The sequence below is a fragment of the Spermophilus citellus genome (assembly GCF_964194105.1).
Source record: "Spermophilus citellus genome assembly, chromosome: 10".
Classification (NCBI taxonomy): Eukaryota; Metazoa; Chordata; class Mammalia; order Rodentia; family Sciuridae; genus Spermophilus; species Spermophilus citellus.
This window is the reverse complement of record NC_138197.1, coordinates 87,379,891-87,500,111: the sequence shown is the minus strand read 5'-3', so window position 1 is coordinate 87,500,111 and position 120,221 is coordinate 87,379,891. Positions and strand designations below refer to the sequence as shown.

General features: G+C 39.2%; 1 long non-coding RNA gene and 1 pseudogene across 2 annotated transcripts; one reads left to right on the top strand and one right to left on the bottom strand.

Annotated features, from left to right (window-relative positions):
• The first annotated feature begins 5,396 nt into the window (after positions 1–5,396).
• Positions 5,397–6,245, top strand: LOC308658284 (adenosine kinase-like; annotated as a pseudogene). The gene has a single exon. The product of its transcript is annotated as an adenosine kinase-like (transcript).
• Positions 6,246–29,921: 23,676 nt separating this feature from the next.
• LOC308657529 lies at positions 29,922–79,842 on the bottom strand. Its single transcript, XR_014023956.1, has 3 exons — positions 79,207–79,842; positions 52,032–52,147; positions 29,922–30,732 (listed from the first exon to the last, which is right to left on the bottom strand). It is a non-coding gene; the product is annotated as an uncharacterized lncRNA (long non-coding RNA).
• Between the last annotated feature and the right edge of the window lie 40,379 nt (positions 79,843–120,221).

Sequence of the window (120,221 nt, the reverse complement as noted above, 5' to 3'; positions counted from 1 at the left end):
CTCTAATTTTATTTTGGAATTTCTGCGAGTATGAAAACAATTCTGGATGGCTCTGTTTTCTTCCCCCGGAGCTTGCTTTTTGGAACAGGACACACTTTGGCCTCTTTGGTCTCACTAACCTCATTTATTCTTCAAACACAATTGCCAAGTAAAGAACCTCTACCAAATGTGCTTGCCATCAATCATATTTGGATATCTACTCTGTACAAAAGACACTGAGCAAGGTGCAGGCCATTACAACATGACTGAGCCATGCTTCCCTGCTCTTAATGAGTTTCATTCAATAGCCACACACAAGACAAAATGAGACAGAGCTAAATAGAGGCAAAGTAAGTAAACGTTTGGGTGCTTTTGGCATCAAGCACCCTGCATGTATGGGCGCTTTGCATACCTTCTCTGTCAATACTATGTGAGTAGATTTTTGTCTGGGGAAGGTGCGCTTCACACTATTCTTCCTGGTCTTTCCACTCGGTTCCTTCAGTAATTTAATCTTTCTTGGGCTCTCTCTACAGCCACTTTCTTTCTCCCTTTCCAAATAAATCCCTTCTCAAACACCCACTGAAATTACTGAAGCTTCTTCTCAGAACCACCTTCAAATCAAGCTACTAACAACATGTTCTTGCCAACTATTACTCTTAGGGCCATCTGTCTTCTTGTCTGCTCAGAAGAGTCCAAAAGTATTTCTAGATCTTTAACAGTCTTTCTGCCACATGGGAAAAATGCATTTAAACTCATTAATAAGACCACAGACTAAGGGCAAAGCACTACGATCGACTTTTATGTACCCAATTACCACTTTAGATGTCAACTGTTCACCAGGGGGTTCTTAATGAGTTATGTAAGAGTGTCTTTGGTGTGGCTTTTTCTCTCCTTTATAGCCTAGTGTCTCTCCTGCTCTGATAGAATTGGAAACTATGAAATGCAGAAGAGAATAGCAGCAATAAGGAAGAAGCTTTTAATCGTGGGGACTTGTCGATGTTGTTCACACTCCAGTGAACTACCTAACAAAGGTGGTTCTAAATAAAACAGAACAAGGAGAGAGACATGGACACAGACACACAGACACCAAGAGACTGAACTAGACATTGGACATCCTGTAATAGGTGATCCCTGAGATACCTTCTCACTGAGATTTTATGGCCGAGTAAGAATAAAGAGAACTTAAATTTGAAAATTTGCATTAAACTCATCCAGTTATACATTGTTTCCAGAGCCATCCTCTCTGTATATACAAATTGCTAAATAGTGTTAAGGCCAATACTAAGATCAAGTAAGGGAGAGTAGAATCAATGCAATAGAAAGAATTTCAAAAGGCCATTTATTTTATCCCCAGTTGGCAACTAAATCATTCCATAAAAGGATGGAGGGTGATATAATGGAAAGACCATAGTCTTTGGAGTCAAACAGAGCTGGGTTTGAATTCCCATTTTGTCCCTCAATAACTGTATGACCTTGGACAATTTAGCTTCTTTAAGTCTTTGTTTCCTGTTTTCAAACATATGAAACCATAATAAAGTTTTTGTGTTCTTCATAGACTGCCACACAGAAGGACCTCGGAAAAATGTCAGTTCTGTTTATCCTCAGAAAGCTGTGTGGATACAATTAAATATTTTTAAAAGATCTGGCTTACTTTCCTTTAGATATCAACACATTTCAAATTCTTAGACTTATAAGTTTACAGATTTCATAACGCTGCTGAAATGAAACATCTTTTACTTTTTTTTCTAATGTTTTACTTACTATTGATTGGAATATCAGTTGAATAACTTCACTACTGCTAAATACCCCTTTGTTCAATAGTCTTTCATAAATGTCAAGATCTCTATCACATCCTGGTGTGCCTATTAGAAAACCCAGCCCTCACTTGGCCTGTTTGTCAGAGGTTTTATAATGAAAAGAGTTCCTTTGAATTCTTAGTGTATAACTAGTTCTTCACCTGCTTGAACACATGGCCTGTTTTCCTTCTGGCAAAATGAAACCTAAAACATTAATAGGAATTCTAAATATGGAAGATATATATCAAAGCTAGAGGAAAACAGAGCGTATATTATCTCCTTCTACTAAATGAAGGTTAAATTCTTTCCAAAGACTTTTAAGTTTAAATAGTTGCTATGTAGCCAATTGACTTGCAAGGTAACTATGGACAGAGAAATCTTTGCCCCTAATGGGAAGTGTCTCAAAACAAAGGCTTCTAAGGATAAACTCCTCCGGGCCAGGAACTGAGTTTTAATCCGTGATCCTCAGGGGCCAAGATTGGGTCTGGCAACCAAGACTAGCCAGAAATCTCTGTCAAGCAGAGTTGAAATAACAATTGTCCATAAAAACGATAAGATTCTCCAGGACTACTTTTAAATAAAAAAGCAGATAATAAAAAATTTAAATCTAATAATATAAACATTATAATTACTATTTTGAAAGTGGTGCTACTATTTCTTTAAGAAGAATCTTGTCCTTTTAAAGCAAAAAGTCTCATCTTTTTAAAGCAATTGAAAAATTATTTTAAGGGTCATTATTTCTGGGTCAGAAACTACTGTTTGTTTCCTGGCTCTGATAAAAAACAAAACAAAACAGAACAAAACAACAACAACAACAACAACAACAAAAAACCCTCAATGGGAATATTTACTTTTAAAAGTTTTTTTATTTATGTATGTGGAATACACTCATTCCCATGTGCTTCCCCCTTCAATAGTGAGGGACAATCTACGACAGTGACTGCACTCTTGTCATTTTCTTTGATGGCTGACATTTATTTATATGTACAAGGTAGCAAGGCATGGAATTTGCAAGTATATGAAGGAAGCCTAAAGCATAAAATAATCCAAATGTTTCAAAATCCTTTGCATTGCAACTTGGTATAAATGATACACTCCTTGTGGAATTGTGCTGTAGCGTGAGCTAATGAATATAAGTCACTCAGTGTACACCTGGCATATAGAAAACAGTAGCTACCATATTAATGTTATGAGGGTTTATAAGAGCAATATTAGTTAAGAAACACTGCTCAGCAATCAGGCACCTTTGGGTTCAAATCCCAACTGAGTCACTTTACAGCTATGTAACTCGGGACAATTTTTTATTTTATTTTTTATTATGCTGGGGACTGAGCCCAGGCCTCATGTATGCTAAACATTCTGTCATTGAGCTACACCTCTGCCTAGACAAGTTTTTAAATCTATGTCTAAGATTCTCCATTTGTATAATCTGGACACTTCAGCATCTACCTCAACCTTTTTGGAGAGGATTAAATGAGACTATCCATGCAGTGAATTTAGTGCAATATATGTTGTTTGGCATATGTCTGTTATCATCATTAGTTATTAATTATATACTCATCAGTTATTATCAGTAAATGCCTATTATCATCATCATCATTAATAACAACTATTAATTAATTTTGTTGGTAATTTTCTCTAGAGGAAAATGCCAAACAACTTAGATATCAAAAAAAAAGTACTCAATAAAACACTACTTAACTTTCTGCCTCTGAATACTTTGGCTATCTCATTCTTATTCCTTAACAATGTATTTATTAATTCAATGTGAGATTCAAATGAACCTCAACTTTTGAACTGGGAGAAATTATTGATTTAGGATAGTATTTAAAATTATAATAGAGGTAGAAATGTGAATATTGGAGGTTATTGGGGGCTTTCTCAAAATATAAATCTTTCTTTTCCCTACAAATTTGATGGATCCTACGGAAGTTTGAAGGAGCAAGAATAAGAATTTGAAAAATATCTACTTTTTTTATTATGATATGCTCTTTCTTCCATTTTGAGAATCATTTATTTATATTATGATAATTAAAATGTGGAGGATTCTTAGCAAAGTCTGAAAGGTTTTAAAATTGTTTATAAAGTTAAACAAAAACAAAAAATAGAGAGTTTCAAAGGACATTTATTTCCCTTTTGTTTTGAAGATGAAGATATTACCCAGCAATTGCCTGTGGGTAGGTGGGGGCTGGGCTAGGATTCATTCTTTCTCTACTATACCACTCTGTTACAACTCTACAAGAAATAAAATCATGGGATATCCTAACCAAGCCTGAGTCGATATCAGCTACAGAAATTGGAATATTTTGCTGTAATTCACTAGTGTATCTTTCAGTCCATGAAAACTCCATTATGTTCTACTTGAATGAGGTTTATCTTTGGAATACAACATCAATAACCATTTATGGATTTGGTTAAACAAAAGTGTTAAAATTAGCTTAATTAATTATATAATTAATAGTGTATCCCTTAGCCCCATGAAAACTTCGATCCCTGAGACTATAATTCATGTATGGGACCAGTGATGGAACTTGGCTCCACAGCCCTTGAATTCTCTTGAGTTTTCCCATCATGTATTTCATCCTTGGAGCTTCAGACATTCTATAAAATAAATTGCATCCATCTTCTCAGATTGAGAACTGATTATTATGGGACATAAATGATATTTTTAGGGTTCCAGATTCCACTTTCTCCTAGAGTTGTGAAAAGCTACTTTTTAACTCAGTTGTTCCATTTGCAGAAAGGTGTCCCCTGAGAAAAAGATGCCTGCAACAGCCTCAGAATGGGCATCCCCTCATGTTTAGATATAACCCCCTAAACGTACCAATCTCTTCTAGAAGTTATGGGAATAGTTCATGGAATCTTTGGAGAGTGTGAGGCTCTGTGTGGCCAAGCATGAAGCAGACAACATCCTCAGCCAGGGCTACACTAGGATCACAGATGTGAAAGTGGCAGGTGATGGACCTCCATTTAACAATTGGAAGTGAATGCAGTTTGATTAGCCAAAAACAGACAAATGTCTACTACTCCAGGGAAGGTCAATGAGCCAAGGGATGACAGAATAAAAAAACCAAGAGACCCTTTAGTTAGGAAAGATGGAGGCTGAGAAACTACCCAAGGAAATCTTTAAAATTGTAAACATTTTATATAAGTGAACATCAAATCCTCAATCTGTGAGAATACCACTACCAAAACTTTGAAAGCTATTTTAGTAATGATAATTGCTACTTCTCACAAAAGGCAGTATCTTTGTATGATTCTCTACCACCAAAAGAATGTATTTCTAAAAATTATACTTAATTCTAAAGATTTGAGGGAGGAGCTGACACCCAAAACTTGAAGGTAGAGGCACCTTAAGAACTAAATCAAAGTATTCTCTTTTGATCATTTGACATCTCTGCTAAAGACTTTATTTTGTTTTTTATATTTTTATTTTTATTTATTTATTTTTATATGGTTCTAAGGATTGAACCTAGGACCTCATGCATAAGAGGAAAGCACTCTACCACTGAGCTACAATCCCAGCCCTAAAGATTTTCTTGATAGGTAGTTTCTGAAACCAAAGGACCAAATACTGGCTGAAGGCAGCACAAGAAAGTGTTTGATTAACATATTAAAAAATTCAAAGCTGAATATCATGACAGTGGCTCTATCTAAAATTCAACTAAAGTGGCTCAGTGGGTGATTGAGCAGCCACGCACAGTAGCAATGGTTTTTGGATGCATTGGGATAGATATATCTGGGGAATCCTGAAGAGAAAAGCTGCTGGAGCCCATTTGGATACTCATTGCCATGAGCAGAATGAGAAGCCTAAAGGAAGTTGTGCTGCATGCATCACTGAAGGCAAGAGGTCCTGTACAGTTAATCATCTTGCTGCCATTTGTTATTAAAAGGAAAAACATCCAGATCTGGAAAATAACTGGATGTTGATAGAACAAACCAAGAGGTGTTTTTTTTTTTTTTTCATTCAATATGAAAACTGACCAAGCTTCTGAAAACAGCAGGATTTTCACTTTGAATCCATCTGCATCCTTTATTAGCCAGTTCTATGAGGAATCATTGATGAAAATCATGCTTTATGGTGACATACTGTTTGGAAATGAAACACAAGGTGCTACTTTGGCTAGAGGACAAGGCTTTGGGACCAAAGACATTAACGAGAGCTGGAAAGATATAAACCCTGTGAAATATGACCTCAGAGAGACAGTGAATCGTGATCTTTATCCAAGGGAGAGATGATAGTATTGTTAATGGCAACAGAAAGTGAAGTTGCTGCATTTGCTATCTTGAATCAAGACTGGAAAGAAATTATTGACACCAGTAGAGCTGGAGATGCATCTACTGGAAGTTTTGTCTTTGCGGGTCTCTGACAAACCTCTGACTGAATGCATCTATAAAGGCCACTAAGCAGCAAGCATTGTAACTAGGTGGCCAGGTAGCACCTTTCCTAAGAAGCCAGATTTCCACTGAGGGTAAAGCAGCAAACACAAGCTCAGGAGCACAGATACTGCCTTGATTGCTTTCTGAAAACTCTTCTTATGAAGAAGAAAATTATCTGCCATCTTTTTCTATTATAATACTGTTTGTTCTTAATTTAAATGGTACAGGAATGCTTGATGACTCTTTAGCTTCTCCACAACTTAAAATATGATGCTTATTTCCATAGTTTTTTTAGTGCTTCTTGAATGTCAATGAAACAGCAATATAACATTCCCATTAAATTTTTTATTTATTTCGTTTTCAATTACTTTGTAAATTCATGTGTGTTTAGTAATTCATGTGTGTTTCTACATTTCTCCTTTGAATGTAGATGCATCTTAATAAAAAAGATTTTTGTAGAAGAAATTAATCCTAACACATGTATCTTTTTGTAGAGAAATATTTAATTTAGGGGTGTGTGTGTGTTCATCTACACATGCATAAATGTACCACCTACATACATAATAAGTGGTCAGATTAGTCCAGAAATATTTATCTTGCCAAGTTACTCCAATCATCCCTTCAATGTACCTTCAGACATAGAACAAACTTATAATGAAATAATTTTCCAAATTTAAATTTATATTAAATCATAGCCTTCTTCTTACTTGTGGCACTCTATAATGTGACACAGATTAAAACTCTAGAGAAAAAAAATGGTTTGGGGAAAAAGCACTAAAGAGATGAGACAAAACACCAAAATGTGTGTTTGACTCCATAAATCTAGCTCCACCCAACAAGCATGATGGAGATGTTCTACATGCAGTTTTAAATCCATTTAAGAGTTTATCAATTAAGCAGAGCAGAAACATGCAACCAGACTGTGTAGGAAAAACAGTGTTTCCTGTAACCGCCGGAGTAAATCAAAGAGTGGGAAAATCAGTTTTTAAAATTCAAAGTTTGCTTGAGATTAAAAAACAAACCAAATAAATGTGTATCAGAGCTAAATATTTGTGTTTTTATTAGATTTTAAAATTTATAATGAATATTAATAATATAAGTTATTAAATTATATCACAATATATAATATAGAAAACAAATATTATCTATCAATACTGTGTACAACATGACTATTGATAATTGATTACTTGATAGGAGGGGCACTTTTACTTTTTTTCCACCTTGCTTTCCTGAAACAAAGTTTCTGATTCATTCACTGTGGCTTGTTTCATCCAAAAAAAAAAAAAAAAAAAAAAAAAGGTAGAAATCCTTAAGGGTGTAAATGTGTCCTTTGAGCGGACTTCCATTCCATTTTCTTTTTTTTCCTGGGGTATTATTTTGCTTTCCTGGTAATTGAGCCACTAAGGAATAATGAAAAGAATGATCTATTTCAACATTTTGTGGCTCTTTGTGGGCATGGAGGGACAAAGTTGAAACAAAAGGTCACAGTGAGATTTGATTCTTCTGTAACAGACAGGAATAGAAGCACACCTTAGGGAAGAAAACTTTTCTTTGTAAGTTACTCATAAGAACAGAACTTTTCTTTGTAAGTTATGCATAAAGCAGAGATAATGTGAATTTATGGCAAATAAATGCTTTCAGAGGTATCAAGCATAATTCTAAACTATGCCAATGTATGTTCATTTCTAGAAGTTTGGGATCTCTGAAACCATTTTTGAAAAATGGAGTTGGGGTCAGAATGGGGGTACCTGCTTAATTTATATCTTACCTATTTCCATTGATGTAACATGAGTAAATCCACTGACACATTTGCTCATTCATTGAACAGCTATTTATTGTGTTCATTCGGTGTGTCAGAAATACAATGCTGGACAGAGAAAATCTTTGCCCAATGGGAAATCTAGTAGGAAATTAGAAATTAAATTAAAATATTAGATTATCAATGTAATAAGTAACAAAAGATAAGCAAGGTTGTGACTGGAGTGTCCAGCTGGAATACCAAGCTATTCTAGGGTAAGAGGAGTGGCTCTGGGAGGCATCTTGAAGGAAGGGTTAAATGGATCAGTGGAGGTGTGAGGGGACAGGATTCCTAGCAAGAAGGGAAAGGATAATATTTTGAGCAGAGGGCATTCCATCTCTGAAGGTTCTAGGAGGAAGGGGTGAGGATTGGGATGGGACAGAGAAGCAGAGACAGAGTCTTGGAGTCTTGAAGGCAAAAGGAGTTGAAGCTTTATAAACCAGGAATGACATACATTCATGGGAGAGTTTTTGAAAAGCATATGCTCTGTGTGTGTGTGTTTGTGTGTGTGTGTGTGTGTGTGTTTGTGTGTGTTTGTGTATGTGTGCATGTGTGCACACGCGTGCCTTTTCCACAGTTTGAGGAATCAACTGGAAGCGTATTAATATAGAAGCAGAAGGGCTCTTTGGGTGTTTACTGCTGCAGTCTAGAAAGCAGGTAGGGGTGACTGCTCATCGGTAGTGACAAAGTTGATAGAAGAATATGAAAGATTTGGGGGGGCATAATCAAGAATACAATGGATAATTATCAAGAATACAAGCAATAATAAATGTTGGTGAGAATGTGGGGGGAAAGGTACACTCATACATTGCTGGTGGCACTTCAAATTGGTGCAACCACTAAGGAAAGCAGTATGGAGATTCCTCAGAAAACTTGGAATGGAACCACCATTTGATCCAGCTATCCCACTCCTTCCTAGGTTTATACCCAAAGGACTTAAAATCAGCATACTACAGTGACACAGCCACATCAATGTTTATAGCAGCTCAATTCACAATAGCTAAACTATGGAACCAACTTAGGTGCCCTTCAACAGATGAACAGTTAAAAAAATGTGGTACATAGATACAATGGAATATTACAGCTTTAAAGAATGAAATTATGGAATTTGACGGTAAATAGATTGAGGTGTAGAATATTATGGTAAGCAAAATAAGCCAATCCCAAAGAACCAAAAGCCAAATGTTTTATCTGATATGTGGATGCTAGTTCATAATAAGAGGGAGGGAGGCTAGGGAAGAATAGAGGTACTTTGAATCAGACAAAGGGTAGTGAAGGGAGGGGAGAGGTCATGGAGATGGAAGGATAATAGAATGAATTGGACATTATGACCCTATGTGCACATATGATTGATTATATGACTGGTATAATTCTACATAATGTATAACCAGAAGCATGAGAAGTTATACTCCATTTATGTCTGATGTGTCAAAATGTATTCTACTGTCACGGATAACTATTCAGAACAAAATTTTTTAAAAGAATACAATCGCTAACTAATCCAGCCAAGGTGAAGGGAGTACAGCACGACTTCAGCGCGAGCAGTAAGGCTGCAGCCCGAGCCGCCCGGCTCCATCAGCCCCTTCTCCTTCTCCCTCCCCTTCTCCTCTCCGCCTTTCCACCTTGCTTCTTTCTCCCCAGCCGTCTCTCCTCCCAAGCTCAGTCTCTAAATTTAGATCTCAACTTCTTTCCCCCACCCCGCCCGCTCTCCTGCGTGTCCGGTACCTGGACCGCGCGGCCCTGAGGCGCCGCCTCCCCTCCCCCAACCCGCACCCCCTCCCCGGGGGTCCCGAAGGCCGCCGCCACTGCCGCCGCTGCTGCCGCCGCCTCCCACAGAGCACCATAGAGCAGACTCTTCACCGCGCGAATGAACTGCCGAAGTATATGAAACAGCTGATAAGATGAGCGACAATTTAAAATCCAAGTGATCCGAGAACACGCACTGAGCTCTGGCCCGCTGAATTCAAACTCCCGGTCACCTGCTTCCCGCAGACAAACAGCTATGACTCGGCATTAATTCATCCCGCTGAAACAACTGGTCAGCCCTTCTCATCCTACGAAGGTAAATGCCTACCGAGCCTTCATAAGTAGTGGCCACAGGTTTGAAACGGGGCTTGGGAGAGAAGGACCCACCCTTAGAATTAGTCTCCCGGCAAAGGGAAACCGTGTCATCAGACTGCTGCGGAGATAACTTTGTTGAAACAGGTGTGTGATCCCATAGCCTTGCCTCTCCACACATCGGGAAAACTCTAAGAGCCCCTCCCAGCTCTCCCGTAAGGGCACCTCCCAGCTCTCTTGTGAGTGCTTCAGCCAGCCCGAGGGAATCAGAGGTGGTGCAGGTCTCGCAAGCGGAAATACCGCTCCCACCAGGGCTGACTGCTGAGGCCTCTTGCACCACCTACGGGAAGTGGATACCAGAGGGCAAGTAAAAGCCGCTGAGGATTCTCAGCCCCAAACTCTACAAGCTTAGGGTCTGAGGGAATGGCAAACTGGAAGAGTGTGCCCAGTCGTTCATGAAAACAGGGCTCCCAGGAGCAGCAGACTTGGCGTGTAGCCAGTATTGTGGTGAGAGGGGCCTGGCTAGAGAAAAAGTGGGAAGTGACTAGACACAAGAGGAGGCCCTAGACACTCAGGATTGGAGACTCGCCCAGTCTGGGAGGAGCTGCTGCACAGTGATTGGTTCCCGCGTATTGACAGGAGAAACTTGACCTGGTGGGCACAGCGCCATCTACTGGAAGAGAAGTTAATCAAACTCTAAGACTGCATTTATTAGGTTTTTTTTTTCTTTTTCTTTTCTCCTTTTTTTTTTTTTTTTGATTTAGGTTTTTCTTTCATTTTCATTTTTTTCTTTCTTGTTGTTTTATTATTTTTTTTACAAAATATTTTTTTAAATTTTTTTTTCTACTAATTTTAACTTAAATTTTTTTAATTATTATTATTTTTTTTTAATCTTTTTCTTTTTTAGTTCCTATTCTTTTTCTTCTTTAGTCTTCTCATTTTTCTTATCCCCCCTTTTTTCTTGAATTCTACCTGCCTACTCTCATTCTCTTTAGAGACTTCTTCCCTTCCCTTCAAATACCTTTCCTCCCAAGCATCAAACTAATTTATAGGAGTAAACAGTAACTCAGCAGTCAAACAGAACAAGAAACAACATGAGCAGCTTCAAAAAACAAGGAAGAAAAGGAGTACAAACAACGCAGGACAGCCTAAATATTCAGGAGGACCTAGAGTCATCAGAAAAATGGTCATATAAAGAACTCAAGGAACACCTAAGACAGATGGAATGGAACCTTAAAGAGGATACAAGACAGCAAATTCAAGCAGCGAAAGAAAACATTGAGAATGCATTTCACAAACAGATAAAAGAAGAAGTTAAGCATCTTTATCAGGAGATAGAGACTATAAAAAATAATCAAACAATAATTCTAGAAATGAAGGAAACGATAAACCAAATTAAAAACTCAATTGAGAGTATCACTAACAGAGTGGAGCAAGTAGAAACCAGAACATCAGATAATGAAGACAAAATACACCATCTTGAAAAGAGTCTAGCCAACTCAGAAAGGCTGATAAAAAATCACGAGAAAAACATCCAAGAATTATGGGATAACATTAAGAAACCGAACTTACGAGTCATCGGGATAGAAGAAGGTACAGAGATTCAAACCAAGGGAATGAGAAACTTGCTGAAGGAAATAATTACAGAAAACTTTCCAGAAATAAAAAAGGAAACAGATATACAAATTGAAGATGCATACAGGACACCGAGCACACAAAATCACAGTAGACCAACGCCAAGACACATTGTTATGAAGATATCCAATATACAGAACAAAGAGAAAATATTAAAAGCTACAAGAGAAAGGAGACAGATTACATTTAGGGGTAAACCAATACGGTTAACCACGGATTTTTCATCACAGACACTGAAAGCAAGAAGGTCATGGAACAATGTATTTCAAACACTGAAAGACAATGGATGCCAACCAAGAATTCTGTATCCAGCAAAATTAAGCTTCAGGTATGACAACGAAATAAAAATCTTTCATGATAAACAAAAGTTAAAAGAATTTGCAGCCAGAAAACCAGCATTGCAAAGCATTTTGAGCAAAACACTACACGTGGAAGAAATGAAAAACAATAACCAAAACCATCAGTGGGAAGTGCCGCAGTAAAGACAGAGGGCAAGGGGAAAGACAATCATGGAGAGACAAACTAAATTTTTTTTTTTTAAAAAAAGGATAAACAATCAAACATGGATGGAAGTTCAAACCACATATCAATAGTAACTCTGAATGTTAATGGCTTAAACTCTCCAATAAAGCGACATAGGCTGGTATCATGGATTAAAAAAACAAATCCAACAATATGCTGCCTCCAGGAGACACATCTGATGGGAAAAGACATACACAGGCTGAAGGTGAAAGGATGGGAAAAAATATACCACGCACATGGTCCTCGTAAGCAAGCAGGGGTGGCCATCCTCATATCGAATAAAATCGACTTCAAGACTAAGTTAATCAAAAGGGATAAAGAAGGTCATTATATACTGTTAAAAGGAACCATTCACCAACAAGACATAACAATTATCAATATTTACGCACCAAACAATGGTGCTGCGACATTCACAAAACAAATTCTCCTCAAATTCAAGAATCAAATAGACCACAACACAATAATTATGGGAGACTTCAACACACCTCTCTCACCATTGGACAGATCCTCCAAACAAAAGTTAAATAAAGAAACTATAGAACTCAATACCACAATCAATAACCTAGACTTAACTGACTTATATAGAATATATCAACCATCATCAAATGGATATACTTTCTTCTCAGCAGCACATGGATCCTTCTCAAAAATAGACCATATATTATGCCATAGGGCAAACCTCAGTAAATATAAAGGGGTGGGGATAATACCATGCATTTTATCTGATCATAATGGAATGAAACTGGAAATCAATGATAAAAGAAGGAAGGAAAAATCCTACATCACATGGAAAATGAACAATATGTTACTGAATGATCAATGGGTTACAGAAGACATAAAGGAGGAAATCAAAAAATTCTTAGAGATAAACGAAAATACAGACACAACATATCGGAATCTATGGGACACAATGAAAGCAGTTTTAAGAGGAAAATTCATCGCCTGGTGGTCATTCCTCAAAAAAAGAAGAAACCAACAAATAAATGAGCTCACACTCCAACTCAAAGCCCTAGAAAAGGAAGAGCAAAACAACAGCAAATGTAGCAGAAGGCAAGAAATAATTAAAATCAGAGCGGAAATTAATGAAATTGAAACAAAAGAAACTATTGAAAAAATTAACAAAACTAAAAGTTGGTTCTTCGAAAAAATAAATAAGATCGACAGACCTTTAGCCATGCTAACGAAGAGAAGAAGAGAGAGAACTCAAATTACTAACATACGGGATGAAAAAGGCAATATCACAACAGATGCTACAGAAATACAGAAGACAATTAGAAATTATTTTGAAAATCTATATTCCAATAAAATAGAAGATAGTGAAGACATCGATAAATTTCTTAAGTCATATGATTTGCCCAGACTGAGTCAGGAGGATATAGACAATCTGAACAGACCAATATCAATAGATGAAATTGAAGAAGCCATCAAAAGACTACCAACCAAGAAAAGCCCAGGACCGGATGGGTATACAGCGGAGTTTTACAAAACCTTTAAAGAAGAATTAATACCAATACTTTTCAAGTTATTTCAGGAAATAGAAAAAGAGGGAGCTCTTCCAAATTCATTCTATGAGGCCAACATCACCCTGATCCCGAAACCAGACAAAGACACCTCAAAGAAAGAAAACTACAGACCAATATCTCTAATGAACCTAGATGCAAAAATCCTCAATAAAATTCTGGCGAATCGAATACAAAAACACATCAAAAAAATAGTGCACCATGATCAAGTAGGATTCATCCCTGGGATGCAAGGATGGTTCAACATACGGAAATCAATAAATGTTATTCACCACATCAATAGACTTAAAGATAAGAACCATATGATCATCTCGATAGATGCAGAGAAAGCATTCGACAAAGTACAGCATGCCTTTATGTTCAAAACATTAGAAAAACTAGGGATAACAGGAACTTACCTTGACATTGTAAAAGCTATCTATGCTAAGCCTCAGGCTAGCATCATTCTGAATGGACAAAAGTTGAAGGCATTCCCTCTAAAATCCGGAACAAGACAGGGATGCCCTCTATCTCCACTTCTATTCAATATATTTCTCGAAACACTGGCCAGAGCAATTAGACAGACGAAAGAAATTAAAGGCATAAAAATTGGAAAAGAAGAACTTAAATTATCACTATTTGCAGATGACATGATTCTATACCTAGAAGACCCAAAAGGGTCTACAAAGAAACTACTAGAACTAATAAATGAATTCAGCAAAGTGGCAGGATATAAAATCAACACGCATAAATCAAAGGCATTTCTGTATATCAGCAACAAAACTTCTGAAATGGAAATGAGGAAAAACACTCCATTCACAATATCCTCAAAAAAAATAAGATACTTGGGAATCAACCTAACAAAAGAGGTGAAAGATTTATACAATGAAAACTACAGAACCCTAAAGAGAGAAGTAGAAGAAGATCTTAGAAGATGGAAAAATATACCCTGTTCATGGATAGGCAGAACTAACATCATCAAAATGGCGATATTACCAAAAGTTCTTTATAGATTTAATGCAATGCCAATCAAAATCCCAACGGCATTTCTTGTAGAAATAGATAAAGCAATCATGAAATTCATATGGAAAAATAAAAGACCCAGAATAGCAAAAGCAATTCTAAGCAGAAAGAGTGAATCAGGCGGTATAGCGATACCAGATTTCAAACTATATTACAGAGCAATAGTGACAAAAACAGCATGGTACTGGTACCAAAACAGGCGGGTGGACCAATGGTATAAAATAGAGGACACAGAGACTAACCCACAAAGTTACAACTATCTTATATTTGATAAAGGGGCTATAAACATGCAATGGAGGAAGGATAGCATCTTCAACAAATGGTGTTGGGAAAACTGGAAATCCATATGCAACAAAATGAAACTGAATCCCTTTCTCTCGCCATGCACAAAAGTTAACTCAAAATGGATCAAGGAGCTTGATATCAAATCAGAAACTCTGCGTCTGATAGAAGATAAAGTTGGCTCCGATCTACAGATTGTGGGGTCGGGCTCCAAATTCCTTAATAGGACACCCATAGCACAAGAGTTAACAACTAGAATCAACAAATGGGACTTAATTAAACTTAAAAGTTTTTTTTCAGCAAAAGAAACAATAAGAGAGGTAAATAGGGAGCCTACATCCTGGGAACTAATTTTTACGCCTCACACTTCAGATAGAGCCCTAATATCCAGAGTATACAAAGAACTCAAAAAACTAGACAATAAGATAACAAATAACCCAATCAACAAATGGGCCAAGGACCTGAACAGACACTTCTCAGAGGAGGATATACAATCAATCAACAAGTACATGAAAAAATGCTCTCCATCTCTAGCAGTCAGAGAAATGCAAATCAAAACCACCCTAAGATACCATCTCACTCCAGTAAGATTGGCAGCCACTATGAATTCAAACAACAACAAGTGCTGGCGAGGATGTGGAGAAAAGGGTACACTTGTACATTGCTGGTGGGACTGCAAATTGGTGCGGCCAATTTGGAAAGCAGTTTGGAGATTCCTGGGAAAGCTGGGAATGGAACCACCATTTGACCCTGCTATTGCCCTTCTCGGACTATTCCCTGAAGACCTTAAAAGAGCATGCTACAGGGACACTGCCACATCGATGTTCATAGCAGCACAAATCACAATAGCTAGACTGTGGAACCAACCCAGATGCCCTTCAATAGACGAATGGATAAAAAAAATGTGGCATCTATACACAATGGAGTACTATGCAGCAATAAAAAATGACAAAATCATAGAATTTTCAGGGAAATGGATGGCATTAGAGCAGATTATGCTTAGTGAAGCTAGCCAAACCCTAAAAAACAGATACCAAATGTCTTCTTTGATATAATGAGAGCAAGTATGAACAGAGCAGGGAGGAAGAGTAGGAAGAAAAGATTAACATTAAACAGAGACTTGAGATGGGAGGGAAAGGGAGAGAAAAGGGAAATTGCATGGAAATGAAGGGAGACACTCATTGCTAAACAAAATTACATATAAGAGGTTGTGAGGGGAATGGGAAAATAAACAAAGAGAGAAATGAATTACAGTAGATGGGGTAGAGAGAGAAGATGGGAGGGGAGGGGAGGGGGGATAGTAGGGGATAGGAAAGGTAGCAGAATACAACAGTCACTAATATGGCATTATGTAAAATTGTGGATGTGTAACTGACGTGATTCTGCAATCTGCATTTGGGGTAAAATTGGGAGTTCATAACCCATGTCAATCTAATGTATGAAATATAATATGTCAAGAGCTTTGTAATGTTGTGAACAACCAATAAAAAAAATGTAAAAAAAAAAAAAAAAAAAGAATACAATCGCTAAAGTGAGTAAGATACAGTGAGGTGAAAAATGTTCCTGTGTTCCTAGACTGAGTCGGGGAAGAGGGATTCCTGAGATGAGAAACACTGAAAGCAAAGAATGTTTCAGGTGAAAGACTGAATTTAGTTCTGGAAAGGTTTGTGTTATATGCAAGTGGAGATAAGGAGTGGACAGTTACTTGGTTCTGGAATCCAGAGGAAAATCTAAACTAGATACATTTGCAAGTTTATCAATAAACACTTTTACTAAGCGATCATCTAAGCTTTTTGTAAATACTGAATTATTTAATATTCCTAACTATCCTGTGAGGCAAGTACAATGTTGAATTTATTTAACCCATAAGAAAACTGAAGCCCAGAGTTAGTCAAATCTCCCAATAAGGATTCAAGCCCAGGCAGTCTGACACTGGACACTACACTGCTAACCACTAGCTGTTGGACTGTATGCTGAAACTGAATGGATGTGGATGGGTTTGCCCAAGGAGAGATGGTAGAACAACAGGAGAGAATGGACCCCTTTTTAAAGGTCAGTAGAACTTAGTGAACTGGAGGTGGGGAATATCTCATTCATAAATCCATAAGACCCACTTGCCCCAACCTGTTTTTCCAGCAAGATCTCACACTTTTAAGTCAGCAGAGCCCAAGGAGGAGTCAGATGATCACTCATCTCCATTAGTGGACACCTCCAGTCCCCAATATGGCCTCAGAGATTTATCCTGTTTGAAAAAAACCAGGACAGATCTACCATACCACTTTCCAGACTCTGAATAATTGGTGCTCTTCCAAGGCTAACTCTTTTGCCAATAACTTGACTCGTATTATTTTTAGCGAAATATCGTGTAACAAGCTGTTCCTAAAATATTTCCAACCTGGAGTACTGGCAAGAAAAAGATCAAAAAAAAAAAAAGCTGGAGGTGGAGAGTGACAGTGGAAAAAGAAAGGGATTAATGGAAGAGGGAAGAAAAAAATCAAAAGCAAAAATTGTTGAGGAAAGAAGCTGATCTTCTAGGTAAGAAGGCCGAAAGACATCGACATTTCACGGTCAATCTTAAGGAACTTCTGCCCACTCATGCCCACATCTTTATTAAATAAGCAATTACCCAGTTCATTTTCAGTGATGTTCTTTGGTTTCCATGAAATATTGTGGTTTACATATGAGATGTCCCCCAAAAGCGCATGTGTGAAATAAGGCAAGAATTGTTCAGAGGTGGAATGGTTACATTGTGAGGGTTATAACCTAATCAATAGATTAATCCATTAATATGGATTCATTGGGTGGTGCTGTAGTCAGGTGGTTGGTGCTATAGTCAGGGTGGTTGGAAGAGGTGGGTCACTGAGGGTGTGCCTTTGGGATTTATATTTTGTCCCTGGGGAACAGAGCTCTCTCTCTCTTTGCTTTCTTGTTGCCATGTTCTGAACTGCTTTCCTTTGCCATACTCTCTGCCATGATGTTCTGCCTCACCTTGGGCCCACAGCAATGGACTCAGCCATTTATGTATCGAGATCTCTGAAACCATGGGTGAAAATAAACGTTTCCTGTTGAGAGCCACGGCCCAGTCAGAATTATGCCTGGCATTTGCCAGAGGGAATGGTTGTAAGGTGATGCCAGTGAACCATTGAGATGATGATTTGAGTTAAGCTATATATAACTGCTGTGATGCTGGATTGATTGTATTGTATATTTGACCTTTACTGTTGGGCTATAGGGAGGCTCTTGCTGCCTCGGTGCCCACTACTTTGGAGTTCCCGTGAGTTCTTGCAGGGCTTCCGGGAGATGGGATGGAGCCCAGTGGAGGGAGTGTGGTCCCGTGTGGTGTGTGCAGTGCCGGTAAGAGTTGGGGAATAAAGAGTTGCTGTTTGAATCTACAAGGCTTTGTGGCGGCTCGATTATTTGTGCTCAGGCAGACTGCGGCAGTTTCCTTCTCCACTTTGTTCTTGTCAGGTCTTTCCATCACAGTGACACAAAACTAAGACACATGCATCATGGAATTTCACCCCTGACCTCAGAAATCAGTATGGGATGGTGGTTAGGAGCACAGGCTCTTGAGCCAGCATCACATGGGTGAGTCTAGATTCTGTCATTTGCTAATTGTGTGATTTCAGGAAGTAATTTACCTGGTGCCTCAGATTCTTCCTCTGTAAAATAGGGATGATGGAAAAGTCTACTTTGTATGGTTCTTATGAAATATTTGAAATAGCATCTGACACAACATAGTAAATGCTCAAGAACCTTTTGTTAATCTTCTTATTGTTATTATTTCTAAAAGTGTCAGCAACATCCATGGTACTTTCAAAAGCACTAAGGCATCGTATTAATATTCACTTATGCTCTCAAGTCGTTAAAGGAAGGTTTTTAAATCATAATTTGAGCAATTTGAATAATTTGAATTACTCTCAAGTATTGTTTGGATTAGTGTTCCGTCAGGAAAGCAGAATGCTATGCAAGTACCATATGTGTATGCATGTGTCTGTGTATGTATGTGTGCTCCTGTATGCATGTACTCATATGAATGCATGTGTATATGTGAACATGTGTGAATATTGTGTATATGTATGTGTGGGTGTTGAAAGAGAGAACATCTGTCGTAAGGGTTTGTCTTGATGTGATGGTGAGTTATGCTCCAACTGTCTCCATACGTCTATTGTCTCTCTCTCTGATGCTAGAGCTTGATGCCTCAAAGCAGGCTGGCAGGAAGGGAAGATAGATGTAAAGAGGGGAGAGCGAGAGCGAGGACAGCTTGGAACCACCAATAGAAACTGAAGCCCACAGAGACAGATGCCCACAAGGTCATTTCTCGATACCTTTGACCTTGATGACATGGCAGTCTTGCACAGTGAGTGCCCTGGGTCATAGAACAAAGCATGTATGTGGTCCAGGACTCAGACAAGCTAAAAGGCAGGGGGACCCTCTGTTGTTTTAGGCTAATGAAAAATAGACTGCAATGTAAGTAAACTTAAAAAAAATCTTACTAAAATCTCTTTTGGGTCCTGCTTCAACTGGAAGAGCACAGGAAAGGGAACTCTGGGAAATGTATTTCAGCCTAGGTGAGTGTTGACACATTACAAAGCCCCCAGCTGTTATCACCATAGTCATTTACTAAACTGGTGTTACATGCTCATACTCTGCCAACTGCTTCACATTCCTTATTTCATTTGCTTTAACAACAGCCCTGTAAATCTATTATCAGTCACAGGTGAGGAAACTGACAAAGAGAATTCTTGAGCCCTCAAGAATTAGGTCAGATTTATGAGATTTAGAGGATGAACCCCCTTTTTGAACCAGCAGTGTTTGTATTCGCCAATTTTCTTTATCAATATAATTTCTCCCTAAAACAGCTTAGATAATAATTGCAACAGATAATCATCTTGCAGTTTTTATCCCTGCTTTTGTTAAAAATAACAGGGCAAGATGGGCCTAAGACACTGTCATACCTAATGATAATATTATACTCTTAGAAAAGATTTCAAAAAATCTTTTGTGATTTTTAAGTAAAAATCTCATAAAATTAAGTAGATAACACCAAATGGAATTATACTTTATGCTCAATTTGTTTCAAGAGCTATAAATTAATTTTAGTTACATTCTATATCAAACTCATAGTCCATATACCCTTATCTTATGTATGGTATATAATTTGCATAAATTTGCACCAGATTTAATAAGAATTTAAATGAAAATTTTGTCACTTAATTTAGAGTCATCAGTATCCATGAAACTGAGATTCCTGTGAGCAGTCAGGAATGCCACCCACACAGGCAAAATCCCAATCTACTAATTAAGAGCTGGTTATAAAGAAAATGTGGAATAGTTGTTGAGTAATCTATTGATCCTCCCACAGATGATAGGGGGACATAGCTGGGCATAATATGAAAGGCAGATAGCTAAAGTCACTAGAAAGTGAAGTGGTGCAAGCAGATTCTTTTCTTCTTTCCTATTCCAGGTATGGATTCCAAGGCCTCACTCATACTAGGTGAGTGTTCTACCACTGAGCCATTCCCCAAGTCCTTTTTCAATTTTATTCTGAGACAGGGTCTTGCTAGGTTGCCCTGGGTGGCCTTGAACTTGTGATCCTCCTGCCTCAGCCTTCTGAGTAGGTGGGTTTACAGGTGACTGCCTCCACACCTAGCTGATGTAAGTAAATTCTTAAGGTAGTTCATGCTCAGAGGAAAAGAGTTAATAGAGTGAGTGTTCATTAACTTGGGGCCAGGTAGAGTGACTGGTGGGGATTTCGGGACAGCGGGGGCACTAATGGGGGAAAAAAAGTACAATTTTTTGTCCTTAGGCATCCTGAAGACTGAATCTGAGGAACACAGTCATTAGATAGAGAGAGGGTGAACCTGTGAGGGAAAGAACCAGAGATAGGATCTCCAAATTCTATCTGCTTTCCTTCTCAGTAGCTCTCGAACCACACATGTGCGGAGAAGGCTCAAAAAAGCTCTCGTGAAGACAAATGATATGGACTGAATTTGAAGATGCTACATAAGAAATAGGGTTTTGGATTCTTGTACTGTGAAAGAAAAGGAAATTTTAATGAAAGCACCTCTGAAAGAGCCTCTCGAAATGGAGTTGGGAGGCCTGTATGGAAGCAGGACTTATGCACCATTCCAGCTGCTGCCTGCAATGGGAACTTTGATCCGTTGATCACAGGCATCTGAGACAACCTAAAGTCCTGACTGGACAATTACATTGTGCCCAGAGGTTTAAGATGCACATCAAGAGGCTATTGGACATTTCCATTCCACATGTATAGTTTTTCTTTGTCTTCCTTCAGTCATGTAGTTCTTGTTCCTTTATAAGACCTACACTCCACTTTTCTGCCTTTTTTTTAAACACTGCTTTGGAGGTATCTGCCAAATTGCTATTCTTGAAGACCCCAAATAAAGTCCTCTTTACTTTTATAATTTCTGAGTTTTAACAGTACAAACCAAGACAGTTGTTTGCTAAAACAAAATAACACTTACCAGAGAAAAGCATCCAAATCCAGGTTATAGAACTTAATGCTCATTGTACTCTTGAAATGTCAATATTACCAGACAAATGAGGAACCAGAAAAATGGAACATAATCTTAAGGGGAAAAATACCTAAACTAACTGTGAAATAATCCAGATATTAGATTCAATAGACAAAGATTTTAAAGCCACAATATGACTCTCTGGGATAAAGTGAAAAAATAATGTTCAGAATGAATGAGAAGATAGGATTTTCAACAGAGAAATTAAATTAACCAAAAAAAGAATCAAATATGAATTCTAAAAATGATAAGTATCTAAAATAAGAAAAAAATATTGGATGGACTTGAAAGTGTGGCAGAAAAAAATATATCAATCACCCATAGGTATTTTTTAGTTAGAGTCAATTAAGAAGAAACAAATGCAGGAGAATTCTTTGCCATCCCTATGTTTGGTTAATAGCAGGATGTTAGTTTACAAAGACAAGAGGTGCCCCAACTCCCCTTTCTACCAGGAAGAACAAAAATTAACGCCTGAAGACAACTTTAGACACAAAGGGGCCTGGAGACAGCATGACAGGAATCTCCATGACAAGCTTCAATAAATGTGCCATGTATTTGCCTTTCCATAATTTGCCCCTAGAGACACAAGGTTTATTTTGTTTTATATTGTCAGTTCTATAAAAAATTATTGTTCTTGAGGATGCTCTATAAGCTGGAATTCAGAGCCACATCTTTGAGAATGTACTCATTCTCAGGTATTTTCATGCATAGGTGAAATATACACGATAATAAACTTTCCTTTGATTTTCATTTATTGGTCTCTTCCAACTAGGAACTTATGAGAGTCAAGTAAACAAATACCTTTCCTCTCCTATAAGAGCTAAGAAGTAATGACAGAAAAGAACAAGTGATCCTGAAGGTAGATCAATAGAAATTGTTCAAAGTTACTCAGAGAGGAAAAGAGAATTAAAAATGAGCAGAACCACAACCTGGTATACTTAATCAAATATTCTAACTTGTGAAATTGGGATCCCACAAGGAGAGAGAGAAATGAATGAGAATAAAATTGAAAAAAAAAATTATGGGCAAATATTTCTGAATTTGATAAAGCATGTAATTTGCAAAGACTATATACTCAAGAAGCACTAAGCAGGACAAATGTAAGGAAGATTTTGCTGTGAAACATCATCAATTTTTGGAAGCTGAATATAAAGAACAAAAGAGGGGAATCAAGAAGAAAATGACAGGTTACATACAAGAGAACATCATTTAATGTTTCTCATCAGAAACTATGGAGATCAGAATAGTGTAACAACTTTAAAGTGTTGAGATGGGAAAAAAAGTGCCATCAACCTAAAATTTACATTCAGTGAAAAACTAAAAGAATATATCACTCATAGGTCTACACTTAAAAACAGAGGGAAAAAAAACAAAGAGGACAGGTGTGGTGGCTCACACCTGTTGATTTCAGCAACTTGGGAGGCTGAGGCAGGAAGTCACAAGGTCAAAGCCAACCTCATTAACTTAGCAAGACTATAAACAACTGAGTGAGACCCTGTCTCAGAATAAAGGGCTGAGGATGTGTCTCAGTGGTTAATCACCCCTGGGTTCAATCCCTGGTACCAAAAAAAAAAAAAAAAAAAAAAAAAAAAAAAAAAAAAAAAAGATAAAGGAAGTTATTCGTTTATTTGAAGGGGAATAATTACAAATGGAAATAAAAATTCTCCCAAAGAAAAGCGTATTGGAAATGAAAACCTCTGAGTCAAACCAAAGACTACATTTAAAATTTTTATCCTCTTGCTTTACAAATGATACGAATATTCGAGTGTTTAAAAGACAGCTCACAGGACCACACTCACTTCTGACACAAACTAGAAGTTCAAAGTCCCCAAGAACACCCTGTGATTTAACAAATAAGCAGAAGGACTCCCAGAACTCACTGAAAGTTGTATTCATGGTTAGGGTTTATTACAGGGAGAGGATACAGAGGAAAAATCAGCTAAAGAAAAAGACACATGGGGAGTAGAGTCCAAGAGAGTTCTGCTGGTGGAACTTCAGTTAGCCTTGCAGAGTGTCATCATGGAAACGATGTGTACAGGTGAGTATTGCCACTCAAAGAAGCTCACCTGAACTTCAATGTCCATGACCTTGTATGGCTCTCGTGTGCAGACATGGCAAGCTACCCACACAGCTGAACTTAGTTTCCAGCTCCTTCAGAGACTAAGCTGATACCAAATGATAGATACCACCATGAATCATATCATTATTCCCTGGAGTGGCTCAAAGTTCCCAGGTATAGAAGCATTTTATCAGGACATTCCAGGGGCTTAATGATTACTCTTGTTTATATCATCAATATTCATGATAATCCAACGTTGAAAACAATCCAAATTATTATCAAGTAATCAATAAGGAAACAAATTGTGGTATATAATTGAAATACTCAGTAGTGGTATTTGTGTGAAATACCACTTACCAGGTTGTTAAAAAAATTGAACTATGGTTATAGCTTCATGGTTATAGGTCTATGGTAGTGCATTTGCTTAGTTCCAGAAATGCTTAAAAGGAGGAGAGTAGGAAGAGGAGGAGGAAGGAGGGGGATAGGGTGAGGATAAGGAGAAATATTGCCCTGCAACAAAATGGGTGAATTTTAAGAGCCTATTCTATATGAAAATAGTCATATATAAAAGATGACATACTCCAAGCTTCCATTTATAGGAATTCTATAAAGGACAAAACTGCAGTGACAGAAAGCAGATAAGTGGTTATGTGGCCAGTGAGATTCAGGGAAGGAAATCAAGTACATAGAGGAATGTGAGTACTTTTGGAGTGATGGGATGTCTTGACTCTGAAGGTAGTCACAAACTATAAAATGATAAATTCATCAGATGATAAACTTTAAATGGGAAAATTTTATTAATAGTAAGTTATGCCTGTAAACCAAGTAAAGTACAAATAATACAAAAATAATAAAAATAGAAAAGAAGAATTATCTCTAGAACCTGCTCATAATATATGACTGCAAAGCCTGCGGGTGATGTTTGTGAGATAAGGTATGCTAAAGAAAACAGGACTTGATTCATCATTGGAACCAGTGCTTTGTTTGGGATTTGAATCTAATTTTGTCTCTAAATATTTCCTCAAACAAGAGGTGACCTCTATGGACCCCAGTTTCTTCATCAAGAAAATAAGAGACATCTTTATATGGTCTTTAATGTCCCTCACAGACAAATAAATAGTATACGTGCTTCTAATCTATTTCTTGATCATGTCAAATATCATTCATTGATCATTACCAAAAAAGCATTGGGGAGCCTAGAATCCCAGATCCCAGAATCCATGTTGACTTAGCACTCCAAGCAAGCACTACCAACTGCAGAAATGTAATATATGAGAAATTGTTTGCTATGACAGCTTAAGAAGGTAAGTGAAATCTCATAACTAGCCTAAGTAGGCGACTTAGTACCATACCTCAATGAATGCTTATTATAGGACTGCACGGCTCTATTGGCTAGCTACAATAGAGAAGGGCTAGCAACTTCTGTGTGATAAGCAGTGCAAGCCAAGTGCAAGGAAGATAAGAGAAACACAACATTTGCATGGAAACCAAGCTGTGGAAACATAGTTTAAATGTGGACTTACAAGTGAACCCTACCAGATCTCATAGATTCACTCACATCCACCTTCCTACATGGATGTGAGGATACATTGAAATACTCCTCAGTAGTGGTACCTTTTAGGATTACTGCAGAGTAATTTATTACTTCTGAAATCCTTGCTATTTCTGATCATTCATGCGGCATGACTCTGATACTGTCTTACAATAAAATTACTTTCATATAATTATCACCTCAAGCTATGTCTGGACTCTGCAGGAAATTGTACCATGATCAATTAGTGATGTCTGCCATGGGCAAGGAGACTATATCACAAACCACCACCCCATCCCCTATTTTCTGAGCACTGTTAAGTGTTTTACAAATATTATCTTGTTGAACTCTCACATCAACCTTCCAAAAAAGACATTATTTTCTCTATTTTTTTCAGATGAGGAAACCAAGTTTCTGAGAGTATGTGTTAAGTTTCTCAGAGTCCTGCTCTCTGTAATGATACAATTGGATTTCAAAGTCTGAACTTCTTCAACCACACCATGCTCTCTCAGTTTATCTTTAAAATGACATCTCAAACCTGCCCAGTTCCTGGGAAATGCCTGGCACAAAATAAGTTCTTAATAAACATTTTTGTAGGTTTAACAAAGATGAAACATGCCAAATTGGCACACAGCAGTCTAAAGTAAGGAGGTTCTTCTTTAGAAAGATGTCAGGCTCAGGGTGAGTCTGAATCACAATAACAGAAATTTTTTAATGGCATCCATGTTTGAAAATGAGCCAAGTATTTATATGGTACAGAGAGGATTATGGCCAGATGAAGTGTGCTCAATGATTAATTAATTTTTAGTACACACAAGATAATAATATTTTAAAAAGACATATATGATAATTAATCAATAATCTTTTTCCATGGTGGAAGTTGTCACCAAATAAAAAAATAAAAAAATCTCTTGCTTAAAGTACTTTATTGAGTTGTCATAGATATTGTTTTAGTCAGAGTTCTCCTGATAGAACCAGTGGGATAAATACAGAGATATATGAACAGAGATTTAAAAAGAGAATTGACTAATGTTTTCATGAAGTTCAAGAAGTACCCATGATAGGCCATCTGCAAGCTGGAGAACCTGGGAATCCAGTACCAATGCTGAATGCAAGTCTAGAGGTATAAAAAAAAAAAAAAAACAAAGAAACTAGGGCAATGTGTAACTCTCTTGTTGTCTGATATCAAAAGCTTGAGAGTCGATAGTGGGTATGCAAGTCCCAGAATCCAAAGACCTGACTACATGGAATTCTGATGTTCCAGAGCAGGAGAAAAATACCCCAGCCATGAAAGAGAGAGGGGCAGAATTTTCCCTTCCTTCACTTTTTCCTTCCATGTAGGACCCAGCTTATTGGATGGTGCCATCCCACAATGAAGGTGGGTCTTCCCTACTCTGTCCACCAAATCACATGCCAATCTCCTCTCAAAATGCCCTAACAAACACACCTGGGGCAGCCCAATCCAATCAAATGCCAAACCAGCTGGGTTTCCCTTTTAGCAGAAGAGGGATGGGCTCATAGATATCTATGGAAGCATTGAGAATAAATAATGCTGCCACCAGCAATCTGGGTGCTCCTTAATCCTGTCAGGTTGATACCCCAAATCAACCATCATATACACCAAAATCCACAGATGAGCCCTAAATATTCTTTATACTCTTATCAGTAAGTTCACTTTTAGCCTCATTCCTGCACTTACCCATCTGACCTGTGAAACCAAGTCCCTGAAAGCTTTTACATGTCTTGTAGTTTTCCATCTCTCTGTCTTCACGTGCACTATTCTTTATCCCCAAATGGCCTTTTCCCCTTGTCTTTTTAACACTAAATAAAGTCCCCCTTCTCACATCCCTTCCTCAACCCCCCAGAGCAAGTTAAGGATTCCCCATTACAGCACCCTCTTTATTTTAACAGTTGAGTGTGTTTTCACTCCCTTCTACCTAAACATAAGCTTTTATCAGGCCACAGATTACAATTTATTTAATATCACCCCAAATACTACCTGGCATATAGAGCTTAAAAGTGGCTTTCAAAATCAGTGAATATTATTTGTTCCTGGGTAGCACATGGATATAAAGGAGATCAGGAAAAGATGGCTATGTGCAGTTCGGGGGTGAGTATATGGGTGAGACCTATTTGTCTAAAAGAAGTAGTAGTTGCTCTCAGTTTCTCATAGAGACTGTAGTGTTTACCAAATGATATTTCCCAGTCTAACTTGTTTTTTTTTCTTTATTTCTTTGTTGTTGTTGTTGCTGTTGTTTGGTTACTTTATAAGTTATGATGAACAGAAAATTTGTAGAAAAGGTACAAGCCACTTTTCAGCATGGCCAAGAGAAATCTCCAATGTGTAATTATCATTGTCTTCCTTCTCTCTGCTCTTAATTGTTGCTAGAGTGATTTTGAAACCACTGTTTAAACAGAGTCACAGAGAAAAGTAGGCTGGGCCACTTGGAGGACAGCTACTACAGAGCTGCCCCATTAGAAACATCTATATTGGATAGTAAGCAGTTGCAAGTTGAGGATTATTTTTATAGGAAATTATGTCATTAATCATGACTAATAAAGTCAAATCAAAATTTTATTTGTGCTCATTGTTCTTAGCAAAATTTTATAAGCACCTGAAAACGAAGCTTTGTTTAAGCCCTTAAGGATTGACCACTTAATTAAGTAGCATTTATTAAATCTTATCACATGTTTACAAAAGAGGAACAGGAAGTGGCAAAGGAAGACATTTAAGAATGCAGCAGAGGCAAGCTCAGAGGTGACCCTGGAGATACTGTGTGTAGTACCTGAGTTGTGCCTATGGGGTGGTTGACACTCAGGGCCTGTGTATCTACAGGGTCAACGGAATAGCACTGGCCTGGCTTTTTCAGTGAGTAGCTAGGGAGAAAACAAACTTAAGATTGTAATTTAAATAAATCCTGAGGCTTTTGTAAATTTAAAAACCATAATAAAGCACACATGGCTGGGAGGGGAATTCTTGAAATACTGGGATGCCTCTTCTTCCCATCAATATGCCCCTTTCCAATTTTTTTGCAGGGTATTAAACGTAAATCTTCCGGAGAGTATGGTGCTTCTTCCACTAAAGTTATGCTCTGCTTCTTGTTAAAATAGCAGCTGCAGTGTAACTCTAAAGATACAGTTCCTGGTAAACAAGAAGACCAGTGAGTGAGTGCACTCGTATTAACAATATGAGCTAAGGACATTGCCTTCTGTATCATTAACCAATGGTACTGTAGAGGATATTTGATTCAACTCTATTTCACTTGGTGGATCTTAAAATAGAATGTGACAAAACAGGATAATGCAAAGCTGAATGGATATCATAGGGACTTGGGAATTATAGGTCTGATCAGGCTGGCATCCTTGGTACCAGTAGAGCTCCAAAAAGAGGCTAAACCAATTCTCATGAGTTCAGCACAAAGGCTAATGCAGAGTACATCTCTTAGGGTGAACTTCCCATTTTTTGTGATGCTTTCTCCTTGAGGAACAGCTCTATGGCAGCCATGAAAATGCACTACTCACATCTCTTAATGTGAGAGGTGTAGCTGATTGATGGCCCCAGCTGCTAAATTCTTGAGTTCAACACAGTATTCATTCCCACGGCCACCCTTTCCACACACTGCTCTTAGCCAATAACTGAGAATGGCAGAGACACACTAAGGTTGGTTCATCTTATATGGTTGCAAAAATTTTCTGATGGGTGACTGACTTTGGCTCCCCCTGACTTGGCCCAAACTTTGTTAGTAAAATTTTGTGATTCTCCAATTTCATCACTAGCTTCCCTTTTATATTTCTTTTTGTGCAGGCCAATCAGAGTTGATTCTGTTACTTAAACTAGAAAAACCTGAATTGCTATGGTAAGGCACAGCCCAGATTTTTATAAGTCTTTTATGGTGCAAACTTTATCCAGATCCTTTCCTAACACTTTTATGTATCAGGCCTCTGATGGTATTTCTAGGGTATTGAATTTTGCCCTCTGCACAAAGTAGGCTTTATTTTTAAATTATGGAATTTTTTGCAGGGTATTAAACGTAAATCTTAAGCTCCCAGAGTAAAGTTGAAAAGAAAACATGACTCACAGAAAGGACATTTTAATAGTTAGAAGTTATGGGAAGAGATCTATCCTGCATCATTTGCTAAATCTTACGCATAAAAAGTAGGCGCTCAGAAACCCTAAAAGGGTATTCTTATCCTACATTAGACACCTCATGAGGAAGGTCAGAGAGTAGAATGACTGAAAGCAATATATTAATTTCTATCCGGGTCTTAGAGGAGATTTTTACCATTAAATGTTGAATTGTTAAATAGAAAATACGTTAGATTTTGCAGGAAAAGATCCCAATACTACAATGAGACACAAATGAAGCAAAACAGAAAGCAATGACTTAAAAAGAAAACACTTTGCACATGTCCTCAGCTGTCTACCTATGTCAGTCTGTTTCTAATGCCCTCGAAGAATCCATGTCTGGGAGGACTGGACTCATCCAAGTGCAAAGGACAAAATGGTACTGAATCCTATCACCCATTCATTGTCAAGCTAGAAATCAGAATCAGAGCTGGAATTGAAATTCCAGAGTTTAAGAAATTGCTTGAGAGACCTTTGTGACAAAACATAGTGCCTCACCTCTGAGGTATAACTGCTACTATGTTGCCAATTCATGAGAAAAGTTTGCATTTCTTTGTTTTGTTTTTTTCCTGATGATTCAGAAACAGATGAGATAACTTGTAAGGATTGTTTTTAAATGCTCTAAAAGTTTTTGTCTTTTAAGTTGAATACCAGTACTTTGACAAAGTTTATTGGGGAAAAAGTAAAAAAAAAATGTTGAAAGCATAACATATATTTTGAGACATGGGAGCTTTGTCAAAGAATGTGGAGATTGAAAATCTATTCAGCCTTTAGAGTTCCCTTAAGGGTTCACAAACATGTTTTTGAACACTACTCCTGTGTCTGAGAAGCAAAATCCATATATATATATATATATATATATATAATTCCATGAATATGAAGCCCCAAAGCCCTCCTGGGTAATTTCAAAAGCTATTCATTTGGTTTGGAAATAGAGAGGAGGGCAGGTAATCAGTCATCATCTGCTTAATCTCCAATGACAGAATTAAAGAGCACCATTTTATTTCTGGCCCAACTTACTTCTGTCTTAATCTTTTTTGGAAGCAGAGGAAAGATGATAATCATGCTGTGGAACATTCCTTCCCGCAGACGCTCAGCAGAGACCAAAGCATACCTTTCCTTCAGAGATCCAGTGACATGTTTTCTTCCAAAGAGAATCTGGGGCAAGGTAAGGACTCCTCTGGTCTATGGATAGCCAGCCCTGACTCTCTAAAGTTACATGGCATTGACAGATAACATCTAAATTACAAAGGTCCTGTTCCCTACTTGCTTGATTATGAGAAGTCCTAACTAACTTCTACCCAATTTGATCCTTTTTTTTTTTCAGTGAATTCTGGTAATCTCTAGGGAATGCTTCTGTGTTCCATAACTCCAGCCAGGTTTATGTTTTCCATGTTACTCTGGACCATTGATTTCTTCTTTCCCTATGCGTGTCTTCAATAATTCATCTCTTCCTGCCTAGTGGGCTCCATAGTTTCTCCTTTGGATACTCTCTCAGCAATTGCCTGAATAAAAACATAAACAAAAAGTTCCCAAGGATAAGCAATAATAATCCATTTGAAAGGAAGCCTAAATCCAGATTGATATCGGGATATTTCTACAAGGATCTAATGTTCAGAATGTTTCTTATGAACCATGCCCTATGTGACTTAATTTATTTAGTCCTTACTACAACTCTATGAGTCACATTTTTTATTAACACACATTTACAGAGGAATGAATGAAGGCACAGGGAGGTGAAAGAAATTGTCAGAGTCACAACAGTTAGTAAGAGTTGGAGCTGGGACTGAGTCCAAATGATGTGGTTTAAAAGCTTGGCTTCTGTACCAGTATGCTATTATTTCCTTTCTAAGTCCTAATTAAATAAATATGATCTGCAAAGATGCACCTTTGTCTACCATTAAAGATAATATTCTGCATTATCTTTTTAAACCTTTTGGCTCCTTGGAACTCAAAGTTCTCTTCCAGAAAGGGCCATTGCTCTTTATTTGCATATCTCAAGGAAATCTACAGGGATGCTCTGCCCTGATGATAAGTCTCCAGTTCTTGTGAAATGTGAACTAGTCTGTTCAGAATTCTGAAACTGCAAGATTCTGTTTTGCTGCCTTGATTTTGCTTTTTTTTTTTTAATTTTGTTATTTTGATAGCTTCTACCCTCTCTTTTGGAAGGTGAGTGATTTTTCCCTTTAGAAAGAGCTCTGCTGTTCCATATGACTTCCTCACCCACATTCCAGAAAACTTGTTTTCAGGTTTGTTTGTTTTGTGGCCAGATCTCATTCTGTTGCCCAGGCTAGTCTCAAACTCCTGGGCTCAGGTGATCCTCCCACCTAAGCCTCCCAAGAACCTGGACTACAGGTGTGTACCACTGTGTCTGGCTTGGTTTTAGGATTTTAAATCCTTTCTTGACCATCCTTGGTGTTGATGGATAGTAAAGGTCAATTAGTACAGCCATTGATAATATGTCACTTTCTTTAAGTTAGATGGCTTCTCTCTTCTGATTCTCTCTCTACTTCTCTGGACTCTTTTTGATTTCTCTCTTCTGTTCCAGAGTTCCATTTTTGTGTGCTTCTCTTCCTGTTCTCACCCTGTCCATCCCTTAAATGAAACCCTACACAAATGTTTCCCAGTCATAGTTCTTGACTTTAAATGTCTTCCCTGAATTCCTCTCTTGGATACTAAACTGCCTTCAGAATATCTCTATTAGACACCCCAAAGTGACCCCAAATACAACTCAGCCATCTCAGAGCATCATATTAGTTCTTTCTTTGCCTGGAGTGATCTCTTACTAAACATCTTAGGGCTCTTTCCATTGAGCCTTCCTTGACCATCTTTGAAATAGTAGCATTCCATTCCCCATGTTCTATGCCTGTCTTCCTTTGCTGGGATGTGGAGGGAGTTCTATCAGAACACACTCTTTTTCCTGTTCAGTTCAGTATTATATCTTCAGCATCTCAGAACATGCTTAAGTAGGAACTTAATACTTGTTGGAAGGAAGGAAGGGAATCCTTTCCTCCCATCTCAGTCCCAACCAGCCCCAGTCACTCTGCTTCCAACACAACTACCAAAAGTGGGCCTTCAGTCATGTGGGTGATAATTTTAAACAAATCCTTCAAATCTCTCCTGTAACCATAAAGAATTGGCATGGATACTTGTTATACATTCTACCCTTCATCATCTTCACTGACCTCATTTCTGACCACTTTCCCATAAGCATCTTGTGCTCTACCCAGCATTTCCCAAGCCAATGTGCCACAAAAAAGAAAGAAAGAAAGAAAGAAAGAAAAATAGTTCTGCAGGCAAAGAAGACTGAAAAACTCATTATACACTATCTCCACTTTTTAAAAATTGTAATCACATTAGCGTTAAGAAAGTCATATAATTGAAAATTCAAAACAAGTACATTTTAAAGGAAAGCTGTTTAAGTTTGTTTGGAAGAGGTCTCACAAATTCTGTGTCCATGGGCCCCTTTTGCAAGGTCAACTCTGAAGAGGATCTCATAGCACATGGTTTATGAACTACTGCTCTCTGGGACTACTCACCACTCCCTGAACACCCCAGGTTCTCTCATTCTTCTAGAATTTTCCTTTTATAGTTTCTGTGTCTTGAAGGCCCAGCCCTCTCTTGATACCTAAAGAATTTCTATAATTCCTATAAGCTCATCTGATGAGGCTTAATCAAAGGCCACTTCCTCTCTGAAAACCTCCTTCAGAGAAAATTGATCCCTCTCGTCTCTGCTCCCTTTGCTTTTCATACACTCTTCTTTCACAGCGTTTCTCTTATTTATTATTCCTGTTTATTTTCTGAATCCCCCATTAAACTGTGGACAGCTTAAAATTAGGTTGTTTAACTCTATTCTCTCCATCATCTAGTAGAGTACAGAGACCACGTGTAAGTGCTCGGAAGTGTGTAGTGAAGGAATGGACGATTCAGGTACATAACATGGAAACTAATTTTCATGGTGTCAAAAGTGAAGGTGGGTAAAGATTACAAGTAATGTACAGAAGTATTTAGTCTGGTTCGATTACATAAAAACTGTTTTTCCTCCTTTTGTGGGAAGGTAAAAAGGAAATGAAAGACAGCATCCTAACAGAGGTGGTCTGGCCAGAGCTTATCCACCCTGATTAAAAAGCATCCAACAGTCTGTAAATGACTTAATGAGTAGTCAAGATTCCTAGAATCAGTAATTTCCACTTTTGCCACTGCCTGCCTCTAGAGAGGGGAAATAAACAGCCTATCTCGAGCCCACGTAAAACACAGATGTCTCCCAAAGCGCAAGTTTGCCTTGGAAACTTGTCACAGTTGTGCCAGCTGCCTGTGTTGTTACCCACAGACAGAGTGACATTATTGTTTCCAGAAAAAAAAAAAAAACACAGTCTAAGGAAGCCAGCAAAAAATAAATAAATAAACATATGATGTTTTCCAATTTAATAATGGAAAAGGTGAACATCTAAAAGTGTTTGTATAAAAAGGAAGGTCAAGGAGTCTACATCTGCATATCATCTAGCACCTAATGCACCCTCTAGCATCTTACATAGCATCTAGCATCTTCTGCAGTTGTTGTGGAACATAGCAAGTGCTTAAAAATGTGTGATGAATAAATTTCTAGAAAGTGTGTCATGTTAAAAGATTTCAGGAGATGTATGAATCAATGATATAAACCAGTTGCCTCGCAAGGTCGTCTAAAAATAAGATCAGTCTTGGCGTCTGGATAACAGAGGAAAGGCTGAGTAGGTCAGTGCATCTAAATTTGTTATTTTACTGTTGAATCAGAAGGGCCAAGTAAGGGGGAAAGGCCACAAAGGAGAGGATGGATGTTGCTTCACAGTGTGTCTTGACATTCAAGTGATTAACAAGTCACATACACTGCTATGACATGAAAATTTTCTCCTGCATTTTTTCATACACATTTATTATCCTTTCCTTTTCTTCTTTAAGCCATACCCCTTCCTTAGGCGTCTGCCTGAAGGAAACATAAGAAGTCCAGTCATTTGTAGGTATCTGCTATTATTTGAATAGGTGTGAATGTGTTTTCCCTCCAAAATCTAGTATTGAAACCTGATAGGCAATGTGATGGATTTGAAGAGGTGATCATGCCATAGTAAATAGGGTGGAGGTCCTTGTGACACTGGTTCCCTTGCCCCTTGCTTTCAGGAGGACACAGCAATAGGTACCATCTTGGAAGCAGGAAGCAGCACTTGCCAGAATAAATAAATAAATCTGCTGGTTTTCTTGATCTTGGACTTCCATAGCTCCACAACTGTGAGAAAATCAATGTCTGTTCTTCATAAATTACCCAATCTCGAGATATATTGGTATAGCAGCACAAATGAACTATGACAGTCCCCCAAAGCAACTCAGCAACTCTGTTGTCCAAACAACCAGGGGAGGGGTGGGAGACAGGGATCTCTCACTAAATTAGATTATTTAAAATGTTTTTAAGATTAATTCCAGGTGACTTAGACTAACTCTAATTTTATTTTACTATTATAGTCCAAGAAGCAACCGTATTCTATAATAGGACCCAAATCATGTTCTGTTCTTCTCTTCCCTGTTTAGGGAGTAGGGACTATCTCCCCCTGGGACATTATCACTTGGCTCCTTTGCCTTTTAGCTTCCATTTTTGTCTGATCAGCAAGAGGTACCAGCAGGAGATCAAGAAGTGGAAGAAGAAAGCAACCAGCGTGTTTCTTCCTGCCCTTCCTGCTGTATCAAGATTCTGGCAGTAGCTATGGACTGCTGTGACTGCAGCTTCTGTAGTTCAGCTCCCTTTCCTACCCTCTTCCGGCCTAGAGATGGAATGGAACCTTACCGTTGGTTGTCATGTTCTGTGCTACCTTTCCTTATTGATTCTCTTAAATCTTATCCCACCTAGGTAATACTTTTTTCAATAAATTATTTCCAAAGTTCAACCTTTCTGAGCGTGCCTTCTGGTTGATACATCATGTTAGAGTTTTATTTTTATCCCATGTAAATCAGGAAACCATTGAAATATTTTAAACTTGAGTTGCAAAATTATAATTCTAGCTATGGTTTGAGGAATGGATTGAAAAAAAGAACAGAGTAAAGATAGGTCTGTCAGGAAATTATTGCAGTGATCTCGAGGAGAAACCACGAGGCTTGTTGGTGGAGATGAAGACAGAGGATCCAAAAGATGTTTGAATGTAAAATCAACACAACCTGCTGAAGGATTCAGAACTAGGAGAAGGATGTAGGTGAGAAATGGAGGTGTCAAAAGTAACTCCTTGGTCATGTTCTATGATAAGAAATATAGCATTAGAAGCCTACTTTTCTAGGTGTAGATTTCATGATTTTAATTCAGAAAATGTTGATGTTGGGTTTTCTTTATGATACAGGCAAATACGTGTCTTTCAAATAGGCAAATACATACATAAGTCTAATAATTTAGAGGTCTAGACTGAAGATGTGAATTTGAGAGTTGTCTGTATGTAGGTGTTAATTAACCCTGTGAATTATGATCCCTGGGAATAAGAAGTACTTTCAGTGTCCCATATAGAAATCCTATGGAGACTCTTTAAAGATCCAAAAAATGAAGACAAATGAATAAATATGTGAAGTGAATCTGCCAGTTAGTTTTTTATTGCCCATATTAAATATCTTAATATGAACATTAAAAATGTAAAATAATAAAAAGGACTATCTTTTGTTAAGTATGTATTATATCATTTTTCATTAGCCAAGTCTATTGTAAAATGTTGTAATGCCTTCTGGAGGATACATGCTAAATGAACAAAATGATATACTTATATCCTGAAAAAAAAAACCAAACATTTGTTTCATCCTGAAGTGCAAAGATTTTATGCACACACCAAGTTAAGTGAAGTTGTCATGGTAACGAACTGCAGAAGATTGCTATCATTATTTGCGCTAGTCCATGTTCTAGCAGTATGGACTAGATTCCTATTAGCCTCACCCATATTGATTCCAAAAAAAAATAATAATAATCCTTCTTGAATCAGAGTTCTCTCTTGAGCAATTGCCTGGAAATACTTGCCTGGATTCTTATTCCTATATTCTTTGAGAATCTTAATGGATCTGACCATGCTATTGGATCTCATCTTTATTCATCCTACAATTAAAAAGGCTATATACAAACATGTACAGCAATAATATTCAATTTTATAAATGTAACCAAACTGGGCTAGCTTTTAGCAAAACAAACATCGTTTTAGCTATAAATGCAGGATATATTCATATATGTACAGACATGTACTGAAACATCTCTTAAAGCTTATTTTTGCCATTTGCTGTCTACTATGAATTTTTCTGTCATTCTCCTTAGTTTTTAAAATGCTGGTTTTGGCACACTAGCTTGATTTTTTAATTTTAAATTTATTTTTTAATTTTAATTTGTTATATATGACAATATATATGCATTACAATTTGTATTGCACATACACAACACAATTTTTCATATCTCTTGTTGTACACAAATTAGAGTCAAATCATTCGTGTCTTCATACACGTACTTAGGGTAATGATGTCCATCTCATTCCACTGTCTTTCCTATGCCCATGCCCCCTCCCTTTCCCTTCCTTCCCTTTGCCCTATCTAGAGTTCATTTAATCCTCCCATGTCCCCCCATCCCATTATGAAGCAACACTAGCTTGGTTTTATTATATACTCTTGGATAGTTCTCCATTTCACTGTCAATACATCCTTGGACTCTTATAATGACTTAGGTGTTTTCATTGACTTTTGCTAATTCTTTTGTTTTTGTAATACTGGGGATTTGTCCAGGATCTTTTTTATACTAGGTGGGCACTCCACCTCTGAGCTACACCCCCAGTGCTTATTTTATTTTATTTTGAGAGGGTCTCACTTAGTTGCCCAGGCTGACTTTGAACTATCTTCCTGCCTCAACCTCCCAAGTTGCTGGAATTATAGGCATGTGCCACTGCATCTGACAGCAGTTGCTAATTTTAAACCCACAGCCACTAGGTTAAAGGAATAAGGAGAATAGCTGGTGACAAAAGCAGACAGACAAGGATATGTGCAATGACTGTGAATTAACATATGTGTGTGTGTGTGTGTGTGTGTGTGTGTGTGTGTGTGACAGTCCCACACCAGTTAACACTGTGCCAAGGAGGTTAATGATTTTGTTTGTTTTATCACATGTGCATATTTAGGAGAAGTTATTGGTTGAGCTTAATTACAAGAGGAGTTGTACTTCTGCTGAGTAATTGCTATATTGTTAACTAAAGAACCTAGTGCACTATGAAGATGACCAGGGTTCCATATTTTTATTGGTTGCTGAAACTGTCAAGCTAAACATAAACCTTAATTCCCTTCCTTTCCAGATCCAAGTCCCACTCCTGTCCTTACTTTTTTTTTTTATTCTTGTCTATAAGCTACTTTATATTTTGCATATTTTTATAAATTGGCTTTTTTATTATAATTCTTTCTTTTCTGAAACATTATAGGATATAAATAAACAGGGAGTCTAGGTAAAAGTGGAAACATTGCAAAGAGGTGGAAAAGAGCATTAAGTCTGCAGTCAGAGTTCAATCCCTGACTCTTTCTCTCACTGGTGGGAACTGAAAGAGGACATTACTTCACCCTGTGAGTGTTGGCTTCTTCATTTGTTAAATAAAGGAAATAGGCGTTTCTTCATCAGAAGTTATTTTAAGAATTATCAGATAATTCATGAGAAGTATTATAGTTAGTCACATGCAGTAGGTGCTCAATTAGCTACTGTCAAAAAAAGATATTTGAGCTTGTATGTGTTTTTGTATACACACATATTCCAGTGGTATGTAGGCATGCAGCTTGAAGAAATAGTAAAGCTCTTAAAGCTTGTGGAATGTGTAAAGTAATGGTGTTTAATGACATCTTAGTGCCTTGGGAACCTTCATGCAAAATTTTTACTAAGTGCATAGTTGTATTAGTTTGCTTGGGCTGCCATAACAAAATGCCAGGGACTGAATGGTTTAAACCACAGAATTTTATATTTCAGAGTTCTGGAAGCTGAAAGTCCAAGATCAAGGTGCCAGCAGGGTTGGTGACTAGTATAGCCTCTCTTCCTGGCCTACAAGTGGCTGCCTTCTAACTACACCTCACTTGACCTCTTTTCTGTGTGTGAACAAGAGGGAGATATTTGGTGTCTTTTCTTCTTGTTATAAGGATACTAGGCCTATTGGATGGGGACCCCACACTCATTTCATTTTCTTCTTAGGGACCCATCTCCAAATCAGTCACATGGGGATGAGAGCTTCAACATATGAATGGGGGAGGGGTATTCTTCAGTCCCTAATTGTGGTCATTGGTAAAAAGGAATACAGGAAAAGACAAGGAGAGAGAAAAGAGCAACAACTAGAGAATGAGATTTTCCAGATCAGAAGAGGGAAGAAAAAGGAGAGGAAGTGGTCACCTAGAGGAGGCCATCATCTCCTAAAACCTCAGTTCAAAGGAAGGTAGGGCTGTTTATTCAGAAACCATGCTAAAAACACCCTGGCCCTCCCAGATTTGGGAATCACAGCCTCTGATAATGTGAACTCAGCCAGGACATTGCATGAGAAGAGGCATTTTCCCATGACTTATATAACTGTTTCTGTTCAGGCCAGAAATGCCATGGGAACTATTTCTTAATGGTTCTACTTGGCTTAGGCCCAGTAAAGTGTTTAGTATTGCTTTCAACAGCTCTACCTTGTCATTTTCTCTTGATCACTCATCATTAGCAAGGTCATTGTCTTTTCAGATTACATTTGTTCAAATCTCTAAGTAACACCCTTTATATGAAATCATATTAGAGACTGTGAGCTGTCAATCTCCCCAAGTGTTACAAAACTAGGGAAGTAGGTGTGTGTGTGTGTGTGTGTGTGTGTGTGTGTGTGTGTGTGTACATGTGTGCATGCATGTGAAAATGTGTTGAAAGTCAATCAAGTTTAAATTTTTTTATTTGTTGATAAACCTTTATTTTATTCATCTATTTATATATGGTGATGAGAATTGAACTCAGTGCCTCACACACATGAGGCAAATGCTCTACCACTGAGCCACAACCCCAGCCCAGTCATTCAAGTTTTATTATAAGAAAATCTTCTTACCTAAAGTGAGTCAATGAAAAAGCAATATGAGAGTCTGAATTCAAAATATCCTTATATTCAACCCTCCGTTGAAATCAAGATGAACTGGCACAAATGGCCAAATCTTTGTTTACCAAAATATCACACAATTTACTAATTGTTTCTGCTTTTATTAATAATTAAAAAGAGAAAATAAATAGAAAATGAAGAAGTAGAAGGCAGAAGAAATAATGAGAGAGAGAGAGAGAAGGAAGAAACAGAACTGGAAGATAAGGAGAATATGGCTAAGGATGGAGAGGTCTCCAAAAAGAAGTAAGAGGAGAAGGGTGACAGGGATTGGGTCAAGGAGCTGGAGGAAGGGTTTGGAGGGAGAGAATACAGAGGGGGGAAAGGAGAGAGGGAGCAGGGTGGGGTGAGGGTGGCAGAAAGAGCTGTGGGTAACAGTCAGGTGTGGTCTGAATTCTAGTTCCAATTATGGTTCTCAAACTTACGGTTTTTGAACTTGTTTGGTTTTTTCTAATACTTGGGCCTCAGTTTCTTCCTCTGTATACTTATCTGCTATTTCATATTGGTGGTTTTAAATGCTTTGTTGTAGATGGTGTTAATTTTTTTTCCAATGACTTTATTTATTTACTTATTTTGGAATCAAACAAAATGTTATAGATACCCAATAAGGAAGTCAGTTGAAAGCAGAAAGTTTCCCTGACTGAGGAAGGTGTTTGCTCCAAAGGACCCCAGAAAGTACAGGCAGAAATCTGAAAGCTAATGCCTAAGCACTCCCTGAATTGCTCCTTCCTCGGTTATTTTCTCTAAGCAATTCTATACCATGTTGTTGCACTCTGCGGCCTAATGCCAGAGTCTTTTCAATAATTCTGCTTTTCTGGTGACTGTGCTGCCTACATCAAGTTGTTCCACTGAAATCCCTTCAACTGTTATCAGCCCACTCTGCTGAATTTTACTCTCTAAGAAACAGCAAGATTACAATGCAATTTTAAATGTTTCCCAAAATGTTAACAAGTTAATATCTTCATCTTAAATTTGAAATGTCCTCAGCATGGCAGATCCTCTGTGTCATCAGACAAGGTGGCAAAACTCCAGTTCAGACTGCTCAACAGTGACTCTACCACAGCAGAGTCTGACTCACTACCATATAGAAGACCCATACTGAAATATCTGGCTTGAAATTTATTGCTGGCACAGAACTGGGAACCATTCCACCGGCAGCATCATGCATATGTACAGCCTCTATGATGCACAATCTGAATTCAAAATGTTGCAAGGAGGAGCCAGCCTTAAAATTTTGTAACCCAAACCTCCTTCCAGGAGCCAAACCATTTCACCTACTGGCAGCAAACTGTTCAGAAGATGAACTAAATTTAGAACATCCAAGTAAGCACTGAAGTTCTTTCCTTGGTGTTTGATTCCAAAGAGCTATTCTGGACACGATACCATTAAACAAAGCATTGTAACTGATAAGCAGCAATGACCAAAGTGAATTCAGTTTTGGAAATGAGCAAGGCTCTCAGCTTCTCCACAGATCAGCCTGCAGCTGCCACTCATTGGCAAGCGACAGAGCAGGTTGTATCCACCAACACACATTTTTGGATGACTTCAGACCTCCCCATGTTTGGCTACTCTTGCTCAGAGACTATTGGAAATGATACTTTGGCTACTTTTTTTTTTTAACAAAAGAGATTAAAAACTCGTTCTCCATCAATTTATTCCTAGCACAAGGTGTTTTTGAATAAAAAGCAATTATGTGAAATATACCATCAGGACACACACAAAAAAAACAGAGTAAATATTTGATATATTAAAACATCATTTCTCTTTTGAAGCAGAAAGCTACTCACTGGCTTCAAGTATCTTTTCCCTGGAGCCCTAACATGAAGCAATTGCAAAAGTGGTAAAACAGCATCTGTAAGCAGATTCCAGTGTTTCAGAAGATCTCACAGAAAGAATGTGGCTCCCTGAGATAAAGCTGAAGAGGCTATTTTACATAAAGGGTCTCTTTGCTTTAGGCTAGAATTATATCATCTTGATGTAGTAAACATTCTGTTTTATATCTCTTGCTGATCCAAAGTTTTGATTAGCAATTACCTAAGTTTTCAATATAAAAATGCTAAAATAAAAATTTTCTCCATCCAAAATGTGGTTTGGCAGAGGGTATTGTTCAAAACAGGAGACCCTAGAGGGAACAATAGTCAAAGGAATCCTTGAGGGTGAAAGTGTTGGAAACTGCTGAGAAATTATTCTAAGGAAGTAATTAAGGAAAATGTAGAAAAACTATACCAGCCCTTCTTCATATAAAGAAAAATTTAAAACAACATGAAAGGCCGGTAACAGGAGAATTATTAATAAATATTGGTACACCTATGTGTCACAAATATTAAGCAAAATCACTAAAAGATGCTGCAGATATGAATTTATTGAGATGGAAAAGAATGTTCATAATGAAAAATAACAGGTCACAAACAGTTTATTCCTAAAGAGAGTTTGTCTTTAAGTGGGAGGATTGTGCAAAACTTATGATTGTCATTTGAGTACCTATGATTTCTAACTTTTTGATATTCCTTTTGTAATGCAGAAAAAAATAAGAGAAGTGAAAAATGTTTTAAACATCAAGGTCAGTAGAGGAAGGAAAATCATGATGCTGAACAGTAGATTAAGAGTCAGGAAAAATGCAGTAAAATAAAGTGTTGTAGAAATATATAGTAAATTTAAGAAAATTCTAAATATTTAATCTGAGTACCCCCAAGTCTTTGCTCCTATGATCTAGACTTTCTCCCCCAACAGCCTGCTTCTATTTCCTTATGCCTGAATCTTTCTTCTTATGTAGCCCTGCTTTTGAAAATTCCTTTTGCCCTAATTTCCAGAATTACATTTCATCATACCTTATCAAAGCAACCACATTCCTTTTTTTTCAGTCTTTCTTTTTTTAGTTCTTTCCTCCCATCCCCGTTTACCCCCCAACCAGCTGGAAAATCCCTTATGCATAGGAAATATCTTTATAGGTTTGTGCCTTATCCCCCTTGGTTCTCACCAAAGTGTGGAGCATAACTAGCCCAGTTATACAGGAGGAATTCAGTCAACATCTGCATGAGTATCCATATGGCCTCTTTTTTTTTTCCCCTCTCTATAAATTCTTCCAAGATGTGTCATGTCCTGCTTATCTTAATACATCCTTTAGTACCTTATGATATCTTATGCATGCAATAAGAGCTAAATAATTTTTACTGAACAAAATGAGTGACCAAATTATGAGGCTTCACTCTGGCTGTTTCTGTGTGTACTGGATAATTCTAATCCATTTCTGTTCCCTTTCACTTGGTGATTCTTGATGGGGGAAGGGCAGTTTGCTCCTAAGGGCACAAGTAGCAATGTCTGGAGAATGTTTTGAATGCTGTGACAGAGGGGACGGGAGAGTGCTACTGGTGTCTAGTGGATAGAGACTGGTAATGACACCAGCCATGTTACAATGCAGAGTGCAGGCTCTCACAACAGCTGCATAGCCCTCATTGTCACTAGCGCCCAGCTGGGAAGCCCTGCTTTCATTGGAGGTGACCTCTCAAAGCCATCAGCACACCACATTCACTTTTCCCGGCACTTTCACTGCTCGGACACACAGATACATAACTCCTGGCCAAAGAAGCTCCAAGATTAAGATGATAAGCCTACAAGCTCATCTTGGCCTAGTTTTTTGTTAACTGTTTACTGATAGATAAAGACCTGCCCTACCTGACTTTTAGGGTTATTGTGAGGGTAAAATAAAAGAATAAATCTTCAACTGCTTTTAGAAACAGATGGAATCGATTACTGAACTCTGCCAAGAAATACGCAGAGGGGGAAATGAGATATTTAGTAGAACATGAATCTCACTCACTCCCCAATGAACGCATTTATTTTCTACACCAAGTCATCCAATCAGCATTTATTATGCACCATCCATTGAGAGTAAAAAACGCTACTGGGTTTTTGACAGAAAGAAATCATACAGCTTTACAACACGAGGGCAAAAATGAAATAATTTGTGAGCTCTACGAAACTAGAAATATTTTTATCAAGCTGAAAATGCTTTCATTATTTCTCTATACAGGGTTGAACCAGAGTTGCTAATGTGTGGCTAAGTTCAACCTGGACATCTTTACCCATGCTCACTTTAATCAGACAGTGATCATTTTTGTGCTGAAGTCTCATTTATATGACCTCTGCTTTCTGTGGTTCGTCTGCCAATATCTAAGGCTCTTGAATTCCTAACCCACACATCACATATGTTGAGAGCTCAAATCCAAGGAACTGCCCAAAGAAAACATGAGTCTTCTGATACAAGGGCTTCTCAAACTTTAAAATTTAGATCATAAGGAAGTTAAAAGTATAAGCAATGATTTTAAAACAAATCAGGTACATTTATTCTTTGGTCAGGCTCCAAAGTGTTGACTTGCTCTGTCAGGATGGTCTAAAATAGGCACGATTGTGTCACAAGACCCAAAACCCCAGTGATCCTATAACTATAGCACCAGGAATTTTATGTACATGCTTAAGAGATTTCACATTGTATTTTCCTGTTTTTTCCTTCAATTTATGGAAAATTTTATTTTTGCAAATTGGGTCACTGTGAGAATGGGAGCCCTTTAAAAGCTCTGGATGAAAAATACCTGTTTTTAAATGTCTTCGAGGATATAAAATACCAAACACACTTATGAAAATTTCAAGTCAAAAGGGTGGCTGTGTGAATTGGTAGCTGAATCAGGCTGCCTTTCAGACAGGACAAGGGCAAATTGTCATCTGCAGAAGAGTAATGTCTCATTTAAAACCTACACAGAAATTTTAGCTAAAGAACTAGTCGATAAAAAGGTCAAGATAATCTGTTTTTTATAAGTTTTCTGATTCTAAACCAGATATAAATATCTTATTTTTATAATAAGTGAAACATTAGTAGTTCATCCCCTTCTAAAGCTTAAATATACAAACTGTAATTTTTTTCTATGCAAGAAAGAAAATTCCCATTAAGTAATCACATGAGAGGCTGGCATGGTGGCCCACATTGTAATCCCTACTCAGGAGGCTTATGACAATTTTGAAGTCAGCAGTGGCAACTTGGTGAGACCCTCATTCAGGATAAAGTTTAAAAAGGGCTGGGAGTGTAGCTCAGTGGTAGAGTAACCCTGCGTTCAATTCCCAGTACTACAAAGAAAGGGGTAGGGAGAGAGAGAAAGAGAAGAAACCATATGAGGCTGAAATATTTTAGCTGGTTTCTTTCAAATTAGCCACACTCTGAACAGAAGACACTACCAAGGCTAAATCATCCCTGCAGTTTACCAAATCCCCTTCTGCTTTCCAGAGAAAAGACTACAGACACATTAATGTGCAATCCTTACACACAGTTTAGCTATTCTCCAGTGGAATGTCAAGCCCCTCCCTTTCTCTGGCATTTCTTTAATATGTCTGTCATTAAAAATCATTTCACAAAATACTACACCCAAGCCCAGAGGAAACACTGCTAAACTCCTTAATTTTGTTACCATGGGATATGAAGTGAAGTGCTAGAAATGAACCCCAGAGACAAAAGCAGCACCTATAGTTGGAGATGCCATTGTACAACATGTGCACAGTTACAGTAATTATGTTGCATTAATATACTGTTGGCTGTTGGGACAAAGAAAAAAAATCAGTGTCACTTGTAGCTTCTGACTTGCATGGTTGCAACATATTAAATGAATGCTATTCAGTGTATGGTTATTTTAATTACAACCAGAAACTACAAGCTTTATAACCACAGCTAGAATATAGACTATCACTAGGAAGACTGTCTTGCTACTCTACAAGCAACTTCTATGGAGTGCTAAAAAAAATTTCCTCTTCGGAGAATTTTAGGATACTAATTAGCAGTGGCCTCAGTAAAATGTCAATAAAAAGAGAGAAAACTGGGGCTGGGGATGTGGCTCAAGCGGTAGCACGCTTGCCTGGTATGCGTGCGGCCCGGGTTCGATCCTCAGCACCACATACAAAGATGTTGTGTACGCCGAGAACTAAAAAATAAATGTTAATAAATTCTCTCTCTCTCTCTCTCCCTCTCTCTCTCTCTCTCTCTCTTAAAAAAAAAAAGAGAGAAAACTCCAAAATTATTCTGCAATGAATCCTTGAATTTTCATGGCCTTCTGTGAAAATAAATTGTTTTTCTAAGATCAAAGAAATGACAATGAATTCTTAGTCAGCATCATAACAGGTAAAACTTCCGTTGAGAAATCCTAGAAGTCTGTTGGGATTCTTTATCACATCACCCTATGAAAAGCCCTTTTGCACAATAGAGGTTCCATAAGAATAAAAGTGGACCCAATGGATGGATTCCATTTCTCATTGTCCTGCTGGAGTGCTAACAAGACTACATCGGGAAAAGTAGAAGACAGCATATGCTAAAGTTCAGAGTTGGATTAGAGATGCATTCAAATTGGTTGTGTAAAATGGGACTATACAATTAGGAAAAAATTGCAGATTAGACATGCTATTTAATCCAAATTAAACAAAGTGAACCATAATTTTTCAGGCTGAGCTAATTGGCATTCTCTAGACAGAAAAGCTATGCACTTAATTTTTAAAAAATTTTAAAAATACATAAATCTCTAAATACATTTACTGTATTGTCCCTAGTGATATGATTTGGAAAGAGTCATTTATGCCTTTTCTCAATTCAAATATTATACTTGCTTCATTTATCTCCTGTCTAAAATCCTGTGAAAGCCCTTTCCTAAGTGATAGCACAGGGATCTATCACTGTGTCTCTGCAACAGCTGGATCATCCTAATAATCTACAAGAGACTCAAAAGTTAAATTTAATCAAATGCATCCTCATCTGGAAAAGTTTTGAGTTCTGCATTAGAGCATACCATAAATAATATTCTGTCATTCTCCCAAATAAGACTTGTATACTGTAATTTCCTTTTTTTTTATAGCCTCAAAGTAGTTTTCCAAACAGTGGGGTGACAATTTAGGTTTATGGCTGAAACTATCTAAGCTAATTATACAATTATTAGAGAAGTGTCATAATTTATCTTTATCAGAAAGAATAGATAGATGGATTGATGGGTAGGAGTAGAGGTAAATGAGAAATCCTATATGAAACAAGATGGTTGTGTGCTTATCAGCAAGTGAACACTCATAAACTTTTATTGTGCACTAATGAATACTTTGATGGATAATAATGTTTATTTAACAGCCTTCACTTTCTCTTAAGATGAAACTTAATCTCCACTTTAAACAAAAATTTTCTGAAACATACAATGGTTTAAATTTTCCAAAAATAATATACCCACAAGTCACATTAGATAATTATGTAGATGTATATATATAATCAAATGTAATATATATATATATATATATAATGTAATTTAATGTCCTTTCAGCAATGAAATAAAAACATTCCAATGCAGGCTATTAATAGTAAATGTGTCTCATACATGGAATCTATGAGCTGAAAATACTTTCAGAATAAGCCCCACCCAAAGCAGGAATTCCCAGTAAAACATCCTGGACAGATGGTTATCCTGTCTGTCTACACTTACTAGACATCAGGAAATGTCTTAGAGGGCAACTTATTCACTCTCACAGTCTCAATTTTTGCAAAACTCTTTGTGTGTGTGAGAGAGAAAGAGAGAGAGAAGAGAGAGAGAGAGAGAGAGAGAGAGAGAGAGAGAGAGAGAGAGAGAGAGAGACGTTCACTCCTGTAACATCTTGTTTACCTGCCAGACTACCTGATCAGTGAAATCATTTTTCAGAGACCCTGGTTCATTATCTAATGACTGTCACTTTCTCTTGAGTGTTCTTTACCTATTAGATATGAGGACAATAACAAGAAGGAAAAGTAAAAGAAGATTCTGGATATGAAAATTATGGTGCAAAAACATTTAAAGACTCATAAGGCATATTGTTTCCAACTCTGTGACATTTAGTAGGGATAAATGCAACACTCTAATAAGACAACTGAATAAACTAATTGCATAAGAAGTGATAGAGGAGACAACTTGGCAGAAACATGCAAAACAACAACAACAACAACGAAACTGCCTCTCTTTCCATGCAGACTTCAAGTACTGAGGCTGAACCTAATTAAAAATAATTAACGAGAAACTACATCCAAGTCAGTAGTATGAAATGACTAATAAGTCTGAACAATCTCAATATTAATAGCAATATACTTTTCTTGAGATGTCTTGAATCTTGTGATATTGTCAGTTTTGCTTTTTTAAATCATGGTTAAAACATATTCTTGAATTCTGCCTTAGAGGTCTTCAGATAGACAAATGTGTCCAGAAATGATAGAAAAGGACCTGGAAACCATATCACATGTGAAAAAGACATCATGGCTAAAGGGGACTAAAAGACTATGTTTTGAAAGAAGAGTTGGCCCCAGAAACAGAGAATCGAGGACACAGATCAAAACCACAGGGAGTCAGATATCAGCATGTGTGTGTGTGTGTGTGTGTGTGTGTGTGTGTGCGTGTGTGTGTGTATTGATCTCAGGACCTCACACATGCTAGACAAGTGCCTACCACTGAGCTACATTCCCCACCCAGGAAAGGACTTCCTAACACAGGGTTTAGAAGCTGCTCCATCAAGCAGATGGAGCCTCTAATAGTAGAGGTGCTCAAGTACTATCAGATATCCCTATGAGTTAAGGTGGCTGAAACAAAGTAAGCATGGAAGACAGCATCAAATGTGTATCGAATGCCTTCTACTCGTCCACCACGGGCTTCCAGCAGTCACTAAACAGAACAGACACAAAAGCTGTTCTCATAGGCTTACCATCTAATTGGAAGGGGGCTCATTAGCCCTGAGATTCTATGATTCTAATAGTCTGATATGTTCTATAATATTATACAGAATGGGGGAAATGTGAAAAAAAACATTGGGGGAGGAAAGCTTTTTATAACCCTTGATTCTTGTATCAACATTGACTGTGCATATTATATTCTGAGTACTCAGGTGCTCCTCAAGGAGGACAATCTGTCATTTTAACCGTCCTTTAAAGCCCTGTACTTGGGCCATTTTATCTACAACACCAATAAATAATATGCCCATATAAGTTATCTTTCACATCAGGACATTTTTCAAAGTGAAAATGGTGCTATTAATAATTGTACCAGGGCAACAGGTGTAAAAAGGGACTATCCAGACACATAAAGACATCTGGTCATCCTGTGAATAAGTCTCCAGAGCAGAAGGGAGCCCAGGCTTGCTGAGAATGATAAATCCTTTTGGAAGTGCAGTGTGTGAACTGGGCACCAGTTGCTTTGTGGGCCCAGCTTTTTTGACTCCATTCTTACAGGAAATATTTCTTCCCACTTTCTCCATTCCAAAAGGTGATTCTCAGTCACACTTCAGCCACAGGTAGGCATCAGACTCAATCAGTTTGCCCTCATGTATTTTAATTATACCATACAAATGTTGGGTGCTATTGTACAGGGTGTAGTCTATGTGGATGGAGTGAAAACACATAGAAAAAAAAGAGGGGAGGAGAAATTTATAAAGAGGATCCTTACAGTGCTCAGCTGGGCTCCCACGTAATTTCCCTGATGCTCAACGGCATGTCATTGTTTATGTGATTCAATTGTTCAACATTTTAATTGTGTGAGACATATTCATATCTTTTCAATATTTTCCCTTTTAACTATTTTGAGTTGATGTATGATAATTTTAATCCAGATTTCTCTGTCCTCACTTGTTCAATCTTGCCATCTATTGGAGTCTTCTCAGGTGAGGTGACAGCCATCGAACTCTAGCTGCTGGATCCAGAAGAAGTGGATATTGTGATTGTTGGCTTTACACCATTAAGTTTGGGATATTTTGTTACTCAGCAGTAGATAACCGAAACTTCTATTGTACTAACATTTAGTTATCTGGAATATTAAATTTTAGGATGTTTCTGTATATCTTCCATAGCTTATTCTCCATTATTCCCATGATTCTGTAAGTGTTGTCTTTGGGGAGAATACACTTTAGTGGTTTTTGCCTAGCACACAGAAGGGTTTTCAGTAAATGTTCTTGATAGGATTCCTGAGCCTGCTCTTCTGTAACTGTTCATCACTGTGTGTTAGCCACCCAATGGGACCTTCCTCCACTTTCTTTTATGTCTGATAGTTTATTTTTTTAAACTTTAATTGCTATTTCTAATAGTTGCCTCAGAATCACGTTTGCCTCTCAAAATAAATCCTTCATCAGCCACAGCACCAGAAATTTACTACCTCCCTTCCCTACTAAGTTTCAACCTAGCTCCTTCCTACTGAGTTCTATGAAACCAGAAAAGGCTTGCCTTGCATTCTAAGAAATGTTATGGATCCACTTCTGATAGCATATGGAGGAGAGAGCTTGATCTGAATACCCACTCCATGTCAGGGGATCTTCATGTGTTGTCTATCCTATCTTCTGGGCAGACATGGTCCCTGTAGAATAGTTATTACAATCTCCATTTTATCTGAGGGTCAGTGAAGTTCAGTAATGCACATAGGTCACTTATATGGTAATTGGTAAAATTAAGGATTAACCCAATCCTGCTTGCCCCAAAGCCAATATATTTCCTCCATGCCACACTTTTTGGGAGAGTCTCCCTGTCCAGAGATGTGCTAATCCAAGAAAGGGCTGCTGAAAGAAATTTCACAATTTTTACTTTAAGGACTTTTATTGCAAAAAGAATTAATCCTCTGATAAAATGAAAAAAAAATGCCTAAGCATCACACAACAAGTATAACCAATCAATAATATAATGTGCATGTTTATTCAAGGGAGGGTCTGTCTGAGGAGGGACCAGGGAAGTGAGAGAAAGGAAGAAGAGTGGCAGAAGGCCTGCAGGAGGGGAAGAAGCTGTCTCTTGGAGGTCAGGAGGAAATGGCAGACGGGAAGGCCTGGAATCTAAAACAAAGGGCCTTTCCCTGGAGGTATGGGTGGAGTTGTGTTCTGGGAAGATCAGTGGGTCTAAGACATCCTTTTGTATAACTCAGAGAGGAAGTCTAAAGTTCTTCTTTCACCTCTAAGCAGAGATTTAAAACTTTGTTAAACCAAACCTGTGTAGGAAAAAATATCCAGAAAATGCAACTTGGTTAGTAGGATTCTATTTTTCAATTTTCATTAATGTTAATTTTTTATCATTCTTTTTAATTACATGTAAATTGATTTTTTTTTTCATGGTTGTCAAAAGACTCATACACAGTAAAGTTGAATTCAGGATCAATTTCTATTTCATTCTCATTAGATCAATATACTTTAGTGAAGGACAATTGATCCATATTGTAGGCTGGAGAAAATCGATCTATAGCTAAGCCAAAGAATTACCAAAGCCAGTCTCTGTTTTTCTTATTGAGTAAGTCCTGGATCGTAGACCAAGCTGCCACGCTGATTCCATTGGAAAATCAAGTAAGGACATTTTTGTCAATTTACAGAGTGTCTAACATTCTCTACTTGCACCTTTGTTTTTAGACAGCCTATATGCATGTACACAAGGGATTAAGAAACAAGAGCACATATTTGAAATCTGATTTCCTAAGCAAGAAGTTCAGATTGTTCAATAAAACCTGTTTATACAAAATTTGTAGATTTTCCTCTAAGTGGAAACTCACTCATCTCTATATCCCTTTGAATTGGAGTCCTTATTTATCTGGGCTGATGCCTTTGTTGAGACTTGTTCTATCATTGAATGAAGACGTGTAATCATGTTAAGAAACACACATATTCAAATTACACTTAGATGATTTCTACAGATTCCTTTAAATGCTATATAAAATATGTCAGAAAATAAAGGCGGCAGTGCTAAGCCATCCAGGTGGAGTCATACCAGCTGCCAGGACTCAACCCTACTCTTTGCTGCATTCCACAGTCAAATAGCTACATGTATCCCTTGATGACTTGGAGAATTTCATCTCATCCACTTTGTTCTGCACGATTCTCTCACTCAACAATAATATATGAAACTTATTTTATATGACAAGGACTTTACCAATCCACAGAGATGGGAAAGTTACTAAAATAATTGGGTCCCCTGCTTTTATGGAACATACCTGATAGTGAAAGGGAAACAATATCAGAAACAAGTAAATGAGGTAACAATACAGTTACAGATTGTGATCAATGCCATGAAGAACACCAGCAGAGGAATGGGATAAAAATTAGGTGGGAAAAGGCAGGTGTCTATTTTATACAATGATCAGGGAAGGCAACAATTGAACTGACCCTGACAGAGAAGAAAAAATCACATGAACAGCCAGAAGTGGAGCATTCTGGTCTGGGACTAGAAAATTCAAAGGGCCTATGGTAGAATACACCATGACATGCTTCCGAGAGACACTGTTAGTAGAAATGAGATGAAATGAAGACATCAAAAACTGCAAAATCAGGGCTGGGGTTGTGGCTCATTGGTGGAGCCTAGCATGTGTGAGGCACTGGGATCAATTCTCAGCACCACATAAAAATAGATAAATAAAATAAAGGCATTGGGTTCTTCTACAACAACAACAAAAAGGTTTTTAAAAAATGCAGAATCAAAAAGATCAATAGAACTAACAGTAGAAGTAGACGAGTCCACAATTATTGTTGGATAATAATTGTGAGAAATTACCATAAAACCTACCAACTTAAAACAGCAAGTATGTATGATATCAGTTTCTGTAAGGCAGATATTTTGAAGCAGTTGGTTGAGTGACTCTAGTTCAGGGACTATCTTAGGTTGCCTCCTGCAGTCATCTGAAGGCTCGACTGGGAAAGGAGGATCCACTTACTCTCTCATGGTCTCAGTTTCTCACTGGTCATAAGCAGGAGGTACACACATGAAACTGTCTGTAAGGTTGTTCGAGTGTCTTTTGGACATGGTGGCAGGTCCCCCAGAATGAAGGATCTAAAAGGGAGAGGAAGTCACACATTATAACTTCCGGTATTCAATTCTTTAGAAGCAAGTCACTAAGTCCAGTTCACACTTAAAGGAAAGGCAGAAAAAAATGGAAAGATCTGTGGCTATTTTTAAATCTACTACATATATATTTTAATAAATGCCTGTGAGACATCCAAGTGGCAAAACCAAAAAAGCAATAGGAAACATTCCTCTGAAATTAGTGGAAGCCCTGGGTTGGAGATTTAGATATGAAAGCTAAATGGTGTTAGATGTTCAAGGACTGGTTGAAGTCATCCAGAGAGAATGTGCATTAAAAGAAGAGGGCTGAGCACTGAGCTCTGGGACCCCCTCTGGTTTCTAGGGGTCTGATAAAGGAGGAAAAACCAGCAAAGAGAGAAGAGTCACCACTGCAGTAGGAAGAAACCACAAACACGCAATATCATTGAAGCAGAAGAACAAGTACTTTGATGATGACAACAGTAATAATAATAATAAAATAGTAAGAGTAATGATGCAAAACATTTACTGAGCACTTTCTGTTGTCCCAGGCATTATTATAAATACTCCACACATATTAACATTTTGTCCTAATAAAAGAGGGTAGACACTTTGGGGTTTCCAATCTATAGTAAGAGAAAATTAGACAAAGAGATGTTAATTTTTCTAGCATCTTACAGATAATAAATGAAGATCTGGGGAAATGAATTAGTTGCTAATTTAATCCAGATTTCTTTCTGCTCACACAATCAGCCACAGATCTTATTTATCCTATTAGCAGTATTTAGTAGGGTTCATTCACATCTATTTGGTGTCAGGCTCTGTTCTAGGCCCTGACAATATTATAGTAAATGAAATAATACAAAAATTCCTGCCCCATGGAGTTTATATTTCAGTAAGGGAGGCAAATCATAAGATAAGTAAATAAAATAAACAATGTATAAAATGGTGGCATATAAATAAAAGATAAAGCTGAGCAAGGAGAAAGGAAGTGTGTGTACAGGGAGGCAGAGCACGATTTTAGAGAGGCTGCTCAGAGAAGACCTAAACAGAAAGGTGACATTTCAGTAAAACCCTTAAGTGAGAGATGAGCCATGCAGATATCCAGGGAAAAGCTTTCCAGACAGAGAGAAAAGTAATTGAAAAAATCCCACAGCAAGAATGTGCCTGGCATGTGAAAGAACAGTCAGGATGATGTAATGGTCAGAGTGCAGGAAGTAAGAAGAGAGGACAGAGGATGGAGAGAATGGGCAGAACAGGTAGGGTCTTGCAGGGGGAGGGTGAACTTTGACTTTTATACTGAGTGAGATAGAGCAATGGGAAGTTTTTGAGCAGCAGATTTACAGGTTGTGACTTAGATTTTAAGTGGCTCACTCGGGCTGCTATGTTAACTACAGACTATAGGGAGACAAGAACAAAAGGAGAGAGACCAGTGAGGAAGTCATTACAATCATCTAGGAAATAGCTGATGATGGCTTGGCCAGGATTGTAATAGTAAGTTGGTAAAAGTGGTTGGACTCTGAAAATTGAAGGCAGAGCCAAAATGATGTGCTGATGAACTGGATGGAGGGCAGAGAAGATGACAAGAAGTCAAGAATGACTGTGAGGGTTTTGGCCTTTGGAAGCAATCAGAGCAAATCATTTGGAATTTAAAACCAAAAGACAAAAAAAAAATATGGAAAGCTCTGTGGCCACTTTTAAACCTACTCCATATATATTTCAATAGATGCCTGTGAGGCATCCAAGTGTCAAAACCAAAAAAGCAATAGGAAACATTCCTCTAAAATTAGTGGAAGGCCTGGGTTGGAGTTACAGATGTGAAATGAGCCTACCAAGACCCAAGTGTAGAAAGACTGGGGTAAGTTTCATATGCAATTCTTAGGACCTCTCCAGGATCTAAAGTTGGGGGAATAAAAAGTCAGAAAAGGAGTTTCCTCCAGAGAGGAAGGTGGAAAACTGGCAAGTGTGAGGTCTTGGTTGCCAAGTGAAGCAAGTGTTTCAGGGAAATTAAATGTTCAAGTGATGTCAAGTAAGAGCATTGTTTGGATTTAACAACTCCAAAGCCATTCAATGACTTTGTGAAGGTCATTTTTCTTGGAGTGGCTGGGGCAATGCCTGACCTGGGTGAATTCAAGAGGGAATGCAAAGAACAAAATTTGAGACATCAAATATATCCTACTTTTTCAAAGAAATTTGGTACAGAAAGGAAAAGAGAAATGAATTGGTCACCAGAGGAAAAGTAAAGTCAAAACACTGATTTCTTTTTTCATTATTGCTATGTTACTGTTATTTTTGATAGAAGTGATCTGTATTTATAGAATGCTGGGAATAATCTAATACAGGGGAAAACTTGCTGATGAGAGAGAAGAGAGAAGAATTGCTGAGACAGTGCCAATGAGTAGGCAGCAGAAGATATGATCTAGGGCACAAATAAAGAGATTGACCTTAGCCAGAACATGGACACCTGGGTTAACAGAAGATTGGACACAGATTCAGGTAAGGAAACCATTCAGATGTGTGTACCTGTAGAGTCTCTTAACATGGTTTTATTTTCTGTAAGACTGAAAAGTAAAGAAGGAAGTGAAATAATCAGCTAGAGTAATAACAGGATGATGCTGATCCAAGGACAGATGAAAAGTATAAAGCACTCGGGAGACAGGGAGGGCAGATGAACAAGGGACATGCAGTATAACTCCTGGGAATTATTTAGAACCCATTCGTAGTTACTGATCACAAATTTAAAGTCAATTAGTATGTTTGTGTGTTTTTCTTTTTAATATAGGAGCAGAATAAGTCTAAGAGAAGCTTTCTATAAAGTAATAGAGACAGATGTTAAGTTTAAATGACTTGAAAAAGAACTGGTTCCAGAAATCTTACTGTAAAACAGAGCTCCCAACTGACTCAACATTTGAAGGGAAGCATGGGATTAGAGATGTAAGCTCCTCTCTTAAAGGTGAGAAACACGGATGGAGTGATCCATAAAAAGAAGTAACTTGGTGATGCAGAAGAGAGGGTCATGGAAAGTCTTGGAGCCCTGATAAGATGACAGAACATAGAACACAGAACAAGTGCAAAAATCAGTTAGCTTACTAGAGGCACAGGTTTGAGTAGATTTGTATGGAATATCAGCAGGAATATCTGTTTTCTGCTGTGAGCTTCTATCTTCTATTTTTTTAGATTGATGAATAAAAAAATTATATGTAATTATTGTGTACAAATGTTGTTTTGAATGTGCATACAGTGTGGAATGGTTAAATCAAACTATTTAACATATTCATTGTGTCAAATATCATTTTTCTCAGATAGTACTTAAAATCCACTTTCTTAGCAATTTTTAAAAATATAATGCATTGTTATTAACCATGTTCACCCTGATGCATAATAGATCTCTTCAATTTGTCCCTCCTAGCTGATTTTCTTGGTCCTTTGGCAAACATCTCCCCAAGCCCCCAATACCTACCTTTGTAAACACTATTCTGCTCTATTTTTATGAGTTCAACTTTTTTCACTCCACTTATGAGATCATGTGACAACTCTTTTGCCTGGCTTACTTCACTTAACATAATGTCTCCAGGTTCAACCAGTTGTCACAAAGGACAGGATTTCCTTATTTTTTTTTTTATGGCTGAATAGTGCTCCATTGTGTCTACATTCCACATTTTCTTTATCCATTTATCCAGTGATAGAAACTTAGATAGACTCCATATCTTGGCTGTTGTAAATAATGCTGTAATCAACATGGGAGCTCTTTGACATACTGATTTCATTCCCTTTGGATACATACCCAGTCCTGGGATAACTGGATCCTATTTTGTTAATGATAATAAGATGAGGTCAATAGTAGAAAAGAAGAGGGGAGGTGTAGGAAACTGGAGGAGAGAGGAGACAGTATGAAATAACTCTCTTCACAGGATAGGCAGTTGTACTTAACTCTGGTAGCACAGCATGATTCCTGGCCAGCATCATTAAATGCCCATTTGAGGTTTGTTATCCAGGATGTCAAGTTAAAACCACTGTTTTAAAATTAAAATAGTCAATCTGGTTCTGTGATTTTCTTCCGCAAGTGGCTACTGAAAAGCTGAAGAGGGGGATCCTAAGGGGGACCCACAAGTCTATTGGTCTCCAATTATGAGAATACCCTATCTCTAGATCCAAGGAAGGGTAGCAGAAATTAGAACCAGAGGGTGACCTTATGTGTTATTCTGACTGCTGATCGTTTTAAATGGGTTTCTATTTTAAGAGCCTGGATGTCAATAGAGCTTAATTTAATCAGTTTCTTACGGGTTAAAAAGGAAATTGAAAATCCAAGTGAGTACTGAGACATATTTTCATCAGAAGCTCAGACTAACAGCTAAGAGTATTAAAGGCAAAGTAGGAGGATGGCTTCTCGATTTATTCCAAGACAGCTGTGACCTTGCAGATTCTTTGACTGGAATCCTATCTATCTGGATCTTATCAGGATCTGCTGGTTACTTGTTGGGGAATCTCTACTTGCCCTGACCTATCACTTCTGGGAATGGTCACAGAATCATCAATCCTGACCTTAGTACAAGGAGATTCTAGGAGCTCTAACCCAGAGCTCAGTGGTTCCCAACCCCCTTACTCTGGCTAGGAAACTTTTTATAATGTCTCTTTCGCTATTCTCCCGGGTTCTTTTCTTACTGCTCCAGTTATATTACACTACTTATAGATTCTCCCACAACTCATACTTCCAAGAAATTTCCCTCTTCCATCTATAACACCCTTCACTGTCTTGACCACCTGAGGAATTGTTATTGGACTCCAAAATATCACCTCTTCATGTTTTCTTTGATTCCCTCCTTCCTTAATTTCTCCACCAGAACTTCGTATTGGGCTCTACAAGCTCTTGCCACGTTATTTTGTGATTTCTGTGTTTGTCTATCACAATATTCCTGAAGGATTGTGTCCAATTTATCCCTGGAGGCCTAGAACTTAACACAATGCCTTGCATTTGAAAAGCACTTATGTTTGATAAATAACAGCATCAGATCCAACTTATTGTAGGAAAAAACAACAGATCTAGAAAGACGCTTTTTACATTTTCCCTAAGATCAAACCCCAAACTATTTCAAGATCTATAGATCTATAGATTTTTAAGATTCTGAAAGCTAGTATATGAAGTAGTTAAGTTTGGGGGTCTTAGTTAGAGACCTGGAATTGAAACTCGGTGCCATCATTCATCAGTCAAGTGGCACCTCAGTTACCTCTTTTTCCCTGCATTACTGCATATGCTTAATGATAAATATAAGATAATTGACTTCATAAGATTACTGTATTTACTGTAAATATTGGATGAGACAGTGGATGCAATATATGCTTAAGTCAATGTTTTCAGTGCTTGGCACATAAAGGGTGACAAACATTAGTTAAGTTACCATGATCAGTCTTGTGAATCCTAATTATCTGCAAGTTAGATTCTTGCTGATGTGTCTGTGTCTGAACCCTTATCTTGAGATTATAAGCATTGTATTTGCTCAGAAAATGCATCTCTGCCTTGCCTTCTCTTCCCATCCATACTACCTATACTACCTCCCCAAGAGGTGTGCTCTTCCAAAGGTAGGAGACTGGCACTGGTTAGCAAATCTCACTCCTCTTCACCATCTGCCTGCATCTTTAAACACTACTGTGTGAAAGTTCCCAGTCACCATGCTCCACCTGCCTGCCTCTGTGGGCACTGCCATCTCTGGTGGGGTCTCCTCTTGACTCCAGCTTCTTTGCTGGCTTTCCTTCCCAGCTGTCTGTACCCAGACTCAGCCTTCCCTTCTCCTCAAATCTGTTTCCATGTTCAATATCTTCCCCATTCCCAGCTCCCTCTAGTCTGTCTTGAAGTGTCATGGTTTACCCTATTCCTCAACTCTGGCTATAACATGCATTTTTTTTTTTCTTTGTGGCGCTGGAAATAGAGCCCAGGGCCTTGTACTTGCTAGGCAGGTGCACCATGATGCAGGTCTTAAATCTGCTAGGACACTTGTGTTGAACAATAACAACCAGGTTATCACTGCACACAAGAGGGTGTGCTGACCCTGTTGGATTTCTCCAAGGATCCTCATATAATCACACATATTGCGTGATACTACAATTTGTTAGTTTTAACCAAAGCCATCTAAATAGTCCAATCATTTCCTTCTAGCTGGAGCACTCATGTAAAAGTGTTCCACCTGTAGTGGATGGTGCTTAAACACGTGATCCTTTTAGTTTTTATTCAAATGAATTTTCCAACCAAAGTTCCAAGCCCATTTGATATTTTGACTAGAATTCTTCACTCTGTTACCACTACCAAATAATCTGAGAAAATTAGGTGAATTTGCAGCAGATGGAAATATGAGGAAACAAGGAGAATCCATACCTAAATATTTATTTTACAAGTCTCAGAATTAGAAATGACCACAATCGATTCATTGAAACAAAACCCTCAGTCAACTGAATGGCAAATATAGGGAAAGAAGGAGGAAGAGGGAGAAGGGAAATGCAAACACACAGAAGTGGCTTCTGGATAAATAACATTTTTATGAACCCAGGGGTGCCTAACCACTGAGCCACATCCCCAACACTTTTTATTTTGAGACAGTTCTTGCTATGTTAATTAGGGCCTCACTAAATTGCTGAGGTTGGCTTTGAAATTGCCATTCTCCTGCCTCAGCCTCCTGAGCCACTGGAATTACAGGCATACACCACCATGCCTGGCTGAATAAGTAAATTTCTCTTAAAAAAAAAAGAGCTACCAGGAGTCCATTAAAGAGGCATTTCTTTCACATCATCAAGCGTGTTAACAATTTTATCGGTATGAGTATTTTCCCTTTTTACTTTCATAGAATTTGTATAAATTTGTATGAACAAAATCAATTCATACATGATTAGGTTCTGCTTGTATAATTGTATTTTATAGAGACCGATTTCTAGACTCGAGGACCTCCATAACCTGAAATAAAATCCTTCTAACACCAAGGGTACATTTCCTGCAAAACAAATGGAAATTTATTTATTTATTTATTTATTTATTTATTTATTTTAAATTTTCTAAGTAGAGAACTCATGTGTTAATAAAAGTATCCCATTCATCATATTAGTGGTTAGTTAATAAGACATGGGAAAGGAGGTGGGGACTGAATTCAGAGAGAAAGATCACTGTTTATGGCATTTTGAGTGACGATTCATTCAACAATTGCAGTTCCTTTCCTCCATATTAAAAAAAAAAAAAAAAAGAAAAAAGAAATCAAAGGGACTAAATTATCCTTCCTAGACTTGCAAAGAATGCCATCCAGACAATTTGGAGGAGGTGGGGAAGGGGAGCTCTGCTGTCCTAAGACTTTAGCTATAACCTTCCACAGGGATTGGAGTAGAGAGATTCACTACACATCTGCATTCCAGCAACCCACTCCCACGTGGAAGCTGCTATTCCCTAGTGCCTGTTACTAAATATAGCTCCTGCAATTCAGACTGACAGGAGAGCTCCTGCTGCTCTACCAGGAGCCAGCCTTCACTTCACACACTCCTAATATGGTCAGCCCTGCAGCCTGGCAGCCTGGGAGCCAGTGAGGGCTGCACACCCTTCCAAAGGTTAACCCTTTTGTGGTCGACAGAAGGGAAGCTACACTGACCACTGGTAGCTGCAGATTCTCTGATTACAAACTTAAAAAAAATTGACAAGACCTAGAAATGAGAATCCAGTCCACTTCCCAAATAAAAGTGTTTACAATGGGTAAGCATTAGATCAAGGAAACAGGGCAAGGTGATCTGCAAGATGAACAAGTCCACAGGGCATCCAAATGAAGCAGAAAAAGAGAAATAAAGGCAAGGAAGAAAACATACTCAGGAGCAGGAAAGGCATAGAAACAGGGACAGCAGGGGGACTGAGAAGGACGAGCCACTCCCTCCCTATGTTGTCTGCTCTCTGACAGCAGCTGCTGCCCAAGACAAAGAGGAAAACAGGTGTCCTTGCAGGTTTTTTACAACAGATTCAAGCAGAGAGCAGAGGATGGACCACTCCGTCTGCTTCAAACCCTATGGGGACACCACCATGCCAAAGCCTGGGACAGTCCTGCGTTTCCAAGGGTTTATCTAGGGCTGAAGGGCTATGATTTTTGAAGGAATAATAAGAAAAAGGCAGCCTCGTTCCCCCTAATAATTCAGTGTCATTGGGGTGAAATGTTAAAAATCTCTTCCTCCCCAGGATGAAGCCTCTCAGGACTGGCAAGTTTCTAACTGAGAGGGGTGATATATATGATAAATGGATGTACATCATGATGGCTCTTCTCAGTGCCCCATAGGCTCCCATCATTTCGGCAGTGTGTCTATAGGAAGATGGGAAGGGTAAGGACTCTTATAAAGTTCCCAAGTTTTTATTCCATCAAGGGTTCAAATGGGAGAACTCTTGAATATGGGCTGGCCCTGCTCCTCACTGCTGGCCAGCAAAACTGAGCTTGTCTGCTTTGAAGTCCTATACTATATAAACTGCTTTCCACATTCTTTGTCAAGGTCAGAGTCTCCAGAAAGCACATTGGAGGAGGCTTTAAATTTGAACTGAGACAGTGGTTGGGGTAATTTGTGACAACAACTAGCAAGGACCTAACGCTGCCAGCTACCATTTTCTCCCTAGTGAAATCGGGTTGTGTTTGTGGAGTGAATTTCCCTGCTCTCCACCCCCACCCAGCTCTGTGTCTGCTCCCTTTGCAGCCCAGTCTTCAGGCTGCATAGGAGTGTCCTTTGCTGAGGGCCAGGTGGAGACCCATAGGGAAAATCTCCCTCCTTCTATAGATGCTAGGAGCCACAAGCATATATACGATGTATGGCACCTTTGGTTGTAAAGTGACGCCAGCTAGCCACTGAGATGATTATGTTAAAATTTACATTCATATGCAAACTGGACTCCCGCTGTTCACCTTGGCCTGCTACCGGACTCAAGTTACGGGACTTTACGGGACTGCTGGAGAGTTCCCATTGGTTGGGGAAGGATAGTAGGAGGGAATTCCGGAGGAGGTGGGAGGAGACGGGGGGGTTCCGGTCGGCGCGCGGTTCCGGTCGGACACCCTCGTGGGAGGACCGGTTTTTGACTTGCTGGCGCTGAGAGTGTTAGCGGCTTTTTCAAAATAAAGTTTTGTTCCTGCTTGATTGGCTCGTGATTCTGTGCCCAGCCAAGACTGCGGCATTTGGCGGCCCGTGCGGGGAACGCCTGAAGCTTAGAGGTGAGTAAATTGCTCGCCCCTGAGGGAAGGCGACAGGATGGATGACCTTCTCAGAAAACAATGTGTTCTTGTTTTGATTTATTTTGTTTTCATTTCGAGCTCCCTAGCCCTAGAATTTTCTCAGGCGAACTGGAAAAAATGGTTGGCTCAAGGTTTGAAGTTATTCAGCCCTGAGAAAGAGAAAATTGATACAACCATTGTCTGCTCCGTCTTTGTTTCATTCTGCTTCGGCTTTGTTTTATCCTACCTTATTGGGTTAGGTTATAGTAGATTAGAATCCAATAAAAAACAAACCGAAAAACTGTTAAGTAAATTGTTAGAGGTCCAGACTATGGTAGAAAAAACGCTAGGTCAAGCAAAAGAGAAGGTCTCTCAAGCTAGTCAGACAGAGGAGAATTTAAAGAAAGCAAGCTTAGAGGACAAGCAGCCATCAGGTGGAGAATTACAACAGGAGGTTGCTACCAACTCCGTTCTATCACCAGAGGGCGTAACTCAGCCAACAGCTCCATCTACCGCTGAGCGGCCCTCAACTACCGTAGTTGATGGACGGAATTCTGAGGCAGGACCCCAAAGATTAGCATGCCCTGTACTTGAGCAGGCAGGAGGGCAACGAATTCACCGTGCTTTAGATTTCAAAACAATAAAGCAATTAAAGGAGGCTGTAACGACCTATGGGCCGCAAGCTCCCTTCACAATAAGCATGGTTGAATCTGTTACCAACTTGGACATGACACCAGCAGATTGGGCTAACATGTGTCGATCTGTGCTAAACGGAGGACAATATTTGTTATGGAAGGTTGCCAATGAGGAATTTTGCATGGAGACAGCTAGGCGAAATGCAGAAGCTGGGTACCCTCAAAGAAATATGGACATGCTTTTGGGGAAGGGACCTTATGAGGGTCAAAGACAACAAATTGAATATGACCCTGGTGTGTACGCACAAATTGCTGTAGATGCAGTTAGGGCATGGAAAACTTTACAGGGGCATGGAGACTTACAAGGTCAATTATCTAAGGTAATACAAGGAACTAATGAACCTTATGCTGAATTTGTAGATAGACTTATTCAGTCAGCCTCTAGGATATTTGGAAATACAGAACAGGTAATGCCATTTATAAAACAACTGGCTTATGACCAAGCAAATCGTTGCTGCAGAGAGGTCATTAGACCATGGAGACATGAGGATTTAAACACATATATTAAATTATGTAGAGACATTAATGAACAGGGGCAAGTCTTAGCAGCAGTACAACAGGCTTTAGATGCCAGGCCAAGAACATGCTATAATTGTAATCAAACAGGACATTTTAAAAGGAGTTGCCCCATAAGAGGAGGGTTTAACAAAGCTGGATATCAAAGGAATAGAATACCAGGTATTTGCCCACGATGCCGTAGAGGGAGACATTGGGCTAATGAATGCCGTTCTCAAACCACCATAGAGGGTATTCCGTTATCAAAAAACGGACAAGGACCAAGTGTTTACCCACGATATCGTGGAGAAAGGTATCAAGCTCCATTGCCAAAAAACGGACTAGAGGGCCCAATGCCCCGGGGCCCCAAACCACAAATATATGGGGCAATGGAGGAACCCAACAGCCCCATCAAGGTAGTGCCCAGGACGCATTATCCATTAAATCCCTCATCAGACAAACTAGAGGGAGCGCAGGGCTGGACATCTGCGCCTCTGCCAGAGCAGTACTAACCCCAGAGATGGGAATTCAAATCATTCCCACAGGAGTAAAAGGACCTCTTCCCCAGGGAACAGTAGGCTTATTATTGGGACGCAGTTCTTCTACACTAAAAGGACTTATGATAAGTCCTGGGGTAATTGATCCCGATTATGAAGGTGAAATAAAAATTATAGCTAGTTCTCCAAGAGGTATATCAGTAATTTCACCAGGAGATAGAATAGCACAGTTATTAATAATACCCAGCCTGCATGATAAATTTTCCAGTTGTAATGTAGAAAGAGGTTCCAAGGGATTAGGCTCCACAGGTGTAGATTGGGCTATGCTGTCTTTAAATTTAGATTCTCGCCCAATGCTAAAATTAAAAATTCAAGGACATGACTTTAATGGGCTGCTGGACACAGGAGCTGACCTCAGCATCATATCTCGTCAAGAATGGCCAAAACATTGGCCATTACAACAAGCCACTCAAACGCTTCGAGGCCTAGGAGTGGCAACAAATCCCCATAGAAGTGCTATGGTATTAGATTGGAGGGATCCTGAAGGATGTGAAGGAACTATACAGCCCTATGTATTGGATCATCTTCCTGTAAATTTATGGGGACGAGATGTCCTAGATCAATTAGGATTGACATTAACAAATAACATCAATCCTAACGCGCCCACTACTAGGGCTAAACAAGGCTTTAGGAAAGAAAAAAGATTAAGAGAACAAGAACAAGGTATGACAGCACCTATTCAAATAGATCAAGAAATAAATAGACATGAATTGGGTTTTCAGAAAGGGCCACTGAGACAATCAAAATTACTTGGAAATCAGAAAGACCAGTGTGGGTTCCTCAGTGGCCCTTGACTAAAGAAAAGATACAAGTAGCCCATGACTTGGTCAGACAACAGTTAGCGGAAGGACATATACAACCTTCCGTATCCCCCTATAATACTCCCATTTTTGTCATTAAAAAGAAATCTGGTAAATGGAGATTATTACAAGATTTAAGAGCCATTAATAATGAGATGGTTATTATGGGACCTGCTCAATCAGGGATTCCTCAATTGTCTGCTTTACCAAAAACCTGGCATGTTTTAGTTATAGATATTAAGGATTGTTTCTTTTCAATTCCAATTCATCCCGAGGATAGTCCACATTTTGCATTTACTATCCCTGCACTGAATCATGAAGGTCCTGATCAGAGATATGAATGGAAAGTACTCCCTCAAGGGATGGCTAACAGCCCAACTATGTGTCAAATTTATGTTAATAAAGCAATCCAGCCACTTAGAAACCAAAATCCTGAACTACAAATATTTCACTATATGGATGATGTGTTATTGGCACATAAAGATAAAAACACATTACTAGAATGTTATGCCACACTTACAAACTTATTGAAAAACTATAATCTAGAGATAGCAATAGATAAAGTACAATTAAATCTTCCAATTAATTATTTAGGAGTTCTATTATCCTCAACCATGGTCCGTCCACCAAAAATTCAAATACGAGTAGATCAACTCAAATCACTTAATGACTTTCAAAAGTTATTGGGAGACATAAATTGGATAAGGCCTTATCTAGGCATACCAACAGGAGAGTTAGGACCTTTATTTGATATTCTAAAAGGTCCATCAGATCCAAATTCACCCCGCATGTTAACGCCTGAAGCAAGAAAAGTATTAAAAATCATTGAAACATATATGGAAAATATGCATTTGGATAGAATTGATATAAGTTTGCCTTTATTATTTATTGTACTACCAACAAAAAATATTCCTACAGGAGTATTTTGGCAAGAAGGTCCATTATTGTGGATACATTTATCTTATTCCCCTAACACTATTCTTACTAGATATCCTGAGGCTGTAGGACAATTAATACTCAAAGGAATAAAAGCAGCTAAGGGAGTGTTTGGGATTTCTCCCAATAAAATTATTACTCCATATACTATGGATCAAATTGATGAGTTAGCTAATGAGTTAAATACTTGGGCAATAATCCTGTGTAAAACTAGTGTTTCATTTGATAATCACTTACCATCTAATCCTTTGTTGTCTTTTTGGTCTAAGCATCCTGTAGTTTTTCCAAAAATGACAAGAAAAACCCCTATCATAAATGCTCCAAATATATTCACTGATGGGTCAAACAATGGTACAGCAGCAGTAGTTACTCCTGATCAAACTTTTACATTTTTAGTACCCAAACAATCAGCTCAAAAGGTAGAGCTTAATGCAGTATTACAAGCTTTTATGATGTTTAAAGATTCTGTATTTAATTTATTTTCTGATAGTCAGTATGTAGTTAATGCTATTAATTCCCTTGAAGATGCTGGTAGGATTTCCCCTTCCTCTACTGTTTTCTCTTTGTTTTCCGCTATACAAAGTCTAATCTGGGACCGAAAAGATCCATTCTTCATAGGTCATATCAGGGCACATACAGGATTGCCTGGAGCCCTTAGTATGGGCAATGAACTAGCAGATAAATCTACACATGACATACATATTTTCTCCACAATAGAAGAAGCTATAAATTTTCATAAAAGGTTCCATGTCAATGCTAATACTTTACAAAAGCGTTTTAAAATAACTAAAGAACAGGCCAGACATATAATAAAACAATGTCAAAATTGTGTGACATTTTTACCACAAGTTAATCTTGGAGTCAATCCTAGAGGACTAATACCTAACCATATTTGGCAGATGGACGTCACACACTTGCCAGAATTTGGAAAATTAAAATATTTACATGTTACAGTTGATACCTCTTCCGGATTTTTGATGGGCTCCCTTCATGCCGGAGAAAAAACTAAAGATGTTATAGCTCATTGCTTACAAAATTTTGCCACTGTGGGCGTTCCAAAACAGTTAAAAACGGACAACGGTCCTGGTTATACTTCCTCCTCTTTTAAACAATTTTGCTCATCATTTGGTATTACTCACATAACAGGAATTCCATACAATCCACAAGGACAAGGCATAGTTGAAAGAGCTCATCAAACTATTAAAATGTACTTATTAAAACAAAAGGAGGGAATTGGAAAGGGGTATATATCCCCCAAAGATAAACTTAAAATAACCCTTTTTACTCTAAACTTTTTAAATTTAGATTCATCGGGACTTAGTGCTGCGGAAAGACATTTGTACCCCAAAAATGTACATAAGCCTAAGGTACTTTGGAAAGATATTCTAACAGGACAATGGAAAGGCCCGGATCCAGTGATAGTCTGGAATCGGGGCGCTGTCTGTGTTTTCCCACAGGATGAACAGCAACCGATTTGGATTCCAGAGAGATTAACTAAAACAATTTCTACAGAAAAAGAAGATGATTTGACTCAAATCCATAACAGCTGACATCCAGAGCTCCAGCTTGGCTATTCTTACATCTGCGACAGTGATTAACCAAGGTTTTTTTTTTCAGTATCTATTTTATTATTGCATTTTTCCACATCATAAAGTTCTATTTTATTTTTGAGCTCATACAAACCTAGGTTAATGTTTTTCTGATCAGTTTTATTTTTTGACTGTGTTTTATTTTTTATTTATTTATTTATTTATTTATTTATTTATTTATTTTTTTTTTTTGACTGTGGAGTTTTTAAACATTGCAATGGAGATTTCACCTAAGTATAGTTACAAGGCCTTTATTTACTATTGTCTTATGTGTTGTATGTTGTGTGCACACTTCTGTTTTGTGTTGTATGTCTGTATGTGTGTATGTCCATATTTCTTATATGAGGAGCGCTCATGAAAAAATGGATCCGAATTTTTTCTTTATTCACGTGATTTATATGGTTTAATTTAAATTAGGTGAACAGCTGTTTATGATTGTTGTTAAAGATGGTTAACAGATCTGTTTGTTTACTTTCACCATTCCTTTTCATTATATTTAATAACTCTGTTCAGGATAATGTCTCTTTAGCATCATTGCCAGAATTTCCATCTCCATCCCAATTCCGGTGAAGACTGAGATAAAACCAAACTACAGCTTCTATGATAGCTATCACAGTAAACTGTATAAACTGATGCATCAATGAATATAACTCAACAAGTAATGCTCAATCAAGGACTTGATTTACTTTGGGAGGAAATGGACATATTGATAGACTCCTCCAATTTGAACTGCTTGCAGAACTTGCCTGGACTATATATCAGTTGTATACATTGTAAAATATCATCTGGTGCACCGAATTGTGGTACTGCTGGCATATCTTTGCTGATGGTGTCACCAGTGATGCAATTTCCTTGCCAGCTCACCCCATGTTTATTGTGGTAATACTGGCATATCTTTGCTGATGGTGTCACCAGTGACGCAATTTTTCCAAGGAGCCATCAATTGGCTTGGTGTCGTGGCATTTCTGTATCCTCCTCCCTTCTACTAGTGATGGTCTAAAATTTGGGGGCCAACAGAGGTGAGGCAAGAACCTCACCCCCCCACTGGTGCATAGGCCTATCCACAAGCATGGCTGAATGCTGGACCGGTAGTCAGCGACGGGTTGCTCTGATTACAGTGGATTCAACCTAAGACAGGAAGCTGACGCCTAAAGGTCAGTTCTCCCATGACGGGTAAGAACCATATGTTAAATTGGACAACCTACCAGGCACGGTCCCTAGCCACATTGCTTGTTGCTTAACTAAACAGAAGGGGGCAGATGCTAGGAGCCACAAGCATATATACGATGTATGGCACCTTTGGTTGTAAAGTGACGCCAGCTAGCCACTGAGATGATTATGTTAAAATTTACATTCATATGCAAACTGGACTCCCGCTGTTCACCTTGGCCTGCTACCGGACTCAAGTTACGGGACTTTACGGGACTGCTGGAGAGTTCCCATTGGTTGGGGAAGGATAGTAGGAGGGAATTCCGGAGGAGGTGGGAGGAGACGGGGGGGTTCCGGTCGGCGCGCGGTTCCGGTCGGACACCCTCGTGGGAGGACCGGTTTTTGACTTGCTGGCGCTGAGAGTGTTAGCGGCTTTTTCAAAATAAAGTTTTGTTCCTGCTTGATTGGCTCGTGATTCTGTGCCCAGCCAAGACTGCGGCATATAGAGACATGGCCTCCCTAGCTTTGCTAGGGTAGTGAATAAAGATAGAATAATGAATGAAAGAAGATCACCACCTGCAGCCTTGGTAGGGCTCTGGGTGGCTCTGTCCCTTCTGGGATAGCCCTGCCACCTCTGTTCTTTTTTCTCTTCCTCCAGGAAACCCAGACCTGGCCTTCAAGGTCACATCCTGCCTACATGTCTGTGTCTCCAGGATGGGGTGGGCAGATCTGTCTGCTACCCAACCCCCAAGCCCTACCATCGTCACACACTGCTCTCTTTTTGATCTTTATCATTGCAGAAACTCCTAAGCAGGATGCTCAGTTACCTCAGAGTCTTGGCTTTGGGTTTAGAGGAAACCCCTTGTAAATCAAAGAAACAAATTAATTAACTATTTCTTTGCCCTATGTTTTTGGACACAATAATTCTAAAATTCTCCTTAAATCAACGTGAAAGCCTCAAGCAGCTACCCAAAGTGTCAGGAAGAAAGAAACACATGAAGCGAATACATAAGATCTGATCTTCTACCAGTTGACCAATCTCATAGACTCTATTACAAAAGGGATAAATGGTCGCCAATTGGCAGAACACCAAGAGAAAGTTAAAAGCATCACTTTGTTTTCAATAAAGCATAGATTTAAAAATATTATTTTGTCAGAACTTGTGTAACTGTGCATATTTGTAACCCAAGGGAAAATATTTTTTAAAAGAGGCAGGGAACAAAGTGGTCACAGTGTACTCCACTAACTCATAACATCAATTCTACATCTTGACTTCAGAACACCAGTCCCATACCACCACCCAAAGATGGGGAGACGCCCACAGCAAGGGTTTGGGTGTTTTGTACCAGTAGTGCCGGGCCCTAAAAAATACAAAACATAAATATAACATGCTTCTATTTACAAATGATTTATATTGGAAATTAATATTAACCAATGGGATTAATTTTCTCCATACAATTGTATTTTGAGTTCTGCTACATATCATCCTGTTATAGCCAATGGAGGTACTATAGAAACCAAAGTGTTCTTACCCTTTGAAGCATTCGTTGGATAAACATACAGAAAAAAAACAATACTAATTTTGATCATTACTGTGAAGAAAAATAAATCAGGTAACAGGATAAATTAGAAAATACTTGCAATAATGACACCATTTTAGAAAGTATGGTCTGAAGAAAAAGAATTCTCTGAAACAGGAACATTTTGAGGTAAGATAGGCCTGAAAGTATTAAGGTCCTGATACAAGAGTCAGTTTAGGATGTTTGAGGAACAGAAAAAAAACATTTCATGACTTGAGACAGTCAAGCAAGAAAAAGGGGGAGAGAGATCAGATGGGTTAGGAGGTAAGAGCCAGAAAAGACCACAAAGAGGTTGAATTTTTTATTCTAATTTCTATGGGAAAAAAATGAGATTTTACCAGGGAAGGGATATGATCTGAATTCTAGGCTAAATGCCAACAATTTCAATAGAGTGTTCTAATAATTGTTAAGTAGCTTTATTATCCAAATGATGACAATGCAGGTACCCGGATACCTGCTGGGTGTTCCCATATCATCACAGTAACTCAAGAGGCTCTTAAAATTCCAGCCTCTTGAAGTTTGAAACTTCTGCATCACAGCAACCTGAGTCCTTTCAGGAGTTGACCCACATTGCAGAATACCACAGAGGAATGTTCCTTTCTTTTCCCTCTGGGTCAGAAACCAGTAAGGATCTTCCCCTCTGATTATATCCAAGAAAATCAACAGCCCCTGCTACCAACCTAGATAAATGAACTGACCTACCAAGTTACAGGGAAGACCTATGACTCTGACCTTGGTACCACAATTCAGGTTCTAGGATTGAAGCAAAGAAAGCCAAACTGGTAAAGACAAGCATGTTTCCTATTTCAGACATCAGGCCTGGAAACACATTGTTCATAAATACAATGACTTCAGTAGCTGTCCTTTGGTTGAACTTTCTTTCCTCTGCTTTTGGCTACTATCTTGATGGCTTTTTTATAGCTTCTGATACCATAGCTCATTAGCTCTTAAATGAAATATCTACACTGGATTTTTTACCTGCCCACGTCTAAATAGCTTCTGATGACTTAGAGAATAAAAGAAGGGACTGACTGTATTTAACTTGGAATGGTATGAATATGTATATTTGGGGGTAGATATACTCTTTGGGGTTGACACCTAAACTTTCAAGAGCTACAAATGAAAAAAATGACATGCTTCCCATGTCACAGTGAAGCCTCATGGGTCTCAATAAAACATCACTTAATATTCAGGAGATTTCTTTCATGCATGCCGTCCTTAATCTCAGGCTACTGAGAGGGTTAGTGGAAGCACTCCATGAACAGAAGCATAAATCTCAAGTCTAATTAGTAATGCTATTCAGCTTTAAGAGGAGCTCACATGCCCTTTGTAGGGCTTTGAGTTGATAAAGCCACTGGATCAATATCAGTTGAAAGGTTGTTTCTCTCTGTTCACACATGGAAGCCGACAAAGGAAAGAATTCTTCCTAGGAAACAGCAGGGAGATCTATTTCTTCAGAAGTGAATGAACATATATAGACAATGGCCATTTTTCACAATAAACATTAGCTGAACCATTACTTTATAAAGCACAGATTTATTGGGTGAGTTTGTTTGAATGTGTGCATTTGGCAAAGTTCTCAAAGGTTGTTCTTTTTTTTTCATGAGAGGGGGAAAATAAAAGAAAAGGTCTGTCAGCAAAGGCCAAGGAAACTTTTAGCTAAGAAAGGAACTCTGATGGCCTGTAATGTAACCCATGGAATAATTGTAGCCAGAGCCAAAAAGCACAGTCACTGGAAAGGCCTCAGTCGGTAAGAACCAGGCTGTGCTGAGAGGCCCTCCAAATGGCTGTTCTGTAATCTTAATGGCCTTTACTACAAGAAAATGACCTTGAGATGATTTTCAAGTCCTGAACTTCTTTATGAAAGAAAATATTGGAAGGGAATAAGAAAATTATGGACAGGCCTAAAAACTGAACAGAAGAGGAAATTCTTTTGGAGTTTATTTAGAGAGAAAATAGTTAAACTCTTTTGAAATTATCTTTTATCTTAAAAGTAAAAAAGAGGGCCTTGGGGAGGAAAAAGAACTGGACACATGGTCAGATCAAGCCTTCACAAGCCAACTGCTGAAAAAAATTAAATTAAAAGCCATCGATTTAATTAGGTCACCTCAGCACTTTGATCAGGGAGACAATTTACCAAGTGTGATGTTGCTCAATATTTGGCTGTTAAGCTGAAGGAAGAAACAAAGAATCGATTGTTGTAGAAACTGCCATTGATATGCACATAGAAGAAGCATCTAATAAGCAGGTGGGCAGCAGGGATGGTCACTGTACTCTCAATTTGCATTTGCCCACCTCACATTCCCTTCTCAGCCTATCCCTGTCCTGCTCTGCACCCTGGGGCCTGACCCCTACAAACTTCCAGGTGCTGCTGGCTTCAGGGTGGGTTTCATGCTTGCCAAGTGGGAAGAGAGACCTGCTTGAGTATTTCTTCTCTGTTCTGTCCTCTCTTTCCACTGCTTATCTCTGACATTTCAGCATTCTTTCAGGTCACTGCCTCCATCACTATAGTCCTCAGTGGGCTGTGAGAACACAATTCCCCCTGACACCGTGTCCTTCAGTGCTGCTGGTGATAATGGCTTTCATCCTCACTGATCTCTGGCTGCCTCACCAGACCTTTTGCTCCCCTCCCCACTCCTCTCCTGACAGCCACTTCTCTACATTTGCCTCACTTAAACCTCTTGAGCTTGGCTGTTTTTCCTGCCACAACACTGACCCACATGGTCCCAAATACATTTTCGACAAGAAAGACTACAACTCTATTCTAAGTCAAAAGGCCACAGTGTGCAATGGTCACTAATTTAGATTCAATCCCTTAATGTGGAAAATAATCACATTCGGACAGAACTCAGATCAGCAATTCATTGTTTTCTTGAGTAATTTTCAACAGGAGCTCATGTTCTTTATATACTCATTCCAGAAGGTCTGGGCCAGACACCGAAGATATCCACAATAAGATTTCCATTACTAGGAACCCCCAATTTGAAACAGCAGAGGGAATTGTAGCAAGTTTTACATTTGGTGTTAAGAGAGCTTATGTTTCTAGCAATATTCCCCAAAGAACCATTTATAACCATTTATAAAAATCTTGCATTTGTTTTTCTCCCAGGTTATGAGATAATCAAGAAAAAACAAAGAGAAGAAAGGAGGGAAAGGTAGAGTTCAAAGGATGGGAAAGGGGTAAAAAGGAGACAGCTACTAATTCTTTCTTCAGGATCAACTCGGGCTAAACAAATTCTCTTTTTTGGACAATGGAATAATTTTACTTGCAGAATGAATAATGAATGCCAAGATTTTTGTTTTGAAACAAGGGCCAGCCTACATCAACATTTAATTTGCCACCTGGACTGAGACCTCTGAACAACCATCCTGGATACCTCCTCCACGCTCCTCATTCTGCCACAACCCACTGTCCTGCAACCTGCTTTATTTTTATCTCAAGGCATGTGGCACTACCCATTGAACATGTGTGCTTGTGTACCGTTGATCTTGCCCTCTAAAATGCAGTTCCTGGGGCCAGGCGTGCTGTATGCAGATGCACCAGAGTCAGGCTTTGTGAGCTTCAAGAGTCACACAAGCAGGGGAACCCGGCAAGGCCAGAAACCTGCAGTGGTGATTCCTCCTGAAAGGCAGATGGATGAGTGGGGTGGACCAAACAGCTGTGATTACATTTTGTCTCAGGAACTCTGCATCAAAGACACTTATTTATTCAAAAGCAATTCTCTCCAAAAATTACATTTCTTTTTTCTTGAAACCTGTTTCAGAGCTGATCCTCATGTTGCTAGTGGCAGAGAATGAAGCATCTCTTTTCCTTGGTGCTGGGTTTTCTTCATACAAAAATAAAAAGAAAAGGCTCCAGATGGAGAGCCTCACATTGTCGGCAGATTTAGAAAAACTCCCCTGGAATTTGTATTGGTGGTGCAGTTTGGTGCAGACTGACAAGTGAGTAATCTCCCATCTTATCGTTTTAATTTCAGGCTTCAGAGATGCCCAGCTCTGTTGTTCAAAGAGTTTTATTAAAAATTTGTGAGGAGGGAAAAGAAGTCTCTGTGGACCTGTCTGATTTCATTATCTCTGACAGAGCGCACAAATGGAGCAGAGCCGACAGAGGGTTGGAGACGGCCATTCACGGCACTGGGGTGAGGCAAAGGTCTCAGAGGCTCTAGGTACAGATCACAGATGTTCTGATCTGTAGGATCTCTCATACGGCCCTGAGTCTCCATATGTGACCTAGTGCCTACTTCCTGGACATTCAACCACCAACATTCTGGCCACTAGCCCCCAACTTTAACAAGCTCCACTTCCTGTAATATCTGTGGGTGCTCATCTCACTGGTAAAACTCCATTCTTGCTGGGCACAGAGGTGCACACCTATAGTCTAGGCTACTCAGGATGCTAAGGCAGGATGGCTTGAGGTCAGAAGTTCAAAGCCAACCTGGGCAATCCAGAGAGAATCTGTCTCAAAACAGCAAGCAGACTGCACTCTCTGAACACTTTCCCTGTACACCCAGACTGAGCATCAGGTTGTGGACAGACAGTTCCCTTGTCAATTTTGATACCCAGTGTGAATGCTGCATTCCACAGAGGCATTCAGACTGAAATTCACACAATGTTTGAGTAGGCACAGGCCTCATAATATTCTTAAATACAGTGATTTGCCTGATGGCACCAAGTGAAATGGAAGTCCTGTGGAAGGGCCACTCTCGTTTGCCTGGGCCAGAAGAGGAACACCGGGTCACCTGAAGGCCATTAGCTCAGGTGAACGATCCACCCTCTGCCATCTGTATTTTTCTAGTTGCTGAGAGGGATTTCTAGCCTCTACAGTGGCCCTGCTAAAAGTTGTCCCGTAGAATTTTGCGAAGAATTGGGATGACTAAAGGGGGGGTAGCGGGGGAGAGAGTGTGCTGGCAACACAAAATGGGCAAGAGTACAGAATGGAAAGTGGAAAGTGAAGAGCTCCAGATCAGCCGTCTAGATTCTAATCCAGCTCACTTGCTGGCTTCACCCCAAACACAAATGTTAGGGTCAACTGAGAGTGTTTTAAAAATACAGATGCCTAGATACAACCTCCAGAATCACATCAGAATCTCTGCTACCACCTAAAAGTTCTAGCAGAATTTGAGTGAGGTTGCATGATTCAATCTATAAAAAGCTGGGTGAAACCTTAAATGCAGAAAACACTAAACTTATGCAGAGAATGGATGTTTTTTAGTTTCTCTGGCCACTCTACTCCTGAGAGAGAGTGGCTTGATACTGTCAAAACCCAGGAGTCCACAGCCAAAGAGAAAAGTAGAACAGGGGTAACCCAGGACAGTGAGAGCAACCTCTACAGCTCAGGTCCCAGTGCTCCACAGCTACCTTGGGCTTTTGGAAACTCTTGGGTCTGTACCCATGGCAATAGAAATTGCCTTGCTTTGGTCCTACCCAAGTCCTAGAAACATCTTCCTTTGATTCTTTGTTAAGATCACACCTACCGGGGCTGGGGTTGTGTGACTCAGCGGTAGAGTGCTTGCCTAGCATGTGCGAGGCACTGGGTTTGAGCCTCAGCACCACATAAAAATAAATAATAAATAAATAAATAAGATAAAGATTTAAAAAAAAAAAAAGATCACACTCACGCCTACCACCAAAAATAAAAAGATTCTCTTCTCCCTCTAACAAACCTTATCTAAAAACCTGGTGACTATTTAACCTGATCTGTTCTCCTGCTCACAAGAGAAAGGAAGGAATACAGTTGTTCTTTTCTTTTGTTTTAAGAGCTGTGTTAAACTTGGCAATGGTACTGCCCTGTGCAATAGGATTGTGCAGAACATAAGTGGCTCCAGGTCATAGCCCTGGCCCTTTGGACCAGGAGAGGCATGCCACAGACACCAAAGTGCAAATGAGTGAATTAATAGCCCCTTCAAGCACACACAGGGGCAGCTGACCATCAGCCTGGCAGAGTAAGGAAAACAGCAGCAAGAACAAAATGAGCAGAATGACCCATTTGAACCAAGACAGAGATCAAACAGTTCCACATGAACTGTTATTTTCACTGCTTCTGCCGCAGCCCTCAAAATTATGCTTTTCTTTGAAGAGCTGATGCAGCACTCTAAATGATACATTCAGTACTGGAATTCAGTGTTCTGTGTCTCTGTAGGATGGTTAACAGAGACTGGATACATATTCTAGTGTCTCATTCTCGAGTTACATTATTAATAATTGTACATCATATAAAAAAAAAATTTAATGTCCCGCTCCAAGATAGCATCCTACAGGCATCCAAGCTGAAGTTGTTGTGCAGGTGGAAAATGCTCTAGAACTAAGGCTTCTTCATCCCTGAGTCATTATCATTTCCTTCTTCTATTATCATGGTTATTGTTTGATCACTGTTTGAAAAAAACCACTGCTCTAGAAATTTGGAGATTAAAGATGGTGGCTGGAGAAGAGAATAGTATTGATGTAGAGTCTCAAAACCACTTGCTTTAGCTCCTGAGAAGCTTTCTGGAAAGGTATTTTCTTCCATGAGGACAGTGGTTAAATTCTCTAACTGTAATTTTCAGAAGACCCCAGTTCACTCTTCAGTGAGAAGACCCAGAGAAGGCAGGCAGACCAAATGAGAGAAAAAATTAAATTAGATTATCTAGAAGTTACTAAGTCTATAACGGGGTAAATGTGCCAATCGCCTTCTCTTTTAGTTCTCCAAGTATGTAACTATTATTTCTTATTTATAGGCACAATGCACATTTTTCCAGAACATGTAATCTTACTGATTACTTCAGAGGGCTGTGGCTCAGATCTCTACTTTTCTGAGGTGGGGTTCTGCTCACTGATACCTGGAGAAGCTCACAGGTCTGCTCCACTGCAGGTTGAAAATAGGAACTGGCCTAGGCAACAACTGGAGTCAGAATCTTTTTCCAAAATTGACTTCCCCTGAACAGAGGGAACTTCCTCCCTTGGTAGAAGGCATCTTAGCACACATAATGGCTGATCTATTGTTTTCTTGGGAGGCATTTTATCTCTTGTCTGGAAAGGAAGAAGGAACCTCTATCAGGGAGGCCTGTCAGAGCCCTCCCTCTGTTCTTGGCACTCCCAGACACACAGGCCCTCATTCAACCTCTTCACTGCTGAGGCTGCCCTTTCCTTTTAGCACTCACAGGAGGGGAGAGTAGGATCTGCTAACATGACTTTGAAAGCTAGAGAAGCCAGGTTGGCAACTGCAACCACAACAAACAGTTCGCATCAAGGGCGCGTGGTCCTGCCTCCCATGTGGGAATTCAGGCCAATTCAAATATTTCTGAAACACCTCTCAGAGCCAAAGGCTCAGCCTCCTGCACCTAAGGGGCAAACACTACAGTCCTCAACTCCAGGCTGTTTTTAAACAGCTTTTCCTGTTAGTGTTTTGGTTAGTCTTATGTCAGAAGACCTGGGCGTCACAGATTGCTCCTTCCTGCCAGGTCTAGTCTCTTGGGATTTTTTCATCTATGCACAAAGGACTCCACACCATAGCTACATCATTGGATGTAATCCAGTACCAAATTCTGAATAATGATATTTGCATCTAATAGAACAATGTACACGTTGCTTTTACATCCATTGTGTCTAGTGCTTAGCCGGCATTATAAAATGCAGAATGAATGAATGTAAAATTACATGATTGTGAAGATTCAAAATGACCTGCCAATGCTGAGACAAAGGTTGAAGAGCCCTCTCCTGGGTGTCATAGAATAAGCTGCACTTGCAGAAGAAATTTCTAAACATCTATACTTAGATTAACATGACTTCTTGGTTTTCTAACATGGTTCCAGTTTCTTCAGATTTTTCTTGTTGTGATAATAAATACCCTTACACCTGTATCAGTACATGGTACTCTGGTTTTAATCAGCACAATTAAAACTCGTGGCAGTTTTTGGGGCCTATTAAAGCCTCTTTAACATAAAAAGAGAGGTCTTAGATCACTCTCAATTTCTGAGGCTGCAAGCATCCTGTATTTAAAATAGAAAAGGATACAAAATCAGGATTACAAAAGTTGTGCTATGATTCACATTATCAGTAGTTAACCTCATAATACCATTAGCCCCTCCATGCCATGTAATATAATTGTGCTACTCATATGAAATTGGTACAATTCTGTGGGTGCATACACATATACAACACCTCTCGCCCCCGTGGGTAGTGTGGTTGTTATTGTTTCACTAGTTTAATGACATATAAACATCTTCTGGTCTTGTTCTTGAATCTCTATATCTCTAGCTAGAAGTTCATCTGGAAATTGTATTAAACATCTGGATGGGAGATGCTCATGATGTTGGTAACAAATGCCCTCTAGCCTCCAGGTGAGAAGCCTTCAGGTGAATGCTAATAAAGCAGTAGGACAATTAGCACAGGTCCTAAGTGAACTGTGTAAGTCATGGAGAAAGCACATCGTGGAAACAGGCAGGGAGCATGATCTGAGCTCTGTCCTTTGTTGGCCTTCCTTTGGGGCTCACAGTCTGAGAAGAATTGGGGAAAACCCTGTAGCCTGGAAACAATTTCACAGGCTGAAACATTTTAAACTAACGAGAGGGTTGCAGACCCTCCAACATGAACTCTTCCACAGCAGCTTTAAAGGGAGAAATACACAAAGCTCCAACATAGTCAGTTTCACAGACCCCACCTTCCCACCTGCAGCTGACGTTTCCTGTGGCAAGCAAGTGACCTAACCACAGGTGGTGAGAGAGGAAGCAAAGCGTACCCCAAACTCACCAGAAAAACACTCGCTGCAGACAAACTGAAATCTTCTCATGGAGCCATCAGTCACCAAGCCTAGCTCTGAACTAGACATGGGTGGGTGGTGAGTTTGAAGGAGGTTTTAAAAACACAGGCTTGGCAAGTGTTCATTTATACACATATCAGCATTTGTAATCTGTGTGCTCACAGGCCCTATCCCTGGGGTATCTGTACTCCCTGGAGAGCAAGTGGAGAGCTTTCCTACTGAATTAAAGAAAGAAAATATAACATGGCAACAGGTTAGAAATAAGGTCTAGGGATCCTTCTATGTTTCTTTTCTTCCTTTGTCCCTCCATGTACCTGGGATTGGTGCTGATTTCCTGGAATATCTTTTCTCTGTTGAGCAGGATGCACCTCCCCCGCCACTCTGTCCTTATACTTAAGCAGTCTGGGGTCTGAGTGACTTCATTAGGCAAAACCTTGGGTCAACCATGCATCATATCCCTAGCCTCATATCTATTTTAGTGATTAATGAATAGAAGTGGGAAAATAAGGAATTTGTGGGCTTGAATACTGTCTTAGATACACTGCACACGATGTCATCACATACTCTGAAAAATAAACACTCTATCTGACATGCAGCTTTCCCTCATCTGCCTGTTCACAGCATTGAGGGGTGAATTACATCACCAGCTAGTTAATAATCATAATGATTTATATTGAGCACTCATTATGTGCCAGGCATAGCATTAAATGCTTTTAATAAGGCTTTTTAATCTGCTCAACTCCTGAGAAGTATATATTATATCCTTCTTTTTGCAGATGAACAAACTGAGGCACGGAAAGGGCAAGCAATTTGTCCAAGGTCTCATAGCTAATATCAGTGAATGCAGGATTCAGACCCATGCTGTCTAACTCCAAAGACCAAGATGACAGAAAGAAAAATATGTGCTGAAATTCTCATAGCACATAACCACCTGTTTCAGCCATTAAGATCTAAATATTCTGAAGTGTGTCAATCAATCATTTAAAGTCTCATAATCCCAATGAGACTGTAAATTCATTAAGGTCAAAGACTGAGTTTTCTACTTCTTTGTGTTCTTCTAAGTGCCTAATGCAATAATTTGCACAAAACGGGCAATTAGTAAATATGTACACTAATGAATCTAAAGAAGAGGAGTGAAATCAGTAACTATCAAGTGAATGAAAGAAAAAAAATAAGCTTATTAAAACAACAACAAAAAAAAAGGATGAAAATTTGCCTGCCACATTTCCCAAGGTATGGGTCATTTTTAAAGGGCAAATTCCAGGCCTATCTTGAGCTCCAGAAGAGCAAAATATCATAGTCAGGTTAATTAACTTTCTGAAATAGCTACCTTGAGAATAAAGAAGGCAGCGGAAGTTCCCAACAGGATCCAGAATATGTCAATGAGAAAGCTCCAATGTCAATCAAGCTCTGCTCCTCAAGTGCTCCAATTCATACAAACTTCAGAGGCTTGTCCCTTTAATCCTTTTGCTCCCTCCCAGAGGTTCATATCTTCAGCAGTGGCTGGAGGGCAGGAGTCACGGAAGCTGAGCCCTGGTGCACACGTGTGCCGAAGAGGGGCTACCATGTGCAATCAGGAAGGAGAAAAATAAGCTGCAAAATCCTTTAAGCAAAGACCCTGGGGGTAGAAATGCCAAGGACCAAGAATGTTGATAGATTCCAATCAGCATGGAGAAAGAAGCATCCCAGCAGCACAGCCTTAAAGAAAGCCGAGGGAAAGGGCCGCGTGCTCTGTTCTCCACCCTGCTCCCTTTTGAGAAGTGTGTCCCACACCTGTGCACACTCAATTGCACAGCTCCAACTGCCCTAACTGCAGTCAAGTCCCTCTTTATCCAAGCACACAGCTGGGATTCTCCTCAACAGCACTGGGCTCCTGGCCCCCTCTGCCTCCTGGGGGTAGCTGCACACAGTCAGTCGTGAGTGAGTTGCAGGAAGTAAGACCAATACACTAAGATCAGTGCTGAGGTGGTCCCCTAATTCATCAATAGCTGTCACCCAGATCTCAACCTTTTTCTTTCATATATACACAAGTAAGATGAGTCATCCTTAAAGCACATTTCTGTGGATGAGGCATTTTCTTTTTAATATTCGTCTGGTATCACTTATGGCTATAATCTGTGGCCAAAGACAGGGCCTAGCTTTTGGATGTTGTTTTCCTCTCAGACCTGTGTCCCAGCCAGCAGGGTCGCAGCCAGCAGAGCACATCTGTGCTCATGGCCTGGGGAAGAGGGGGGGCCTTCCTCCCAAATGCTGCCTTTGTGGAACATGCTACTCCTCTCTGAGGGTGAAGCCAAAGCCTACCATGGAGCTCAGGTTTCTCTCACTGAAATGTGATACGCTGCCATTAGGGGCCTGGCGCTGTGTCTGCTGTTTGGAAAATGAAAATATTTGCTTCGAATTCCAGTCACCATCTGTTCTCAACCTTTACTACTAACCATATGCCAGTTGAAACTGCCACTGTAGCCTTTGGGTCTTCCTGGGCTTCTATGACAGACTGGCCTTCAACTTCCTCTTGAAAAGGTTTGAATAACCAAGGGCGATTGTCCTTCGATGTTGCCACCACACCATAGTCCACTTCTTCAAAGGGCTGCAGTTGTGTGTCACTTCCAGGCTTTTATGGAGAGGGGCGAGGAAGAGAAAGAAAGGATCAGAAAGCAAAGTATGGGAACTTAATAAAACCATGGAATTCATCACACCTTTCAGGATGTAAATGGATAAATTTTTAAAAATTTGAATGCTATCAAAGAAAGCAAATAGAAAAAGTAAAAAAGAATATGTTTAATATTTCTGGATAACAAAGGTATAGCAGAAAAGGAAAGCCCCTATTTAGAAAGCGGTAAAACCCATTGAAATTTTAAAACACCTAAGGATGTATAATATTGAATAGTATCTCTCTGTAAGACAAAATGAGACTCTAAGCAATGCAGTAATGATATTGGTTGGCATAGTAATCAAGCAGACCTAGTTCCAATGTGGAGCTCAAATACAAATATTCAATTCTGGTAGTAGGCATCTTAGCAGTTAAAAACCATAGAAGACATTTTAAAATTTACTGTTGGCATAAACAGACAGTGGCTAATACTTATTATTCATCATTTCTTGGTTACCAGGAAAATTATCAAGATAGTTTGCTCTTTGTTTCCAGCAGGGTTCTACAGAGAGAACTGACGGGATCTATACAGATACATGAGGAGGGAATTAACTCAGTTCATTGTGAAGGCTGAGAAGTGCTACCTTAGGCTTCCAGGAAGCTACAGAACCAGGGAGCTGGTAGCAAAACTCAGTGCTTGCTCAGTCAATGCTTCTGCAAGGTAGAGAAGAAAGCCAGTGGCATAACTTTCAGTCTGAAGGCCTAAGAATTCAGGGGTTCCATGGATACAAGTTCCAGAGTTGAAAGGCCAGAAAATATGGAGTTCCAATATTCAAAGTCAGGAAGAATAGGACACCCTGACCCTGGAAGAAACAGTAAGAAATCATCCTTTCTCTACCTTTTGTTCCAGCCGGGCCACCAGCTGATTAGATGTTCCCTGCTTATACTGAGCACAGATGTTCCCCACTCAGTCCACTGACTCACATGCCAATCTTCTCTAGAAACACATCACAAACACACCTGAGGAAGCTCAATCATCCTAATCAAATGTCAAAACACTTGGGTATCTCTTGCAGCCAAAAAGCGATGGGCTTATCCCATCTGGTTGGATATTGATTAGCATATTTTCAGTAAGGACTCATGCCTTACTGAAGCTCTGAGAATAATTAATGCATTATCAGCTATCTGGGTGTCCCTTAATTTAGCCAAGCTGATACCCCACATCAATCATTTTACTCAGGCACTAAACATGTTGAGATTTCAATAGTTGAGATTTGATAGGATAGTGTTGCAGGAAGAGAAAGAACAAATCCAGGCTACCTTTTATGAGCAGCTGAACAATCACAGGTACAAGGTAGAGAAGGTATGAAATAAATAGTGATTTAGCCACTCTTGTACAAAGGGGTCCACGGTAGGAATCCAGGAATTGGATGACAGCCAAATCTTGCGGGAAGTGGTACCACATTTTGAAGCACATAGTGAAATAGTAAAAATTAGAATTTGTAGATATTTTCTAGGCTCCATGCTAAGGGTTTCACAGATTTTATTTCCCTGAATCCTCAAAACTAGCCAATGAAACAGGTACTATTTTTGTACGTCATTTTCATATGGATAAAATGAAGTTCAGAAAAGATAACTCCACTGGTACTTGTAGAGTAGGAATGTGAATAAGTGTATAGGCTTTTTCACCCTAAAGAGTCTTATCTTCAACATTCACCCCACCCCTTCCTCACTGGGTACTTTCCATAGAATTAGAAATGGCCTTTATGGTTCTTAGTCAATTATAGTAGTTCATTGACTCATGGTAGTTCAGGAACTTAGGCCAATTAGCACCTAGCATCTCTCCATAAAAGTTATCCACGTAAGAATATATGACTTAAATTGGTTCAAGCAATGAACAAGAAGAACTTCAGTTCCAAAGATTAGGAAGAAATGTTCTCCTTGCCTCTAAAAGTAAATAGAGAAGCATATAACACCAATTGTTCCTCAAAGCCACCATACTACCAAGTAGAGAATTTTCTTGAGGATGAGCTCTTCTTTGTGGATGGTTATGCAGAGAGACAGAAGAAACCTTGCTTGTTTATGACATAATTAGACAGTAGGATCAACAGGACTTGATGCTTTCTTGCCTCTGGACTTTATTTCATAAAAACCCATAAATATCCTCACTGTTTCAATAACTTTCAGTTGAGTAACCATCCCCTGCAACTGAAAAAAATCCTAACCAATATCTACCCCAAATTCTTCTCAGAGAGGGAAGGGAGAACTAATCAAAGCCCTTTGTAGATGATCTCATGTGAAGAAGTCCTTACTGTTCCCTTTTCATAGATTGCCTGAGGTTTTACAGTTAGTAATTGATAAGGCTGGAATTTGTGTCTGGGAGTGTCTGATACCAAAGCTTCTATGCTTTTCAGTATGCACAATGGAAACCTTGGCCAGTAATGAAAGGTATGCATATCATATTCCAGTTCCAGGCAGAAGTTAGGCAAGGGCTCCCTAGGGATAAGTTCTCACAAGGAATCTGGTTTTTAGAGCAGAATGCCAGTTGCAGAAAGGAGTTCATGTGTTGGGCAGGGAATCCCCTTTTGTGCCTGGGCCAGTGTGGCAGAAGGGAAGGGCCGTGATTCAGAGCTATGTCTCCAGCACATTGCACTCTGGGCGAAAGGTCAAAGGATGACTTTCAGACTGTAACAGCTGCTGCATTGAGGCTACTGATAACCCCTCCTTCTCTGGTCAGGTCTGGCTCAGCCAACTGTGGGGGAGCACAACAGATCAACAGAAATATTTAGAAAAGACAAAGATGATACAAAAAAATAAAGGGGAAAAACAAAGGAAGAAAGGGAATCCACTGATCTGAGGAAAATCATCATTATGAATTTGACAAAGTGATGTTCCAAATGTTACTTTATCTGGAAGGATCAGCTCTCCCTTGCCCATGCTATACTAGTTCCTAATATTTTGTCTAGTGAGTTTTCATGTGCAAATATTTTCCTAAAACTGATTATCATTTTGACTTGAGTTCTTGCTCAAAATTGACATTTGCATCTGAAAACTCAAAAGACAGTGATACTTGACTACCTTTTCTAATTTCTGTCTGTTCCATCACTGGCACAGACAGCTGCTAACATGGAACCATGCCCTATTTTAGGGAGTGCCAATCACCTTGCTCCCCTCGAAATGGTGCAGTATGTTAATTCTACAACCACAGTGGTCTTATACAGTTCTACTAACTCCCTTTTTACAATTTGTCTAAGTCTTTTTTTCTCAGTGGGTTTGTGCCCATTTCTATGATTACTTATGAGAGAGTTTGGCTGATGGCTCCACAATTACCCAGGTAGCCAGTGGAAAGGAACAGGTTCTGGCATCAGTTTTAGACATGGCCTGTAATTCTGGGTCTGGTACTCATTAGCTAGTTGGCTAAGGCCAGGTCAACCAACTGAGCCACAATTTTGCCATCTATAAAATGAAGAGAACTGCACCAGCCTCATGGTTTTAATGGGAGACTATATTAAATGAGATAAAACGTATCAGTGGGTTTTTTTTCCAGTGGGAAAAAAATCTTTATTTTTTAAATTTTATGTGGTGCTGAGGATCGAACCCAGCACCCCGCGCATGCCAGGTGAGCGCGCTACCACTTGAGCCACATCCCCAGCCCCTCAGTGGATGTTTTTATTGCTTTAATTCTTCTTATCAATATTATCAAAGTCCTTAACTAGCATAGTGTCTGCAGTAGAAGAAATCATCAATACAGATCAATTCCCTTCTCAAATATCAATAACAGTTCCTCTCCCAACAGGGGATGAACGTGGTCCAACAGATGCCTGTGTCATAAGTGAGGAGCACTGTCTGACAAAGATTTTCCTAAGTGGGCAAGAGCTACATTTTGCAAAGTGTATTTGATGTCAGGAGAGGAGGGAGAGAAATTCTTTGATAAAACATCTAAAAAGTATTGAATTTTATGCTTGCTCTTGAAGATTTTCACGGCTCATTGGCATATTAAAAGCTTTGAAACATTTCACTCTAAGAATCTATTCAAGAGTTTTAGTAAGTATATCTCAAACTAACTTAACCATGAATTTTTTTTTACTTTAAATAAATTAATATCTCATTAGTGTTCTGTAGAACTTATACTGGGAAATGTTGGATTGTGGCTAGAAGATAGGAAAGTTTGATTCTAGTAGGGAGAAGTTTGGTGTGATGAAAAGGTTAGATAGCTAGGATCCTGGGTTAGCATTCTTCTCCTGCAAAGTAGAATCATAGTAAGGGTTTAGGGTTGCAGCTTAGTAGATATTAGTAGGTATTCCCTCTTAATACAAAGGGAGAAGTTGAGGAAAGAGAAGAACCAATAAGAGATGAACAAAAGTGTTCATTATATCAAATGTTTATTGAGCAACTACATGTGGAATGAAAAGATGAATTACAACATCCCTTCACTAAGGAGATAAACAGAAAGAGAAACAGAAAGAGGAGAGGATTTAGGGAAAGGAAGACAATAGATTAGAAAGGAGGAAAGAAGATACATTTGAGGAAAACCTCATAAAACATAGAGGTGGTAAAGGTTCCAGTCTATTCTGCCTCACACAGGCGTCTGGGCCACCTATCTTAAAGTACATGGTGAGGTCTCCGCAAATAAGCCTATGCTATTTTTTTTCAAAAGATAGATTCTGTCAAAGTATTTAAAGTTTCTCTAGGAAAATAATTGAACAATAAATAAATCTATTAGTAAATATCAGTTATTAAAGTAGGCAACAGATTTGCTAAGGACAATAATAAAATAGTAACAATATCAATTAATATTCACAATGTATTTTTTTCAGTAAATATGATGTGCCCAACCCTTACCATGATTCTACTTTGCAGGAGGAGGATGCTAACCCAGGATCCTAGCTATCTACATCCTAAAACTAGGGATGAATGTTTTTCAAATGTGCCTATGCATTGCATTCTGTCGTTTCACTTGCAGAAAATGGTGAACAAATTGTCTTCACTGAAGGAAGATAAGGAAGAGAAAAAGTGGAAAATTAGAAGCAGCACACAGAAGTAGACTATTGCCTGGGAGGCAAACTTCAGAAACTCTGAAATATTAATGTTCTTGGAATATTGGGGCTTGTTATTACCTCTTCCTATTCACACTAACATGCCTTCCAGCCTATTCGCAGTTTACCAGCATTCCACCATCCCTCAGAAAAGGAAGGTCCTAGGAGTAGAGTTTCACCTCCTAAATTCTTTTCCCTTTTGATTTCTGTGTTGGTTTAGCATGCCCTGCCCCCCCATCTTTCTGCCTTCATACATTCTTTCATTTATTCTTCAACAAATATTTTTTATTTCTGACAGTGCTTTGTATTTTCAGTGTGGGGACACTCAAGCAATCTGTTAATCCCTACAACTTCATTGAAATGAGATTTATTTTTTTCAGTAATCATGAGTTTTATAGATTTTATTTGCATCTTGAAAAAAAAATCTACCATGTTTTCAGTGCCTCACTGATAACTTGGGTCATAATTAGTTTAGCTGAGTTTATTTGTTTCATATTCTTTCATTTTTTTTTACAGATGTAAAGTTTTCCTATCCAGATGGTTGGGACTTTATTAGTGGGACTATTATAACTGAGAGTGGTTGGGAATGCCATTATCTCCCTTTCTTCTTTTCACTCCAGGCTGAGATTAGATTACGAGTCCAGAAAATTAGATTAAGGGTCCAGAAGAAGCATACTTGAATGGAAACATCAGGGAACAACAAACATTTTCAAAAAGGACCAATGTATTAGCACATTCTCTGTAATGATGATGAAATACCTGAGGTAGGCTAACTGATTTCAAAAAGGTTTATTTTGGCTCACAGTTCTGGAGGTCCAAATCTGAGGGACTGCATCTGGTGATGGCCTTGTTCACAGAATCTCCAGGAGACACAGGGTAGCACATAGCAAGAGACAGAGAATGTGGGTGTGTATATATATGTGTCTCCTCTAATCTTTTTCCAAAGCCAACAGTACTCAATCATAGAGGTTCTATGCTGATGACCTTATCTAATCCTAACTGTTATGGTTTGGATGTGAGATGTCCCACAAAGGGTTATGTGTAAGACAATGCAAGAAAATTCAGAAAAGAAATATTTGGGTTTTGAGAACCTTAACCCAATCATGTGATGATCAGGCCACACTCTTCTGCCATAATATTCTGCTTAACCTCCAGCCCTGAGGAATGGAGCCAGCCTTCTATGGACTAAGACCTCTGAAACTATGAACCCTTAAATAAACTTTTCCTCCTCTATGATTGTTCTAGTCAGATCTTCCAGTCACAGCAGTGAATAAGCTGACTAAAACACTAATAGTCTCTCAAAGTCCCATCTCCAAACCCCATTGTTAAATTAAGTTTCTATTTTTTTTAATACCTCACTGCAGAGATTAAATTTCAACCCATAAACCCTAGGGGATACACTCAAACCAAACCCACAGGATAGCAACCAGATAGCAACCACTTTTGGATTTATGTGCCATAGAGTCTCGATTTCTTCTAGTCAACTCTGCCATTGCAGAGCAAAAGCAGCCACAGATGATACATAAACAAACCAGCCTGTGTCATAATACAATTTTGTTAATGAACACTGAGAACTGAATTTCCCATGATTTTCTCATGCCACAAATATTATATGTTGATTTTTTTTCCCCCAACCATTTAAAAGTGCAAAAACTGCTCTTACCTCTTAGGCTATAGAAAAACAGGTAGAAGGTCAGATTCTGCCTCCAGACGGTGATTTGTCTACCGCTGTCCTGGTGAAAAGAGAAATCATCTCAGTGTGATGAGCCTGAGAGTATTGTCTGTGTCCTGAGTCAAAGGCCACAGAAACTAATTTAACATCTCTGACCTCTATTTTCTCATATGAAAATGGAAAAAAAAAAGTTTTTGACCTTATGTGGTTGCTATATAAAAATTAAACGAGAAAAGCAACTCTAAAAATAAAAGCATTTTTTTTCTGAGAAATGAAAGAGGCCAGGTAATGGGAGGTACACTGAAGAATGTTCTTGTGGAAGGAAGGAAAAAAGACAAGCAGAAAGCAGTTACTCCTTGCCTGAAATGTAACAGTCACTTCATGAGGTGATAGCTGTTGGTTATTATCATTACTAATTATTATTACTATCGCTATTATCATTGCTGTCACTCAAAGAATAACTAGAGAGAGAGATAACAAGTGTCAACAACAGATTCAAAGACAAAAAAAAAAAGACTAGAAAAGAAACATAAGGAATAGTGGGAGAGAGAAGAAAAAGTCATAAGAGTATATAATTCCAAAATCCTCCCTTGACTCTGATCTACCTCCCACACCCCAGACATGACTTTTCCAACTCCCTCATGAATATATTCACTCCAGTATGCCACTGGAGTCTCAAAGTGAGCATGGCCCAAGTGAATTTACCTCCCTCTAATCTTTACTGTTCTCACCACTTTTTATGTCTATTAATAATACCTCCAAGCTCCAGACATCTAAGTCATATTTGATTCAATCTTTTTTTTTTTTTTCTCCCAGTCTTACTGAGTTTGCTTTGAAACTTTTGTAAGGTCCATAATCTCCTATCCACCTCTCCTGAACTCTCTGGATGATACTCTGTTCATGCCAATGCTTCCATCTGGCTCCTAACATCCTACTCCCACCTCCAGTACATCTTATCTGCAGTTTATCCATAAGGGATTGTGCTAGTCAGAGCTGAAGTTCCTATCACTGTGTTCCCATCACAACAGGGAAAACCCTGCTTGATCATAGGATCTATGAGTGGTCTTTGTTACTCATCTGATGTGATTTCTACAAAATTCCCAGCTATTTCATCTATTCTTCAATTTCTTGGTATTTGCTGTTCCTTCTACCTAGAATGTCCTTCCCTTCTTTGCATCTTTAAATCCTAGGAATTCATCATGGCCTTATTTAAATATTTTCTTCTCCCAGAAAATCTTCAGCTCAAAGTGACCTTTACTTCCTGTGACTTTCCATAGTGCTTATCTGTATTTCTTCCTTGTTAGGCATCACTTGATATTTTTGTGTCATGTATCCATGTTTTATCACTTGTACTGGAAAGGTGATTCCCTGAGGCAATTTTGTCCCCAGGGGACATTCAGCAATATCTGGAGATGTTTTGAGTTGCAACAACTTGTGACCAGGGTGCTACTTGTGTCTGGTAGATTGGGTCTGGGGGATACAGCTAAATATCCTTGAAAAACCCACCCTGTTACAAAAAAAAATGTCAACAGTGTAAGGTTGAGAAATCCTGGACTAGACTAAGTTCTTTAAGAAAGGGATTCACAACTGAATTCTTTGTTCATTTTAATTCCTAACTCGGTCCTACGTATGGTCATTGCTAAATACATAGTGGCTGAATTCATAAACTATAAGAATTTTGTTTAAAAAAAGCACAATCCTGAGAGATGCCATGTAATACTGTTTTACAGTAGCATATGGGCATGTGTGAACAGTGTATCAACTTCATTGTCTGTGAGAAGCCAGGGCTTCTCCATAACTGCATGTTTCCATCATTGCACTTAATGCAGATAATATTACTGACTGCTGTAGAGAGAGTCTCCTGAGTATTGTGCAACTGATGATTCGGGGTTTGCAAATGCATTCCAACATAAACTACCACTCCAGGTCTTCTAGTACTTTGGCATTCTAGGCAAATACCTGGGTTCTGAATGAGTTGGAGGATTTTGAACCACACAAGTTCATTGCCCCCTAGAAAGTGGTCTCCGTCTTCAGCAGAGCCTGCAGTTAAGCAGTCCTGAAAGACTCAGATGGTGAAGACATTTAAAGACTATGTTTCTGAGGTTGCCACTACTCATATTATTTAAACAAACCTCATATTAAAAAAATTATTGCTTAGTTTCCTCATTTTTACTCACTACTACTTTAATCCTGTCTCTTTTTAATCTGCTCGCTGAAATAAAGAACAACTCAAGGTAGTGTAATAAAAATTATAATAACAATAATGAGTAGGTCCTTATGATTTATAAAGCACTTTCTACTGCATGCTTTCTCATTTACTATATTAACCATGTAGTCAGCTGGTGTCCAGAGTTGAACTCTAGTCTCTTCCATTTTCCTTCCCTGTTACTGCTCATTGGCATTTTCTCCATGGTGAGGTTAGACAAAACAAGGACAGACATTCACTGATCATTTTCCCTAGATCCTGGATTTCAGTAAGGATAAATTTTCAGTTTGTTGATAATCTTGGGATCATTCATTAACATATTACAAATTTTTGGTAATTGGGTTTAAACTCCATTATATCCTGGGAAAATCTGGATTTGTTAAGTAAATTTCCAGCTCTTAGATCTCACTTGTCTCCATCAAATCATTTCCCCAGTTATTTCTTACATTTCACAGGAAATAAATATTTTAAAATAGCTGTTTGGAGTATAGGCTATCTATCAAATTAAGAAGTAAAATAAATGATAATTCCATGACACGTATTTATAACGAGTTTTGAATGCAAGAGGGTTAACTCTATAAGAATTTTTCACCCTTGCCTGAATAAATACTATGAATTCTGTGAAGTATTGTTTTTTTTTATAAAAACATAAAAAGTAAGTAAAGATTTGCTACCAAAACCGCCATTAGCTTCTCCAATATCCTGGTGACCTCAATTCTTAAATATGAAAGAAAGCCTCTTCCCTTTTAAATGAGATTTCTATTCCCAGAGACACCAGGTGTTACTGGTGATGGCTTTGCCTTTGATTGATTGAGGAGCATGACATGGGATGCTATTGCTAAGCAACAGATAATGCTATAGCTTACACAAGGAATTAATGACTTGGGGAGAGGCCAGCTAATTGAATTGTGTGTGAGTGTGTGTGAGTGTGTGAGTGTGTGTGTGTGTGTGTGTGTGTTCCCAACATCTGAAAAGTAACATTTTCTGAATTTGATTTTGATTTGCTTCTCTTAAGGATGTCATTGTTGGTGCTAAGAAGGGTGTTTCAGTTTTTATTTCCCAGAGCTTCTGACCAAGGTTGCCCATATTACATGTGTAGGGTGTTCCGTTTCTCAAACATGACTGCGTTCTTTATATCATCCTGTTGCACTATCTTTAACTCTCTCAACAACCCCAAGAGATAGAGTCTGCTGTTACAACACTTTATAGATTTAGAAACTGAGATTAAAGCCTAAGAGAACTGCTCACAGTCACATACCCAAGTAGTGCTAGGGCCAGATGTGTATTTGAGCCCAAGTATGTCTAACTCTGGAGCCAATATTGTTCAAGACTATCTGGTGCCCTCAATCTTGACACCAGGATAGAAACTGTAAGTCCCATTAGATTATCCCAGATCTAATATCTGAGAGTACTGTTATATAACTTAAGACTCTATGAACAAAAGAAATAATAAATGAGATAAACTCAACTCATGTTTGAGAAGAATTACATACACATTTAGACATTTTATTAAAACACAAATATATCTATCCATCCATATATATTATGTAGTTATATTATACACATGCTTATGTATGTATGTAACACATTTTTTATGTTACAAACTCACAATATAGGGTTACACCTTAACACCATCATTTGATGTTTGTCTTTGGAAAAATCATTTAAAATTTTTAATAATTCTCCTTTTCTTCATGTGTAATGGAGATCATAGTGGGATTCATTTCACTGTTTTATTATTATAGCAATTAAATGATATAATTCTCCAAAGTGTAATAAAATTATAAATAACTTTACCCACTGGCATCAGAGTTACACTAAGAGATGAAAGTATCTGTGTAGTAATATAACTTACCAAGCTGTTTGGAGTGGGGCTGGGATTAAGGGATGAAATAATGTGAAGAAACAATGGAAATTGTAGACTCCTCTGGAAAATAAAATAAAATAAACAAGGATTGAGGAAAGCATGGAAGAGCATAGATGAAAGGGAATAAAGAGAGTGAAGAAGAAAGCTGGGAGTCTCAGGAGAACCGTATCCACATCAGAACTTCCCAGGGGTGAGATGCCGATGAATTTTAACAAGGTGTCCACCACCACTGTTAGGTTTTTTTGTCTGTTGCTACCGCTCTTCAGATGGGTCCAATGCATACACACACACATGGGTGAATGGCTTAAGAGGGAAAAACAGGAAAGAGGCCCATCTGAGCTGTGCAGAGCAGAGAAAGGGCCCCAGCCACAGGAGTAAGGTGGGTGAGCAATGTGCAGGCAATAGAATGTCAATTCCCGGAAGTTTCTAGTACTCTAAGGAAGACTCCAATAATTTCAATCAAATCTCAAAGAGTAACTAGTGTCTGGATTACTTGTTCATTCAGCCAACATTTATTGAGTGTCTATTATGTTTCAGGATATCTTACAGGCACTGGAGTAAAGAAGCCTTCTGTTCTTGTTCCTTATTTTCTAGGTGGGAGATGGAACAAGAACAGAGGAGAGAGAGAGACCAGTGGGTGAGGGAGAAAGAGTGGTTATTTGTGTCCTGGGCTTTGCCAAGACAAAGTTGCACAAACTGACTGCCTTCAAATGACATTTTTTCTCCTCATTCTGGAGCCTGGAAGACTGAAACAAGGGTGTCAGCTGGGCTGGTTCCTTCCAAGGGAGGGGAAGGTCAGTCGTTCCATGTCCCCATTCCAGCTTCTGTGGTTTGACTTCTGTGGTTCCTTGGCCAGTGAATTGTCACTCCAATCTCTACTCTCACAGGGTCTCCCCGAGTCTCCACATATCTGTCTGTGCCCAAACCTCCCCTTGTTACGACATCAGTCACATTGAATTAGGGCCCACCCTAAGGATCTCATTTTCATTCGATTACCTTTTTAAAGACCGTATTTCCAAATAAGTTTACACTTTGAGGAACAGGACAGTAGAACTTCAACAGATCTTTCTAGGAGACCCAACTTAAGCTGCAATGGTAGGATATGGCAAGGAGTTTGGATTTTATTGTAATTTTACTGTGTAAAATGGCTGGCATAGTGTCTGGCACGTGGCAACCCGTAAATGTTAGCAGAGAATTTCTAACAAGTACAAAAAAATTAACAGAGGGCTCTTTTACAAAATGAAATTGGATTGCTTCACTGTCCTGGCTAAAATCCCTCCAATGGCCAACATTTGTACTCTTAAAAAAATTTCAGTTCTTTGCAAGACCCACAAACCCCACTGGACCTGAGCCCTTTGTGATCTCCAGTTTCACCCCCTACTGGCCCCAGCCTGCTTTCCCTACTCCATCCACCGTGGTATCCTTTCTTGCTCTCAAAATACTCCAAGCACACCTCCACCTCTGTCTGCTTGTTTGCTTCTGCCTGGAAAGATATTGATAAGGAGGACTCCCTAATGCCATGCAGACTTCACTTCACAAACCTCCTGAACCTGTTGCCAACCTTTGGACCTTTCCAAGATCCCTCTCTAAAGCAATGACCCCATCACTGTCTTCTGACTTCTGCTCTACTGGACTTTTCTTTGTATATTTGATCAGAACTTAAAACTATTCTCTCTCTCTCTCTCTCTCTCTCTCTCTCTCTTATAATTATACCACATATTAATTATATTTCCCTTGTCACCCAATGTCCCTGGTCCATGAGGACAGAGAAAGATGTATTTGATCACAGAACTTGAGCCCCTAGAATACTCCAGCCATCCAGGAGACACATGATACATGTTTTTTGGAGAAATGAACCAAGGAGGCTGGTAAAACCAGGATGAAGAAAGTGGTGGTTGTTCTTGTCCTTATTCAAGTACAGTCTTTTTCTGTTTTTATGCATAAAATCCACAATTTACCAATATTTCTTTGTTCCACTAATGATGAGTCTTGGGCCCCTATAAACCCATCTGTGTTCATTGTAGAACACTCTGAAATTCATACAAATGGGACAGATTTTCATCTTGGGGACATGGAGTTCACCAATCATGTTTCTTTCTTATTTGGTATTCTTCATCTTCCTGTTGGGTACATCTGAGTAATGCAGTGTAGGAGATGAAACATCTTTAAAATGCATCCCAGAATACCTGAACATGCCCTCTTCCTTGTGTTGAAATGGTAGAAGGGATTCCTCAGCTCCAAAAGACTAATTTAGCCAAACTACTTATAATAATTCAAAACATTTTTTTCCTCTGGAGAGTAGAAATCATTAAATAGCAACTAAATAGAAAACGAAAATATTTATTGTACTACAAAACATGACTTCAGATGCACTCTGAACTACACAAGAAAATTAACCAAATTGCTTTAGATTCCTTCTTCTCCTGTTACTTTGCTTTATAAGTCCAAAGATTATAATGTAAATTGATCACTTATTTTATGAAACTGATTTAAAAACAAATGGTTTTTGACAATTTCCAAAATTCAAACCAGTCTCTAATGAAAGAAAATCTGCTATTAACATATTCAAAAGGATGTGTTGTAAGCTCTTAAATTAATTCCAAAGAGACAGTCCAAAATGTTTCAAAAGAGACTCCATTAGTGAAGTAAATGAAGAGCTTCTCAATATGACTATTCAACTAAATATACAAATTTTGCTAAGATTTCTAAAATTCAAGAATATTTTAAGATAAACTTATACATATTTAGTTTTATAGCACATTAACTTTTCCAGTATATATCTCAGTTAATTAAAAATGGTTCTTTACAATTTTTACAAATTATTTATGAGAGAACTATATATTCTTCACAAAAAAAGTTTGCCTAAATTGCTTAATTTTGAAGTGTATGGTACTGGGTCAAATATTTTAAATTTATCAAAATAGTTATAAAAGTTAATTTGCTGTCTTATGGCCTTATTAATTCTTTTGAAGTTTTTACTTTAAAAATAGGCCTTCCTTAAAAGGGTGATCATTCAAAAGAAATCCTGATTAATTGCCATATAAATAATAAAACTAGTAAGACAAAGAGAGGGGAGGAAGAGTTAGAAAGGCAAGAGGAGGCCAGAGGGAAAGAGGAAGTCAGGAAAGAAAGAAGAAAAAAGGGAAGAAGATAAAAAACGTTTTATGATTAAAAGATTTCTAGATGCCAGTCAATATTGTAGTCATTTCACATAAGGATTTCTATGGTTTGAAAAAAAAAACCCCTACACCAAGTTCATGTATTAGAAACTTAATCCCCAAGGCAACAGTGCAAGGAAGTGGGGCCTTTAAGAGGTGACTAGTTTATGAGGACATCAGCCTTGTGAATGGAGTAAGGCTGTTGTAGGGGGAGTGGCTTAGTTATAAAAGTGAGGAGTTTGTTCCCTTGCCCCTGATTTTTCTGTTTTATATGTTCTCTTTTCTTGTGGTCTTCCACCATGTTATGATAGCCCTTGATCCTGCACTTTCCAGCCTCTAGAACCATGAGCCAAATAAACTTCTGTTTATAACTTTCCCAGTCTGTTACAGGAAAAAAATATAGAGAAATCAAAACAGAATTCACCAAAAAATTTCAATAATATTTCAGAAATATTTATCAGTTCCTTAGCATTTCATTCCCAAACTTGATTGACAGTAAGATATATATATGTATTTCTTTTGAGCTATTATTATGTTTGTAATTTGAGCTTAGTAGTCCATGTACTCAGACCGGCCAATTCCTTTTAGCTAACACTGACATTTTCCCCCTCATGGCCTCAAGAGGCAACTTCAAATAATTTGCTAGTCAATTCAGTCAAAAGAGGAAAATGGGTGTTACATACAAGCCCATTCATTGTAATATCAGAAAAAGTCACAATGGTAAATTACAAATGACAGCAGCCTGGAAAACCAGTGGAGAAAGTAGGCACAGAAAGTTCTCGGCATGGTGGAATGTGCCCCTCTGTTCTTTGCTCAGGCTTGATCTTCATTTGATGCAACAAAGATTTTTCATAAAGAACTGAAAAGTGAACTGTGGCATATTTCAAGAAAAAAGAACACAATTATTAATAGTGAGAGAGCCTCATGCCGAAGTCAAAAGCACTTTTGTCTAGGCAAGTAACACAGAGGTTTCTAGTTACACGAGAGCAAGTCAGAGGACGAGAAGGTTCTGTGGTAGTTAAAATAAAATAGAGGATGCTTCTTATTCCCAATAATTTCAGAGACTCAGTTGCTCTAGAAACCCCAAGCTAGTTATACAACACAGGTCTTGAAACTACCACTGGGGAAAATGGAATCGAAAGCTTAAATAAATTCCTTCACACTTCCCCTGGGCTTTTCTTCATGCCCAAGGCATTTCTGGTGGAAACAGACAACTGTGTTGTTCTGAAAATTACCCATAACTTTTTGAAATACTGAGAAAAATACTTACATACTTCAGTTCTTCCATTTCTGTGTGCTTTGTGAGTAAAATTTATTTTTAAAATATTTTATCACTCAATTAGCAGCTATTAAATTGTGCTGATCCACTAAGATTCATTTAACTTAATGATTTTATATTTCACCACTCTTAAAACTTCAAAGCCAAATTTATTTATGATTCAGTCATATAATGAGCTCCTACTGGGTACTGGTGATACAACACTGAAATGGTCAACAACTCTTATGATCCAACTCTTACGGGGCTTACTTTGTAACTGGGGAGGAGAAGGGACTCCAAGAATTAATAAATAAATAAGAAAATATCAGCTGGTGCTGCTACAGCAAATCTAAATAGGGCAGTATGATAGAGAGGGACAGGTGCCTAGCAAGGTATGACAGACAGGGACAAGGGTTCTGGCCCCCTGACTGATCTGGGAAGTCCCCTCTGAGGAGGCGACTGGTGAGCTGAGAATTGAATAAGGATTCGGACATGTAAAGATTAGGAAGAAGAAGCATTTCTGGCAGTGGGGACAGCCAGCGCAGAGTCCCTAATGCAGAAAGAGTACAATGGTTCTGGGAAGAGGAAGGAAACCAGGTTTGGAAAATCCAGAAGTTAAGAGCCATCCCTCTACTCTTGAATGAACTGGGAAACATCAACAGAATCAAATTTTGGTCTTGCTTCTGGCTTCTTCTAATTAGTTTTTCTTCTTCTAATTTGCCCCCTTTTAATATAACCTACACTTCACTGTAAATAAACCTAAAATGCCTCATTAATTGATTCAGCTTCCTTGTTCAAAAAAATTCTTATAAGCCAAGTATTTATAGACATTTTTCAATTATTTAGCTTGAAATGTACAGACCTCCAAAAACTTATACTAATCAACCTATATCACTGTATGCCTCTCCACTCTTCTAGTTAGCTACTCTCCTGTAGCCAATATTCCTATTATTTTTCTTTTGATCATTTTTTTTCTCATGCCATTCCTGATTGTTCAGCATGAACTTTTTCCTCCTTTCAACATATTCAGATCAATTTCTATCCATGAGAATTCTGACTGTAACTAGTAAAAGAAAACCCAGCAAAAAGCGTCTTAAATAAAAACAGGAAATTCTAGGTTAGAGTAGATTAAAATTCCAAAGTTTGCTTCAGCCACAGTTTGATCCAGAAGAGCATGATGTCATTTGCTTTGAGATTATCTTGAGCAGCATGGCTCTGTGTGTTCACTTCATTCTCAGGCTGGGTTCCTTCAGGATAGCAAAAACGGCTGCAACTGTCCTAGGTCCTCTACTGGATTTAATAGTGTTACTCCAAAAGTCACGTCTACTTGGGACCTGTGAATGTGGTTTGGAAATAGGGTCTTTGTAACGTCAGCAAGTTTGGACGAGGTCATACTGAATTAGGATGGGCTCTCATTCAATGGCTGGTTCTTTATAAAAAGACAGAAAATTGAACACAGAGCCACACAGGGAAAGGTTGCAAGATGAAAGGAAGGATCCTTACCAAAAGCTTTCAGAGGAAGCCTCACCTTGTCAGCACCTTGCTTTTGGACTCTGGGTTCTCAGCACTGCAAGGGCATATGCTTCTGCTGACTGAAGCCACAGTTCACGGTGACTGGTTGCAGCAGGCCTAGGGAACTCACATAGGCCCCATGCTCACCTGCTGTCCAGGAGAGAAGAGAACTGGGCACCTGGTTCTTCTACGGGAAAGAGGAGAGGCTTGTTTACAGAAGCCTCAGCAACTTTCCTGTTACCTCTGTGACTAGGCTGAACCATCCAGGGAACAGACCCGCGTGGACCCCAAAGAATGACTCTCCATTGAAGCCACATGGCAAGATGGTAAGGGAGGGATCCCTGCAAAAAAAAAAAAAAATCCAGGCTACTGTTGTTGGGTGGAAAAGGGGAACAGGTGCTAGGAAGGCAAGCAACATGTGTCCACTCTACTATTGTAGGCAGTTAGGATGAAGGTGTGTCGGGAAGGCACAGAAAACCTGACTCTAACGGGCTTACACATCAAGGGAATGTATTGTCTCACGTCACAGGAGATCCAGAGGCAGGTCAAATCCCAGCCCCAATACACACAGGGCTTCCACTCCACAGCTCCCTGGTCCCCAGCCTCAGCCTGTCTGTATCCGTTTGTCTCCACATCAGCATCCCTGTCCGCTGCCATTATCAGCTGGGAACAAGTAGAAGTCTCATGCCTAAGTATGAAGTAAAGGTCTCTCCTTTTAGCCTTCTTGGACCCACGTAGGGCACGTGCCTGTTGTTATATCAGTTTCTGGAGAATTGCCATCTACTCATTGGCCTCAGTCCAGTTCCCTGAGTGAATCGTGGGGGAGGGAAGGGAAGCAAGGACAGGATTGCTAGGATTGGTATAGAATTAGATGAATCAGGATTTTTCCTTGGAGCTTAAGGTGGAGTTTGTTTTCCCTCTGATGTGGATGCCATATAGGGAGAGTTTCTCAAACATATAAAAAGAGAAACTGGGCATAGGTGTGCATTCCTATAATCCCAGTGGTTCAGGAGGCTGAGGCAGGAGGATTGTGAGTTCAAAGTCAGCCTTAGCAAGTTAGTGAGGCCCTAAGCAACTCAGTGAGACCCCCCCATCTCTAGATAAAATATTAAAAATGGCAGGCTTAATGGTTAAGTACCCTTGGGTTCAATACCTAGTACAAAAGAGAGAGAGAGAGAGAGAGAAGAAATGAAAGGAGGAAATGCTTATACTGGCTCACAGTTTCAGAGGTTCCAGTCCAGTTGTCCCTGTTGCTTTGGGCCTGTGGCATGTCAGCACGTAATGGCAGGAGGCCCCTGGTAAAGCCACCTGCTCACCTCATGGCTGGGAGGCACTCCCTCTATGTCCTAACTTTCTCGCACTTGTCCCCAGTTCTTAAAGGTTCCTGTGCCTCCAAAACATACCATGGCCTGGGGATCAAGTCTTTACTGTGTGAGTCTTTGGGGGAGAGTTATCCAAGCCATAGCAATGTCAGTAGGTTCAAAACCCAAATTTTAGTTCTAAGCATTTCCAAGCCCCTCCTTCCTTCCCTCCCTCCTTCCTTCCTTCCTAATAAGGTATGAATTTGATTCTTCTGTAGACCTGCTTTACAAACCGAGAAACAAGGGGAAAGTAGCAAGAAGAGACAGAGCATTTCAAAGACCACAGTGAAAAAATGGCCTCAACTTGGCTTGATGGAAACTATTTTCAAAGCAAAATTAAAATTAATTTTTTTTTAAAATTTTTCCTCCCCCAAAAGCTGATTTAAAACTTGAGGACCAGTAACCTGGTGGGCTACCTATGACATGGCCCTCCTTGTCTAGCCAGTCCACTTTGAGAAACAACAGATCACAGTAGCTGAGGGAGCCACAGGCCTGAGTACAGATGCTAGCACCACCTCTGGCTCTGTGACCTTGAGAAGTTGCCTGACTTCTGGGCTTCCATTTTCACATCTGTAAAATGACAGAGATAACAGTGCTTAACTCTGCAGGTTGGTGGTGAAGATTAAATGCTCTAATCTATGTGAAGCTGCTAGCAAAGGGCCAGGAACATATTAAACATTCTTTGAATTTGAGTTGCTATAACAATTCCAAGGGAAAAGCCAGTCTGCATGGGACCCACTCCTGCTCCTCTGGCCCAGAACTGTCAGCCCATCATGCAATTATCCACAGACAGAAAAGGCTGCTTCACTTATTTCTCACTTCCTCGCTGTCATTTTGCTTCGAGAATGTCAATGTCAAAAGAGATGAAAATAATAATGTATCTATTTACACAACATTATTCTTATTTTCTTTCTTCCCTCAGAAATGCTCTGGTATTATCAAATTAGTCGAATTTTGAAGATGACATCCACTAGAACTAATCAAATGCAACAATTTTTATTCCTTCCTATCACCCTGGATCCTCGCCCATTAATGTAACAGCTGCACTATTTTAAAAGGAGGCTGGAAACGCTCAGGCAGCAGATACTCGGCACTTGGTGACTGTAATCATGATTGTTTACTGAATATTAATATTCTGTATGTGTTGTGCAGTTCAGCCTTCTAATGCCAACACGCATTCGTTGCAGAGAATAAGAAGTGTACAGAGAGGCATTCCTGCTTAATCCAAAATCTGGTTCTCTCCATTTGTCCACTGATCTTTCAATATTTACTCCCACGTGTCAAATTTCTCAACATATAAGAAAAGAGAACCATGCAACCTTAAACCTCTTAAGATACTGTGGTTTATTATAAAATAACCTATACTTGATCTAAGTCCTTTTCCTGGTGCACAACTTCTAAAACCCTTGGGAAGAGTGTCTTTTAGATGCTAGTCAGAGGGCTGGTGGCTAGCTTCAGGATTGGGATTGTTTACAGGACCAGTCAAGTCATGATTAGAAGCTTGGAATTTTCTGCCCACAACCTTCAGGAAGGAGAGAAAGGCTGAAGATTGAGTCAATCACCAATGTTCAGTTGATTTAGTCGATCCTGCCATGTAATGAAGCTTCCTTCTATAAATACCCCTAAGTACTGGGCTTGGGGAGCTTCCTGATAACTGAGCATGTAGAGGGAGGTTCCTGTGGGTGCCACCTGGAGAGGGCATGGAGGACCCAAGCCCTGTTGTCCATTCCTTGCCCTGTGCATTTTTACTTCAGGCTGTTCAGTGCACCCTTTCTTACATCCTTTATTAAAAAACTGATAAATGTATTTCCCTAAGATCTGTGAGCCACTCTCACAAATTAATTTAATGCAGGAAGGGTTCCTAGGAACCCTGATGTAAAGCCGGTCAGGAGCATAGGTCACAAGTCACACTTGCCACTGGTATCTGAAGGGAGAGAGGCAGTCTGTGGCACTGTGCCCTTGACCCATGGGATCCGAAACTGTCTCCAGGTAAAGAGTGTCAGAATGGAATAGGCAATTGTGCGATCCCCGGGGATCCGGGCTGACGGCTTCGCCCGGCCTGCCCCGTGGCTACAGAAGGCGGGACTCCGCAGAGAAGTGATTAATTAGCAAGCAGGGAGAAAAGTGGCTGCAATTCTGTGGAATCCTGCCGGATGAGCCCGCACTGACCCCCGGGCTGAGTACGGGATTTCAGAGGGGGAAGGAAGCGGTACAGTTCTATCCCCCACAACGGAACAAAACAATAGAGTGCCGGGGTTCCCAATAGACACCCTCCACACCCAACAAACGGCAGGTCCAGAGTACAGTTTGAACTGCCGAGAGCCATCACTCAGGGGAAATCTGGTCTAGCAGGAGAAACCAAGACTAGCAGGAGAAACTAGGGGACTAGAGGCCAGGCCCTCGCGACTGGGCGGCTGGAAACCACAGGCCCGCCGGTGACAGTTCACCCACTGCCCGCGTAACTGGGCTAGGAGAACGCCCGCCCGCCAGCTACCGACCGCAGGACGGGGTGCCTAGAGATCGCCCGCCCACCGGCGACAGCCGGCCCGCTGCCTGCGCGACTAGGCGGCTGAAGTCCACTCCCCCGCCGGCGACCTATCACCCGCCCGCTGCCTGAGATACTGGGCGGCTGGAGACTGCCCGCCTGCCTCAACGGGGAGCTGAAACCAAACAGAGACAGTCCAGTCACACAGCCCCATTAGGACACCCCAGCAAGGAGCCTGGGGCCCGTCATAGCAGAGTAGTGACGTCACTGGAGCTCGGCCGTCGGAATTCCATCCCAGCAGAATCCACGTTAGCAGGCAGTTTAGCATCACAAAGAAGAAACAACAGAGTAATACAGAACCAAAACAAATCTATAGAAGAGAACAGAAACACGGCAATCAAATAGAGCTGGAAAGTAACGTGGACAACATGAGAAAACAAGGAAAAAAGGAGTACAAACAATACAGGACAACATAATTCTACAGGAGAACATAGAAACATCAGAAGCAGGGATAGGGAATGAACTCAAGGCCTACCTAACTCAAATGGAAACGAATATTAGGGAAGACATGAGACAGCAAGTCCAAGCAATAAAAGTATATTTTGAAAACGAATTAAACAAACAAATTCAAATGGCAAAGAACGAGCTCTACCAGGAGATAGAGATCTTAAAAAAAAATCAAACAATAATCCTAGAATTGCAGGAAAATATAAACCAAATTAAAAACTCAAATGAGAATATTACAAACAGACTTGATCAAGTAGAAGTCAGAACATCAGATAATGAAGACAAGGTTTATCAACTTGAAAAGAATATAGTCAACACAGAAAAGATGCTTAAATCCCACAAGCAATCTATTCAAGAGATATGGGATGTCATAAAAAAAAACCAAATTTAAGGGTCATCGGGATAGAAGAAGGCACAGAGACTCAAACCAAAGGAATGGACAGCATATTAAATGAAATAATTCTAGAAAACTTGCCAGAGATGAAAGATGAAATGGATTGCCAAATCCTGAAAGCCTACAGGACCCCAAACATTCAAAACCATAATAGACCAACTCCAAGACATATAATTATGAAGATAGCCAATGTACAGAAGAAGGAGAGAATATAAAAGCTACGAGAGAAAAGAGGCAGATTACATTCAGGGGTAAACCAATTAGGTTAACAACTGATTTCTCATCACAGACTTTGAAAGCGAGAAGATCCTGGAACAATGTATTTCAAATGCTGAAAAATAATGGATTCCAACCAAGAATACTGTATCCAGCAAAATTAAGCTTCCGATTTGACAATTAAATTAAAATCTTTCACAATAAACAAAAGCTAAAAGAATTCGCAGCAAGAAAACCAGCACTGCAAAGCATTTTGAGCAAAATACTACAAGAAGAGGAATTGAAAAATAGTGCCCAAAACTAACAGCAGGAGATGTCTCAATAAAGGGGGAGGAAAATAACCAAAAAGCAAAACCAGCCAAACTAAAATAAATAAATAAAGAAGCATGACTGGAAGTACAAATCATATCTCAATTGTAACCTTAATTGTTAATGGCCTAAACTCACTAATCAAGAGACATAGGCTAGTAACCTGGATCAAAAAAACAAATCCAACAATAGGCTGCCTTCAAGAGACTCATATGATAGGAAAAGACATACACAGGCTGAAGGTAAAAGGTTGGGAAAAATCATACCACTCACATGGCCCTCGGAAGCAAGCAGGAGTGGCCATACTCATATCGAATAAAATCAACTTTAAACCTAAGTTAATCAAGAAGGATAAAGAAGGACACTATATCCTGTTAAAAGGAACCATCCACCAACAAGACATAACAATTATCAATTTGTATGCACCAAACAATGGAGCTGCAACGTTCATAAAACAAACTCTCCTCAAGTTCAAGAGTCAAATAGACCACAACACAATAATTATGGGTGACTTCAACACACCGCTCTCTCCATTAGACAGATCCTCTAGACAAAAACTGAATAAAGAAACTATAGAACTCAACAGCACAATCAATAACCTAGACTTAACTGACATATATAGAATATATCAACCATCATCAAGTGGATACATGTTCTTCTCAGTAGCACATGGATCCTACTCAAAGATAGACCATATATTATGCCATAAGGCAACGCTTAGTAAGTATAAAGGCGTGGAGATAATACCATGCACCATATCTGATCACAATGGAATGAAATTGGAAATCAATGATAAAAGAAGGAAGGGAAAATCCTACATCACATGGAAAATGAACAATATGTTACTGAATGATCAATGGGTTACAGAAGACATAAAGGAGAGATGAAAAAATTCTTAGAGACAAATGATAATACAGACACAACATACTGGAATCTATGGGACACAATGAAAGCAGTTTTAAGAGGAAAATTCATTTCTTGGAGTTCTTTCCTCAAAAAAAGAAATAACCAACAAATAAATGAACTCACACTACACCTCAAAAACCTAGAAAAGGAAGAGCAAAACAATAGCAAATGTAGTAGAAGACAAGAAATAATTAAAATTAGAGCAGAAATCAACGAAATTGAAACAAAAAAACCATTGAAAAAATTGAGAAAACTAAAAGTTGATTCTTTGAAAAAATAAATAAGATAGGCCCTTAGCCATGCTAACGAAGAGAAGAAGAGAGAGAACTCAAATTACCAACATACGGGATGAAAAAGGCAATATCACAACAGACACTACAGAAATATAGAAGATAATTAGAAAGTATTTTGAAACCCTATATTCCAATAAGATAGAAGATAGTGAAGATATTGATAAATTTCTTAAGGCATATGATCTGCCCAGATTGAGACAGGAAGACACACACAATTTAAACAGACCAATAACAAAGGAAGAAATAGAAGAAGCCATCAAAAGACTACCAACCAAGAAAAGCCCTGGACCGGATGGGTATACAGCGGAGTTCTACAAAACCTTCAAAGAAGAATTAATACCAATACTTTTCAAGCTATTTCAAGAAATAGAAAAAGAAGGAGCTCTTCCAAATTCATTCTATGAGGCCAACATCACTCTGATCCCCAAACCAGACAAAGACATTTCAAAGAAAGAAAACTACAGACCAATATCTCTAATGAACTTGGATGCAAAAATTCTCAATAAAATTCTGGCGAATCGAATACAAAAACATATCAAAAAACTTGTGCACCATGATCAAGTAGGATTCATCCCTGGGATGCAAGGCTGGTTCAATATACGGAAATCAATAAATGCTATCCACCACATCAACAGACTTAAAGACAAGAACCATATGATCATCTCGATAGATGCAGAAAAAGCATTTGACAAAGTACAGCATCCCTTTATGTTCAAAACACTAGAAAAACTAGGGATAACAGGAACTTACCTCAACATTGTAAAAGCTATATATGTTAAACCTCAGGCTAGCATCATCCTAAACGGAGAAAAACTGAAGGCATTCTCTCTAAAATCTGGAACAAGACAGGGATGCCCTCTATCACCACTTCTATTCAATTTAGTTCTCGAAGTACTAGCCATAGCAATTAGACAGACAAAAGAAATTAAAGGCATAAAAATAGGAAAAGAAGAAATTAAATTATTGCTATTTGCGGATGACATGATAATATACCTAACAGACCCAAAAGGGTCTACAAAGAAGCTGCTAGAGTTAATAAATGAATTCAGCAAAGTGGCAGGTTATAAAATCAACACACATAAATCAAAGGCATTCCTGTATATCAGCAACAAAACCTCTGAAATGGAAATAAGGAAAACCACTCCATTCACAATATCCTCAAAGAAAATAAGATACTTGGGAATCAACCTAACAAAAGAGGTGAAAGACCTATACAATGAAAACTATAGAACCCTAAAGAGAGAGATAGAAGAAGATCTCAGAAGATGGAAAAATGTTCCCTGTTCATGGATAGGCAGAACTAACATCATCAAAATGGCGATATTACCCAAAGTTCTCTACAGGTTTAATGCGATGCCAATCAAAATCCCAACTGCATTTCTTGTTGAAATAGATAAAGCAATCATGAAATTCATATGGAAAGACAAAAGACCCAGAATAGCAAAAGCAATTCTAAGCAGGAAGAGTGAATCTGAAGGTATAGTGATACCAGAGTTCAAACTGTACTACAAAGCAATAGTAACAAAAACAGCATGGTACTGGTTCCAAAACAGGCAGGTGGACCAATGGTACAGAATAGAGGACACAGAGACTAATCCACAAAGTTACAACTATCTTATATTTGATAAATGAGCTAAAAACATGCAATGGAGGAAGGATAGCATCTTCAACAAATGGTGCTGGGAAAATTGGAAATCCATATGCAACAAAATGAAATTGAATCCCTTTCTCTCGCCATCCACAAAAGTTAACTCAAAATGGATCAAGGAGCTAGATATCAAATCAGAGACGGTGCGTCTGATAGAAGAAAAAGTTGGCTCCGATCTACATATTGTGGGGTGAGGCTCCAAATTCCTTAATAGGACGCCCATAGCCCAAGAGATAATAACAAGAATAAACAAATGGGACTTACTTAAACTAAAAAGTTTTTTCTCAGCAAGAGAAACAATAAAAGAGGTAAATAGAGAGCCTACATCATGGGAACAAATTTTTACCCCTCACACCTCAGATAGAGCCCTAATATCCAGAATGTACAAAGAACTCAAAAAATTAAACAATAAGATAACAAATAACCCAATCAATAAATGGGCCAAGGACCTGAACAGACACTTCTCAGAGGAGGATATACAATCAATCAACAAGTACATGAAAAAATGCTCACCATCTCTAGCAATCAGAGAAATGCAAATCAAAACCACCCTAAGATACCATCTCACTCCAGTAAGATTGGCAGCCATTATGAAATCAAACAACAATAAGTGTTGGCGGGGATGTGGGGAAAAGGGTACACTTGTACACTGCTGGTAGGACTGCAAAATGGTGAGGCCAATTTGAAAAGCAGGATGGAGATTCCTGGGAAAGCTGGGAATGGATCCACCATTCGACCCAGCTATCGCCCTTCTTGGACTATTCCCTGAGGACCTTAAAAGAGCGCACTATAGGGATACGGCCACATCAATGATTATAGCGGCACAATCCACAATAGCTAGACTGTGGAACCAACCTAGATGCCCTTTAATAGATGAATGGATAAAAAAAATGTGGCATCTATACACAATGGAGTATTATGCAGCACTAAGAAATGACAAAATCATAGAATTTGCAGGGAAATGGATGGCATTAGAGCAGATTATGCTAAGTGAAGCTAGCCAAGCCCTAAAAAGCAAATGCCAAATGTCTTCTTTGATATAAAGAGAGCAACTAAGAACAGAACAGGAAGGAAGAGCATGAGGAAAAGACTAATAGTAAACAAAGACGAATGGGGGGAGAGAAAGGGAGAGAGAAGGGAAAGCATATGGAAATGGTAGGAGACCTTCAATGATACACAAAATTATAAGAGGGTATGAGGGGCAAGGGGGGGGGAAGGTGGAGAGAATTGAACAACAGCAGAGGAGGTAGAGAGGGAAGATGGGAGGGGAGGGGAGGGGAGGGGGGATAGTAGGGGATAGGAAAGGTAGCAGAATACAACAGTCACTAATATGCCATCATGTAATAATGTGAGTATGTAACAGTTGTGATTCTGCAATTTGTATTTGGGGTAAAAATGGGAGTTCAAAACCCAATTGAGTCTAATGTATGAAAGATGATATATCATGAGCTCTGTAATGTTTTGAACAATCAATAAAAAAAAAGAGTGTCAGAATGAATTGCACCAGAGGACACCCAGCTGATGTCTGTTGGAGAATCTGCTGGAGAACTGCTATAGCTGGTGTGTGTTGGGAAAACACCTGCATACCCAGAGTGTCAGAAATGTTGAGTGAGTGACTGTGAGACCAGAGGGGGATGGATAAGAAAAACACTTCCGTATCTCTTGAATATTTGAGAGTGGCATAATCTAACAATAGAGTGCTGTTTGAATTTTGTCACTACTTCTGGTGTGTCATGTACATTTCAATGTCCTTTGTGTTTGAGGTGTTACTGACATTGTTATTTCTCCTGAATACAAATGTCCCTGAAAAGACCTGTGTAGATCCAAAGGCCCCTGCCTCCTCCCCTTCTCTCTAGCCTTGCATCTTGATACTTCTTTTTTTTTAATTTTTTATTGATTATTTACAGCATTACATAGCTCATGATATATCATCTTTCATACATTAGACTCAAATTGTGTTTTGAACTCCCATTTTCACCCCAAATATAGATTGCAGAATCACATCTGTTACATATTCACATTTTTACATAATGCCATATTAGTGTCTGTTGTATTCTGCTACCTTTCCTAACCCCTACTATCCCCCCTCCCCTCCCCTCCCCTCCCATCTTCCCTCTCTATCTCCCCTGCTGTTGTTCAATTCTCTCCCTTTTTTTTCCCTCCCCCTTGCCCCTCATAGCCTCTTATAATTTTATGTATCCTTGAAGGTCTCCTACCATTTCCATATGCTTTCCCTTCTCTCTCCGTTTCTCTCCCCCCATTCGTCTTTGTTTACTGTAGTCTTTTCCACATGCTCTTCCTTCCTGTTCTGTTCTTAGTTGTTCTCTTTATATCAAAGCAGACATTTGGCATTTGTTTTTTAGGGCTTGGCTAGCTTCACTTAGCATAATCTGCTCTAATGCCATCCATTTCCCTGCAAATTCTATGATTTTGTCATTTCTTAGTGCTGCATAATATTCCATTGTGTATAGATGCCACATTTTTTTTATCCATTCATCTATTGAAGGGCATCTAGGTTGGTTCCACAGTCTAGCTATTGTGAATTGTGCCGCTATAATCATTGATGCAGCCGTATCCCTATAGTGCGCTCTTTTAAGGTCCTCAGGGAATAGTCCGAGAAGTGCAATAGCTGGGTCAAATGGTGGTTCCATTCCCAGTTTTCCCAGGAATCTCCATACTGCTTTCCAAATTGGCCTCACCATTTTGCAGCCCCACCAGCAGTGTACAAGTGTACCTTTTTCCCCACATCCCCGCCAACACTTGTTGTTGTTTGACTTCATAATGGCTGCCAATCTTACTGGAGTGAGATGGTATCTTAGGGTGGTTTTGATTTGCATTTCTCTGATTGCTAGAGATGGTGAGCATTTTTTCATGAACTTGTTGATTGATTGTATGTCCTCCTCTGAGAAGTGTCTGTTGAGGTCCTTGGCCCATTTGTTAATTGGGTTATTTGTTATCTTATTGTTTAATTTTTTGAGTTCTTTGTACATTCTGGATATTAGGGCTCTATCAGAGGTGTGGGGGGTAAAGATTTGTTCCCAGGATGTAGGCTCTCTATTTACCTCTTTTATTGTTTCTCTTGCTGAGAAAAAACTTTTTAGTTTAAGTAAGTCCCATTTGTTTATTCTGGTTGTTAACTCTTGGGCTATGGGTGTCCTATTAAGGAATTTGGAGCCCGACCCCACAATTTGTAGATCGTAGCCAACTTTTTCTTCTATCAGACGCAGTGTCTCTGATTTGATATCTAGCTCCCTGATCCATTTTGAGTTAATTTTTGTGGATGGCGAGAGAAAGGGATTCAATTTCATTTTGTTGCATATGGATTTCCAATTTTCCCAGCACCATTTGTTGAAGATGCTATCCTTCCTCCATTGCATGCTTTTAGCCCCTTTATCAAATATAAGATAGTTGTAACTTTGTGGATTAGTCTCTGTGTCTTCTATTCTGTACCATTGGTCCACCCGCCTGTTTTGGTACCAGTACCATGCTGTTTTTGTTACTATTGCTTTGTAGTACAGTTTGACCTCTGGTATCGCTATACCTCCAGATTCACACTTCCTGCTTAGAATTGCTTTTGCTATTCTGGGTCTTTTGTTTTTCCATATGAATTTCATGATTGCTTTGTCTATTTCTACAAGAAATGCAGTTGGGATTTTGATTGGCATCGCATTAAACCTATAGAGAACTTTGGGTAATATCGCCATTTTGATGATGTTAGTTCTGCCTATCCATGAACAGGGAACATTTTTCCATCTTCTGAGATCTTCTTCTATCTCTCTCTTTAGGGTTCTGTAGTTTTCATTGTATAAATCTTTCACCTCTTTTGTTAGGTTGATACCCAAGTATCTTATTTTCTTTGAGGATATTGTGAATGGAGTGGTTTTCCTTATTTCCATTTCAGAAGTTTTGTTGCTGATATATAGGAATGCCTTTGATTTATGCGTGTTGATTTTATAACCTGCCACTTTGCTGAATTCATTTATTAACTCTAGCAGCTTCTTTGTAGACTCTTTTGGGTCTGTTAAGTATATTATCATGTCATCCGCAAATAGCGATAGTTTAATTTCTTCTTTTCCTATTTTTATGCCTTTAATTTCTTTTGTCTGTCTAATTGCTCTGGCTAGTACTTCGAGAACTAAATTGAATAGAAGTGGTGATAGAGGGCATCCCTGTCTTGTTCCAGATTTTAGAGGGAATGCCTTCAATTTTTCTCCATTCAGAATGATGCTAGCCTGAGGCTTAGCATAGATAGCTTTTACAATGTTGAGGTAAGTTCCTGTTATCCCTAGTTTTTCTAGTGTTTTGAACATAAAGGGATGCTGTACTTTGTCAAATGCTTTTTCTGCATCCATCGAGATGATCATGTGGTTCTTGTCTTTAAGTCTATTGATGTGGTGGATAGCATTTATTGATTTCCGTATATTGAACCAGCCTTGCATCCCAGGGATGAATCCTACTTGATCATGGTGCACAAGTTTTCTGATATGTTTTTGTATTCGATTCGCCAGAATTTTATTGAGAATTTTTGCATCCAAGTTCATTAGAGATATTGATCTGTAGTTTTCTTTCTTTGAAGTATCTTTGTCTGGTTTTGGGATCAAAGTGATGTTGGCCTCATAGAATGAATTTGGAAGAGCTCCTTCTTTTTCTATTTCTTGAAATAGCTTGAAAAGTATTGGTATTAATTCTTCTTTGAAGGTTTTGTAGAACTCCGCTGTATACCCATCTGGTCCAGGGCTTTTCTTAGTTGGTAGTCTTTTGATGGCTTCTTCTATTTCTTCTTTTGTTATTGGTCTGTTTAAATTGTGTGTGTCTTCCTGTCTCAATCTGGGCAATTCATATGCCTTAAGAAATTTATCGATATCTTCGTTATCTTCTATTTTATTAGAATATAGGGTTTCAAAATACTTTCTAATTATCTTCTGTATTTCTGTAGTGTCTGTTGTGATATTGCCTTTTTCATCCCGTATGTTAGTAATTTGAGTTCTCTCTCTTCTTCTTTTCGTTAGCGTGGCTAAGGGCTTGTCTATCTTATTTATTTTTTCAAAGAACCAACTTTTAGTTTTATCTATTTTTTCAATGGTTTCTTTTGTTTCAATTTCATTGATTTCTGCTCTAATTTTAATTATTTCTTGTCTTCTACTACATTTGCTGTTGTTTTGCTCTTCCTTTTCTAGATTTTTGAGGTGTTGTGTGAGTTCATTTATTTGTTGGTTTTTTCTTTTTTTGAGGTAAGAACTCCAAGAAATGAATTTCCCTCTTAAAACTGCTTTCATTGTGTCCCATAAATTCCGGTATGTTGTGTCTGTGTTATCATTTGACTCTAAGAATTTTTTCATCTCCTCCTTTATGTCTTCTATAACCCATTGATCATTCAATAACATATTGTTCATTTTCCATGTGATGTAGGATTTTTCCTTCCTTCTTTTATCATTGATTTCCAATTTCATTCCATTATGGTCAGATATGGTGCATGGTATTATCTCCACGCCTTTATATTTACTAAGAGTTGTCTTATGGCATAATATATGGTCTATCTTTGAGTAGGATCCATGTGCTGCTGAGAAGAACGTGTATCCACTTGATGATGGTTGATATATTCTATATATGTCGGTTAAGTCTAGATTATTGATTGTGCTGTTGAGTTTTATAGTTTCTTTATTCAGTTTTTGTCTAGAGGATCTGTCTAATGGTGAGAGCGGTGTGTTGAAGTCACCCATAATTATTGTGTTGTGGTCTATTTGACTCTTGAACTTGAGGAGAGTTTGTTTTATGACGTTGCAGCTCCATTGTTGGGTGCATACAAATTGATGATTGATATGTCTTGTTGGTGAATGGTTCCTTTTAACAGTATATAGTGACCTTCTTTGTCCTTCTTGATTAACTTAGGTTTGAAGTTGATTTTATTCGATATGAGTATGGCCACTCCTGCTTGCTTCCGAGGGCCATGTGAGTGGTATGATTTTTCCCAACCTTTTACCTTCAGCCTGTGTATGTCTTTTCCTATCATATGAGTCTCTTGAAGGCAGCATATTGTTGGATTTGTTTTTTTGATCCAGTTTACTAGCCTATGTCTCTTGATTGGTGAGTTTAGGCCATTAACATTTAAGGTTACAATTGAGATATGATTTGTATTTCCAGTCATGCTTCTTTATGTATTTATTTTAGTTTGGTTAGTTTTGCTTTTTGGTTATTTTCCTCCCCCTTTACTGAGATACTTCCTGCTGTTAGTTTTGGGCACTATTTTTCACATCCTCTTCTTGTAGTGTTTTGTTCAAAATGCTTTGCAGAGCTGGTTTTCTTGCTGCAAATTCTTTTAGCTTTTGTTTATCGTGAAAGATTTTAATTTCATTGTCAAATTTGAAGCTCAATTTTGCTGGATATAGTATTCTTGGTTGGAATCCATTATTTTTCAGCGTTTGAAATACGTTATTCCAGGATCTTCTCGCTTTCAAAGTTTGTGATGAGAAATCTGTCGTTAACCTAATTGGTTTACCCCTGAAAGTAATCTGCCTCTTTTCTCTCGTAGCTTTTAATATTCTCTCCTTGTTCTGTACGTTGGCTATCTTCATAATTATATGTCTTGGGGTTGGTCTATTATGGTTTTGAATGTTTGGGGTCCTGTAGGCTTCCAGGATTTGGCAATCCATTCCATCTTTCATCTCTGGGAAGTTTTCTAGAATTATTTCATTTAATATGCTGTCCATTCCTTTGGTTTGAATCTCTGTGCCTTCTTCTATCCCTATGACTCTCAGATTTGGTTTTTTTATGACATCCCATATCTCTTGAATAGATTGCTTGTGGGAATTAAGCATCTTTTCTGTGTTGACTATATTCTTTTCAAGTTGATAAACCTTGTCTTCATTATCTGATGTTCTGACTTCTACTTGATCAAGTCTATTTGTAATATTCTCGTTTGAGTTTTTAATTTGGTTTATAGTTTCCTGTAATTCTAGGATTATTGTTTGATTTTTTTTTAATATCTCTATCTCCTGGTAGAGCTCGTTCTTTGCCATTTGAATTTGTTTGTTTAATTCATTTTCAAAATATATTTTTTATTTCTTGGACTTGCTGTCTCATGTCTTCTCTAATATTCCTTTCCATTCGAGTTAGGTATGCCTTGAGTTCTTTCCCTATACCTGTTTCTGAAGTTTCTATGTCCTCCTGTAGAATTGAGTAGTCTTGCATTGTTTGTAATCCTTTTTTCCCTTGTTTTCTCATGTTGTCCACGTTACTTTCCAGCTCTTTTTGATTGTCGTGTTTCTGCTCTCCTCTATAGATTTGTTTTGTTTCTGTATTACTCTGATGTCTCTCCTTTGTGTTGTTGAAGTATGACTGCTAACGTGGATTCCGCTGGGAAGGAATTCCGACGTTCGAGCTCCAGTGACGACACTACTCTGCTATGACCGGCCCCAGTCTCCTTGCCGGGGTGCCCTAATGGGGGGGTGTGACTGGACTGTCTCTGTGTGGTTTCAGCTCCCGGTCGTGGCAGGCGGGTAGACTCCAGCCGCCCAGTATCACAGGCCGCGGGCAGGTGATCCGTCACCAACGGGAGGGCGTTCTCCTACCGCCCAGTTACGCGGGCAGTGGGTGAACTGTCGCGGGTGGGCCTGCAGTTTACAGCTGCCCAGTCGCGAGGGCCTTGCCTCTAGGCTCCTGGTTTCTCCTGCTAGCCTTGGTTTCTCCTGCTAGACCAGATTTCCCCTCAGTGATGATTCTCGGCAGTTCAAACTGTACTCTGTGCCTGTTTTGTTGTTGCAATCTGTCGGACAGTGGCGGTGGATACTTTAGCTGTCCAAGATGGTGGCCGCTGGTTACCTTAGTGGAGTGTCCCTTGTGGGGGGTGGGGCTGTACCGCTTCCGTGCGGGCTTGGGCTTGGCTGGTGGGATACCACCGTGTCGCAGCCACTTAATTCCCTGCTGACTAGTTAACCCCTTCTCTGGGGCGCCACGCCTTCTGTAGCCTCGGGGCAGGCCGCGCGAATCAGACAGCCTGGATCTCCGGGGTCACACCGTTGGCTTTTGGGATCCCCGGCACTCTATGGTTTTGATTTTTTCTGCTTGCCCCTCCCCCAGCTCTGGCTAGACAGGTTTTGTTTTGGCCGCTGATGGGAGGGGGGGGGTTGGGGGTCAGGTGCCTCTAGCTCTCCTTTAGTCTTTATGCAGGCTCACTCTGATAGGCCCTCCCCCTGAAAGTCTAGGAGAGATTTTAAGCGAAATCCCCCTATGTATGGGGGCTGAGCTGGGTGACACACACCTGTTTGTTGTTGCAATCTGTCGGCGAGTGGCGGTGGTTACTTCAGCTGTCCAAGATGGTGGCCGCTGGTTACCTTAGTGGAGTGTCCCTTGTGGGGGGTGGGGCTGTACCGCTTCCGTCCCCGTCAACAATCCCGAACTCAGCCCGGGGGTCAGTGTGGGCTTGGGCTTAGCTGGTGGAATACCACCGTGTCGCAGCCACTTAATTCCCTGCTGACTAGTTAACCCCTTCTCTGGGGCGCCACGCCTTCTGTAGCCTCGGGGCAGGCCGCGCGAATCAGACAGCCTGGATCTCCGGGGTCACACCGTTGGCTTTTGGGATCCCCGGCACTCTATGGTTTTGATTTTTTCTGCTTGCCCCTCCCCCAGCTCTGGCTAGACAGGTTTTGTTTTGGCCGCTGATGGGAGGGGGGGGGTTGGGGGTCAGGTGCCTCTAGCTCTCCTTTAGTCTTTATGCAGGCTCACTCTGATAGGCCCTCCCCCTGAAAGTCTAGGAGAGATTTTAAGCGAAATCCCCCTATGTATGGGGGCTGAGCTGGGTGACACACACCTGTTTGTTGTTGCAATCTGTCGGCGAGTGGCGGTGGTTACTTCAGCTGTCCAAGATGGTGGCCGCTGGTTACCTTAGTGGAGTGTCCCTTGTGGGGGGTGGGGCTGTACCGCTTCCGTCCCCGTCAACAATCCCGAACTCAGCCCGGGGGTCAGTGTGGGCTTGGGCTTAGCTGGTGGGATACCACCGTGTCGCAGCCACTTAATTCCCTGCTGACTAGTTAACCCCTTCTCTGGGGCGCCACGCCTTCTGTAGCCTCGGGGCAGGCCGCGCGAATCAGACAGCCTGGATCTCCGGGGTCACACCGTTGGCTTTTGGGATCCCCAGCACTCTATGGTTTTGATTTTTTCTGCTTGCCCCTCCCCAGCGCTGGCTAGACAGGTTTTGTTTTGGCCGCTGATGGGGGGGGGGTTGAGGGTCAGGTGCCTCTAGCTCTCCTTTAGTCTTTATGCAGGCTCACTCTGATAGTCCCTCCCCCGAAAGTCTAGGAGAGATTTTAAGCGAAATCCCCCTATGTATGGGGGCTGAGCTGGGTAACACACACCTGTTTGTTGTTGCAATCTGTCGGAGAGTGGGGGTGGATACTTCAGCTGTCCAAGATGGTGGCCGCTGGTTACCTTAGTGGAGTGTCCCTTGTGGGGGGTGGGGCTGTACCGCTTCCGTCCCCGCCAACAATCCGGAACTCAGCCCGGGGGTCAGTGCGGGCTTGGGCTTGGCTGGTGGGATACCACCGTGTCGCAGCCACTTAATTCCCTGCTGACTAGTTAACCCCTTCTCTGGGGCGCCACGCCTTCTGTAGCCTCGGGGCAGGCCGCGCGAATCAGACAGCCTGGATCTCCGGGGTCACACCGTTGGCTTTTGGGATCCCCGGCACTCTATGGTTTTGATTTTTTCTGCTTGCCCCTCCCCAGCGCTGGCTAGACAGGTTTTGTTTTGGCCGCTGATGGGAGGGGGGGGGGGTTGAGCGTCAGGTGCCTCTAGCTCTCCTTTGGTCTTTATGCAGGCTCACTCTGATAGTCCCTCCCCCTGAAAGTCTAGGAGAGATTTTAAGCGAAATCCCCCTATGTATGGGGGCTGAGCTGGGTGACACACACCTGTTTGTTGTTGCAATCTGTCGGCGAGTGGCGGTGGTTACTTCAGCTGTCCAAGATGGTGGCCGCTGGTTCGCATCTTGATACTTCTAACAATGTCTGCATGACAAGTGCAAACTTCATCATTTACAGTTTTTTTCTACATGATAGAAAACAGCTAAATATTTGATAATTTTTAGACTAAAGTTTCAGGTGTTTGGCCTAAGTTGTATATTTTGATTTTGTTTTCATATGAATATCTTGGTGGATTCCATTTAGAGCCTGTATATATACAAACCATGCAAATGGTCAAAATTTAAATGATTGTATAAAAGACCACCCGATTGAGGTGCCTTTAAGAAAACTATTATCACCTCTTGGAAATAAAAATTGGTTTCACATTTTTAAACCAATTTCTGGTTATTGCTGCTAATGATTATGGTATTGCTTTCTGGTTTTTAAAAATGCTTTCTAGTTTTATTTCTTTGTTCTGAATATAAATGTAAAAATTCAAATTAGTAGCGAGGCACAGTGGCACACTGCTGTCATCCCAGCTACTCAGAAGGCTGGGGCAAGAGAATCAAGAGTTTGAGGCTACCCTAGGCCAGTTAGAGATATCCTCTCTGAAAAATAAAATAAAAAGGGGGTGAGGGATGGGGATATAACTCTCTACTAGAGCACTTACTTGCCTAGCATGTGCAGGGCCTTAGGTTTAATTTCCAGTCACACACACACACACACACACACACACACACACAATCAAATTGCTTATACAGAAAAGTACAAACAAGACAGTAGAAATCACTTGAAATCCCACCCTCCATTTACATTTTGCTGAATATCCTTGGAGACATCTCTCTATGAATGTGCACATATAGATGTAATTCTACATAATGTCCTAGAATCTGGCTTTTCCAGTCAGCAATATGTTTGGACATTTTCCTGTGCCAACAAATATAGCTCTGCATCTGTGATTCTCATTATGTCCTTCGTCTTCTGGATAAGAAGAGCATGATGTATATGTGGAATATTGTGGAAACAGGTACAAGGCTGGAGAGCCACTCCATCTATTGCCATATTTTGTGACAATCTCTGCTGTAGTGACATGCTGTATTGTTTTCACCTTATCGTTCCATGATTGGCACTTGTTTCTGATAGTCTATAGTTGCAGATTTGTTAGGTCTTTTTTTCCAAATTTAAAATCTTTAACCTATTGTAGGTACCATTTTCATCTTAAGCTCCACTCTTATCTAGGGTTCAAAACATCTTACAGTTGAGAAAGTGAATGCTGATAATTCTAGTTCTGTTCCACTCTGAATACTTTGATGAGTTTGATTTAGAAGAAAGAGAGTCTGCTGCTACTTGATAATGTATACAGCTGCCTACAGCACATAAAATCTTTATTTTAAAAGAGTTGTTTTTAACCTACTTTCCTACTTAGCAAATAATTCAAGGTTTACCTACTGACAGACAATTGTTGACTTACATCCTACTTTTTCTTTTGGTAATTCTGATTGTAATGTTGTGAACAACCAATTTAAAAAAAAAAAAGAACGAACAACTTTATAAATAGGGAACAATGTACTCTCATAAAAATATATGAATAATTAATTCACAATTTCTTCCTTTATAAGTATCAATTCATAGCCCTATTATATTCCTGATGATAGATGTCTTTTCCTTGTTTTTACTACTTCTATGTCATTTTTGCAATTTTGTATGAATGAGAATAAATGATTTAATTAAACTGAAAAAAAAGAAAGAAGAGTACACAGGCTCATCCCCCCAAATCCCCCCAAAAGTCTCTTTTTCACAGGTCAATGAACTCAAGACAATCAACTTGGCCATTTACTATTATATTGCAGTTCTCGGAACTTGAATAGACCCAAGTTACAGGATGACATTGAAATTCGTTTCTAGAAAACAAGACAAAGAGACCAATTCAGAATATTAACATTTCAGGTTTTTGTGTTTAGGAAGATTCACTCTTTGGGGAAATACTTCTGTATCGTCAGTCATAGTCAATTCTTGCAGACAAAGAGGCAAGCGCATTCACTCATTTATTCAACCAGTATGCTGTGAGGTGTATAACGCTGTTCCAGAAGGGACAATTTTAAGGTTGTAGTCCCAAAACACATTGATGCCCTTAGGGCTGGGCAAGTCTCTGTTTTTAAGCTGTGGCTGGTTGGTCTCTTGATCTGCAGTTGAGCCAAATATACTCCTTTCACAGCCAAGCTGCCTACCAGATGATTCCAGAAGCTGAGTAGCAGCTCTAAGCACATCTGACTTGAAGTGAAGAGACCTTAGCCGAACTCATTCGTAACTTCTGAGGATCTCCCCTACACCTCAAAATTCCTATTCAGGATCACCATCCAAAACAAGGGTTATACCATCAGACTCTCAGAGTTTTTGCAAATGCTAAATTATGTGTGTGATAGATGGGCATATGGTAGGACTTTAAAAAGCGTTATGTGTAGCTACTGTGTTCAGTGTCAAAGCAGAATAAAATTTCTTTCTGCTTGCTCCTTTTCACAGTTCAAACCAAAAAAGAAAAACCCAAACCAGAAAATAAATCCAGCCAATTTTCAATTACCAGAGAACTTAAAAAAAATTCTTTTCTTAAACCCAGTCTCTCTCTTTTCCTTTTTCAACATGTTGTTTGTAGAAAAACAAAAGGCCAGCCACTTCCATTAAGATATTTCCGTGACAGTGGCTAATCTTCGGTTTAAGCATATAAGAATTTGATGCATATCTCCTCCTGGGTTCTGAATCACATTTTATGGTTCCAACTGCACTGATTTGGGGTCCATTACTCAAGAGAGAACCTTCAAGATCAATGATGAAGTTCAATATTAAACTGGATTCATATCTTGCTCCTGGAGTGATAGTATTCTGGCTATCTCTGCTAGTTACCAAAAAAATCATTTCACCTCCTGGTGAGTTGCTGTAACTATCTCATTCAGAATAAAGCTACTCAAGAAACAGATATTAGCTGCTGGGAGCAATCAGATGGGCTTAATGATTACGTCAAAGACTCTTCCTTAGTCCACAGCTCCAGGGGAAGGAGTTCCTCTTATTAACTACCTACTGAAGACCTCTCCACATTTCTCATCTTTCTCTAGGTGTTTCTTCAAGTTTTTCATTTCCTCCACCTCTAAAGTTCTTTCCTAATTCCATCCCTCTCCTTCTAAGAGAGCATGTCGTAGACAGAAATCATTTTAGTCTTTTGATTGACATGCCAGGAAAGAAAAATCATTATGGTCATTTATTCCATACTTCTCATTCTTCAGATGAGGAAAGAGTGTCAGAAACAGAATTAAAATTAAGCCCTGGGACTGGCCTCCAGACCAATGCACTTCCAATTTGCTGTATTTGTGAAGTAAATGTTGAAGATCCCCATTGTTAGTTTTAAAATTAGATGAGCTAAGTCTTTTGTTTATCCAGACATGAAAAGAGAACATAGGTTCTCTGCCTGTCCTATGGTGTCAGGCCTGGTCTGGGGCAATCTGTCTAGCCCCTGAGAATTTGTGCCTGAATCACCAATTGGACCCCTCATTGATATGCTGTTTTATACCTGATTCAGTAGTGGATAATTCAGTCAGGTGATTGAGTCTCCTGGATCCCTTTTCTCTGTCTAACCCAACAGTCTAAACCTACTATCTTCTTTCCTACACAGAAAATGCCTGTTTATGATTCCTGCCCTTCACTGACCAGCAATGAGAGACAGTATGTGGAAACAAAAGTCTATATTGTAATTTTGATAAGCATCTTTGTCCATATCTTCTTGGAAGATGATAGAATGTATTTAATTATTTTTGTGCTGCTGGGCCAAGCACATGTTCTACCACTGAGCTACACCCCCAGCCCAGAATTTATTTGAATTCTTATGCCAATTTTTGCCTCTATTAGTGTACTGTACATTTAATAAAGATATTATTTTCAAATTATGGTTTTCATTAAAATAATCATGTGTCTGTTCCTATATTTATTTATTTAGCAGCAAATAGTGACATTTTTTCTCTTCTTATCAGAGGAAGACAAATTCACTTTGGAAAGATAAATGTCACATTTTAATGAAAGCCAGCTTACAATTTGGATGGGGATAGTGATCCTAAAAGGGGAACAAACTGGTGTACACTTTGACATTTCTCATTCTTCTTAACTGCAGCATAAGATTTACCTTTATTTTTTAATATTGGAGAAATAGCCCTGGAAATCCATCATGAGGATGAACTGAATGCCTCTGGGAGTTCATTGACCCTCATAAACTAAATCCAGAGATATATTCCCTAACACAAGAAAAAAAAAATCAGTGAAAAGAAAAATAAAGCAAATGAGAATTGGAATGCGAAGCGTTTTTTACTGCAAATAAGGAAAAGCCCATATGAGCATGACATGTTAATGCAGAATATGTGTTCCTTTTATTCAATGTTGGAGGAAGATTGACACATCCAAGGTTAAAGCCATGTGACTGCATGGGTTCCTGGGAAGTTTATCTCTGTATAGTGGATCATGTAATGGTGAGCCACATCAATAAGTGGAGTTTTTTTTTATATAAGTTGACATAATTCTTATAGTAGACATTATCATATTTCGGCTGTCCAGTTCTGAACTTCCTTCCAGGTTTGAGGAAGATCAATTTTTCCTATGGTGAGTCATTGTGGGAAGCACAGCCTGCCTCTCACTACAGAGGCAGAAAGAAGATATCTGCTCTCCTTCATGTCTTTGAGACTACAAAGATTCTTGCAAATAGGAATTCACTCCAGCTTCAGGGACTGCAAAACCCACTGACCAGCAGCGGCAACGGAAGCCAAGGGCATGCTGTGATTGGTGCTGGTGCAGGTGCTGTTGTCAGAGATCCATCTATCAGATGGGAACAGCATCCTTCCCTGACTCAACCTACAGTGGTATTGGGCTCTGACACTCAATGCTTCACCTTTTCTAGTTGAATCTCTAGAAGCCCTTTCTACCCAGTGTGGTCTGGGAACTTGTTAGGAATGCATAATCTGGCCTCATCCCAGATCTACCAAGTCAGTGTCTTAGAGTTCAGC